General features: G+C 40.1%; 2 protein-coding genes across 4 annotated transcripts; one reads left to right on the top strand and one right to left on the bottom strand.

Moving 5' to 3' along the window:
- The first annotated feature begins 41,088 nt into the window (after positions 1-41,088).
- LOC148012458 (FAD synthetase 2, chloroplastic-like) lies at positions 41,089-90,193 on the top strand. 2 transcript variants are annotated; one of them, XM_087669557.1, is made up of 4 exons: positions 41,089-41,311; positions 42,041-42,176; positions 49,284-49,459; positions 89,276-90,193. In XM_087669557.1, exons 1-4 carry the CDS (start codon positions 41,185-41,187, stop codon positions 89,812-89,814), a joined length of 978 nt encoding a protein of 325 aa, XP_087525683.1. In that variant the 5' UTR covers positions 41,089-41,184; the 3' UTR covers positions 89,815-90,193. The 2 variants fall into 2 exon arrangements, with proteins under 2 accessions (XP_087525683.1, XP_087525684.1); XM_087669558.1 differs by having other exon boundaries at positions 41,160-41,311; positions 42,019-42,176.
- Positions 90,194-102,501: 12,308 nt separating this feature from the next.
- On the bottom strand, positions 102,502-105,263 carry LOC148012459 (zinc transporter 4, chloroplastic-like). Of its 2 annotated transcripts, XM_087669500.1 has the most exons (4): positions 104,094-105,263; positions 103,864-103,910; positions 103,307-103,456; positions 102,502-103,029 (listed from the first exon to the last, which is right to left on the bottom strand). In XM_087669500.1, exons 1-4 carry the CDS (start codon positions 104,545-104,547, stop codon positions 102,724-102,726), a joined length of 957 nt encoding a protein of 318 aa, XP_087525626.1. In that variant the 5' UTR covers positions 104,548-105,263; the 3' UTR covers positions 102,502-102,723. The 2 variants fall into 2 exon arrangements, with proteins under 2 accessions (XP_087525626.1, XP_087525625.1); XM_087669499.1 differs by having other exon boundaries at positions 103,864-105,263.
- Positions 105,264-144,179: the final 38,916 nt, after the last annotated feature.

The following is a 144,179-nucleotide window of genomic DNA, read 5'->3' on the forward strand; positions in this document are numbered from 1 at the left end:
AGAAGCTTCACTTCCCTATGGACAGTGTAATAGAGGCCCCCAACCTACTTCTAAACAAGGAGATGGGTGCACTCTTTAGCTTGGTCTACAAGGGGTAAGTATTGCCTCACCTCCATATTGTGATGAATGCTACAAACCAAATCTTGAGGTACTTAAATTTTTCCTTGAAGTTTTGTACCTACATGCTAAAGCCTTCAACCTGTCCTCTTTTTCTTCAAGAAATACTCACTGATGATGTAAAACGTACGATCTTTTCCTTGATCCTTGAGTCTTCAAAGTAAACATTCTCTGGATATGAACCTATTTGCCCTAGCAGGAATATGCTATGAAAGAGAACTCCGTGCACAATCATACATGATTTGGAAAATATGCAATGTTGGATCCATGATATGCAATCAATCAATCCATGCTCACACAAAAATAATGTATGCATTGAAGAAATTGTGCCTAGTCTATCTACATGTGATCGTGCATAATGCAAAATGCAAACAAAATTTCTTGATTAATTTAAAATTCTTTATCCTCACCTCTCAACTCTCATAAAAAAGATATGATATACTCCGCTCCACCCATCCAAAAAATCTCACAATCACTCTAGAAAATGATGGTCCTCAAGATGTTGACCAAATATGAATAACCCATCTCACAATTGATGGCGTCCTTCACGACCCTCTACACTCACCCAACCACCTTACACTCTTAACCAGAGGTTCCTAACTTTGTGATGAACATCCCAAATGGTGCGTGCAAGAAATGTGCATACTCAATGACAAGTGCTCTCTCATGTCCACGTGCATCTAAAATTTACTGCATATAGTTGCAGCGGACCTCATGCCGTACTAGTGCTCAATGATGGTGCAAAATGTGCATAATCCCAATCCATGGCATGAAAGTATTTGATAAGAACAGGAGACGACCCCTGAGTGTAGTGCATCAACAAGTGCAACGTGAAGTGCTCGTGAATCCATTATCCCCTGTGATGCGCAAAAGTCTTGACAAGAAAACATGCCTAGCTCCTTAATGTTCAGTAACTACTAACAAACACAAGCTTCATCCTGTCCAAAAAAACACCAAGCTTGACCAAGGCTATCAAGTTCCACACTCAACAAATCAAACAAAATGACAAAAACAAATCATAAGCTAGACAAACACAAGAAATCCAACTATGAAATAACAAAACAAACTATCACGCAAATAACTAAGATAGCAAAAATCAATCCTAACTACAGTTAGACTAGGAGTTTTCAGTTTCAAAAAAATGCTTGACAACGTTGAATGCTTGATTGATAGCAATGAGAAATAAACATCCATGGATATGTGCAAACAAACAATGTTAGACAATTGAGAAGGAGAACAATACAAAACTACAAATGGTACAAGTACTTCACTTCAAGTATATTTTCCTTTAAAACAATACAAAAGATCACACAATCTATAGGGTTGTTGAAAGAAATTTGGACGAGCTCAACATCAAGTATGATGATACATAAACAAACCCATGTGGAATGATTGCTTCATAGGCTATGCTACAAAAAAGTGTAATGGAATGTTCACATACACAACTGATTTGCTATATATCGGATACAATGTCTCACTTGAAAATAGAGACAAAGCTCCCAATGTGTTGAGAAAATTTGTAAAAAGCAAGGATTCACATGAATCCACAAAAACAAAGGTAAGTAAGCAACGACATTTCTCTATTGAATAAAAACACACGGTGATAAAATGATAAATAAAACTAGTAATGACAAAATTGTCCATAGAAGATCGAATAGGGGAAACAACAATTCGCACCTTGAGGACAACCCCTGAAGCAATATCATTGTATGGGCGAGCGCCAGGGCAGGGGGTCGTCTAGATTACAGTACTAGGTGGTTTGGGGTATCTTTGACAATGCATGATGATTGTACCCTTCCAATGATCTCTGTCGTGTGAAAGGTGAGGTGGCATAAGAAGAGCCTAGTGGAAGATGCATATACTCCCATGGGGTAGGGACCAAAGGTCACAGTCAACTATCTTCGGTGATATGACCATTCTTGCACAGTAAGGGCACCTAATGGGTTGTCCATCAATGGAAGCCATAGCACTAGAGTGGCAACATGGAAAATGGAGGGTGGAAGGGAGAAGAAGCATATCTCCCAATGATGCAGCAAAAGTAGAAGGATAATTCAAAAGTTGATGTTGATATCGCAACTTATCTTTTCCTTGTTCAATATAGAGGATCTTTGAGACTCTTTGAGCATGTCTAGCTCTAATACCATGTGAAGAAATGAGTGTTGTGGATGCACATGAGAGAGATAGTAGAGTTTGTAAGGGGAAACACAGAATGTGTATGACAAACATTGGGAGAAGAAGAGAAGCTCAAGAAACACAAACGATGAAGCAATGAATAATGTTTGAGGGAAGTGAATTTAATACAAGGGAGTCGTAGCTTGAAAGTCATCATGGAGTAGGGAGACTGCCAAAGATGCCTTCGAGTCAGTAGACATAGGTCTAGGACCAATGCCAACTACTAGAGAGTGATGTCAACTAATGGATGGTGCCAAGCTACCAAATGCAAGGTCTAATGGCCCCTTGTGTGTTGACACATACTAAAGTAGAGGTCACCATATGTTAAAGGAGCCACCAAGATGCCAAAGTAAGATGTAGGCTGCCTAATGATGATGACAACAAGTGAAGGTGACCTCCCTAATAGCCAAATGTAAGTAGATGGATGGTCTCTGAGTAGATGCACTATCGCCTAATGATGAAAGGGGTAGAAACTAACAAGCACAATGTCCACCATCCTTTGAAGATGATGATGTAAGCTAAGGATGTGACACCAAGTGGAGGAGGAGAAACTAGGAAGCCAAATGCATGCTCTAGCTACCTATGATGTTGGCACCAACTAATGGAGGAAGATGCCAACTAAGGAGGAAGTTATTGTTACCATAAATGCAGATATGGAAAGGAGATGACTAATGCTTGCAGTAGCAAATGGAGATGGTGAAAGGAGAGATGAAGGTATCATGAATAAAAAAAGAACCGTGTACTAGGGTCATGAAGAGAGAGAGAGAGAGAGAGAGAGAGAGAGAGAGAGAGAGAGAGAGAGAGAGAGAGAGAGAGAGAGAGAGAGAGAGAGAGAGAGAGAGAGAAGAACCTCCACCATGTAATTCAAGAAGGCCACATGAAAGAAGAGACATGTAGAAGAATAGGAGATCTGATGAGTAGAATAGCCTAAAACGCATCCTCTAGAGAGAAGCCACTAGCTCCCTGACTCCATGTTGGAAGGAATACAAAGGCCTAGCCACCAAGTCTTGGTTGAAAATCTAAGGCCCCAATCAAGCTAGATTTATTAGAGATTTGGTAGAAATAGAGAAAATGACTACTCAAAAGAGAGACCCACTTCATGAAATAGAGGAACCCCCTCTAAGGGTGAAGGAAGAATAGTCCCCCTCTGAATCCCCCTTTGAGATAGATAGGGCATCCAAACACTCATGGATCACAAATCTGAAATGTTGAAAGTGTCACAGGTAGTGGCTTAGGAGGTATTTGGAGTTGCAATGGAATAGAAATTTGAAAGCAACCAGAGGTGTCCTTGCAAACCTAAGGACAAGAGAGTGGGGAAAGGTGAGGCTTGAGCTAAGCCAAGGGTGGGCAATAGTTGCAGTCTCATAATGGAGTGGATTGGGAAGTCTTGGGCCATGGGAGCCACTAAACCCAAAAATGGGCAAAGGAAACTCCGTGTAATGCAATGCAATGATCTGCAAGAGGTTTTATCACCTCGAGAGGGCTTAGAGCCTCTGCTTGCTTGTGAGGACCTAGTATCCATTGGATGTGGCTTACCACTGTGAGCATTGGAGTGCCTATTGGAAGATATATATACTTTGGTGGGGTGGGGCACAAAGGTTAAAGTCATATAGTCTTCAGTGGTATGACCATTCTTGTAATAGTTAAAGCACCTAGTGGACTATCCATTAGGAGAAGCCATGGAAGCAAAGTGACAACATGGAAAAGGGAGGGTGAGAGGGAGAAGAAGGATATCTCCCAATGATGGAGTGGAAGTAGAAGGATAATTCAGACGTTGATGCCAATCCTACAACCTACGTTTGCCTTCTTCGATAGATAGGATCTTTGCGGCTCTTTGACCATGCTTGCCTTTAATACCATGTTAAGAAATGATTGCTATGGAAGAAAATGAGAGAAATTATAGGGTTTGCAAGGAGGAAACACTAAGCGTGTATGGCAAACACTGAGAAGAGACCAAGAACTCAAGAAACATAAATGATGAAGCAATGAATCATGCTAAGTGAAGTGAATTTGACACAAGGGAGGAGCCATAGCTTGAAATATGCCTTGGAGTAGGAAGATTACCAAAGAAGCAACTGAGTTTGCAAATGCAAGTATGAGACGGATGCCAATTGTTAGAGAGTGATACTAGCTTATGTGGATGGTATGAGGCTACCAAACACAAGGTCAAGCAACCATAATGATGATGCCAGTTAGAGGTGGACATTGCAAGATGTTGAAGGAGCCCTAAGATGCCAAACACAAGATGCAGGGCATGAGGATGATACTAGGAGATGAAGAAGACCTCCCTGATAGCCAAATGCAAGTAGATGGATGATGCCTAGAGAGTAGGTGCATTGATGCACGATGGTGGAAGGTGCAAAAATTGTCAAATGCAATGTCCACCAACCTTTGGAGATGATGACCCCAACCGAGGATGTGACATCAAGTGGAGGAGGAGTAACCAGGAAGCCAAACATAGGCTCTAATTGCATATAATGTTGACACCCAACTGATGGAGAAAGACACCAACTAAAGAGGATGGCACTTCTACCATAATGTAGATCTTGGAAGGAGATGAAGGTCTCGTGAATGAATGAATGAAGTGTGTAGTGGGGTCATGAATGAATGGGTGGTGATGTAAATATAAGCACAAACAATCTTGAGTCTTGCCCATTAAAGTCTCTTGAGTAGCACTCCAGCTCTCTCTCTCTCTCTCTCTGAGTGCCTAGAAAGCCTTTTTAGGGCTGGAAATAGAAACCAAGAATGGGAATGGAGGGAAACTGAGTTAAATGATGTGATTTCTCAACACCCCCTCTAAGTCCCAAGAAGGAGCATGAGAGAGAGAGAGAGAGAGAGAGAGAGAGAGAGAGAGAGAGAGAGAGAGAGAGAGAGAGAGAGAGAGAGAGAGAGAGAGAGAGAGAGAGAGAGAGAGAGAGAGAGAGAGAGAGAGAGAGAGAGAGAGAGAGAGAGAGAGAGAGAGAGAGAGAGAGAGAGAGAGAGAGAGAGAGGGGGAGGGAGGGAGGGAGGGAGGGAGGGAGGGAGGGAGGGAGGGAGAGAGAGAGAGAGAGAGAGAGATAGATAGATAGAGAGAGAGAGAGAGAGAGAGAGAGAGAGAGAGAGAGAGAGAGAGAGAGAACTCCACCTTGTAATCAGGGAATGCCACGTGAAAGAAGACATGCCACGAGAGCTCAACCATATACCCAAAAATAAGTGGGGGAAACCTTTCTAGCATAGTGCAGTTGTCTCTAAGAGGTCTTATCGCCTTGGGAGGGCTTAGAGCCTCAGTATGCTCATGAGGTTTTAGTGCGCATTTGAATGTGGCTTATTGCCTCGAGTGTGGAATGTTGAGAGCCAATGCACAATTATTTCTATGGCCTAAAAAGGTGAGGTGGCACAAGGAGTGCCTAGTGGAAGATGCATATACTCCAATGGGGTAGGGAGCAAGGTCAAAGACAACGGTCTTTGGTGGTATAAACATTCTTGTCATAGTAAGAGCACCTGATGGATTGTCCATCAAGGGAATCCATAGCACTAGAGTGACAACATGGAAAAGGGAGGGCGGGAGGGAGAAGAAGGATATCTCCCAATTATGCAATGGAAGTAGAAGGATAATTTAGAAGTCAACGTCAATCTTGCAACTTGTCTTTGCCTTCTTTGAGGATCCTTACGGCTCTTTGAGCATGTCTAGCTTTGATACCATGTCAAGAAATACTTGATCTAAAGGAAAGAGAGAGAGAGTAGGGTTTGCGAGGGGAAAACATAGAGTGTGTACAACAAACACTGAGAAGAGAAGAGAAACTCAAGAAACACATATGATGAATTAATTAATTGTGCTAAGTGAAGTGGATTTGATACAAGGAGATGTAGCTCAAAAGATGCCCTACAGGGTGACTACTGAAGGAGCCTTGAGTCTACAAACACAGGTTTTTGATTCAATTCTGGACTATTATAATAGTCCATAGACAGTGGAAAATAGGGCAACAACATTAGCATTTGATGTTATGCTTGTTGGCACTGACATCATTTGATGCATATTGGTCACTGATTGATGCCTAAATGCTAAGAGATGTTATGTCTATGTTATGGGATTAATTTGGAGCCAAATTTTCCATTAAAATAGCATCATTTGATAGTGAATTCAATGCTATATATAGCAATAAGTCTGTGATTGACATGTCTGAGAAGTCATCTGCTTCATTTTTTGAGCTCACATATGCTTCCCAAGATGCCCAAATGGGGTGCTACTACATTGGGAGATAATATGCCTTGGGTCTAAGATGAATTTGGCTTGGTTTTAAAAAAGATTATACTCAATTTGTTATGATTTTTATTGCTATTTATAGCAAGGCTGAATGTACTTGGCATAGGGTTTGTGGTATGCCTATTGCATTTGGGTCACCGCTATAGTAGTGAAACAATGTACATGCATACCATGAATGCTAATCACTTGAAAGTAATTTTGGAGATGTTTTATGCTTGATTTGGAGCTTGGGAAAGGTTGTCTTGGTTGTAAGAAATTGCAAACAATAGGTGTTGTATCTGCTAGTGATTTTGATAGGGTTGTATGCCTCTAGTGAAGCTCATAAGCATGGTTTTGGTACTGACATAAGGTCACATGCTTGAGTAGTGATTGGATATGTGTTATGCCTCATTTTTTGAGCTGGAAACAGATCAATTTGTGTAGACATCTTACTACTATATACTATGAAAAGCAAAGACCATTGCAAGTAGTTTGTACCTAGACTTGTCTGCTACTATTTGGTGATGCCTATATCCATGCTACTAGTCTGAAATGTCACTATCATGCTGAAATATGATCAATAACTAGAACTAAGATTTTGGAAGTATACTATAAGTTAGTTTTCTACACCTATTGTGTGATGGATTAGGCTTATTCTCTTGTCATTTTGAGTTGCAATCATGGCTAGCAACAATGGCAGCAATCATCTTATGGACATCTAGAAGCTTGAAGGGGCACATAACTTTGCAGTTCGGCAAAAGCAGTGCTACAACATCTTGGTGCAAAAAAAGAAAGCGAAGCTTATCAAGAAGAAGAGGGCATGACCATAAGACATGAAACAATAGTATTGGGATGAGCTTAATAATCTTGGTCGTTCAACTATTGAACTTTCAGTTTATTCTGATGCCTTGTTGTTTAACATAGAAGGATTGGATTCTCCTATGCCATTTGGAAGAGACTTGAGAAATTGTATGCTCAAAAGAGTGTTGCAAGTAAAGTTTGTTAGATATGCTCAATGCCCCGCTCTCATAAGGTGCCACCAATGATCCATGGTGCTCAAAGTTGTAAGGCCCCCATTATGAAGAGAAGCCAAATGTGAGCCTTGACATTAAGTCATGACTTGTATATCAGATGAGGTCTATGTGACCAGATGGCAAAAAGGTGACCATTGTGGGTCTAATCTTTGGGTTGGACTGAGTAGTTAAGCTGATAGCAACTCGAGGCTCGCAGACGGTAAAGGAAACATTCCCTGGAATATTCCTTGGACGACTAGTGGAGGCTCATATGGTAGGTCGTCATGCCGACCTAACCGCCTTCACGAGCTATAAAAGCTAAACTCCTTCACAACCATCAATCATCTTTCTTTCAACCAGCCAAAGTTGTTCCAACTAGCCTTAAGCTCTTCACCTATTTTCTTTCTAGATTGCCATCTAAGCTTCATTGTGGAAGCGCACGGGTGGACAAAGCCATCTCTATATCAGTTGTTTGGAGCTAAATAAATTTTGTAATTTTCCTCTTATCTGTTGTGTACTCTCTATCTCTATCTCTTTCTCACATTCTGTTCTTTGTGCCGTGTAATTTTTACATGGTATCAGAGCCTAGGGGGCTCTAGGGATTGAAGATTGCACAAGAGGCAAAGGCTTCAATAGCAAAGAGGAACAATGCCATCTTTTGGAAGCGGTTTTGATGCATCACGAAGCAGTGCAGGAGGTGGTATTGTTATACTAGCTATTCAAACACTGAGGATTTGTCCACCAACCTTCAACGAAGATCTTCTATGAGCTTGGAAATGAAGGAATGCAGATGCATTGTGTGCCTTAGTTACAAGTTGTTCTGATAATGTTCTGACTTTGATTTAGCATTCAACCAAAGTATTAGAGGCTTGGAATGTACTGATGAGTCAGTATGAAATGCAAAACCAAACAAGGATTCAAAACTTGGAGAATTGAAGTAGCGGAGAAGTTTGCCGAAGGAGAGACAGCTGAAGCATCATCACTATGATTAAGAATCTGCACGACCATATGGTGGTGCTGGGATACAAAAGACTAGCAAGGATCTAGCTTGGAGGTGTCTTCGGATTTTTCCACAAAAGTTTGATGGACTGGTAACAACCCTTAATACTCAAGTGAGACCTCAAGCTTTGAGTTTTGAGGAGTTTTGTGCATTATTGATGGAGGAGGAGTTCATCCTAAAAGCCCGAGAAGGAAGCAACAATGGAGATGTTGCATTCTCTGCCAATGCAAAAGGCAAAGGTGGTTCCTCCACCAAAACTGATGGTGACAAAAAGAAGAAGCGTGGTAAGAAGAAGTTTCAAGGAGAGTTCTTCTACTACAAGAAGAAAGGACATGCAATCGCAGATTGTCATGTCAAGAAGGCATATGAAAAGAATGGTACCCTTAAAAGTAAAGGGAAAGAGATAGCCAATATGGTTGAAGCAGAGTTGGAGTTATTCATGGCAACCATTGAGGAGGTGTGCTCCTCGATGCAATAAGAATGTACCACTGACTCATGGGTGTTGGATAGTGGGGCCTTCCGTCACATGATCAACAAGAAAGGTCTATATAGTTCTATGCAGCCTCTATAAGAATCCATCACTGTGACGGTTGGAGATGATGCAAAATGCCCTATTGCATGCATAGGTACTATTTCATTTGTTGCTACAAATGGTGATGTCAAAAAGCTTTCAAATATGTTGTATGTTCCCAAAATTAGGAAAAATCTGTTGTCAGTTGTTGCCATAATTGATCTTGGTCATGAAGTGAGGTTCAAGAAGACAGGTGCAAAAATTCTTAACAGTGATGGCAAAGTTGTTGGCAAAGGAGAAAGAAGGAACAACTTATATGAGCTAAGTACTCTTACAGCCACTGTTGGAGTGGATAAGTAAGCTTGGCATGAAAGGTTTGGAACATCGGATTTGCAGTGTTGAAGGAGATGCACAAGCAAGGTATGGTTGCTCACCTACCTGTAATGACTGAATTGAAGGAACCTTGTGAAGCTTGTATGATGGGCAAGCAACTGAGAAAGGCATTTCCACAAGAAAGCAAGAATAGAGCACAGGCTTCTCTAGAGTTGGTGCATGTTGACTTGTGCGGAAAGATGCCTACACAGGCCTTAGGGGGATCTTCTTATTTAATGTTGATTGTCGACTACTACAGTAGGAAGATGTGGGTGTACTTCCTTCGTGATAAGGCTCAAGCTTTTGGTAAGTTTAAAGAATGGCTAACACTTGTTGAGAATGAAACATGGAAAAGTGTGAAGAAATTTAGAACGGATGGTGGTGGTGAGTTCAACTTAAAGGAGTTTGAAGACTTTTGTAAGAGCAAAGGGATCAAGCATCAATTGACGATGCCTCACACACCTTAGCAGAACGGTGTTGTGGAACAAAGAAATCGCACCATTGTGGAGATGGCAAGATGCATGCTAAAGGGCAAGGGATTGCCTAACCATTTTTGGGCTGAAGTTGTTAATACTGCAGTCTACATTTTAAATCGGAGCTACACAAAGGCTCTTAAGGGAAATCACCTCATGAGGGTTACACTAGTAAGAAACTATTTATCTCACACTTCATAATTTTTGGATGTGAATGTTATGCACATATTCCAGATGAGAAGAGAAACAAGTTACAACCAAAAAGTAGAAAATGTATCTTCTTGGGTTATAGTGATGAGTAGAAGGCTTAAAAATTATATAACCAAGAGGCAAAGAAGATCATCGCGAGCCGTGATGTGGTGTTCAAGGAGCAACTACATACACTGGAGAAGGAGAAGGCAAGTTCTTCCACTTTATCATCAAGCGAAAAAGTAGTCCACTATGAACATGTCCCGAGAGCTGTCCCTATCCTTAAGGAGGAGGAAGCATCATCTTCAAATGATGAGGAAAAAGTTCACCAACTTGACATCACCCCACCGGAAAAGCCATTGCCGCGTTGGGTGAAGCAACTCTATGACCACAATAATCCTATATCCACATCTGTTGAGGAGAAGGCAGACGGACCAAGGAGGTCTCAGAGAATAGAGGAGCAAAGGAGGGCTTCTGCTCACATAGTCAATATGGCCTTGATGGCTGAGATTATGAGAGAAGTAAAGGAGCCACTTGACTTACAAGAAGCACTTACAGATCCAGCATGGAAGGCAGCTATGCAAGCCGAGTATGACAGCATACTGAAGAATGACACTTGGGAGTTAGTGGATTGGCTAGCAAAGCGAAAGGTTATTGGCACCAAGTGGCTCTGGAAGGTAAAATACAAGGCTAATGGTACCTTAGAAAAGTACAAAGCTAGACAGGTTGCACAAGGATTTTCACAAGTTGAAGGGTTTGATTTTCAAGAGTCATTTGCCCCAACTACTAGAATGACCACTATTCGCATAGTACTTGCAGTGGCCACCCACAAGCAGTGGCCAGTTTACCAAATGGATGTTAAGTCAGTGTTCTTAAATGGTGACCTCAAGGAGGAGGTTTACGTGGCTCAGCCACCAGGGTTTGAGGCCCCCTATTATAAGAACAAAGTGTGTAAGCTGAAGAAGGCATTGTATGGGCTAAAACAAGTCCCCCAGAGCATGGTACCAAGTGGATAGATAGGTTCTTTTTAAGCTTAAACTTCAAAAGATGTGCCTCATATGCTAACTTGTATGTTTACAGGGATGGTGAAAAGTCTGTAGTGATTGTCCTATATGTGGATGACCTTCTTATTACAAGTAACTATGAAGATATGATCAACCAAACTCGAAAGGCTTTGAGTTCTGAGTTTGAAATGATAGACTTGGGCTTGCTACACTATTGTTTGGAAATTGAAGTATGGCAAGAGCCAAGAAAGATCTTCATCTCTCAGAAAAAGTATGCATGAAGGCATTTGGCATGACCGAGTGCAAGGAGATAGCTACACCTATGGAGGTGAATGCAAAGTTATCCGTCGAGGATACATCAGCACCGATAGACATTGGGAGGTACATGAGGATGGTCGGTAGTGTGATCTACTTGTGTAATACCAAACCAGATATCGGTTTTGCTGTTGGTGTTTTGAGTAGGTTCTCAAACAAACCTCATGAGAGTCATTGGAAGGCTGGGATGCGGGTACTCAGATACTTGAAGGAAACTCTTAACTATGGTATCACATACAGTTTCAGAACTTCTCTTGTGGGGAATTATGACTCAAATTGGGTAGGAGACAATGATTCCAGGAAGTCAGTTTTTGGTTATTGTTTCTCTTTGGGTTTAGGAAATTTCTCTTGGATTAGTAAGAAGCAGCCAACAGTGGCATTGTCTTCTACCGAAGCAGAGTACAAGGCAACTTGTTTTACTGCATGTGAAGTAGTATGGTTGAGAAAGACCCTATGGCATATGGGAGTACAGGATGAAGAACCAACTTTGCTGAGATATGACAATCAGAGTTGTATCGCCATTGCCAAAAATCCAGTGTTTCATGCATGCACTAAACATATAGAGAACCAGTATCACTAAGTGTGTGATTTGATGGAGGATGGAATAGTGGAATTGGTCTATTGTCCAACAGAGGAGAATGTTGTAGATATCTTCACTAAAGCACTTACGAAGCATCTACTTCAAGTTCATCTTCAGAGACTCGGCATTGGACCGAGGAGATAGTTCACCTATGGGTGGACATTGAGGGGGGTGTTAGATGTGCTCAGTGCCCCATCCTCATAAGGTGCCACCAATGATCCATGGTGCTCAAAGTTGTAAGGCTCCCATTATGAGGAGAAGTCAAATGTGAGCCTAGACATTAGTTGAGTCTTGACTTGTATATTAGATGAGGTCTATGTGTTTGGATAGCAAAAAGGTGACCATTGTGGGTCTAATCTTTGGGTTGGACTGAGTAGTTAAGCTAATAGCAACTTGAGACACATTGCATCGAGTTACGGGATAAGGGAGTTAAAAGGGGTCCCTATTTTGGGGTCCACGGGCTGTGAAAGCGGCCCTTACCTGCCCGACGGTAAAGGAAATATTCCTCGGAATATTCATTGGCCGACTAGTGGAGGCTCATATGGTAGGTCGGTCACGTCGACCTAACCGCCTTCACGGGCTATAAAAGCTAAACCCCTTCATCGCCATCGATCATCTGTCTTTCACCTAGTCAGAGTTGTTCCAGCTAGCCTTAGGCTCTTCACCTATCTTCTGTCTAGATTGCCATCTAATCTTCACTGTGGAATCGCACAGGTGGACAAAGCCATCTCTATATTAGTTGTTTGGAGCTAAAGAATTTTTCTAATTCTCCTCTTATCTGTTTTGTACTCGCTATCTCTATCTCTTTCTCAAATTCTATTCACTACACCATGTAATTTTTACAAAGTTTACTAGCTAAAGAAGTTAATGGATCTCCGCATGAAAGATGATGCATCCATGTCTACACACCTCAGTGAATTTAATTCCATTTTCAACCAGCTGGTTTCCTTGAAGTTCAATATTGATGATGAATTAAGGCTACTTTCTTGTTATGTACTCTACCTGAAAGCTAGGATACTTTCAGGATAGCCATGAGCAACTCAAATGCTACGTTGATGTATTATGATGCAGAGAGTGCTTTGCTTATGGAAGAACTGAATTGATAAAACAATGCATCCTAATAAGTCTTCTAGTGCTTTGCATACTAGAGTTAGGTCTCATCAGAAGGCAAAGGACACAGTAAATACCATGGGAACAATGTAGAGTGCCATCATTGTGGCAAGAAGGGTTACTTCAAGCATGACTAATACAAATGGAAGAAAGAGAAAGGGAAGGGAATAAGATTGATGATAGCAAGGATGAGAAGAAGGATGGTCAGTCGTCACATCAAAGAAGAGCAGTGTCAAGATAAAAGTGAATGTAGTCAGCCATGAGAGTGATAGTGGTAATGACGTACTCTTTGTCTCTTCTTACTTTAGTGCATATGCCTTGGTAGCAAATATAGATGATGACATGCATACTTCGATCTTGGAGTCAAGTGCCTCATTTCATATTACTCCTCAGCGTGAGTGTTTCTCTGATTAGACTGGGGGTAGACATGGTGTTGTCCACTTGGGAACAACTATGCATGTGATATTGCATGCATTGGCAGTGTGTAGATGTTGTTTTAGCATGGTTCAATCTTTACTCTTTAGAATGTAAGGCATGTATCCCAGATCAAGAAGAGCTTGATTAGCACAGGGCAACTAGATGATGATCATTATCATATCACCTTTGGTGATGGAAAATGGAAGATTTATAAAGGATCTAGGGTCATTGCTAGAGGTTCAACAAGTGATACTTTGTATCCATTAAATGATCGAGTGTGCATGACCATGTTATTATCGTAACCGAGCAGCCAAGTGTTTCTTTGTGGCGTGGTCAGTTGGGACACATGAGTCAAACTTGAATGAAAGTGCTCTCTCATTTGGGTTATTTACCTTGTCTGCAATATGTTGATTTTCATCATTGTAATCATTGTGTCTATGGTGAGCATGCTCAAACTTCACATAAAAAGTCTCTTTCATTGAAATCTTCTCCTTTAGAGTTGGTACACTTAGATGTATGTCAGATGCCAAGGTTGTCTCTAGGGGGAAAGAAATACTTTATCACATTTGTCGATGATGCCACACACAAAGTTTCGGTGCATCCTATTCGTTGCAAGGATGAGGCTCTAGATAATTCTAAGTAATTCTTGGCATTGGCTAAAAATATAATTGGCAAGACACTTAAGTGTCTTCACTCTGACAATGGTGGGGAATATGCATCCAAAACCTTTCAGGACTTTTGTGATAGTAAAGGGATTAAAGGGAGCTCACTACCCCTCATAATCCACCCCAAAATGGAGTTGCAAAGCATATGAGTCGGACCATTTAGGATAAGATTTGCACTATGCTGTCTCATGCTGCATTACCCCATGGTTTTGGGGCAGAGGTTGTTATGACACTAGTTTACTTGATCAATCAATCCTCTAAACATGTCTTTGTTGGGGAGAATCCCTCAATAAGGGTGATTGGGCAAGCCACCTTCATATGCTCACCTGAGAGTGTTTGGTTGCGAGGCTTTTGTGCACATTCATAGGAATGCAACAAACTTGAGCTAAAGTCCTATAAATGCATTTTTCTAGAATATGGTGATGAGGGTGAAATGGGGTACATATTATGGGATCCTAAGAAAATGAAAGTACTATGCAACAATGATGTCATCTTCTGTGAAGATCGCATGCATAAGAAGCCGAAAAGGCAAAGGAGGTCAAAAGGGTTGTTTTCAGGAAAGTTATACGTGTTGAATAGTAGACTATACCCAATGGGGACAACAACAAATACCTATTGTAAATACTCTTAAATATGCAAGAAATTATATTGAAAATGGTCAACAAGGTGTTGCCATGATGCACAAAGTCTCTGTAAGATAACATGCAGTTAGGACAGCCAGATGTGGCAGGATAGCATGCTGAAATTTTAGGAGAGCAAGCTGTAAATGCAAATTTGCAAGCCCCACAACCCACAAATATTGAACCTTCTCTTTGTAGGTTGACCCGACCTTCAAGGCCACTTGATAGGTTTGTTCCTAGTGCTTAGTATGCTATTGATTATGCCATGGTGACTGACTATGGTGAACCATCATGCTTCAAGGAAGCAATGAACAAACACAACATCAAGAGGTAGTTTAAGGCTATGCTATCAAAGATGGAATCTCTTGAAAAGAATGGTACTTGGAATTCGGTGCATCTACCTAAAGGGCAGAAGATTCTTCCATGCAAGTGGGTTTATAAGACGAAAGTCACTTCTAGTTCCTCTCCAAAGTACAAATCACAACTGGGTTGTAAAGGGGTACAAGCATGAACATGGGATTAACTTTGATGAAATCTCTCTCCTCATGTAGTCAAAATGACTACTTTGGGAACCATCTTAGGCTTGGTTGTAGCTAAAGATATGGAACTCATACAGATGGATATAAAGACTACATTCTTACATGGTGATTTGCATGAGGACATATATATGCAGCAGCTTGAGGGTTTTATGGCAAAGTGCAAAGAGAAGATGGTATGCAAACTCAAGAGGAGTTTGTATGGGTTGAAATGGGCACCTCGAGAATGGTATCACAAGTTTGATACATTCATGTAGTCTCAGGGCTTTCATAGGAGTCAAGTGGATCATTGCCTATACACCAACAAGGCAGCAAATGGCAACCTAATTATCTTGGTCTTATATGTCGATGACATGATGATTGCAGGTAGGGGCGTTCATGCCTTGGACTCTTTGAAGCAAATTCTACATGGCAACATTGACATGAAGGTCCTTGGTGATGCAAATCATATTCTTGGAATGTGGATACTTAGGGATAGATCTAAGGGGCTTCTCTATGTGTCCCAACAGAAGTATGTATCCAAGATTTTGCAGCATTTCAATATGGAGAGGGGAAAAGTATTTGGTGTTCCATTGCCTCCATATGTGAAACTCAGTGTAGAGGACACCCCTACATTTGATGATGAGAAGGCTAAAATGTCCAAGATTCTGTATGCTTCAACTATTGGTAGCTTGATGTATGCTATGGTTGCTACACGTCCTAACGTTGCCTTTTGCAATGGGAGTAGTTAGTAGGTACATGGCAAACCTTAGCAAGAAGCATTGAGAATCAGTGAAAGGTATCATGATATAACTCAAGGGCACAAAGGATTTGTGCATCTACTTTGTTAAGTAGAAGGCATATGTTGTTGGCTTTATGAATGTAGACTATGCTGGACATGTGGACTGCAGGAAGTCTACTTTAAGGTATGTATTTACCTTCATAGGGGAATTAGTCTCTTGGATATCCAGGGTGTAGAAGTGTGTTGCATTGTCTACTACAAAGGCAGAGTATGTGGCTGCCACCACTGAGGCATGCAAAGAGGCCTTATGGCTTTCACGTCTGGTTGGAGAGCTTGGTATTACAGAGGTTCATATCCTCTAATGTGATAGTTAGAGTGCTATCATGTTAGCATGGAATCCTATCTTTCATACAAAGACAAAGCACATGCATGTGAAGTATCATTTCATCAACATGGAAGTACTTGACAACAAAAGCATTGAGCTAGTCAAGGTGCATAATACTGATGATAACCCTATAGATTTTCTCGCGAAAGGTCTTCTAGTAGAGTGGTTTGATTATTGCCGACTGATGATGGGAGTTGGATAGGTATAGGTTTTTAGCTTTATACATACTTAGACTTAGCTGATTCTATTCCTCTACCTTTAGGCACGTAGCCTTTAGGGAGGAGGTTGTTGGGAATAAAGGGCCATCGTGCCCATGCCCGCCCGTTAGGGCACTATACTATGTCACACATATATATATGCCTATCTAAAACCTTGGCGGTACAAACTTTGTACCCACATATATTGTGTCACACACACACACACTCTCTCTCTCTCTCTCTCTCTCTCTCTCTCTCTCTCTCTCTCTCTCTCTCTCTCTCTCTCTCTCTCTCTCTCAACCTGCTAGTTGCATCCATAGAAGCTCCGTACTCTGTGGTCCATGCACTTCACAAGATGCCAAACACAATGTGCAATGGCCTAAGGATGATGTTGGCAAATGAAGGTGACCTCCTTAACCCAACCAAATGCAAGTAGGTGGATGATGCTTGGAGCAGGTGCACTATCACCTGATGATGGAAGGGGTAGAAACTAACAAACGCAAGGTCCACCAGCCTCTAGAGATGATGACACTAGGTGATGATGTAATGCCAGGTGGAGAGGAGTAAACAAGAAGCCAAACACAAGCTCTAGTCGCATATGATGCTAACACCAATTGATGGAGGAAGATGCCAGCTGAGGAGGAAGCCATTGCTACCATAAACACAAATTTGGGAAGGAGATGATTGATGCCTAGTAGTAGTAGATGGGGATGGTGGAAGGAGAGAGGGGAGATGAAGGTCTCATGAATAAACAAAAGAAGTGTGTAGTGTGGTCATGAATGAATGGGTGGTACTATACATATAGGCATAAATAGTCTAGAGTCTTGCCCACTGAAGTCTCTCAAGTGGTGCTCCAAATTTCTCGAGAGATGCCTAGAAAGCCTTTTTAGAGCTAGAAATAAAAACCAAAAATGTGAACGAGGGAGGGAAACTAAATTGAATGGTGTGGTTTCTCAGCATGCTCCACACTTTGAAACAATTACTTCAACTAAAGTAGGCAAATATCTAGACCTTGAACATCAACTAAGGTTGATTAGCAAAGTCAAAAACTCGATAAAAGAGGTGCAAACCAAAGTTAGGTGAGAAGAAGATAAGGATAATTTGAAGCCACTTAGTGGGGCTACCATAGTCCCCTTATTCTAGTTGATTGGGTCTCACACATTTGAAAGACTCGCCATTGAACTGGAAGCAAATTGCATGCTCAAGTAAAACCAATGAAGTTTTAGTATTAAGAAGTAGATTTGGGGCTTTTAGCTACATTCTGCAATCCAACCTTTTGGAAAACCTTCAAGACTTGGACTTATGAAAGTGACACAATCCATCCTATTGAGGAGTATACACAAACACCTTTGCATAGCTCCCCAATTAACCTATCACTTGGTGCTCTAGGAGTTGCCATGTTCTAGGAGGGTGCTGAATTGGATTTGGTTCTACTTGTGGAAGCTCTAGATGACTCCATAAGAAGAGGTATTATTCATGTAGGTGCCAATGTAAGTATCATGAATGAGGCAATGCTTAAGTCATAGGGAAACCCTCCAATTGAGCCTGTACATTTCAATCTCATTGACATCAATGGTTCGAAGGTATGTCCCCTAAGAGTTCCAGTAAAGATTTTTGTTGTTAAGTTTTCTATCACATATGTGGTCATGAAAGGAGTTGACAATGACCCATTACTTGGATGTCCAAACACTGCAAAAGTGAGTTAGATACACTCCTTAAGGAGAGCACAAGTTGGCTTGTAGGGTTTTTATAAGAGATCAATTGAAGTCTCATCAACATTGATGGCCTCTACTTCACTATCACCTTATGATTAGTTCCTATTTTTCAGTAGTGCTATTAGGAATCCTTTGTGTAGTTATCATCTTTTCTATTAGTGAGCCACGCCTTCTAGACATCTTTTACTAGAGCAATAGGCCATCTACGACATTAAACAAGCACAACATCTTCAACAACCATAGTTCATCATCTATAGCATTCCTTCCTCCTCCATTAAGACAATCACATATTCATAGCTATTTCATCTCTTCATAATCTTGAAACATTCTAGAGCAATATGCAAGAGCTCAAAAAGAGACACAAGAGGAAACACTTCGTATAGATCATAAGGTGTAGGAGACATGGAAGTTTACATGTTCTACACAACAAACATCAAGAGAAGAATAGATTAATATAAAAGAGATTGTTTGTAAAATGGGAGAAGACATTAAAAATTTATAGTCCTTTGAAGATAATTATGATGTGAAGATAGAAGAAACAACATGTAGCATACATGGTGAGGACCTAGAGCAACCAAAAGTACTTGAAAAGCATATCAATGCACCCACAAGTTATAATAACAATTTTCATGGCCACCTGACTAGATGTAAAACGTACTACTCCATAAAGAGAAGAAACTTGACTTATTGGTATACAAAAATGAATTGTAACAAACAATTCATGCATGAATTAATGGAGTCATGCTACTTATTATATTGAAACATCTCGTAAGAAATAATTAATGTATACAGCTCACACAATGGATAATAAAGTTAGAGTTGTAGCTCTCTTGTCTAATGTATGGAGGGGAGGCTCCCCCTTGTGGGCAGGGTGCTATTTTATAGATCAAAAGAACACACTTTGCAAAAAAAGTGAAAATGTTACGAAGCGGAACATGTGGCAAATCTAGCAAATCAAATCTCAATCATAAACAACTTTATGACACACATAATATAACTTAATGGAAAAATCTAACAAATCAAACATCTAAATTATTAAATACAAACAACATTATAATACATAAGAGGATTTGAATAACTCAATAGATTGAGAAAACAAGAGAAAAACACACGATTGGGCCCAATCTCCCCCATGGCAAAAGCCATGGTTTGCCATCCTTAATTACATATTATAGTTTTTAAATGGTTATTTACATTCATATCTTATATATAATTACAAAGAAAGTACAAATATCAATTGAAATACAGAGTTTTATAAATCAAGAGGTATCCTATAACATGCTACAGTTGCTAAAGAAAATTTATGCTCTCAATTTTGACGTTTTTGAAAGGTGAGAAGGATCAAAGCTTGCACTCGAGAGCTATGGCGGGAGAGCAAGAGCAAGAAAGAGAGAGACAAGAAATGGGAACTCCAACAGGCAACCATTTGGAGCTGATTTTGGTGCTGAAATTCTCAGTTTTGAACAATAAATCAATGTTGTACACAGTTGGGCTGAAGTAATTTTACTAATGTATGCTTATGCCTATGCTTTTCGGGCTATGTTTTAGGCATATATGGTGATGTATTGACACTTGGGGCTCGACATAGAGCTTAGTTTTGATTCGGGATCGTTGGTTGAGCTTGAGCTCACTTAGCAAAGCATTTGGATACTCCGTCTTGGATGTACTTATGGCATGTATGTTGCTTATGTCTGACCGGTCTTGACATGCTTAGCCTATGCCATTACTGCATGCTAGTTACATTGTTTGGAGCCTATTGCTATTGGAGCTCCATCTTGGCTTGACCTTGGATTCCCGAAGTTTACTTGAGCTATTTATTGGCTTGCCAGAGTTGTATCTTGGGATGTACTTAATGTCTTACATGCTTATAGATGCTACATACGAATGCTCTACTGCCTACATGTCTGGCATATAGCATTGATGCTTGATCTTGGACACTTGACACTGGTGCTTGTACATGCTTTGTTTGAGCTTTGTTGCTTGATATTTATGGTTTTTGTGCCAGTGGGAGAGTCTTTGGATGCTTGATAGCGATTGAGCAAGCGGTCTATGCTGTTTGAGCTTTTGAGACTATTTAGGATCTTTTACCCTTCAGGATGATGCATGGTTTATATGCCTTGGTTCCTCTGATGCTTATGAGCTGACTCTTTGCTTTGGGTCCCTCTCTTTATGAGGTGACACCTACTTGTGTCAAGTCTTGGTAGTGGCAAGAACACTTTGCCCCATTGACTAGGGGGTGTGCCTACTCATTGGCAGATGTTTATATGACATGTTTGGGTGTTGGATTCATGCTTATCGACTGTCATATGCCTATGTTATGCCCGCATGATGTCGGCTTTGGTCTTGGCAGTATCTGATTGACTTGGAATTCGATTTTGGAACTGTTGGCTCTCATTTACTGAAATCTGTAATTTATTACAGCAAGCATATATGTATGGACTGGCATAGATTTTTCATGCTGAAATATTCTAAAATGATGTACTTTCACTAGTACTTGGTGGGCAGCAGCTTTGGTTATACTTTTCCCGCCATTTTCTCTCGATTTTGGTGATTTTTTTGGTCATTTTCTACAGCAAACAGCAAGCAGTTTTGAACTGTCTACAGTCTTCTAGCCTGCATTATGGCGAGTTTGTCCACTGATCATGCTATTTTCAACATCACTAAGCTTGATGGTACGAATTACTCTTATTGGAAGAGCGAGATTTGATAGGTATTGGTTCATAAATCGCATATCAAACCTTTGAGGTTGAGCAGGCATCTGCCTGCAACTATGCTAGATGAGGAATAGCTTGAGTTTGATGAGTTATGCAAATCCACTATTGTATTATCTCTCACAAAACAGGTTCATTACAATGTATTTGAGGAAGAACAGAGTGCATGGCAGTTGTGGGATAAAATCAAGAATCTCTTTGACAAGAAAAGTCTAGCGAGTCAGATGTATTGGCTGAAGCAACTTATGGATCTACGCATGAAGGAGAATGTGACTATGTCTGCTCACTTGAGCCAGCTCCATGCTATACTCAAGAACTTGACTTTGTAGAACATTACTTTTGCAGAGGATGTCACTCCTCTTTTCTTGCTTGGTACTCTTAATGAGTCATGGGATGTATTCTGCACTGCATTATATGTCTCTACTATTACCTTGAAATTATCTGATGTTGAGAGTGCTCTTCTGGAGGAAGAGGTTAACCGTAAGAATTTGGATGCCTCTCGTGTGTCGCATGCTATGACAGTTAGAGGCAGGAATGATGGATATGGAAAGCACGGCAGTGGCAATGGTAGTGGCTGTGGACGGGATTCTCATAAATCTCGGTCCAAGTCTTGTGGGAAGTCACGTAGCAAGTCCCGTGGCAGGAATGCAGATGTTACTTATCACCATTGTGGAAAAAAGGGCCATATTAGGCCACAATGCCATGAACTGCGCAATGAAATGCGCAAAGATAAGGGAAAGACAAAGTGTAGGATAAGTCTTCTGATCGCAGCATAGTGCCTGCAAAGTCCAGTGTTAAAATTAAAGAGATCAATGTTATGCAGCCTGAGGATGTTGATGATGTTGATTATATCCTTGCAGCTTCTTCTAGCGCTTCACAGACGACAGAGATACACTCTATATATACACAGTGTTGGCTCTTGGACTCAGGTGTGTCCTTTCATGTGACACATTGTCGAGAGTGGTTTCATTCATACCGTATTGTTTCAAGTTCTGTGCGCTTGGATGATGACAACTCTCTTGATATTGTGGGCATTGGTGATGTTAGGCTGCAGTTTCCTTCTGGCAGTAGTTTTGTTATGCAGGATGTACGTCATGTACTTGCTTTGACACGCAATCTCATGTCAACTGGACAGCTTGATGACGCTGGTTATCATGTATCTTTTGGCGACTCTGCATGGAAGATCACTCGTGGCAAACTTGTGATTGTGAGAGGTGCCAAGGTTGGCAGCCTCTATCCCTTGATTGTATCAGCTTTTTCCCTTGATCATGTTTTGTCTGTGGGTTCTATCCCACATGTATCTCTTTGGCATGCCCATTTGGGCCATATGTCTTTGAAGGGAATGAAAATGCTTTCTGGTTTGCAGTACTTACCGCCCCTTGATTATGCATGTTTTGATTCATGTGAGCATTGTCTTTATGGTAGGCAGACTAGGTCTATGCATAAAAAGTCTGGTAGGCCATGCATGAGTGAGCCCTTGGCATTGGTACATTCGGATGTCTGTGGGCCCATGCCTTGTCAGTCTATGGGTGGTGCCAAGTATTTTGTTACTTTCATAGATTATTTTTCATGGAAAGTTTGGGCTTATCCCATTAAGCTGAAATCCTATGTCTTGGTTGTGTTTCAGAGATGGCTTGCATTGGTTGAGAACCAGTCTGGTACAAGCTAAAATGCCTAAGGATAGATAATGGGGGTGAGTATGTCTCACGTGCTTTTGAGCAGTTTTGTGATGAGAGGGGTATTAAGCATCAGTTGACCACCCCCTACACCCCTCCCCCAATAATGATTTGGTTGAGTGGATGAATAGAACCATCAGGTGCGTGTACGTAGTATGCTTAGCCATGCAGGCCTACCACAGAGCTTTTGGGCTGAGGCAATTAGTACAGTTGTGCATGTCATAAACAGATCACCTTCTAGTGGTTTGGATTTCCAAGTTGTAGGGGAGGTATGGACTAGAAAACCTCCCTCTTATGTGTATCTCCGTGTCTTTGGATGTGAGGCATTTTGCCATGTGCCCAAGGACAAGAGAAGTAAGCTGGATCCTAAGAGTGTCAAATGCATTTTCCTTGGTTATGGGGATGCAGGCGAGATGGGTTACCGTCTTTGGGATCCATAGGCGCGGAAAGTCATTCGCAATCATGATGTAGTCTTCGATGAAGACAAAATGCATAGGCAGCCTGAGAGAGTTGTTGAGATCCGTAAGGTCATATTTCAGGAGAAGTCGAGAGCTCCTGCATAGCCAGTTGGACAGCTTACAGCTATAGCAGATGCTCGTGGTCAGGGCGTTGGACAGGCAACTGCATAATCAGAGTCAGTGTACCCCACGACTCATGTATCCTGGCTGCCATAGCATATGCACATATTTGCAGTGCCCTTCAGGTACCTCATGATACCCTTCATGGCACCCCAATGCTTCTTGCGAGGTGTAGCCATATAGCGTGCCACAACACCAACTACAAAGGCAATATCTGGACGAGTGGCTATCATGGCATACATAAGAATGCCCACTGTGGATGCATAGGGAATCTTGGCCATCTCGGCCCTTTGCTCATGTGTCTGCGGACAATCAGCCTGTGATACCTTCACATAAGAAAGCAATGGACAACCAATAGGCTTTACGTCCTGCATGCGGAAGCAGTCAAGGACTTCATGAATATACTCCCTCTGTAACAAGTAGAGTCCCAAGTCTCATTCTTATGCAAGGAGTCTATCTCAGACTGCATAGCCCTCTCCCAGGAGTGACTGTCACCCCTGCACATAGCCTCATCATTAGTGAAAGGATCTCTTGTATCTGTAACCAAGACATAATGCATCGAGGGCTGAAATCTATCAGGTGGACGTCTGTCTCTAGTAGATCGTCTCACGGTAGGCTCTCCTGCCTGCCCAGCTGCCTTGGGAGGTTCTATTCATCCACTCAGCCAAACTATTTTGGGAGAGGGGGGATGTAGGGGGCGGTCAACTGATGCTTAATACCCCTCTCATCACATAACTGCTCAAAAGCACGTGAGACATACTCACCTCTATTATCTGTCCTGAGGCATTTTAGCCTATACCCAGATTGGTTCTCAACCAATGCAAGCCATCTTTGAAACACAACTGAGACATAGGATTTCAGCTTAATGGGATAAGCCCAAAATTTGCGTGAAAAATCATCTGTGGAAGTAACAAAATACTTGGCACCACCCATAGACTGACGAGGCATGGACCCTCAAATATCCGAATGTACCAATGCCAAGGACTCACTCATGCGTGGCCTACTCGACTTTTTATGCATAGACCTAGTCTGCCTACCATAAAGACAATGCTCACATGAATTAAAACATGCATAATCAAGGGGCGGTAAGTACTGCAAACCAGAAAGCATTTTCATTCCCTTCAAAGACATATGGCCCAAATGGGCATGCCAAAGAGATACATGTGGGATAGAACCCACAGACAAAACATGATCAAGGGAAGAAGCTGATACAGTCAAGGGATAGAGGTTGCCAGCCTTGGCACCTCTCGTAATCACAAGTTTGCCACGAGTGATCTTCCATGTAGAGTCTCCAAAAGATACATGATAACCAGCGTCATCAAGCTGTCCAGCTGAAAAGCAAGTACATGATGTACATCCTGCTAACAAAACTACTGCCAGAAGGAAACTGCAGCCTAACATCACCAATGCCCACAATATCAAGAGAGTTGTCATCACCCAAGCGCACAGAACCCGAAACAATACGGTATGAATGAAACCACTCTCGACAAGGTGTCACATGAAAGGACGCACCTGAGTCCAAGAGCCAACACTGTGTATATATAGAGTGTATCTCTGTCGTCTGTGAAGCGCTAGAAGAAGCTGCAAGGATATAATCAACATCATCAACATCCTCAGGCTGCATAACATTGATCTCTTTAATTTTAACACTGGACTTTGCAGGCACTATGCTGCGATCAGAAGACTTATCCTACACTTTGTCTTTCCCTTATCTTTGCGCATTTCATTGCGCAGTTCATGGCATTGTGGCCTAATATGGCCCTTTTTTCCACAATGGTGATAAGTAACATCTGCATTCCTGCCACGGGACTTGCTACGTGACTTCCCACAAGACTTGGACCGAGATTTATGAGAATCCCGTCCACACCCACTACCATTGCCACTGCCGTGCTTTCCATATCCATCATTCCTGCCTCTAACTGTCATAGCATGCGACACACGAGAGGCATCCAAATTCTTACGGTTAACCTCTTCCTCCAGAAGAGCACTCTCAACATCAGATAATTTCAAGGTAATAGTAGAGACATATAATGCAGTGCAGAATACATCCCATGACTCATTAAGAGTACCAAGCAAGAAAAGAGGAGTGACATCCTCTGCAAAAGTAATGTTCTACAAAGTCAAGTTCTTGAGTATAGCATGGAGCTGGCTCAAGTGAGCAGACATAGTCACATTCTCCTTCATGCGTAGATCCATAAGTTGCTTCAGCCAATACATCTGACTCGCTAGACTTTTCTTGTCAAAGAGATTCTTGATTTTATCCCACAACTGCCATGCACTCTGTTCTTCCTCAAATACATTGTAATGAGCCTGTTCTGTGAGAGATAATACAATAGTGGACTTGTATAACTCATCAAGCTCAAGCCATTCCTCATCTGGCATAGTTGCAGGCGGATGCCTGCTCAACCTCAAAGGTTTGATATGCGATTTATGCACCAATACCTACCAAATCTGGCTCTTCCAATAAGAGTAATTCGTACCATCAAGCTTAGTGATGTTGAAAATAGCATGATCAATGGACGAACTCGCCATAATGCAGGCTAGAAGATTGTAGACAGTTCAAAACTACTTGTTGTTTACTACAGAAAATGACCAAAAAATCACCAAAATTGAGAGAAAAATGTGAGAAAAGTGTAACCAAAGCTGCTGCCCACCAAGTACTAGTGAAAGTATATCATTTCATAATATTTCAGCATAAAAAATCCATGTCAATCCATACATATACGCTTGCTGTAATAAATTACAGATTTCAGTAAATGAGAGCTAACAGTTCCAAAATCGGATCCCAAGTCAATCAGATACTGCCAAGACCAAAGCCGGCATCATGGGGGCATAACATAGGCATATGACAGTCGATAAGCATGAATCCAATACCCAAACATGTCATACAAACATCTGTCAGTGAGTAGGCACACCCCCTAGTCAACGGGGCAAAGTGTTCTTGCCACTACCAAGACTTGACACAAGTAGGTGCCAGCTCATAAAGAGAGGGACCCAAGGCAAAGAGTCAGCTCATAAACATCAGAGGAACCAAGACATATAAACCATGCATCATCCTGAAGGGTAAAAGATCCAAATAGTCTCAAAAGCTCAAAGAGCATAGACCGCCTGCTCAATGGCTATCAAGCATCCAAAGATGCTCCCACTGGCACAAAAGCCGTAAATATCAAGCAACAAAGCTCGAACAAAGCATGTACAAGCACTAATGTCGTGTCCAAGATCAAGCATCAATGCTACATCCCGGACGTGTAGGTGGTAGAGCATTCGTATGTAGCATCCATAAGCATGTAAGACATCAAGTACATCCCAAGATACAACTCTGACAAGCCAATAAATAGCTCAAGTAAGCTCCGGGAATCCAAGGCCAAAAGTCAAGACCGAGCTCCAGTAGCAACCGTCAGACATAAGCAACATACATGCCATAAGTACATCCAAGACGGAGCATCCAAATGATTTGCAAAGCGAGCTCATGCTCAACCAATGATCCTAAATCAAAACCAAGCTCTATGTCGAGCCCCAAGTGTCAATACATCACCATATATGCCCGAAATATAGCTCGGAAAGCATAGGCATAAGCGTACATGAGTAAAATGACTTCAGTCCAATTGTGTATAATAGTGATCTACTATTAAAACTGAGAATTTCATCACCAAAATCAGCTCCAAATGGTTGCCAAACTATAGGTATACATTCTCCTAACATCTGGACATCAAACGGGACCAATCGGGCATCAAGTGACAATGCCAAACAAGCTGTAGCATCGAATGTTAGTGTAACACTGTCATAAACTGCCTATGGACTGTTATGACAGTCCCAAAACAGTGTTAAATCAGTCCAAATGCTATGCCAACACATCAACCATCAAAACCAAGCATCAAAGCATGTTCATATACCCGAAATGGAGCCTTTCCAAGTGCCAATGGAGGGGGAGAGCTATTGTTGTGACTATCAATGCTGAAGACACATATGGGAGGGCTAGGTGATTCCGCCAACTGTAAATGCTGGTCCTCGGGCTGCAAAAAAATGGTTGCCAAGGTTCAGAGGGGTCCGGTTAAAGCCAAGGAATGCCTCAAACAAGCTCCAGCAAGGGGAGAGCAGCCCACATATGAAATGAGAGCTCGGAGTGTAATGGCTGCCTTGTTTCAAGAGGGCAAAAAACTAAGGTAAACCCTGTAAAGAGTGAAGCAATACCTCTGTGTGAATGCCTTGAGATGCCCAAAGGGGCCGGGAAGGTGCTCGGGAAGTCGGGGAGTGACGGGAGCTCTAAGGAGTCGGATATGGCTGCCCGGAAGGAGACCCAATGCGAGTGGGGAGTCGATGGAAAGCTGAGAATGCCACAAACCAAGCTCAAGAGTCGAGAAGCCGAGCTCTGATACCAATTGAAAGGTGAGAAGGATTGAGGCTTGCACTCGAGAGCTATGGCGGGAGAGCCTTCCTTTATTCAAATTGTCACTAAAAGAATAAAGAATAAAGTGACGGTGACAGGCGCCCGCCACCTATAGTGTGCAATGGCGGTGACTGTCAATATATTATAAACACGCGGCTAGGCGGAGGTGCCTTTACCCCCAACAGTTTTGACATCACCATCATGTCTGAAGCGTGCCAAAACTCCCAAAACGACTCTTGAAGCTCTGAATTCCGATTCTGGATGAAGGACAAACGAAAAAACTCAGCTTTCACCCTATTCTCTTGTTTTGCATGCGATCCTGTTGCTTTTATAAAGAAAGCTAGAAAAGCTTTCTAAAACTTAACCACATTAAGAAAATAACAAGGTATTCCATAAAGATATCTTATTTCAATAAATGCATACCTTAAATCTCATATTCTAAAATAATCTATATTAAAAACAAATAAATGAATAGTACTAAGGACAATGATCTAATTATTATTAAAGAAGTTTAAACTTATAGCTTACAAATAGAGTAATAATTTTAATAATACAATATCATATAAATAAATAATATTATACATTATACTTGAGATAACTAATCATAATTATGAAATTTATGCTTGGACTTACACTAATGCCCAGTGCTACTCAAAGCCACTGCTACCTACTCTACACATCAAGTAAAGTATTCACAATTGTTTATAAATAAAATAAACAAACAATAGTAAATACCTAGCAGTCTTCAACTACAAATAATTAACATAGATTGAAACATTGTTCTAACCTTAATTTAATTCAAGTGCACACTCTAAACTCATAAACGTCCATTGATTTAATATGTATTTTGTGGAATCACCCACGTGCACATTAAATTAATCTAATGCCCGAAGAGGACAGACGTTCCCATCAACTTCTCACACAAGAAATTCACCTTGTGTACGAGTCCCGGCAAATAAATATTTTTACGAAATCCATCGAAAAACCTTATGGAATCCACTGCTCAATGTGGAGCTAGTAGTGGAGGGTAAGCACTAAGGGCACAAATGGTCGTCTGTTACACGTCTTTAACTAAATGAGTGTTTTATGATGCAAGGAGGCATAGTCACAGTGGATTCCGAGAGATTTTACGATGGATTCTGTAAAATTGATTTGTTGACCGGGGCTCGTACATAAGGTGGATTCCTTGTGCGAGAAGTTAACGTGGACACTTATCCTTCTCAAGTGTTTTATTAATTACTATGCACGTGGGTGATTCCATTGCAAGTGATCCCACAAAATTCATATTAATTAATTAAGCTTTTACGAGTTCAGCATGCATACTCGAATGAAATTAATGTTAAGACCGTGTTCCAACTTGTTTTAATTATTTGTAAGCTGAAGATTGCTAAGTATTCACTATTGTTTGTTATTTTATTATAAACAATTATGAATGCTTCAGTTGATGTGTAGAGCAGGTAGCAGTGACTTTGGGTAGCACTGGGCGTTAACGTAAGTCCAAGCGTAAATTTCATGATTGTGATTAGTTATCTCAAGTATAATATATAATATTATGTATTTACATGATATTGTATTTGACACCAAGAGGCATATTCCATGGTGGATCCTGTGAGTTTTTATTCCACGGTGGATTCCATGAGGTTTTTGGTGGATTTCGTAAAACCGTACACAAGGTGGATTCCTTGTACAAGAACTTGACGGGGACGCTTGTCCCTTTCGAGCATCATGTTAATTTAATGTGCATGTGGGTGATTCCATGGTGAGTGATTTTACAAAATACATATTTAAATTAATGGACATTTATGAGGTTAGAGTGCACTTGTATTAAATTAAGATTAGGACAGAGTTTCAACCTATTTATTTATTTTGTAGCTAAAGACTGCTAGGTATTCACTTTTGTCAGTTTAATTTTATTATTTTTTAACAATTGTAAATGCTTCAATTGATATGTAGAGTAGGCGGAGGTGGCATTGGGAAGCATTGGGCGATAGCATATATTCAAATTACCTAGAAAAAATTATCATTTTTGATGGGTGCGTGTCTTATCATTAAAGCCGTGGCGCTAATATTTATTTAGGTGTGCTTATTTATTGAAGCACTTGATAAATATTTATTATTTTGTATGCGCATGGGTGCACGATTTAAATATTTCATTATGGGACATTGTATTTGGGCACAGTCCGACTTTTGGGCTGCTCAACTGCTTTATTCTTTATTTGGACAAAAGCAAACACAAAAGCTAAAGCATGCTTACACTACAAGGATTTAAGCTTATAGCGACGGCGGGTAGCGATGCGGGTAGCGGCGTTGCTATTGGCGACGCTCCGCATGAAAAAAAACAGACCGAAACCGAGTGCGGCTTTAGAGAGAGAGAGAGAGAGAGAGAGAGCGACCGTCGTGAGAGAAGGAGAGGAAGAAGACTTGCCGCCGCCGCTGCCGCCGTTGTTCGCGAAGGAGAGGAGGAGCCTTCATCGCGAAGAGGAGCCGCCCCACAGTCGCCATATCTCATCTGTGAGTCTCCCTCTCTCCTTCTTTTGCTTGTTTAAGGTTTAAATCCCTTTCTCTTTTGCTTGTTTAGGAGAGAGAGAGAGAGAGAGAGAGAGAGAGAGAGAGAGAGAGGGGAGGGGGAGGAAATGAGAGAGGGAGAGAAAGAGAAAGAGAGGGAGAGAGAGTGCATTCTCTCTCTCCCTCTCCCTTTTGCTTTTGGAGAGTGTTAAGATATATTGTGAGAGGGAGAGAGAGAGAGAGAGAGAGAGAGAGAGAGAGAGAGAGAGAGAGAGAGAGAGAGAGAAAGAGAAAGAGATGTATACTCAAATGGATAGCTTTTGCCTACTCAAAATGTAGTCCACCTGTGTGTGTATATATTTGAACGATAACATATCCATGATTATGGTAATGGTATGCACTTTGCTTTTTTTATGGGTACCATTACATCGACTACTTAAGAGGGCTAAACATTGGTCATACACTTTATAAAGTCTAATTAGGAGATTTAAGATGCACGATAATAGACTTATCGATAATGGTATGCAATGTGCTTTACCATGGGCCACGTACATTGGTGACTCTTTAAGATGGCTTAAAATTGGTCATATCCTTCATAATGTCCAAGTAGGGGATCTAATTGTGATATGCATATTCCTTGTTTTTGTATTAACTTTATAGGCATAACAAATTAGTAATCATGCCAACTGGTCAACGGAAGGACTAAAAGAAAATGATCCCCTAGCTAATGGTCATTATGGTACTTCATCAAAATGAACCCAAAAGTATTGCCATAGAAGAAGAATCCCTTAAATTGAGCATATGATATTTTCTTCAAAGGTTATGACTATGAGTATAATTGATTGGAACAAATTTTATAACTATGGTACACACACACACACCCCCAAACATGCACAAACATTTTTACTATTTGATATTGTCTTTGACATGGTAACCTTGTATTACATTGTTGCATTTGATGTCTTCCAATCATTACAATAAAAGTTGATAAATTTCATAGATGGCATTAATTTTTATACATGGACCTAGGATAAAAAAACCACATTACTAAGATGCTTTTTGTTGAGATTGATTTATTATTAGACTAAGAGATCCTCAATGATACTCATAAATTTTGTTGACTAGGATTACTTATACTCAAAGCCCTCTAGTGCAATTGTATAAGTAATCCTAGTAGAGCCCCTCTAAGATACTCAAAGTACATAACCTAGAGACCGTAGGTAGGTACATAAGGTATAATGGGCATACAAGAAGATACCTCAATAATTGACTGAACACCACTAAATCCCAAAGAAGAATCATGTTCCATCCCCTTCAACTCTATATTCACCTTGTGAAGAACTTCATTAATCATAGCATCCTTGTCACCAATCTTTTTGTTGCAATGATAAAGTAACATATTCATCACTTTTCCTTTTAGCATCTAAGGCATTATCCAATCTTTTAGTTAAGTCCAAACATTTAGTCTTCAACTCATGAACCTTATGAACCAATGCCTTTTTTTTCTACAATAATGAATAATTATCTATTGGGACAAACAAATCCTTGAGCATGGTATATGGCCGAGATATAACATCAATAAATCTCTCAACTATTATGTCCCATGTATTTTTTACATCAATCAGTAAAGCATTTCTTATATCTTGAAGTTTAGATTTCAACACCATGGATGCATCAATATCAACCTCAATGTTTTTCAAAATTTGCTTCTCAACCTCTTACAGAGGCTAAAACTTCTCAAGCAAGAGCTTATGATCAACTTGCAACTTGATATGCATCTCCATAAAGCTATCCATTTAAGCCTCATTTTCCCAAATTGTATTACAAGTCATTAAATTGTTTGTTGTAACGTAGACAAGATGGAAAACGAAGAAGGTCCAGTTGTTCAAGATCACGAGGCGTATCTTAATCAGCGTGTCCCATGTCCTTGCTCTCAATGCAAGTTGGCAATTAGACGAAAATGCTGATTGTCTATAGAACACGTATAAAAATTTGGTGAGTTTCAATCTGAGATCATTGATCAGGCGATTAAGGATTTTCATCAAACGGTAATTTGAAGTTAATATTAATCATGCATTGTACTCGCAAGCTAATTGAATACCACATACAATAAGATTGGGTCTTGCTATTAAATTTTCTATCCAGGGAGGTGATGTCTCATCCCAAGGGGGAGTGCACCCATTGCGGCTAATTACAAGAGTTTGTGGATGTGCGATGGATGGAGTGTAGGAGCCAATCCACCACTCGCAAGGCCAATCTATACCGTCAATGCCAAAGGAGATAAGCAACCTTCCAGACCTACCTACAATCTTGGAGCCTGAGATGGAGGCAATGATCGATGCATTGATTCCCATGGATGTCGAGACGTCTGATCCGCTTAGAGAGGAAGCATCTATAACATTATATGATGGGTGTCGAGTATCTCGATTGAAGACACTGCTTGCACTCTTAAGTGTGCAAGCAAAATACGGGTGAAGTGATATGAGTGTGACCAAGTTGTTCAGGTACCTTGTACATAGGCTTCATTGAATTTTTTTTTGATACTATTATTACAAACATTTGTGCTTTTTCAAGTGTTTTATGATTTTTTTCAGGTTATTGAAATATCATATATTATCGCCTGCAAATACCATGCCCGAGTCTCGTGATGATGCACGACATGTTTTACGGAAGCTTGGCATGGACTACAATAACATCCATGCATGTATCAACGATTGTTGTCTATTTCGAGGAGAATATGAGACTATGGAGACATGTCCAAAGTGTGGTGCTCACAGGTATCGACAGGACTTACAAGGGCAAACCATCCCTTAAAAAGTTCTCAGACACTTTCCGCTCATCCCCTGCATAAACCACATGTTTCGTACGTCTCGCATAGCGAGCTTGACAACATGGCATGCGTAGAATAGGTCCACGGATGGAGTTCAACAAATATCAACGGATTCGTGTGCATGGAGCCACATTGACTCTACCTTCCCAGGCTTTACGCGAGAGCCAAGGAATCTTCGGCTCAGTCTAGTGTGAACCATTCGGTTTGCTCAACTTCTTACAGTGTGTGGCCTATAGTCCTTGTCAACTACAACATCCCTCCATGGCTTTCTACGAAGAAATGACATCTCATCCTTAGCTTGCTCGTCCCAGGCCACTAAAAAGTAAAAAATATGGACGTGTATCTTCGTCCATTAGTCGATGAGCTTAAGATTTTGTGGGAGGAGGGGGTCATTGTGCAAGATATGAGTAGGCGCGATGGTCGGCGGTTGGCCAATATTTGAGCCATTCTCATGTGGACGATGCATGACTTTCTGGGATTGGGAGAGTGCTCAGGTGAGAATGCCTCCGTTCTCGCTGGTAATATCTATATTTTATCTCATTGAATCAAGTATTCACTAGGTCGTGGTGTTGGAACATGTCTGGTTACCTTAGGTTATCATGCATGGCCATTGTGCGGGCCACAGTTAGACTCCCGAAGATCACGAACCATGAAGAAGATGGTATATCAAGGACACACTGCTTTCTTGCCGGAGGGTCATGAACTCAGGGAAGGTTTCCTTGGACGACCTCCAACACGTATGAACGCCACAAGCTAGTATGAGCTGAAAATGGTCCACGCGGAATCACATCCAACTGGAATGCGGCGATTCTCAGTTTTCTACAAGGTGCCATATTGGACCCACTTACAGGTCAACCACTTGTTGGATCCCATGCATATTTTCAAGAATGTGGGTAGCTTGCTATGGGACCACATCACAGGAAAGAGAGACATTATAGGGGCACGAATGGATTTGAAGGAGGTAGGTGAGATGGAGGCGCTTTCGAGTGTTGATGGTCACGAGCAGCTTCCTTGTGCTCCTTGGGTTTTGTCCACTAAAGAAGAGCACATTGTGAAGCAAGTAATCAAGTTTAGCTGCACTCCGACGGGTATGATGCGTTCTCTCAGGTCCGCATTTTCTAAAGACGATCAATTATTGGGGCTAAAATCTCATGATTTGCATAAGATATGTTAGGTTTGTACTACGAATGGATTGTAATTAGCGTGGGCATTTTGCTGTTTGGAATGTGGCCATTATTCATAATGCTTTCTCATTTGTGGCAGTTTGTACTACCGATTGCGATCGCATGATGTTTTACTCCGAAAATTCACGGGGCCATTTACAAATTGTCGACTTTGGTGCAATGGATCTCATAGAAAGAGATTAAGACGTCCTCTATTGAATCCGTGAGGCAGGGAGCAGTGGAGACGGTCTGTCTCTTTGAGAAATACCTGCCCACTAGCTCACGATACAAATCCACCTTCTTGTGCATCTTGTGGATAAAGTGGAGATTGCTAGACCTATCCATACGCGATGGATGTTCTTCTTGGAGCGCTTCATGAAAACCCTGAAAGGCTTTGTGCGACAACGAGCTTGGCCAGAAGGTAGTATGGTTGAAGGTTGGTTGGTGTCTGAGGCGCTAGTGCATATTTCACAATGGCTACCAACGGTGGAACCAGACAATGAAATGCTATGGTCGTTGAAAGACGATGATAGACTGACTGGAGATATGGTGGTTGAAAATGGGGTAGAAAAAAGAATGGATGCCTCAATGGAAGAGAAGGTGAATCGCTTTTGTATGTTGCACCATGCCTCCATGGAGACGTGGCTTGTCAAGTACCAGATTGTAAGGTAAGATCGAGAGGAAGCGCGAGCTGAATTCTGATGTAGTACGTGTCATCAATCAATTTGATATCCCAAAGGCATGGAGGAGATGCCGCGGTTTATGTCAACGCGATGGTTGCATGGAGCCTTGACCGTAGTATCTCGTGAAGGGACAAAGGTCTCAATGGAGGAGTGGGAATTCTCGAGGGAATGTAGTCCAAAGGTGATGAGGGGTTTAGAATCTGTCGTATCTAAATTTTATATGCGACATCTAATTTGAGTGTTTCAATGTACATTACAAAATATATAGTGCAGCTGGTCGCACGGACGGTATTTTCGCGTGGAGCGTATTGACAAAATGCGCTCCATAATGGACTGTGGTGTCATGGCAAGGTTCAAGCAAGAGAGCCGGCGACGAGCAACGGATCCAAACACGGTTGTGGATGAGATGGAGTATTTTGGAAACTTACAAAGTATTATTACAGTGGATTACCGCAACTTCTCCATGATACTATTCGATGTGCAGTGGTTCAAAGTGGTACTTGGAGGAGCTGGAGCAACAATTCGACGAGGTCCATCTGGATTTCTCGAAATAGATTCCGAAAAAAAATGGATGGATTTGCACGACATCTTTGTGTTGCCGACCCATTGTGAACAGGTGCATGGAGTCATTTTCTTGCTAATTGTATTACGACATGGTTTATGTCACAATGGTTTGAACTCTCTTGTACGTGTTTGTGAACATGTAATCTTCTATCTAAACCCCCGACAACCTCCATGGTAGTATGTTATACCTTCAACTCCCCGAAGTGCGAGAGTATATGATCAAAGCGATGTTTCGAGCATAGATGAAGATAATATGCAAATAGAGGGGTCGATATTGCAAGGGGTGGAGGCCTCGAAAGCTTGGAGCCAGCATCGGCTAACAATGATGGAAATACAAGAGTCCAATAATTCTTTGAGAACGAGGCGGACTCATTCTTTTGTGGTGACATGTCTATCGACCTTCCAATGTATGCGGAGTTGTGTCAGGAGATTAACATGAGACCATAGGATCCTTCATACTTGGAGCATCCACTTACTCAATTCGTTGACCAATCTCTTATAAAGATACATAAGATATGCATTTTAAGTGAGATTTTTTAAAAATGATTTATATTACTGTGCTTTGTATGATTTAAATTGATTATTCTAGCATCATTTTTTGTCTGTGCAGGTGACATTTTCAGGATGAGTCGAGGGATGAGCGATGAGGAGTTACAGAACATCTTCGCATGCATGTCTCCAGACTAGCTCGCCAGATTCAGAGAGATGGCAGACCAGGAGCTGTCTTGTTCTTCGTTAGGGCGCTCTGCTAAAACTGCTTTAGCACAATCGGATGCTTCGGCTTCGAGCAGACGATCTCGATGCTCACGACTTGGGCCAGAGGGAGGGAGTGCATCAGGATCATGGGGATGCTGTTGTGGAGACATGGATGTGGTGTCTCCGTCTCGTCGCTCAGTTGGAGCTGCGTCACCTCCAGGATTTGTCACACCTATGGGGACGTCTACTCTAGTTACTCCGGCTTTTGCGCAGTCGTCAACAGTGGCACCCCTTTGGGTGCCACTGCGAGAGAGATTATCCCCGTCGGTACATCGGATGCAGAGGGGCCTCCTGGATATGCCCAGGAGCGTGGACACAGATGGGAGAGGACCCATCTTAGGTAGACTCCTAGGGGTTATGGATATCTGGTCAATAGTAGGTTAGGAGCCATCATCATGAATGATGAGGGGAGGAGGGTGATGGCTCGCATGAGAGAGTTGTGCCAACAAGTTTTTTGGCACGTCGTCTTGGATCATTGGAAGAACATACCGGAGGGGAGTAAGGACTACATAGTAGCATCCTTGCACGAGGAGTTTTCGATGCCAGCCCCAGTAGATAGATTCTCTATGGGCTGGATGATGGATTGCATGCGTGTATACATGTCACATAGACGATCCGACGCACGCAAGGCAATCAAGAGTGGGGCTGCAAAGCCCAAGTGGTTAGATGCAGACAACTGGTGCCGACTGAGGGAGGAGACTACAACTTCTCCAGGACGTTGGAGTCAGTAGCGCAAGGCGGCGAGGGCACAATTCGAGGCCAAAGTGGTCCATCATCTTGGGAGTGGTGGCCATAGGACATATTTGGAGTGGTCCAGCATCTTGGAAGTGGTGGCCACATGACATATATGGAGGACTTTGTAAGTTTTTCTTTTGTTTTGCTTGTTTGTTTTTTTGAAATATTCTTTGTACTAACAATCATGTTTCCAACAGTTAGCATTTTGTCTTCTTTGCAGCACTCCATTACAAATCGCGATCCGTCTAGCCTTGAGACTCGATATACAGAAAAGCACGATCTCAATGTATTGATCAACCGATTGTATAGATGCGGCGGCCCTATAAGTCACTCATCCTTCTTGTCCGTAGTTACCATGAAATATTTGAATGCATTATTGTATGGTGGACTGATGTGTTGTTTCTTTTTCTGCAGAGTCTGTTCGATGCTCCTTTGCGGTGGGATGAGCTTTCGGGGAATGAGGATGCGTAGCTCACCCTTGGATCCCTAGAGCTCACACACCTTTATTTTTGAGTCGCCTGATCTATGTAGACATGTTCTATGTATTAGTGATATCCTATCATGACTGTACCAATCACTTTTTATGCGATCATGTATTTATTTCATGTATCAGTTTTATGATTTCAGTATACATTCTTTTTGTTTGCAAGTGCTTTGTACACAGTAGTGCAGAAACTATTTTGTATGGCTCTCATAAAGCACATCGTGCTATATGTGGCAGGTACCACAAATTTTTTTTAATCCATGTTACCGTCGCTATTAGCGTCGCAAATTTTACTGCTCGCGTTGCTATTGGCGTCGCTGTGCATGTCGCAAACCGTCGCTACAATAGCGATGCCAATAATACCGACGTTTCTATGGCGTCCTTAATAATGGCACTTTTTACGACGACGGGGGAAGATTTTGTTGTTTGTATTTTCGTCACTTTAAACGTCAGTATAAGGGCTATATCTTGTAGTGTTATTATAAAATTGGGATATCTTTTAGCTTTAAGATGAATAAATTTATAAATACATGCCTTATGAAGTACTCACATAAGGAGGAGCCATAGTCACGGTGGATTTTGTGAGATTTTACGATGGATTCTGTAAAATTGATTTGTTGACTGGGGCTTCTACATATGGTGGATTCCTTGTGCGAGAAGTTGACGGGGATGCATGTCCTTGTCGAGTGTTTTATTAATTTTAAGTATGCTTTTATTGAAAAAGCTTTCTTTATGGAATACATTGTTATTTTCTTAATGTGGTTAAGTTTTAGAAAGCTTTTTTAGCTTTGTTTATAAAAGCAACAGGATCGCGTGCAAAACAGGAGAACATGGTGAAAGCTGAGTTTTTTCGTTTGTCCTTCATCCAGGATCGGAATTCAGAGCTTCAAGAGTCGTTTTGGGAGTTTTGGCATGTTTCAAACGCGATGGTGATGTCAAAACGTTAAAATTGAGAGCACAAAATTTTCTGCAGCATGTTACAGGATACCTCTTGATTTATAAAACTCTGTATTTCAATTGATATTTATACTTTCTTTGTAATTATATATAAGATATGAATGTAAAAACTATAATATATAATTAAGGATGGCAAACCATGGCTTTTGCCATGGGAGAGGTTGGGCCTAATCGTGTGTTTTTCTCTTGTTTTTCTCAATCTATTGAGTTATTCAAATCCTCTTATGTATTATAATGTTGTTTGTATTTGATAGTTGAGATGCTTGATTTGTTAGATTTTCCCATTAAGTTATATTATATGTGTCATAAAGTTGTTTATGATTGAGATTTGATTTGCTAGATTTGCCACGGCTTCGGTAATGCAACCCTTAAGTTGTGTTAAACTGTCATTAGTCATTCTGAGAATTGTGGAGGCATCCTTTTAGATTTTCAATTCTAAAATTTCCATCAATTTTGAGCTCATAATATTGGTCACGGAGGATCCCATGTCCACGATGGCATGCTCCACTAATATGTCGTCAATGTATGCCGCTACCCTTGGGCAATGCTTTTCAGCATGTTCAGCCCAATCATCTACCATCTAAGCTATTCTCAAGGGATTGATGATATACCGAGTGCAAAAAATCTTCTTGAACTCTTCATGCACTCTTGGAGATAGCTTGATCAACTACATGAGATTCACATCAGGCTTTACCCTGCAAGGGGACTTGCTAAATCAAATTGACAATAATTAGCAAATGGTTCTTAGCTTACAAATAGAGTAATAATTTTAATAATACAATATCATCTAAATACATAATATTATACATTATACTTGAGATAACTAATCATAATTATAAAATTTATGTTTGGATTTATGCTAACGCCTAGTGCTATCCAAAGCCACTGCTAACTACTCTACACATCAAGTGAAGCATTCACAATTGTTTATAAATAAGATAAACAAACAGTAGTGAATACCTAGCAGTCTTCAACTGCAAATAATTAACATAGGTTGGAACATTGTCCTAACCTTAATTTAATTCGAGTGTGCACTCTAAACTCATAAATGTCCATTAATTTAATATATATTTTGTGGAATCACCCACGTGCACATTAAATTAATCTGACACCTAAAAAGGATAGGCGTTCCCATCAATTTCTCACACAAAGGAATCTACCTTGTGTACGAGTCTCGACAAATAAATAGTTTTACGAAATCTACTGAAAAACATCACGAAATCCATTGTGGAATATGCCTCTTGACATTAAAAAAAATACCATAAATATATAAATTCCTTGATTGGTTACACATGCAAAAAGTGCATTCTTGTCCATCACTTTGTAAAGTGGGAAGGGAAAACTCCTAGTCCAAAAGTGGGTGGGGAGTATATTAGTCTAGTAAGCACACAACACATCACCTTCTCTCTAGTGTGAAAAAGTAGAGTGGATGCCCAACTCCTAAATATAGGATAATGGTACCAATAGAGTGTCATGAAATGAACACTCTTTGATGTATTGAGTGACATGGTGATAGATGATATGGAGGTCTACGAAAAATGAAAACTCTTTCAATTTATTGAGATCAACACATATGGCGGTTGAAGATCACTTCTTTCCATTTTTAAGTCCTTTTTTCTATATTGCTAGCCAATCAAAGGATGGCTTGCTTGCTTGTGATTGGACTTTTGTTGTGCTCTCCATCTCCCCTTACACCCATCTCTTTCATGCACAATGGAGATTGGAAGCTACCCATAATATTTTCAATGGTTGATTGGATTAAAAGATTTGTTTGGAATAGTGAAGTACATCATTATTGAGTATAGGCAAAGTGTTGCGTGTTCACAACTCCCTACATAAAAAAAACTTGCAAAAAGTAAAGTACCCTTTTAACAACATACTTACTCTATACCTTGATTGGTTAACAACTATGGAGTGAGGGCTAGGTCACACACAAGTTAAATTGACTTGAGCGATTTTATAAAGCCAAATTTATGGATGTGTGGCTGTGGTTATTGACTTGAACTTCGAATAAAGGGGAGGTTTGGCAGGTTAACTGAGTAGTCACTAAAAATGAAGTTACTAAGGTTTTGGCGTCGTGTGATGCGTGTTGATAGCGTCCATCCTCTACATGTGATTTCTTGCCCCACAAGCGTTTCGGCTTTCTTGTAAATATTCTCGTGCCTTCGTTGCACCTTGCAATACACATATCATGTTACCTTCATTCTGTGTCGTATTACCTTGCCCGTTACGTGTTACTTTTCGCTGCCCATGACATGTTATGCTTCTGCGTTCCGTGTCGTGTCGTGATACGCTTCCGCAAAACTGTGGAATTGTTGAATAGAGGGTGATCCCTCGTGAGGCGGGCTCCATAGGGTGGGTGTTGCCTGCCCCATAACGGGCCTTAGAGGGAGGGTCTGTTACACTACCAAGCAGGACCCACACTGATGTGTCTAGGTGACATTGGCACCTCAGTAACAAGCCCCACCCAAAATGCATTCTCTCTGTGCTCCCATTGTGTTACTCTCCCTTCCCACATGTAGTTAAGCTCACTTGCAGTGGGAGCGAGTGTTAACTCTGTGATGATGCATGACCCTAATTCTTCACCTTCTTGCTCGCCATAAGTGAGGAGCCTTATTTTGAGGAAAAAGGAAAAACCTGGATTTTCCGCCAGTGGTATTTAAATATTGCCTAGGTGATAGGACCACAAGGACCAAAAAGCGGAAAGCCAAAAGAAGAGGGCGACGGTGGCATTTGTATCAGGCCCTTTATATGGCAACGACATTGTGATTGATGCCACTAGGGGAGGGCGGCGGCGCGGGGGCAGGAGAAGGATAGGGATATGGCTGCAGTTGTGGTGGCTACCAGCGTTGGCGGCAAATTACAACACAGCCCCAGCTACGAAGCGGCCGGTGGGGGTGAAGACAAGCTCCTGATCGAGCGCGGATCCGATGCCACATCTGTTGCAGGTATTGCATTCTGTTGCCTCTGTATCTGATCTGACAGGACAAGCCAGAATAATTTCTTATTGGAATTCTGATTCCTTTCATAAAGACTTGGATTGCTGGCTATTTGGATGTAAGGTTTTGATTGATCGGGGCTTTAGAGGTAGACTTGCACAAGAAATTTTTGACAGTTTCCCATGTGGGAGAAGGGGCTGTTTTCCCTATATTGTTCAACATTATGAGCTTCTGCGCAGGAGGCACTGCATATCTAGCTAGGTGCAGTTGGGTCGGGCCGTCTGCCCCCAACTGCACCTGGCTAGGTATGCAATGCCTCCCTGGCAAAAGCTCACAATGTATTGTCATTCACAATGTGAGGTGGGAATTTATCTAAAACTTCTTGTGCTGGTCTGTTAGCTAATTGCATCTCATATAGTTTGCTAGCTAATTGAATTCTGATCCCCTAAAATGCCGACTTGGACTGCTAGCTAATAGCATCTCATATAGATTGCTAGCTAGTTGAATCCTGATTCCTTTTAATGCAGACTTAGACTGCTAGCTGATTGCATTCAAGGTTTGATTGATTGGGCCTTTAAATAGACTTGGACTGCTAGCTAGTTGCATCTCATTTAGATTGCTAGTCGCTAGTTGAGTTCTGATTCCTTTAAGTGTAGACTTGGACTGCTAGCTAATTGCATGTCAGATAACAATTTGATTGATTGGGGCCTTAACAGGGTCCTGGGTGGAACTTGGCAGGAGGTATTGTTGCACTTGGGAAGTTCGATGCCTTGCACGTTGGTCACCGTGCTCTTGCTGTTCATGCTTCCAAGATGGGTTCTCCGTTCCTTCTTTCCTTTACACGGATGGCTGAAGTGCTGCAATGGGAAAAGAGGTATGTGCCTACAGTTGACACAGTATGAGTCTATTGATATTTGATCTCTTTGTCTGAGCTGCTTGGACCTGTGCAACTGGCTTATGATATGTTGGGCATTTAATCTAGGCATTCAATATGTCAATCCTCGAGTGGCATTGTTAGAACAATGCCTGAGCCAGGGAATCGCTGCTATCAGCATTAAATTGTAAAACTAGAGTGGCTGGAATGTATAAGGCTGGAGTGCTGGTCATATCTGGACAAGCTGTACAATGGATGTTAAGAGTAAATCTGGCCAAATTGGTGAAAATTCCTCATCATTGGTCTGGTCAGAATGTTGCCAAGTAGAGTAAATCTGGTTGGCTGACCAATTTCTCCCTGCATCACTATTACCTGTCCTGCCTGCTGCTTCCTGCATGCCATGCCATTTCAACTGCATCTACTGCATCTGTAGGAAGATTTGGTTCCCTGGTTCCCTCTTCGCTGTCCTCAGCTGCATTGCCTCACAATTAAGTGAGTTTGTCACATTTGCTATGTTTGTCACATCTAGCCAAAGAGCTTAGCTAATGAGATAACCCTCAAACTTCACCAAACACTAGACTCCTTACACTGCATGCCTCACCTGAAATATTGCAACAAAATTTGCTGTGTTGTGAATATGTTCCATTCACTGATTCGGGCCTTGGCTCTTCTGCCTGAGGCCTTGAACATACCCATGGGACCATGGTACTTGAAGTGAAAGCCAATATTGTATTCTTGGAAGTGGGGTGGATCTCAATTAAAGGAAAGCTCTAGGATATAGTTGATTGGCGAGTGCTTATTGATGTGGCAAAATTTATGGTCTATCTTTGAAACATGCTCTCACGTCAGGTTACTGAATCAACCTGCTGTAAATCAGGTTGGACCTCCAACTGGAGGGAAAAAGGGCCCAAACAAGCTGCCTGATTGTGTAAGAAGCTGGCCGATTGGACAAACCTGCTGGAGAAAGCCACATGGCAGTCCATAATAGGGGAAACATAGGTAGAGCTGCCTAATGAGCACCTATGGTAACTGTATATATACTGGGCAGCAAATCTAGACAAGTTGCTCAATGTCGTGCCTCCAGTAGAGATATGCTTGGCATCAACTTCCATCCTTCAGGTGACAATTCATCCTTGTGTTTGGCTGCCCTGGAGGTTCTCCTTCACGTGGTGTTTGCATCATCAGCCTGGCATCAGCTTTCCAGGCTCCATACACTTGCGTTTTGGTTCCTGGCCACTCCCCTTTATCAGGTGTCACACTTCCAATTGCCCAGCAGCTAGCATCAGTCATTAGGCCTGCGTATGCATACTCAGAGGCTCCTCACCCTTCGACAGCAGTTTCCCTACTCTAGGCGTCACCAATCATCATCCCTGCATTGCGGATTCAAAGGCTTCTCATCTTTTGACGGCAGTCTCTCTACTACAGGCAACATCTCATCATGTCAGAGTGCAGCGGTGCGGAAGCGTAGGACTGAGAGAGAGAGAACACAGAGAGAGAAGAGAGAGAGACAGTGGAAGATGAAGATTTGCTGTATAAAGTGTGCTGAATACAAAGATATGCAGATATATACACGGGCGCAGTGCGCTGGACTGCGTGTCTCCACCTCGACGATGCAGCCTGCTGTTCACCTCGAAGTCCGCTGCAGTCTGCACTATCTCCTGTCTGAAATCTGCGAATAGAGTCGGAATTTGCGCGTGTCACCGGTCTGTAATCTGCGAGCAGAGAAGTGTAGGAGACTGTGGAAATCCTCGGCTATTTATAGCCAGAAAAACAGGGCGCAAATAGGATAGGTCGGCTGCATTAAATGCAGCCGACTGGGCTGCAGGCAGTCGGACTGCCACGTGGCAGTCCGATTGCACAGTTCAACTGTGCAGCCGACTGAGTCCTGTACCCGTACAGGCGCTGATCTCTAACACCCCCTCTCAGAGCTTGGGCGGGGCAGAAGCCTGAGGGATCTGGAATGTCTCCGAAGTAGAGCCTGGGGAAGTGCCTTCGTAAACAAATCTGCAAGATTGTCCGTCTTGCAGTACTCCACAGTGATAGTCTCATCCAGAAGCTTCTCTCTGATGAAGTGGTACTGGATCTCTATGTGCTTCGTCCGGGCATGAAAAACAGGGTGCCGTGCCAAGGCAATGTAACTCTCATTGTCACATTGCAGCGAAGTAGGACGAGTCTGGGGGCAGCCAAGCTCCTCCAACAATCTCCGAAGCCACATAGCCTCACATGTGGTGGAAGACGCGGCCCGATACTCCGCCTCAGTAGACGAAAGGGCTACCGTGGGCTGCTTCTTGCTACTCCATGAGATAACACTTGTACCCAAGGCAAAACAGTAACATGTAGTAGACCGCCTGTGGTCCACATCACCGGCCCAATCCGAGTCGCTCTAACCTGTAAGTACAAGAGCTGACCCATCTGTCCCTGCGGGATAATGAATCCCTAAATCAGACGTCCCCCTCAAATACCGAAGTATCCTCTGAGCAGCCTGCCAATGCACCGTCTTAGGTTCACTCATGAACCCTGCCAAGAGCCCAATAGCAAAACAAAGATCAGCCTGAGTGTTGAGAAGCCAAATCAAGGATCCAATCAACTGACGATAGCGGGAAGCATCCGCCAGGGGAGAAGCTGAATGGGAAGTGGCCTTCCAGTTCGGATACATAGGAGTAGAAAGGGTCCGACTATCCTCCATCACAAAAGACACCAAGAGCTCCTGTACATATCTTTGTTGAGAGATGAAGATCCCCCTCTGAGACTGATAAATCTCATGGCCCAAAAAGAAATGGAGTAGACCCAAGTCCGTCATCTCGAACGTCCGATGTAAAGCTGACTTCGTCTCTTGGATCTGCTGTGCATGATCACCTGTGACAATTAAATCATCAACATACAACACAAAAAGCACACAACCATCCTCGGAAGTGTCAACATAAAGCTGCGGATCGGCTTGAGAACGCCGATATCCCAACTGAGATTGAAGGAACGAATCAATCTTCTCGTTCCATGCACGCGGAGCTTGCTTGAGGCCATACAAGGCCTTCTTCAACCTGTAGACTTTCCCATCTGAGGATCCAAAGCCAGGAGGCTGCTCAACATAGATCTCCTCCTTCAAATCACCATTGAGGAAGGCTGACTTCACATCCAACTGGTAAACAGGCCATCTCCTATGGCCAGCCAAGGCAAGAATAGCTCTAATGGTCGCCATACGAGCAGTGGGGGCAAAAGTATCATGACAATCAATCCCTGGTCACTGTGCAAAACCTTTAGCAACAAGGTGAGCCTTGTGCTTATCCAAAGAACCATCGCTAAGGTATTTGGTCTTGAAGACCCACTTGACGCCAATCACCTTCTTATTCGGGGGCGGGGCACGAGTGACCAAGTGCCATTCCTCTCAATAGCCTCCAACTCTGCTTCCATAGCTTTCTTCCATGGTGCGGACTGTAAAGCCTCCTTCACGGAGGTGGGCTCTCGATCCTGCATAACACGGGTCATCAAACAATAGTTAGAGCAAACAAGCTCCGTAGAATGTGCTTGGTGCCGCTGTGACCGCCGCGGACCATCCTGCGGTCCCCACTCCTCAGGAATCCCCTCAATCCCTGAATCACGGAGTGTGTCACGGGCCCATCGAGGAGGAGGCCGAACCTCCCCTCGTCTCTCTCCATCAGTTGAAGACTCTAGAATATCCACCGGTGGTAACTCCTCAAGGGGGACCGGTGGAACAGTAGACTCTGTGTCAGAACCAGAATCATAATCAAAAGGTACGGGCTCCACTGGAACTGTAGCAGGAGCCCAACTCTCCCCTGGATCTCCAAGAACGGGATGCTCCTCACCCGTTGATATAGCCGGAACCTCCACAAACCGCACATCTCGACTAGTGTACACATCCCGCTTGACGGGATCATACAATCGATAACCTTGGGACTGGGAGCTGTAGCCAACAAATACCTGTCTTCGGGAAGCTGCTTCAAATTTATCACGGTGAGCCTTGGGAATGTGAACATAGGCATCACACCCAAAGACCCTAAAGTAAGAAACATCTGGCTTTGTCCCAAAGTAAGCCTCAAACGGGGTCATCCCATCAACGGCCGAAGTGGGGGATCGATTAAGGATGTGGACAGCAGTAGCCACAGCCTCGGCCCACAGAACCTGAGGGGTCTGTCGGTGCTCCATCATGGTGTGCGCCATCTCGATCACACTGCGGTTTTTCCGTTCAAGAATGCCATTTTCTTGAGGAGTGTTGGTATTGGCAAACTCCTGGTGAATACTTTTATTTGCACGAAATCGAGCAAACTCATTAGAAACAAATTCACCACCCTTGTTGGATCGTAAGGTCTTCAACTTCCGGGCCGATCGGTTCTCCTCAAAGAGAAGCCAATCCTTGAAGGAAGTGGGAGAAACCTTCTGACTTTAATGCCAAAAAATAGGCCCATGTCATCCTGCTGTAGTCATCTACGATCAACATGAAGTACGAGCTTCCACGCAAGGACTCATTCCTCATAGGGCCACATAGATCCGTAGATACAAGCTCCATCGGTGAAGTAGACCGCCGCGAAGCTGTGTGGGGAATGGCATCCCTATGCTGCTTCCCCCGAATGTAGGAGACACATGGCTGCTGGCTCACTACTATATCCGGCAACCCTCGAATAAGCTGTCCACGTGACGCCCTCCAAAGATAATCATAGTTTAGGTGGCCAAACCGAGCATGCCATAACTCAGACTGTGACTGTGAAGTAAGAAGAAGAGTAGAAAGGGCGGTGGAAGACTTCAATTTATAGATGCCGTTCTCCTCATATCCAGATGATAGAACCTTCCTCGACCCATGATCAAGGACTCGCACCGTAGTACTGTCAAAAAAGTCCAAGGGAGCAAATCTTATGAACTGACAGGAGATGATACCCTAATCCTGGTACATGCAAGACCTTTGAGGTATGGATACCACCACGTCCATTTGGAATAAGTTGCATCTTACCTCGTCCTGCAATAGACACGGAAGAGCTATCTCCAATGAGAATCTGCCCATGTGAGGGTCGCAACTAGGCAACACCATCTGATGAAGGAGTCATGTGCCGGGAGGCACCACTATCAACGATCCACTCTCGAGCCTGGGGAGCCGTCATCGCAGCATCAGAAGCATTCGGTGAAGAGTCCTCAATGACAGCTAGATGAAGAAATGCAGCTGATGAGGGTGCAGCCACCGCTCCAAAATCCTTTGTGTCCTTCTTGTTGGTGTCCTTCTTGTCTTTGTGAGGGCAATCCTTCTTCCAATGGCCAGTCTTTCCACAAATATGGCATGTGGATTCTTTGTCCTTGTCCTTGTCCTTGTCCTTCTTTGACTTGTTATCCCCCTTCTTCTTCTTTTGGTCCTTCCCCTTCTTCTGAGAGGCTTGACCTGTCAACGCCTCCGACTTGGAAGCATTCTGTCCCTTTAATTGTTCCTCTTGGTCCAAGACCATAGGAACCAACTCTTCCCACCAAAGAGTAGACTCCCGCCCCGAAGCAATAAGGGCGGAGTAGAATGTACTGAATCGTGGCGGCAACTGGGACAATAGTGTGATCGCCATGTCTTCGGAGGGAATCGGCTTCCCCGCATTCTGAACCTGCATCTGAAGCTGCCTTAGCTTGTTGATGTGCTCCCGCAACGAAGAAGACTTGTTTACGGACAAGGTCTGCATCTGTATCTCCAAAGAAACCTGCTTCATAAGGGTCATCTGATTGTACATCTGATCAAGCTTCAGCCATATCTCCCGAGCCACCGTCAAGTGCTTGATGTGAGCAATCACAGTTGTAGTACAAGATAGAAAAAGAAAGGAACGAATCCTGGCATTCAGTTTGTCCCAATGAGATTGAGCCTTGGCCAACTCCGCACGAGCATCGGAAGAGAGTTTGGACTCATCTCTTACCAAGGGCCGGTCGATCTCCTCCTGTACAAGCTCCTTCAAATCATAGGACTCAAGGATGGCCAACATCATGACGCGCCAAATGCGGTAGTTGTCGCCATCGAGCTTCTGATCTGCGGGAAGAGCCGGTAAGACAGGCACCTTCCGGTCCATAATCAACTGGAACTCCAAGTCAATCTCTGTAGACATCTTCACCTGGAATGCCTTCACAAACGCAAAAGCAGCCCCCTCTGACTGTGAAAACTCAGCCTGCTAAGGCTCTTCCGCGTCCTGAAATTTCTTCATCCGCCGGAGGCGATGAAAAAGCAAAACCTGCACTTGTAAGCTGAAAACTCAAACTTCCTCCGCGTCAAACAGCAGTAGACAGGTCTTCTTTTTTTCTTTTCGGCTGGTGTAGATTGAAGAATGTTCTAGTGTACTTAAATAACATTACGCATAGTATTGTAAGTGCCCTTATATGGACACATATAGTGTGAAACTTCTATTGTGACAACGAATCAAATTGAAACTGTCAAGTAAAATATACACGCAGAGCATTTTCCGAATTAAGTGGTGCATGAAAAGATTAGGGAGAAACTGCTGTATGCTAACAAACTTGGAAATTTATAGAAACTGTCAAAGTAAACAGACACATGTTGAATGATTTTGGATTTAAGCTCTCTCCATGCGTATCTTGTAATGATGCAATTTGTGTGTGTTCTCAATACACAATACAAAGCAGAATCCATGCAGGACAGTTGGTTCCCTTTTAAGATCTGCAGAGTGTTCAATCTCTTGTCAGTGTCTTCTTACTGAAATTTGATACCCTTTGATTGACGCACGAGCTCATTGTGCCCCCCCAACCCCACCTGCAAGGGCAATTTGTAACACAAGTTGAGATCCTTGTAAGCAAAGAATCGCATCCTTGAGCGATTCTCACTCTGATCTTAGAAGTATCTGAAACTTCTTTTTGGTATACGTTTGCATGTTTTGTTGCTTTTTATTCGTCTGTCTATGTTGTGGACAAACTATTATGAATAATGGGTTTCCTACATTGGACATTCTTGCATCTAGAGATGATGTTAAGTACCTCTTTTGCCAACAAAGTTCTAGATCTTTCCAAGTGAAAACTGGGATTTCTAGGTAAAGGGGTTCTAGCCTGATTGAAGAAATATGGGAATATTTTAGTTCTAAGTAGGCTTGATGTTCAACACTAGTACTGGATTATGCTGTTTTGCAGGTTGCCAATTGTTGCTCCATTGGATCGAAAGCGTGTAATGAGTTTGTGGTCAGAATTTTGTGGTGGCAATACACCTCAAGAAAGCCATTTAGATTTTGCAAAAGTGCGCACTTTAAGTCCACATGAATTTGTCGAAAAGATGGCCAAAGAGCTCCTTGTGAAAGGGGTGGTTGCTGGTAGGTAACCATTTTAACTTTTTTAATTATTGGATTCTGCATTCTGAAGGTGTTGCTAAGAGTAGGTTGTATGAAAAAGTTTTTAGCAGCTTTTTTTTCTGATTATTCTGACCCTCCTCAAAGAAGAGGCCAAATACACCCTTTCGCCTGCCAACTGAAAATGCTAGATAATCTGTCCCCAACTCTGATGCTTGCTGTGGCAAAAAGCACAAGTTGCAGCAGTGAAGTTCTTGAGCTCTGTACTCTAGAGCTCCGCCAACTTTTGGAAAGTGTCTTGAAAACTTGGTTCTAGGACCATAATTTGAGCAGCACTCAGAAGCTGATCTGGACCCATTTTAGCCATGCCATGCACCTGTTGAGTGATGATTGACGAAGTCTTTTTGACAAGCACTTTCAGACTTACTGCTTTAAGGATTCTCATTGAGCTTTGGAATGCCAGGGAAGTCTGATTCATAGCCCACTTAAATGGCAAGCCCCTTGAAATGTGGCAGCCATGGCCAATCTGATTCCCTGAAACAAAGTCAGTGTTGATAAGATGGCAACTTCTGTTTTGAGTTTAAGAGATAACTGACTAATCATACAGCATAACTTGAATGTCAAATCTAATGTGATCAAAGACAAGAGCTCAGAAGACTACATTGAGTCTCCTAGTGAAATTGTCAAAATGTAAACCATCATTGAGCTCAGAAGACTACACTGAGTCTCCTAGTGAAATTGTCAAAATGTAAACCATCATTCGCAAGAGCTTAGAAGACTACATCGAGTCTCCTAGTGAAATGGTCAAAATGCAAACCATCATTATTTTTGACATATAAAATGTAGTGTCACAATCAAATGAGCTGTCCTCAAGCCATTGTTGCCACCGGCACAACCTACCACCCACAAGCTGCTGCCTCCATCCTCCCTTGCCATGACCACCTCCTTATTCGCCTCCCTATTTGCTAGCTCCACCTATGTCCACCCAGCTTCTGCCTATGCTTTGCTGCCTCCTCCTTGTTTGCCCTTGTTGTCCCTTGTGAGCTCAGTTCACGCCCACTACTTGGTGGCTTCTTATAACGTGTCCACTAGTATCATCCAGGACACGTCTTAGCAATCCATCGGAAAGGATGTCTAGAAAACTCCGCCGGCACTCCCATGGAATGTTACGGATTTTGCGATCTAGGTCTTCTCGCATCTGCCACGTAGCGGAAGTATCCTGGCCGTTCCCACCTAGGATCGATCGGAATTAGGGTTTTCCTGATTGGTCATTAGCTAACAGCAACTAGCGTCAGACCCGAGCGAACTACTTTACCCAGAAACGCCAGATCCGAAGCGGATTCACGCTGCACTTGGTTCAAGGAGAATGGGAAACGAGAGGGATGCAAGGCTCAACCTCTCTGCCATAAGGCATAGTCCCATTCCGTTCCCCTAAAACAGTGTAAATCGGGTAAGACGTAACTCTAGGTCATTGCTCTCGTTATTCGTTTTGATGATGATGATCATCCCGCTGTTCTTCGAGATTTTTGAGAAAAGTTTCCGGCTAACCGGGACCACCCAACCGTAGGACGGACCCATGGGCCATCTTCCGCACTTTCCTCGGTTTGTTTTAGTTATGTAATTATCTAACACATTAATTTGACATATAACAATCAGCTTCTTTAATTAATCTTGTTAAGCACTGGTTCCTTCACGTAATCTTATCACGTGACAAAGAAAAACAATATCAAGCAAGTTCTTTTTTTTAAATAAACATTTCATCATTTTATCTTTGAAATACAAGGAGTTCCGCCCGTAGGCTTGTCCATAATCCGCCCGAAGGCTATCCAGTAATCCCCAGGGATCACTATTCCAAGCTTCCGCCCGTAAACTAGTATGCGGGCCTCGAGATCCAATCCCGAGTCACGTTAGCCTCTTGTGCAGGACCCGAAAGGCGAGGGATTTACGGCCAGAGCCCCCCCTGGTACCAAGCGTCCTCCTACTCGAAGTAGAGCTCAACGGAGAGACCTCTCGTGGCGGGTTCGGTCCACGTTCCCGGCGCGGTGAACAACCCCCTTGGTTAGGGTTAAGCAGGTAGTCGGGGGTAACTGAAACTGTCTCTTCTTTCAGGCCTTCAACCTGAAGTATAGGTACTCATTTAATTTGTAATTCATAATTCAAACAGAGCCCTAAAATCTCTAGTAAGCACAAACATTTCCATTAATCAACCATGTTGTTTGGCAAACTGCTAAGGAAGTGTTCTTTTCTTTTGAGTGTATCAGCACTCGTTCCCAAGGTGTCCTGTAAATTGGCAAGATCCTTTACATTCGGGTGTAGGGCGTACTTTATTAACCCAACTTGGTCAACCCTAAAGTTCTTTAGATATGCTAGTTTCCGGTTTACAACTTTCCTTATTTAGAAGGATATCCAAAAATACGTCCTTTTGCAAGATAACTTGCGTAGGGATCTGCCATTCTTATTGAGGGTTTTTACCCTTTCTCCTTGTGAATCAATCACAAGACTAAATGATTTCGTACTTGCTGTGCAAGTCTTGCGATGGAATAATCTGTTTTAGATCCTTTAAGCTGACATATGTCGGGCCTAGGGTTTCTTTTTAAGGATCTCGGGGATAGCCCTAGTTCTTTATCTTTATGAATTTTTTTGACCCTACAATAAAGGAAGTAATCAAATGCTTAGGGTATGAATATTTCTATGTTTAGATTGGTTTGGATATCTTTTGGAAGGTAATATTAATCGTCTTGTCACAGTTTTGCTATCCTTGTGACAATTTACTTTTTAGTCAATACAGTTCAATTTAAACTTCCTTTTCCCTTGCAGATGAACTCATGCCAAATAACAAACATTTCCCTTGCTAAGATGTGCAATTAGCAATGATAACTTCCTAGTAATTTGAGCAACGAAAGAAACCTTTCATGAATTTAATCATTTACAATGATTCGTTGCCAAAGGAATAAGACTAATGGTGCAAGATATAATTTCTATACCTTTAGGATTTAACTAAAATATACTACTATAGTAAATGGATAATCTTGCTCGTAATTTATAATGCTTGATGCAATTCGAAGGAAACTAAGTTCTATACATTATCATTCATTCAAATAAGCTAAACTCCTTCATTACAAATAACTCGGACAAATATATCCTATCCCTAACAATTTCTCTTTGCATGATCGACTTAAAACCGAATTAAAGCCAAGAAGAAAAACCTGGTTTTGGGGTGAGATATCCACATGGATACTGGGAGATGACCCTCCCGCGGCTACGCCTTGGACTTTCTTAGGAGGCATCGCAATTGTAGTTTTTTGAACGTGGAAGCAGCTCTACAACTCCTCCTAGGAATTCCACCGTCGCTTCCTTGCACTGCTTGTCGATAGTAGTTTTTGGAAGGCTCCCTTCTTGGAAGTTAGGGAAATTCGAAAGGGTGTTTCAGAGTCTTCTACGATTAAGACCCATTGAAGCCATGGGGAAGGCTTAATGGTCTTTTAATGACTCGCTCAAACGAGGAACGAAAAGGGATGGAAAAAACACAAGGTGCAGGAGAGAACTTCTAAGGGGATATAGTAACCGAAAAGGTTATAAATAAGGTCGAAGGACCCTTAAGTCAAACTTAAAAGGGGGTTTCAATACGCCACAAGGGGAGGGCTAGGGAAGGTATAAATACGGAGGAAAGAGGGGTGGTTCCCAAGCCAAGGGTTAGGGGTTTAAGGGTTAATACACAGGGGGGTGTGGTTGAGGATTTATAAAATACGAAAAAAAAAAGCTTAAGGAAAGGGGCTAAGTGGCTTAAAAAAAAAAAACACGGGGGGTGTAATAGTAGGACCTTTAAGCCACCCTTTATAGGGAAAAAAGGGGCTTATGACCCTTTAAAACACGGGGGGGGGGGGGAGTAGTAGGGAGAATTTGGTGAGGCACAAGAAGGGGGGTGAAAGGGGGCTTAAGGGGTTTTAAAACCCGAAGGGTGAAAAGGGGTTTAAAGGCCAAGGGGAATGGGGGCTAAGATGACCCCCCCTTTGGAAGCTTCCAAGCTTCCAGAAAGTCAAAAAGGAGGGGGGGGGGGGAGGTGATTTTCGACAGCGATGACCCGGGGGGGGGGGGGGGGGGAAGTCTGCAGGCGGCAGATGACGGCTCACGTGATAGAGGCGGCAGAAGCTGGCGTGATGGTGCTTGGCTCCTTCCTCTCGAGGGTAGGATCAATGGCAGCGTCAGAAATCTGACGATCCTCCCAGCGACCGCCTCCTTGGCTTCGACGTCAATCACTCCTTTCCTCCTGGCAGTTAGGCAACATTCGTCTCTGTCCTTTCCTCCTCCTTCGTTCAGTAGAATATGGCAGCCTCCCTTGATCGTTCTTCCCTCCCTAATTTTATAAGGGGGGGGGGGGGAAGAGAATCCCTCCCCCCTTACCTGTCATCATGCATGGCAAGGGAGCCAAGCAAGCTCTAGCGAGGAGCTTGCTGGCTCCTCCATTCCACCTCACAAGCTCTTGCTCGACACGCCGCCATGAAGGCGAAATTTTTTATTTATTTCCCTTTTAATATATTACATTCTCTCCCCCTTAGAAGAATCGAGATGTCCTCATCTCGAGATAAACTGGGGATACTGATGGATGAGAGTGCCTTCATCTACCCAGGTGGCATCCTCTTCGGAATAATCTTTCCACTGGATGAGGTATTCTCTTAAGGTTCTAGATCTTAATTGTCTCTCCCTAATATCTAAGATCCTATCCGGCCTTAGTTCAAGGACTCCTTGACTAGGCATTACAATTTGTTGGTCATCAAGTACATGATTAGGGTTGGATACATATTTTTTCAATAGGCTGATATGGAATACATTGTGAACCTTTAGGTTCTCAGGTAGTTGCAATCTATAAGCATTGGGTCCTAGGCATTTGAGGATTTTGTACGGCCCAAAATACCTTAGACTTAGCTTCTTGCATTCTCCTCGGGATAGAGAACTCTTTTTAGGGCGTACACGAATGAAGACCATGTCCCCTTCTTCGAAGACTCTTTCTTGACGTTTCAAATCTGCGTATGCCTTTTGTCTATCCTTGGTCGCTTGTATGTCTTGTCTTATTGACTTTATTTGATCATCCATGTCTTCCAACATTTGTCTTGACGCTTCAACTCTTAGGGTTGGATCAGAAAAGTTTAGGGGACTTCGACAATCATGACCATACAATGCTTGGAAAGGAGTCATCAAAATGCTCTGCTGGTAAGAAGCATTGTAGGCAAATTCAACTAATGGTAAGTATTGAATCCACCTCTTCGGCTCTCGACAGCAGTTTTCCCTAAGCATATCTTCGATGATTTGATTTTCTCGCTCTGTTTGGCCATCCGTTTGGGGATGGTAAGTGGTGCTAAAATAGAGTTGAGTCCCAATAGCTTCAAAGATAGCTCTCCAGAAGTGTGATGTGAAGAGAGAATCTCGATCACTAATGATTCTTCTAGGTAACCCATGTAGCTTGAATATCTCCTTGATAAACAATCTTGCAATATCGGAGGCTTTATAGTCTGTCTTTACTGGAATCAGGTGTGCAACCTTGGTAAGCATGTCAACCACAACCATAATGGAATTGTATCCTCCTTGGACTTAGGGTAGGCCCACAACAAAATCCATACTGATGAATTCCCATTTCATTTGGGGAATGTCAAGCGGTTGCAGTTTCCCTGGCATCATGACATGTTCGGCTTTGATACGTTGGCAAGACAAACACTCAGTGACATATTTGAGAACGTCACCTTTAAGCCTCTCCCAATGGTAGCTCTTCCTAATTGCATTAAGAGTCTTAGCACAGCTAGGATGTCCTGCGAAAGGAGAATCATGAGCTTCCCATAATATCTTCTGCTTGAGTGACTGGCTTGCTGGCATACACAACCTTGTTCTGTAGTAGACAAGTCCATTATCAATGGAAAATTCCTGATACTTAGCTTGTAACTTCTGATTCTGCTCCTTGGTAGATATTTCCTTTATCATTGTTTGGTAGGCCAAATCATGGCATGCTTCCTCTCTAGCTAGTTCAAGTATAGGGTTGTTTGGCATAGCTACTTTTGTAGCGAGAGATCTGGCCGTTGATGGATTCTGCAAGATTAGGGAATTTAGGAATGCCTTGCGATTGAGTGCATCGGCAACTACATTCTCCTTCCCTAGTCGGTACTTGATTTCAAAATCATATTCCTCCAATACTTCAATCCACCGACGTTGCCCCATGTTGAGCTCGTTCTGGGTAAAAATCCATTTGAGACTCTTATGATCGGTTACTAGAGTAAACTTGTTACCCAACAGGTAGTGTCTCCAAAGCTTTAGAGCATGGATGACAGCTAGTATTTCCAGATCATGCGTGGCATAATTCTTTTCATGACTCTTCAATTTCCTTGAAGAGTATGCTACTGGATGACCTTCCTGCATAAGTACACACCCCAAGGCAAGAATGCTAGCATCAGTTACTACCTCGAACTCCTTATTGAGGTCAGGAAGTTTTAGAATAGGTGCTGATACCAAACTTTGCTTTAATTTGTCGAAGCTATTTTGTTCGGAAGTTGACCATGTAATGGAAGTCTGCTTCTTTAGTAAGTTTGTAAGAGGTGCTGCAATCAAAGCATAGTTTTTTATGAAGACCCTATACCATCCTGTCAATCCAAGAAAGCTACGTATCTCTTTGACGGATACTGGTATTGGCCATTCAAGCACATCTCTGACCTTGGCTAGGTCTACTGATATTCCTTCTGATGATACTATGAATCCGAGATATTCAATTTGACGCTTGAAGAATGCACACTTCTTCATTTTTGCATACAGCTTATGAGACCTCATTGTCTCAAGGACAATCCGAAGTTGAGGTTCATGATTTTCTTCCTGTTTAGAATAGACTAAAGTGTCATCGAAGAAGACAAGCACGAAATCATCAAGATATGGTCTAAAGATATCTTGCATTAATCTATTGAAGGTGGCAGGTGCATTTGTAAGCCCGAATGACATAACCAGGAACTCAAAGTGCCCATATCTTGTATTGAAGGCCGTCTTTGGAATATCTTCTTCCTTGATCCTTATCTGATAGTAACCTGACTTGAGATTAATCTTGGAGAAGATCTTTGCACCTTGAAGACGATCAAGAAGCTCATCTATTCTAGGAATAGGATACTTGTTCTTGACTGTTGATTGATTCAACCCTCGGTAATCAATACATAGTCGAAGTGTCCCATCTTTCTTTTTCTGGAATAGTACTGGAGCTCCCCACGGTGAGTTGCTAGGCCGGATGTAACCCTGATCTAACAGTTGCTTGAGTTGTTCCTTCAACTCAATTGCTTCCGGTATGGACATTCTATAAGGTCTCTTTGCAATTGGTGCAGCTCCAGGTACTAGCCTAATCTCATGATCTACTTCTCTTTGAGGCGGAAGTGTTGAGTTTGATCAGGTAAACGGGTAATCCTTTTCTTACTCCTTTTATGATCCGAGATACTTTGGCTAATTGGATTCTTGGCACTCCTGCCTCACCTTGAGTTGTGACAAATTCCCTTTCAGAGTTTCGAAAGGAAACTTGACCCTTTCCACAGTGGATGTGGGCGTCGTTGGGCTTAAGCCAATCCATCCCGAGTAGACACTCATGGATACCTAAATTCATGACTCTGAATTTGACGGAAGTCTTCTTTCCTCCCAGAAAGAATTCCACCTTAGCAGTTTGCCTAGTACAAGTTACCTCACGACCGTTTGCCAACTCCACAAGCAGGGTAGGTGCTTCTACTGTGGTTATTCCTAAACTTTTTGCACATGCTGGTGAGATAAAGGAATGTGTACTGCCACAATCAATCAAGGTTTTGAAACCTTTACCTTGATAGTCCGACGGTGTTTGAATCACCGAAAATTGGCGATTCGGCCCTTTCTTGTGTAAAGTGGCATGGACTGTCGCTTTTTCGAATTCAGCTTCCATAGTCGGATCTTCCTCTTCTTCTTCTTCTCATCTTTGCCTATTGGCAATGCAAGCGGTTTTTCCTTTTCCACGGGTAACGGCTCCTTGACCGTGGCCTGCACCTTGGAAAGGCGTTTGACGATGTCCTCCGCTGAGCTTGGGACGTTGCCTCTTGAAGTGACCGGGTTCGTTGTAGTGGAAACAACGGAGGTTTCGGCCATTACTTTGAGTAGGAACAAAGTTGTTGACGTTATTTATCCTTGCTTTCTTCCTTTGTCCCTGATTATGACCTTGAACTCTCTTCATTTGAGGTCTGAATGCTCCTCTGTTCGGGTCACTATAGGACCAAGTTTTGTTACCCCTTGGTCTAGCTTGCACCTCCTGAATTATAGGCGCCGCTCGAATGAGTGCATCCTGAAGATCTGATGGACGCATAGATTCAAGACGGGTATTTACGGGTGGATTTAAGCCCACACAAAATTTGGACACCTGCTGCGTCATGTCCATCTGTGGCGCATACTTTAAAAGTGAGACGAATTTAGAGTAGTATGCGTCAAGAGTGAGTCCTAGCTGTTTTAGCTCGTAGAACTCATTCATTTTTTGCGTACGATATGCAGGTGGTAAATATCTTCCCTGCACGGCTTTCTTCAATTTCTCCCAGGTAACGGACCCCTCTGAAATCCCTTGATCCTTGTACCATTGCTTCCACCAAAGTCTGGCTTCGCCGGTGAGCTTTAACTTGGCGAGCATGGCCTGATTGGTAGGTGCAGTACCAGCTGCTTCAAAGTAATCCTCCATGGATTCAATCCAAATTTCAGCATCAGCCTGGACGAATCTGCCTCTCCCGTCAAACTCGGGTGGCTTTATCTGCTTGAGGAGGAACTTCTTCTCCTGGGTCACAACAGTACTTAATGTAGGAGGCGAATTTGGAACCTGTACTTGGGGTTGTGCCTGGATAAAAGTTTTTTTAACGTTATTATATGATAATCGACGTTAGCTTATCTTTCATTTTTAGTTCAGCCATCTCGTAAACAATGTAGCTACTTAACTTTTTAACAACTCTTATGCACAGCCAGATATTGATAAAAAGAAGTCTTTATTTGTATTTACATGGGCATAGCCTTTTTAAATACAACGTTTCGTGTGATGATAAGCCAATCATTACATTCAGTTTGGGGAGAACAACGTTGTATTGCATTTGTCTACAGGAACTGTGTAATAGTAGGGTTTTGGGTCATGGATTTTTAGGAATCGATAGTTCATTGGAAGTTCAGGATACCCTTTCCGTTGGAATCCATACTTCTCATGGCGGCCCAACACTTTAATCCCGTCGGCTGGGATTACACGGGTTACTTCCTCATATACATATGAGTTCATTTCAACCCTCCGACCTTGAATATGTAAAGTCGAATTTACGTGAGCTTCCACAAAAATGAACAGCTTCACGACTTTCAAGTCTTCCAACCACTTGGTCCTCTTTAGGTTGGTCTGTAGATAAGCAAACCGGTGGGCGGCTATATAGTAGATTCCTGAAGACCCCGTCCATCTTCGTTCTATGTATAAAGGTGATGGATTATAAATCTGCTCCAGGATGTTCATTATCCCAATTCTTTGTCTATAAAGGGGAGAATGCATTGCAGTCATAAACATGACCCGAAATACAAAAAACTTGTTCCACGCTTCATAATTCTGCAAGACAGCATTGAAGGTGAGAAAATGTTTGGACAGCAACAATTTCTTTACTTCATTTTATTGAGATCTCATAAAAACAATTCCGTTGTTGGTCGGCTCTGATACAAACTGTAACGTGTCTACTAGTATCATCCAGGACACGTCTTAGCAGTCCATCGGAAAGGATGTCTAGAAAACTCCGCCGGCACTCCCATGGAATGTTACGGGTTTTACGATCTAGGTCTTTCCGCGTCTGCCACGTAGCGGAAGTATCCTGGCCGTTCCCACCTAGGATCGACCGGAATTAGGGTTTTCCTGATTGGTCATTAGCTAACAGCAACTAGCGTCAGACCCGAGCGAACTACTTTACCCAGAAACGCCAGATCCGAAGCGGATTCACGCTGCACTTGGTTCAAGGAGAATGGGAAACGAGAGGGATGCAAGGCTCAACCTCTCTGCCATAAGGCATAGTCCCATTCCATTCCCCTAAAACAGCGTAAATTGGGTAAGACGTAACTCTAGGTCATTGCTCTCGTTATTCGTTTTGATGATGATGATCATCCCGCTGTTCTTTGAGATTTTTGGGAAAAGTTCCCGGCTAACCAGGACCACCCAACCGTAGGATGGACCCATGGGCCATCTTCCGCACTTTCCTCGGTTTGTTTTAGTTATGTAATTATCTAGCATATTAATTTGACATATAACAATCAGCTTCTTTAATTAATCCTGTTAAGCACTGGTTCCTTTACGTAATCTTATCACGTGACATGGAAAAACAATATCAAGTAAGTTCTTAAAAAAAAAATAAAAAATAAACATTTCATCATTTTATCTTTGAAATACAAGGAGTTCCGCTCGTAGGCTTGTCCATAATCCGCCCGAAGGCTATCCAGTAATTCCCAGGGATCACTATTCCAAGCTTCCGCTCGTAAACTAGTATGCGGGCCTCGAGATCCAATCCCGAGTCACGTTAGCCTCTTGTGCAGGACCCGGAAGGCGGAGGGATTTACGGCCAGAGCCCCCCCTGGCACCCAAGCGTCCTCCTACTCCAAGTAGAGCTCAACGGAGAGACCTCTCGCGGCGGGTTCGGTCCATGTTCCTGGGGCGGTGAACAACCCCCTTGGTTAGGGTTAGGCAGGTAGTCGGGGGTAACTGAAACCGCCTCTTCCTTCAGGCCTTCAACCTGAAGTATAGGTACTCATTTAATTTGTAATTCATAATTCAAACAGAGCCCTAAAATCTCTAGCAAGCACAAACATTTTCATTAATCAACCGTGTTGTTTGGCAAACTGCTAAGGAAGTGTTGTTTCCTTTTGAGTGTATCAGCACTCGTTTCCAAGGTGTCTTGTAAATTGGCAAGATCCTTTACATTCGGGTGTAGGGCATACCTTATTAACCCAACTTGGTCAACCCTAAAGTTCCTTAGATATGCTAGTTTCCGGTTTACAACTTTCCTTATTTAGAAGGATATCCAAAAATACGTCCTTTTGCAAGATAACTTGCGTAGGGATCTGCCATTCTTATTGAGGGTTTTTACCCTTTCTCCTTGTGAATCAATCACAAGACTAAATGATTTCGTACTTGCTGCGTAAGTCCTGCGATGGAATAATCCGTTTTAGATCCTTTAAGCTGACGTATGTCGGGCTTAGGGTTTATTTTTAAGGATCTCGGGGATAGCCCTAGTTCTTTATCTTTACGAATTTTTTTGACCCTACAATAAGGGAAGTAGTCAAGTGCTTAGGGTATGAATATTTCTATGTTTAGATTGGTTTGGATATCTTTTGGAAGGTAATATTAATCGTCTTGTCACAGTTTGCTATCCTTGTGACAATTTACTTTTTAGTCAATACAGTTCAATTTAAACTTCCTTTTCCCTTGCAGATGAACTCATGCCAAATAACAAACATTTCCCTTGCTAAGATGTGCAATTAGCAATGATAACTTCCTAGTAATTTGAGCAACGAAAGAAACCTTTCATGAATTTAATCGTTTACAATGATTCGTTGCCAAAGGAATAAGACTAATGGTGCAAGATATAATTTCTATACCTTTAGGATTTAACTAAAATATACTACTATAGTAAATGGATAATCTTGCTCGTAATTTATAATGCTTGATGCAATTCGAAGGAAACTAAGTTCTATACATTATCATTCATTCAAATAAGCTAAACTCCTTCATTACAAATAACTCGGACAAATATATCCTATTCCTAATAATTTCTCTTTGCATGATCAACTTAAAACCGAATTAAAGTTAAGAAGAAAAACCTGGTTTTGGGGTGAGATATCCACATGGATACCGGGAGATGACCCTCCCGCGGCTATGCCTTGGACTTTCTTAGGAGGCATCGCAATTGTAGTTTTTTGAACGTGGAAGCAGCTCTACAACTCCTCCTAGGAATTCCACCGTCGCTTCCTTGCACCGCTTGTCGATAGTAGTTTTTGGAAGGCTCCCTCCTTGGAAGTCAGGGAAATTCGAAAGGGTGTTTCAGAGTCTTCTACGATTAAGACCCATTGAAGCCATGGGGAAGGCTTAATGGTCTTTTAATGACTCGCTCAAACGAGGAACAAAAAGGGATGGAAAAAACACAAGGTGCAGGAGAGAACTTCTAAGGGGATATAGTAACCGTAAAGGTTATAAATAAGGTCGAAGGACCCTTAAGTTAAACTTAAAAGGGGGTTTCAATACGCCACAAGGGGAGGGCTAGGGAAGGTATAAATACGGAGGAAAGAGGGGTGGTTCCCAAGCCAAGGGTTAGGGGTTTAAGGGTTAATACACAGGGGGGTGTGGTTGAGGATTTATAAAATACGAAAAAAAAAAGCTTAAGGAAAGGGGCTAAGTGGCTTAAAAAAAAAAAACACGGGGGGTGTAATAGTAGGACCTTTAAGCCACCCTTTATAGGGAAAAAAGGGGCTTATGACCCTTTAAAACACGGGGGGGGAGGGGGGTAGTAGGGAGAATTTGGTGAGGCACAAGAAGGGGGGTGAAAGGGGGCTTAAGGGGTTTTAAAACCCGAAGGGTGAAAAGGGGTTTAAAGGCCAAGGGGAATGGGGGCTAAGATGACCCCCCCTTTGGAAGCTTCCAAGCTTCCAGAAAGTCAAAAGGGGGGGGGGGGGGGGAGAGGGGGTGATTTTCGACAGCGACGACCCGCGGGGGGGGGGGGGGGGGGAAGTCTGCAGGCGGCAGATGACGGCTCACGTGATAGAGGCGGCAGAAGCTGGCGTGATGGTGCTTGGCTCCTTCCTCTCGAGGGTAGGATCAATGGCAGCGTCAGAAATCTGACGATCCTCCCAGCGACCGCCTCCTTGGCTTCGACGTCAATCACTCCTTTCCTCCTGGCAGTTAGGCAACATTCGTCTCTGTCCTTTCCTCCTCCTCCGTTTAGTAGAATATGGCAGCCTCCCTCGATCGTTCTTCCCTCCCTAATTTTATGGGGGGGGGGAGAGAATCCCTCCCCCCTTACCTGTCATCATGCATGGCAAGGGAGCCAAGCAAGCTTCAGCGAGGAGCTTGCTGGCTCCTCCATTCCACCTCACAAGCTCTTGCTCGACACGCCGCCGTGAAGGCAATTTTTTTTTATATTTCCCTTTTAATATATTACATTCTCTCCCCCTTAGAAGAATCGAGATGTCCTCATCTCGAGATAAACTAGGGATACTGATGGATGAGAGTGCCTTCATCTACCCAGGTGGCATCCTCTTCGGAATAATCTTTCCATTGGACGAGGCATTGTCTTAAGGTTCTAGATCTTAACTTTCTCTATCCGGCCTTAGTTCAAGGACTCCTTGACTAGGCATTACAATTTGTTGGTCATCAAGTATATGATTAGGGTTGGGTACATATTTTTTCAATAGGCTGATATGGAATACATTGTGAACCTTTAGGTTGTCAGGTAGTTGCAATCTATAAGCATTGGGTCCTAGGCATTTGAGGATTTTGTACGGCCCAGAATATCTTGGACTTAGCTTCTTGCATTCTCCTAGGGATAGAGAACTCTTTTTAGGGCGTACACGAATGAAGACCATGTCCCCTTCTTCGAAGACTCTTTCTTGACGTTTCAAATCTGCGTATGCCTTTTGTCTATCCTTGGCCGCTTGTATGTCTTGTCTTATTGACTTTATTTGATCATCCATGTCTTCCAACATCTGTCTTGACGCTTCAACTCTTAGGGTTGGATCAGAAAAGTTTAGGGGACTTCGACAATCATGACCATACAATGCTTGGAAAGGAGTCATCAGAATGCTCTGCTGGTAAGAAGCATTGTAGGCAAATTCAACTAATGGCAAGTATTGAATCCACCTCTTCGGCTCTCGACAGCAGTATGCCCTATTCATCTCGTCTGTCTCACACTTACTCCTTGTTGCTACTGCTATCTATTTGCTCTACTAGCACCAATTGCGGCTATAGCACTAGCTTTGTCTTTTTTACCCACCTTGCTCTCTTCATAGCTATATTCGTCTTGCTCCCTCCCCTTGTAGCAGCCTTCTTTAATCCTCTGCTGGCTAGCAACAGGTTCAAATGGTCTGAAGATAGGTGTATGCAATGGCAATCTCTAATCTAATGTCGGTGCAAGCTATGAGCGCAATCTAGATAATGCTTTGTGCATGTGGTTCTCTTTGAGGAACAATGCCAAATGGTCCATACTATGGAGGAGTTAGAGGAGACTCTGGCTATAGAGAGAGAGCCCTTGCACATACAATAAATTGGAAGAAATAGATTGATAATGATAGGTGAGCTATGTGAGATGAAAGTACAAGTGATAGGGCCCAAATATATAATCTAATGTGTAGCTAATCCTTAGATCCTTATTTAATTCTAAGTGGTTTAAAAGGTGTTCATACCTAAACACATACTTTTACACTCTAATAAACCCCCCTTTGGGTCATAGGTGATCGAACCTGTGCCAAGAAACATATTAAAAGGAAATTGGAAAGTCTTACCTCGAAGAGGTAGTGTCTAATCCTGTACAAAGATTTTAGAATAGGAGGTACATAAATGAGAGAGGTGCAATAGTCATGACATAGTCTATTGAGAAGCTTAGGGACTCAAAGTAAGACATGGTTCAGAGGTGTATGTGCATAGCTTAGAGACATGATTCAGAGGTGTATGTGCATAGCTTAGAGACTTGATAAAAAGCCGGCATGGCTCAGAGGCACTTTGCACATGACCAAAGGCCAAATACATGGGTATAGCTTTCGGGATCAACTCAAAAGGTCATGTGGAAAGTGGTTACAATATACGTGCGCGCCCTCCCCCCCACAAAAAAAAAAAAAAAAAAGCTCCTTGTGAATTGGAAGGAAATAAAATAAATACAACTCATTTTGGATTAAAATCCAAGTAGAGGACCCCGCACAATTACTTAATAAGTGATGGAAAGGTCTTAGCACACACACGTGGAAACTAGCATTCCTTTTGTGGATCGTTGGTAATTCTGTGATTACAACTTAGTTATAGTAGCAATATTTATTACAAAATTAAGAAATGCAAAATAACTTACAATCTTGGATAATGGACATCGTGTTGGCCCAAAAAATGGTGCCCCTTTCAGTATTTCTTTAACTTAGTTAAAGAAGAAGTTGATGTACAATGGGATCCTTCCAATCCCCTTCGGTATTTTAACTATCAACCTTCCTTCCGTGGATTGTGGTAATTCCTTGATTATAACTTAGTTATAGGAGTAACATTTATTACAAAACTGAGAAATGTAAAATAACTTACAATCTTGGACAATGGACACCTTGTTGGCCCCAAAACTATTAGCTCCTTGTGAATCAGAAGGAAATAAAAGAAATACAACTCATTTTGGATTAAAATCCAAGTAGAGGACCCCACATAATTACTTAATAAGTGATGGAAAGGTCTTAGCATATGCATGTGGAATCTAGCCTTTCTTTTGTGGATGGGTGGTAATTCCGCAACTACAACTTAGTTATAGCAGCAACATTTATTACAAAATTAAGAAATGCAAAATAACTTACAATCTTGGATAATGGACACCGTGTTGGCTCCAAAAATGGTGTCCCTTTCGATATTTCTTTAACTTAATTGAAAAAGAAGTTGATGTACAATGGGATTCTCCCAATCCCCTTCGGTATTCCAACTACTAACCTTCCTTCCGTGGATTGTGGTAATTCCTTGATTATAACTTAATTATAGCAGTAACATTTATTACAAAATTGAGAAATGTAAAATAACTTACAATCTTGGACAATGAACATCTTGTTGGCCCCGAAACTGGTGTCTCTCTCAATATTTCTTTAGCTTAATTGAAGAAGAAGTTGATGTACAATGGGATTCTCCCAATTCCTTTCAGTATTTCAATTCCCCTTGTTGTCCAAAATGACCAACAAGTCTTCAATCTAATTTGCCCCTTGATTTAGGCATTTGATTGGCCTTCACTCGCTTTGATGGAGATGGGAAATGCCCCAAATTCATTGATTTGCTGGTCCCTCCACTTGAATTTGATTGAAAATAGCTTCAGTCTTGTTGAATCCAAGTCTTGGAGCTTCCAATTTTTGGCACGCTTCATGAGGCTGTTGCTAAACTCTAATTTTTGCTGTAGATTAGGGTTTATAGCAGAGAAATTTGAAATTTCTCAACCTTTGGTAATCTCAATGTTGTAATCTTCGGAGCAAGGCTGTAGAGAGGCTATGAGATGAGAGGGAATGCTAAGGAGAGAGAAAATTCAGACTTTCTTCACGAAGAATTGAAAAAAATTAGTCATTTATTGCTGTTGCCTTGTCTCAACAGCTTGTAGATGTAAAGAACTGAAGAAAATCAGTCATTTACTACTGCTGCCTTGTCTCAACAGCTCGTAGATGCTATTAGCTGCTGTTGATTGGTCTTCTTCTGCCCCTGGTTGCCTCAGAAGGTCCTCCAATGGTTGCAAATCATACCACTAGTATCTCCTCTCGCTCTCTTGTAGGCTGAATACACTAAAATGCCTCTATCTAGCCTCTAAAGACGTTTTTCAGTCTTGCATGGGGATTTTTGACAACAAGTGACAGCCTTTCCAAATGGTTTTATCAACATTATCCATAATTAAATATGAAATTTCAGTCTTTAGATACAAAAAATTAATCTAATAATTATTTTGGCGATCTGACTAGCGAATAATTAAATTGGCTAGGCAACTTCTATTCTCGAGTGTCTTTGTGCGATCTTTGACTATCAGATTGGTATTAGGTATCATTAAACGCTACTTTTCTAGTGTCACCAATTGACACTATGGCCAAATGAATGACCTAGGTCAACAATTGGCACTAGATACCACCAAGTACTTGTGCATCATAACTTATAGCAACTTTTGCCTTTGACATCTCGTGGTTTCCTTGGGTCCCGGGCTTGTAAATCTATTTTAATCCTAGTCACACCTCACATGTGCAACATTTACTTTAACCGTGTGATTAAAAATTAATCCATGTGTTAAGTGAGGTTTCAAAGATACGTGTCCTCATACTCTAACCCCAGTGACATCTCACATGTGTAACTTTTACTTTAACCATGTGAATAAAAATTAATCCGTATGTTAAGTGAGGTTTCAAAGATACATGTCCTCATGACATGTGTACATGACTGATGTCTAATTCCAAACACGTTTTTATATTTTTAATTTTTTTAATTTTGTGTTTTAATTTAGTATTTTTTATTATTTAAAACTTTTTACTTGTTAAAATTTTTATTAGGATAAAACTCCCCCTTGATGTTGATGTCAAGGACATTGCAATCAATGTTGATCGCTTGTGACGGCGTCGCCAAGCATTGAATGCTTGGTGGGTCATTTTTCACCTGATGTGAAAGACGCGAGCACTCGAGCACTCTTCAATGTGTCATTAGAGGCCCCCATTCCCAAATGCATGTGAACAATTCCTTACAAGCCAATGTTTAGACATTCATTGTCTAAGGTGAATATGATCCAAGATAGAATAATGCATTAATGACAAGCCAAACATGTAGATGAGATGCATTGTATGATGGTGAACAAGTCAGTCAGTGCATGGATAGCAATACTTGATGTTAAATTGGGTTTGGATAGGATACAAAAAGTTAGGACATATTGATATCAGCATGCAAGGAGCATGCGATAGATGCATGATGTTGATGAGAAGTAGTGTAGTGTGAGTCAAGGGGGTTAGGTGGCAGTCTTGACGGGTAGAATTGAAAACAATTATCTTTTTTTAAAGGTTTTTTTTTCCCTTCTTATTCTTCTTTAAGTTATAACCTATTCTTCTCCATCTTCTTCGTCTTCTTCAGCTATAGTTGAAGCACCACCAATTGTAGGCAGACAATTGTTGTGCAATACGGATTGTGAGAGAGAGGACGACAATTGAGCTAATAGGCAGTGTTGAACAAACAATGGCTTAAGTGATGCTTGGCATGTTGGAGTAGATGAATTGGCTTGCTTTGATATCACTATTGGATATGGCACTCGTGTGACCAGTAGGCTATGGTGGATGGAACTCCATATATATATATATATATATACATATATATATGTATATATATACGTATATATATGTATATATATATATACATATATAGTAGGCTATGGTGGATGGAACTCCATGTATATATATACGTATATATATGTATATATATACGTATATATATGTATATATATACGTATATATATGTATATATATATACACATATATATGTGTATATATATATACATATATATACGTATATATATACGTATATATATGTATATATATACGTATATATATGTATATATATATACACATATATATGTATATATATACATATATATGTGTATATATATATACATATATATACGTATATATATACATATATATATATATACGTATATATATGTATATATATACGTATATATATGTATATATATATACACATATATATGTATATATATACATATATATGTGTATATATATATACATATATATACGTATATATATACATATATATACGTATATATATATGTATATATATACACATATATATATATATATATATACATATATATATGTATATACACACACACACACACACACAGATAGATAGATAGATAGATAGATAGATAGATAGATAGAGAGAGAGAGAGAGAGAGAGAGAGAGAGAGAGAGAGAGAGTACTCTTGCACGTACAATAAATCGGAAGAAATAGATTGATAGTAATAGATGAGGTATGTGTTATGAAAGTATAAGTGATAGAGTTTGAATATATAGGCTAACATATGTGCCTAATGCTTTTGACCCTTATTTAATGCTAGGTGGTATGAAAGGTGTTCACACCTAAACACACACTTTTACACACAATAACATGTGTTCACACACGATGATAAATAAATCAAATAGAGAGCTTATTGGCAACTCCTCAATTATGTCCACAAAGAGGATTATTCACATGAGTTTATGGTATAGTTGTTTTATAATCTCCTTTGGGTTTGATCGTAGATTCCTTGGTAGTGCAACACCTTGTCACTTGCCTTTTCCTAGGTCTAGTGGTCGAGTATTACTAGTTGGTGCGGGACTTTGATCAATTTTTTGATGCAGTGCTCCTTGCTTCATATGTGGTGACAAGAGCTAAGATGCCTCTACCACCCCCTCCCACCACCCTCCCCCCCCCCCCCCCCTCCCCTATTTACGAGGTGATGAGTATTATATCCTTGGGTATCTAGATCGACACTTAAAGCATTAGTCACAATGGTCATGAAGTGACTTTAGGCGAATGCACTAAGGGCATTTTATGATTAGGATAGATGAGTCCTATTTATATGACTTAAGGCCCTATTACACACATCATTATGTGCGATCACGACTCTTGGACTCTTGGCCCATAGGCCGATGCATCTTTACACTAGAATGGTGTGGGTTGGTGGTATGGTATAAGGGTCTCAGTAAAGGGACCATTAATGACAAATATTTGTTACTTTAGACAGATGGTTTTATCGATCGAATTTGTGATGCACATTACTTCACCAAGATCAATCTTAGATTTGGATACCATCATATATGGATAGCTCCTAGGAATGTCTTGAAGGTTGTGTATCGCGGTATGGACACTATCAATTTCTGATTCTATCTTCTAGATTGTGCTACTTTTCAACATGTGATGAATTATTTATTTTATTCATATCTCAAAAACTAAATAGTCGTTTTCCTTGACAATGTATTTATTTATAGTAAGCCATTGGAGGAGCATGCAAACCACATGTGCATCATCTTATGTTTCTTAAGATGAGACAACTTGTTTGCAAAACTATCCAAGTGCGAATTCATTAACAGAGAGCATTATTTGTACAACGATCTATTATTTGGACTGACTACTGTTTGTTAAAGCATCTTTATGATTAGGCTGATCTCTATGGCTGCAAGATGAGGTGGGTGAAGCTTATGCAAGAGTTTGACTTAGAGATTTGTTATCGGAAGGGTGCAACTAATATGGTCGTGGATACCCTTAATATGATCCTTGAAGTTAATGCTTTGTTTTTCTCGAAAATTTTGATTGATTTCCTTTTTCCTCTCAAAGGGTGTTGGCAAAATGATCCCCACTTTGGTTGGATCTACAATGAGGCCAGGATGGACCTAGTAGCCAAGGAAAGCTTTGGTGGTTTGGATGCTTGAAAGTTGGCTGTTGAGAGAAAGGTGGTGGAAAAGTAGTCCATTTGTAATGAATTACTATTTGAACAAGGCAAAGTGTGTGTACCTGAAGATATTGATATCCACAAAAAGATTTTTTATGAGTGTCATGACACAGAGCATGGGACATTTTGATATATATCAGACTTTGTCCTTGATTGCTTATTACTTTTATTGGCCGCATATAAAGGCTTTGATTGAGGCTTACATGTGTGAGTGTCCTCAGTGTTAGCTTAATAAAGCTGAATGGCACAAACAAGTGGGCATGTTACATTCTTATGGGTTCTTGATAAGAAGTGGAGTAGCATTTCTATGTATTTTGTAGTATGATTATCCCATATAAATCAAGGTCACGATGCAATATGGGTTTGTGGTCGATTGGTTGACCAAAATAGTTTGGTTCATTGTAATAAAGACGATCATTAAAAGCCATGAGTTGGCTAGTCTCTTTATCAAGCATCTTTATAGACTTTATGGTTTTCAGGAAGAAATAGTTAGTGAGCGTGATCTTTAGTTCACTGGCTATTTTTGACAAACAATTTTCTAGAGATTGGAGATTGGCTTGTCCATGTTGTCCTTGGAGCATCTTGAGACCAATGAACAAATTGATAGGACAAATTAGACCATAAAGGACTGTAGAATGCATATGTCTTTTGTAGACAATTAGATTGGGAGCATTATTTCCCTTAGATTGAGTTTGTTTATAATATTGCTAAGCATTTTGCTATTGGGTATAGTCCATTTTTGCTAATGTATAGTTATGAGCCGAAATCTCCTATTGCTATCAAGCTTAAGGGGGTAGAAGTGCAGTTTCTGGTTAACTTTCTACATGATTTGCATGAGATGTTGATGAGTACGAGAGAGAGCTTTAAAATGGCCTAGGATCGTGCTATGTCTTATGTTAACCAAAATCATACTTCTTGAGAGCTCTGGGAGGATATGTGGGTTTATCTTAAAGTTCAAAGGATTCCGATTCGATAGCTATTGGCAACTATTATAAGTTATCTTTGAGATATTGTGGTCCTTTCCAAATTACCAAGAAGATAAGTACCATATCTTACGAGCCTCATTCACGTTTGGATATCCGAGTTTATTTGTTGTTTCATGCAAGTTGTTTGAAAGAACGATTCGGCAAAGTAAACTAATAGTTTTGATTGAGAAAATCTTGCAAGTTAAAGGCATTGCTCCTCTTGTTCTAGCCAGAGCTGAATTGATTCTTGACCATAGGACTAAATGATCCTATTGGATTGTTTATCCCACGTATGTGGTCAAGTGGAAAACTTCTCGGAGGTAGAGGCTACTTGGGAGTTGGTACGTTCATTGAAGAGTTATTTTTCCCACTTCATTCATGAGGATGTTGTAGAGGATAACAATCATTCCTAAGGGGAGCTGCATTACAGCCTTTGGATATTCCTTGGATATCTAGATGGGTGCTAGTAGCATTGGTCACAGTGGTTATGAAGTGACTTAGTGCGAGCGTACTAAGGGCTTAGGACTAGGGCAGTTTACTCAAGGCCTTATTGTGCATTTAATTTTGTGTGATCACCACTCTTGGACTTTTGGCCGGTAATTTGATGTGTCCATACACTGGGATGATCTCGGCTGGTTATATGGAATGCTGATGCGAATGCACTAAGGGTACATCAGGATTATGACAGTGTTGTCCTATTCATAGGACTCAAGGGTCTATTGTGCACATTATTGTGTGTGATCACCACTCTTGGACTGTTGGTCCATAAACCAATGCATTTGTATACTAGGATGGTGTGGGTTGGTGTGATCACCACTCTTGGACTTTTGGCCTATAAGCCGATATGTCCTTACATTGGGATGGTCTCGGTTGGTTATATTGAATGCCGATGCGAATGCACTAAGGGCACATCAAGATTATGATAGTGTCATCCTATTCATAGGACTCGAGGGTCTATTATGCACATTATTGTGCGTGATGTAGTGACGGGGAGGCACGAAGATCGAGACAATCGTTGTTCCTTAGAAGCGGAGAGACAGAGGGTGAGAGAGAGAGCAAAATAGAGAATGTGCACGATTTGTGGGTACAATGACGAGTGTACCTCTTTAGATTTTTAGATAGATATATGTGTAAGTACAAGTGCTAAGGGTATGTTCACACCCGAGCACATTTAAAGGCACAAGGGCCTTTATTTCCAACAACCTCCCACCTAAAGGCAATGTGCCTTAAGAGGAGAAAAGAATCAGCTAAGTCTAGATATGTACAAAGCTGAAATACATATATCTATTCAACTCCCATCATCTGTCGGCAATGAGCAAACCGCTCTGCTGGAAGACCCTTCGTGAGAAGGTCTGCAAGATTATCATCTGTATGCACTTTAACAAGCTCAATGCTCTTGCTGTCAAGTACATCTCTAATGAAGTGGTATTTCACCTGTATGTGCTTCGTCTTTGTATGAAAGATAGGATTCTGTGCTAGCATGATAGCACTCTGACTATCACAATGGAGAACATGTAACTCTGTGATGCCAAGCTCTCCCACGAGACGTGAAAGCCATAAAGCCTCCTTGCATGCCTTAGTGGCAGCTACATACTCTGCCTCTGTAGTAGACAATGCAACACACTTTTGTAGCCTTGAGATCCAAGAGATTGCTTCTCTTGTGAAAGTAAACACATACCCAGTAGTGGACTTTCTATAATCCGCATGACCAGCATAGTCTGCATTTGTAAAGCCAACAAAAGATGCCTTCTGCTTTTCAAATCAGATGCGCAACTCCTTTGTGCCTTTGAGGTATCTCATAATACCTTTCACTGCTTTCCAATGCTTTTTACCAGGGTTTGCCATGTATCTGCTAACTACTCCCACTGCAAAGGTAATATCAGGACGTGTAGCTGTCAAAAGATGATGTATCAACGAGACAATAGGGTTTGTGGGGAGGAACACAGAGTGAACTTGGCAAACATGGAGAGGAGAAGAGAAGAGAGATGAAACTCTGATGAATGGAATGATCTGAATCATGGAGTGAATGTGATACAAGGGACCAAGGGTCCCGTAGCACAAGGAAGATGATGAAGACAGCCTCGAACCACGAACTGCAATGTCCTCTTGAAGGGGTGTGAGGGTAGTGGAGAGGTTGGAGAGAAGAGGTGACGGATTGAATGAATCAGTCGTTAGGAATGAACGAGAGAGTGGTCTATAAATAGACACAATCAGTCTAGGATGGCGCCCCTTTTTGGGGCTGCAAACCCTAAACGCAAAACGCAGAAATGCAAAAATGCAAACTGCGGGTGAAGGGTTTCTCAACAGTAGCAACCATAGCATATATCAAATTGCCAACAGCTGAAGCATATGGTATCTTGGCCATTCCAGCCTTCTCATCATCATATGTAGGACTGTCCTCTGTACTGAGTTTCACATATGGAGGTAATGGAACCCCAATTATTTTCCCCCCTCCATAGTGAAACGTTGCAAAACCTTGGAGATATACTCCAAGTGAGATAGATAGAGCAATCCTTTTGACCTATCTCTGAGTATTCGCATACCAAGAATGTGATTTGCATCACCAAGATTCTTCATGTCAAAGCTGCCATGAAGACTTTGCTTCAGTGAATCCAAGGCATGAGTATCCCTGCTAGCAATTAGCATGTCATTAGCATACAGAACCAAGATAATCAGGTTGCCATCTGCTGCCTTCTTAGTGTACAAGTAGTGATCCACTTGACTTCTATGGAAACCTTGAGATTGCATAAATGTATCAAATTTATGATACCATTCTCTTGGTGCTTGTTTCAGCCTATACAAACATCTTTGGAGTTTACATACCATGTTCTTTTTCCCTTTTTCCACAAGCCCTTTAGGGTGCTGCATATATATGTCTTCATGCAGTCTTTATATCCATTTGTATGAGCTCCATATCTTCAGCTGCAGCCAAGCCCAAAATGGTTCTCAATGTAGTCATTTTGACTACAGGAGAGAAAATCTCATCAAAGTCAATTCCATGCTCTTGTTTATACCCCTTTGCAACCAATCTTACTTTGTATTTTGGTGAGGAACAAGAAGTGACCTTCATCTTGTAAACCCATTTGCATGGAAGTGTTTTCTGCCCTTTAGGCAACTGCACCAAGTCCCAAGTGGCATTTTTCTCAAGATATTCCATTTCTGACAACATGGCTTTATTCCATTTCTTGCTGTCTTGTCTGTCCATTGTTCCTTGAAGCAAGATGGTTCACCACAGTCTGTCAACATGACATAATTAGCCACATTATTGGCACCAGGATTGAATCTATCAGGTTGTCTAGTAGCCCTAAACGATCTCCTAACCTAATGATCATTGTTTGCTGGCTGTTGAGCATTTTCAGCTTGTTGTCCTGGCATTTCAGCCTACAAATCAGCATTAACAGCTTGCAGTCCTGGCTGTTCTTGCACATGTAGTGGCTCATTATCGTGGGCAATAGCTGGCTGATCATTTCCAACATTATTTTCTGCATTTACAGGTTCATTTACAGTAGGTATTTGCTGCTGTACAGTGGGCACATTTTGCTGTCCAAAAGGTATTTCTTCCCAGAATACAACCCTACAGACCTTCTCAGTTTTTTTGGGTTGTTTATGCATGCAATCTTCCCGGAAGATAACATCATTGCTGCGTACTGCTTTCCTTTTCTCGGGATCCCACAGTCTATATCCCATTTCACCCTCGTTACCAAAAAAAATAAGGGGTAATGGAGCATGAGATAGCATCGTACGGACCTTATTTTGTATGGTCCGATTCATATGCTCTGCAACTCCATTTTGGGGTGGATTATGAGGGGTAGTGAGCTCCCTCTTTATCCCTTTGCTGTCACAAAATGCCTGAAAGGCCTTGGACACATATTCCCCACCATTATCAGAACGAAGACACTTGCATGTCTTATCCGTTTGATTTTCAACCAATGCCAAGAATTTTTAAACTTGTCAAGTACTTCATTCTTGCTACGAATATGATAAACCCATACCTTTCGTCTAGCATCATCGACAAAGGTGATAAAATGTTTCTTTCCCCCTAAAGATAATCATGGCATCTGACATACATCTGAATGTACTAACTCTAGAGGAGAAGATTTCAAAGAAAGAGATTTTTTGTGAGGTGTTTGTGCATGTTTACCATAAACACAATGATCACAATGCTCAAAATCAGCATAACGAAGACAAGGCAAGTAACCCAAATGAGAAAGCACTTTCATTCCTGTTTGACTCATATGTCCCAAGTGGCCATGACACAGAGAAATGCTTGGCTGCTCGGTCATGGCAACAACATGATCATTGACACTGGATACATGGAGAGGATACAAAGTATCACTTTTACAACCTCTGGCAATCACTCTAGACCCCTTACAAATCTTCCACTTTCCATTACCAAAGGTGGTATGAAAACCATCATCATCAAGCTGCCCTGTGCTAATCAAGCTTTTCGTGAGTTGAGATACATGCTGAAGTGTGAAGATAGAGCCACGCTGAAATTGCAACTGCACATTGCAACACCTGCAATGTCACATGCATAGTTGTCCCCAAGATGGACAACACCGTGTCGACCTCCTGTATAGGTAGAGAACCACTCTCGATGAGGGGTGACATGAAAGGAAGCACTTGAATCAAGAATCCAGGTATGCATGTCCTCATTTGTATCTGCAAGTAAAGCATGTGCACCAAAGTGTGAAGAGACCAAGAGTACGTCATTTCCACTGTCCTCATTGTCATGAGTGATTACATTCACTTCTTAAATTTTGACACTGCTCTTCTTGGGTTAATCTTCTTTCTTCTCTTCCTTGCTATCATCTGTCTTCTTGCCCTTTCCTTTCTCTTTCTTCCATTTGTAGCAATCACATTTAAAGTGACCCTTCTTTCCACAATGGTGGCATTCAACATCTTTGCTACGTGATTTACTGCGTCCCTTGCTATCAGATTTGCCTTTCTACTGTGATTTGCCCCTAGTATGCAAAGCACTAGAAGACTTACTGGATGCATTGTTTTGCCGATTCATTTTTTCCATGAGTAGAGCACTCTCTACATCAGTATACAAAAGAATTGCATTGGAATTGCTCATAGCAGTCCTGAATGTATCCCAACTCTTTGGAAGAGTGCAAAGCAAGAACGTAGCCTTAAATTCTTCATCAATCAAGAACTTCAAGGCAACTAGCTGGTTGAAAATAGATTTAAACTCACTCAAGTGAGTTGACATTGCTGTACCCTTTTTCATATGCAAATCCATAAGCTTTTTCAGCCAATACACTTTGCTTGCAGCACTCTTCTGTGCATACAGTTCTTCCAGTCTAGTCCATATAGCATATGCAGAATCCAAACCTTCAATGTTAAACAGTAAGGCATCAGAAATCGATAGCTTGATGGTTGAGTGTGCAAGCTCATTTAAATCATCCCAATCTTCCTGCTCCATGTTCGCGGGCTTTGCCCCTTTGGTTTTAATCGGCTTTGCCTGCTTCTTTTGCAATAGGATATTGTAGCATTGTTTTTGCCAAACTGCAAAGTTATGTGCTCCTTCAAGCTTCATGAGATTATTGTTGTCACTGCTGCCAGCCATGATTTTCAGCCCAAATGTGACAAAAAAATCAGCAAATGCAGGCCCAAACTGTCACCAGGGGTGACCAAGGTACAAACAAGTACCAACTAGCAATAAATGACCATGTAGAAGCAGAGATTTCAGATCTGTAAATAAATTTTCAGAAGCACCAAACCATGTGCTACAGCATGCCACAGCTGATAACAGCTGTTCCAAGGGCATATACATCACATTACATGAGAAATCCCAAATTTTAGCTGCAATTTCTGTTGTACATGTACCCATGGGCATAAAATTTGACATGCACGGTCGAAAGCCCCAAAATTTTGTGCTCAAAGCATCAACCACAAATCTGCATTTTCTCTGTCATGCATAGAACATACCAATTTTGCTAAAATAGAGCAATTTCAGCCAAACCCCCCCCAAAATTTCCAAGTGTTGGATGTCCAAATTACATGGTTTAAACCTGCATGTACATAAAATGACCAAATGGTGCACAAATTTTGCCCAAACTGCCAAAGCCCCAAATTGCACGAGGTCCAATGTGCATTCGTTGAGAAATTGGGTAAATTTCAGCCCAATTTTGCATGTACATGAAAAGCCCCAAATGTCGTAGGCAAAATGTCACAAATTCTTGCAATTTTTGAGACAAATTGTCTTGTCCTGCATCACAATCCCCAAATCCAAAAAAAGCCCCAAATTTTCGGGCCAAGATTGCATAGATTTTAATGAAATTGACTCATCCAAGAAAAAATCTCACTTGCATTTAAGAATCCCAAAGAAATTTCTGAGGCCTGCGCATTCGATGCCTGTAATTTCTGGTCCAGAGAACATTGCAATGCGTGTCGGGCACAAATTTGGAAAAACCCCCAAATTTTAAGAGACGGATTTTTATTTGTGCTTGTAGGTGTGAACACCTGGTAGCAAAAAGGGGTAAAGAAAAAGAAAAAGTGAACAAAAAAATGGGCCGTTGACCTTAGCCAGATGTCCGTTATGCTGAGGATTCGGAGTCACGTCACGTGTAGGACACCTGCCAGTCCCGTCGCGTGGGCAGCTCGTCACCGCGTGTGCAGCTCGTCAATTGTTGAGCTCGTCAACGTGTGTGGAGCTTGGCACTCTATCCATCGTGCAGCTCGCTCGTCGCTTGTTAGTTGCTTTGTAGGCGCCGTCCGTCAGCTTTCCTCCAGTCACGTTGCAGAAACAAGTGCCGCTTGATTCACGCCTACAGCTCTCGCCAGTCGCGTGTCCGATTAGCAACATATCAATTGCTTGACGACTGATTGCCTCATGCTTGCTTGTCAGGGTAGAAAACGACCTCACGACTTGCTCGCTTGTGACAACTCCTGCTCGAACTCCGAGAAGTATGAACGCCTCAACCGTAGCTTTGATATCAGTTTGTAGTGACGGGGAGGCACGAAGATCGAGACAATCGTTGTTCCTTAGGCGCAGAGAGAGAGAGAGAGAGAGAGAGAGAGAGAGAGAGAGAGAGAGAGAGAGAGAGAGAGGGAGGGAGAGAGGGAGAGAGGGAGGGAGGGAGGGAGGGAGAAGAGTGTGCACGATTCGTGGGTACAATGACGAGTGTACCTCTTTAGGTTTTTAGATAGATATATATGTGTAAGTACAAGTGCTAAGGGTGTGTTCACACCCGAGTACATTTAAAGGCATGAGGACCTTTATTCCCAACATGTGATCACCACTCTTGGACTCTTGGTCCGTAAACCAATGCATTCATATATTGCGATGGTGTGGGTTGGTGGTATGGGATGCCATTTCTTGTGATGTGGTCATGACCCAGTTTGTTATGCTAGCTCCCAGGTTTGGAGGTGAGCCCTTTTGACTCTATGACTTGGAAGGAAGTATTGTAATGCCATCTAGGGTTCAATCAGCACATGAGACACGACACAAGCTATATCCACAAACATATGATCTTGGACACCTTAGTATCCTCTTATCGACAACGACAGAGAAACTCTCCTCGCTTGGTGGGAAGTGCCATTGTCCCTATGACAAGCCGAGCCTTTCCTTGCCATGGTGAACTTCTCTTGTGGGAGTTCTACTGTTATGGGCCCTAGTCACACGAGTGACAGGCCGTGTGGAGTTTCTTCCACTAGAAGTGGAAATCTTTGTGATCTGTAAGTTGGAACAAGAAGGTAGACCTATTAACTCCTCTCGATGGCTCAAACTACTTCTTTCTCAAGACCACACATTCTAGTGGATGGTTATCTGAGACTGGGTAAGGGAGCATGTGTCCCAATGCTTTGGAGGTGTTGGTTTGGAGCTGCTTTCGGATTAGTGACAAAAATGCATGATGGACATCAATTGGCGATTTGGTGCATGGTCTGTGCATCTTAGCATCTTCATTTGCACGATAGAACAATGGTGTCTACTTGTTTGATAATATATAGTCTTAGAGACTTGCTTGACAACTTGGCTTATGGAAGCATACTCAAGTGATTGCTAGCTCAGGCTACTTGATAATATATGGTCCTAGAGTCTTGCTTGACGATGTGGCTCATTAAGGCACACTTTGTGATTTGAGAAGTGAAGGTTACCCCTCCACTATGTTTATGGGCTAGTATGGGGGAGCGGAGCTTGCCCTCTAAACTAGCCGTCAAGTATTATTGCATGGTTCTTAGTCCCTTCTCTTCTTTGTCTTTGATGATATTAAATAGGAGCATGTTCGGCAAATCCTAAAGTTTTCCCAGGAGTATACATCTTACACCTTGGAATAAGAACATGCTTAACTTAAGTCAAGTGAGAGGTCCTAGAAAGCTGATTGTTCATTAGGAGCCTGCCCTTGTTGCATGTATCAATGTTACTCTTTTTTAGGAGCACAAGCTTGCTTTCTGCTAGGCTGGAGTTGAGAAGGTACAAGGAGTTTTCTCAAGTGCACCAGCCCAGCACCTTGGGAGACTAGATTCATAGTTTGGACGATTAGTATGATAAAGGTAGATCATGCAATGAAGAGGTAAGGGGACTTACTGCTAACTTTTACAGATAGGTTATCCAATGGAGATGGTCTCGGATTGCCTTATTGCAGCCCTTTCATGAGATTTTCAGCTGTGGTAGGATGTCAGGCTATTTATTTATTGGTCTAGTTTGTCTTCTTCCCAAAAGGAAGATCGATTGGGTCTCACCTAATGGTGCATGATCATCTTATTGTCAGTGGCCTATAAGACCTAGCAACGATGATTGACATTGGATTTTGATCTACCTTCTAAACATCATCCATACATATAGATAGGTTTTATCCAAGGTCATAGGATTTTGACACAAAATGGGCCTAACACTAAGGATAGAGGGTTGCAGTGCTTCTTTTAGACTTTGAGAAGGCCTATGGTAGGGTGGATTGGGACTTCTTGGAGGGCATCATGGCTCGTCTAAGCTTTCCTTAGTAGTGGATTGGTGGGGTCTTAGCATTTCATAGGTCCACAAATAGTTGAGTAATGATTTAGAGGGGGGGGGTAGGTGGAGAGTTCCTCTTGAAGCCATCAATGACACGGGCCTACTCACTCACTCCTTGTCTCGTTGGAGAAGTATTCTACATCTTACAAGTGAGAGTGAGTGGGTTGAGTGGCCTTAGGTTTTCAGTGTGGATGGAAGTAGAATTGTTGTATAGAAATGGCATGACCCTTTATGTTGGAGATGATAAGCTGGTGCTGGAGAAAGTGAGATTGGCACTTTTGCATGGTAGGAATTGCAGAAAACAACTAGTGAAAGTCAGTTGGTTTCCTTGTAGACCTTGAGTCTAGCACTAATTAGGGAGATCTTGGGTTTGAGATGGGTGAGCAGGGGTAGATAGTTAGATACATTGAGTTCTAGGCAAGACTTGACATCACAACAACCTAGCAATCTCTATGAGTATTGGACATCATCTAATGAAGCTTGACCCACTTGAGGAGTGTGTCACTCCCCTTGCAGGTAGAGCCCTAGTGCTCAACCATATTTTGTTGGCAATGGCACGGTACATAGCCGCTTGTTGGTGCTTCTTGCCACTGTGTATTGATCAGTTACGTCGCTTAGTTTGAAATTTCTTGTAGCTCAACTTGGATGGGTCTAGGGACTCGTGTTAAGGGGGCCTAGTAGACCATTATCTCATGTTCAGGGGGATTGGCCTTGCTTGTTCTTGATAGCAATGTAAGTGCGGGGAAGAATGTGAGAATGTTAATTCTTAAAACTTAACCAACTCGATCAATTATCACCATGAAAATGAAAATGAGAGAGAGAGAGAGAGAGAGAGAGAGAGAGAGAGAGAGAGAGAGAGAGAGAGATTTGACACCATGTTGAGAAGGGAACCGACTTCTTTCCCTTTGCAAGAATTTATTGAAACAAACCATGGGTACTAAGTGACTGAACCATGTATAAAAGGGCTAATTTGCTGTAATTCTGAAAATTAGGGTTTTGTAACCCTAATTTCTGCAAACTACGGGAAGCAAGTTGATTTTTTTCTTTAGTGCTTGGATTAGATCAAGCTAAGTAGAAAGTGCTTCTTGAATGAGAGATAGATAAAAGAGTACAAAGCATGTGGCTGAAATTTCAGCTTGAGAGCTTATTCCAAATGAAGAGAGAGATCTCCAATATATAGGTGTGGGGCTTGGGTGCTCAAAAGTGGAAAAATCTTTAAGGGATACTGAAAGATATAGGTTGTTAAGGCTGTCCATGTGCCATATGTCTAGTAGCCGTTGGGTCAGATAGAGTAGATGGGGCGGCAGCAGAAGTTGTAGCTCCACTAGACTTTCCAACAGGAGTGGAGGTAGTTGCAGCAATTTGCTGAGGTTTCTTAGGAGGAAGATGTTGGGCCTTGGTACGACACTCCTCCACATGGCTTGATCTCTGGTAGTGTGCAAAACCTATGTTTCTTAGGGAGTTGTTGCTAGATGGGTTTCAGTTCCTTATTTCCATTGGAGAAAGGGGTGTTACTCTTGTTTTGGCTTGCCTTCGCATCTTGTGAATTCTTGCCATTGTCGGCGTTTCCTTGTGAAGAAGAGACAACCGGACCTCTCTTTGAAAAAGAATATGTGATTCCTTTTCACTCCTTGTTTCCTTCAAAAAGGTGACTTAGTAGCACAAGATGGGGATTCATGCATTTGTGTAATCGAGGAGAGTGGTATAGTGCCCATGAGGGGGATTCTGAATAGAGAGCAATGCACTTGCATGTGTGTGTAAGGCATAGTGTTAAAGGATAGCATTTTTGCTAATGATGTAGGAGGGTGTAGATGTGCATAAAAAAACAATGTGTGCTAAGACCGGATAATCTATTCTAGGTCTAAAGTAAGGATCTAGATTGAAAAAAGAGGAAGCTAAATGTGAAGTGAATGTGGGAGGGAAGGGGCGGGGGATGTAAAAGTGAATAGAAGCACCGAACTCATACTCAAGTAAAATAAAGGATGAAGAATCACATTGTGGAACATCTCTGAACATAGAGTGTTCTTTAAAACCAAACCGGTACCAATCTGGGTCTTGATGGTGACTTACATTTGGTTCTTGCATAATAGAAGCAGTACAGGTAAAATCAGACTCATACAAAAATGGATTGTACGAATCTGCCACGAGATTTGATTGTGAAGAGTTTGAACTTTTAGCTATGTCTTGATTGGATAGTCTTTCCTCCACTAAGAGGTGATCAGTCTCATTAGCAATGCTCCAACTGAGATGCACCTTGTGAAGCAGTATGAGATGAAGAAGAGTTGGGTCTCAGTGAGTGATCCTTATAAGAAAGGCTAGTAGGAGCATTGTCCTCCAAATCAAGACCATAATGCCTCATTCGGTTTTCCATTAAAGAAGTAGTTGAAGAAAGTATCAATGGATCCGAAGATGGAGTTCTTTGAGCCATTGTGAATCAAATACGTGTTCATGTATCTCGCACAAAACCAAGCACTCCATGATAGCCATAGAGTATTCTTTAAAAGAGCACTAACTTTGATTCCATGTGAAGATATGCTAGGATTTGGATTGAGAAAACTCAAAAAGTATGCATACGATTGAAACACAAAGACTCAAATTACAATGTGCAAAACGTAAACTCTAAACACAAAACTCAAAGTACAAAACATACAAACACATACAAAGAAGAGAGAGAACTCTGAAGTGAATGAATGAGTGTTGTAAATGAAGGAAAGAATGTACAAGATGCTCAAGGGCAGAGTTGCTGGTGGCTCGCATGGGAGCAGGCTGAGGAAGGTGTCGATGTGTATCGTCTATTGGAGACGGACTCTGAGTGCATTAACCACTAGTTGGAGCAGAGGTTGATGAAGAAAGTGCCGAAAACACAAAATCCATCTGATGTAGATGATGGAAGTTGATCATTGGCAATAGTGGGAGGTTGGACGACAATTGTAGACTATGTAGTAGCAGTTGCTGGGGGCTGGAGAGTTAGTGGAAGATGGTTGATAGTTGAAACCTGCAAGACAAGGATTGGTTGAATGGTGGGCATCATGTCTATTTATAGATGTGTAAGGATCTGCTGAGCTAAAAATGCATTAGCTTTACTTAAACAGGCCCAAAACATGCTTAATTAATGAAAAAACCTAGTTTATTTAAAAGAAATGCGATTCTAGAGAGTTTCTATGTCCCATAAGCACAAACCCACTTGGGAGGGCCCAGACTTTCTATAAATATGTATGCTGCGCTCCATTCAGCCTTGATCTCGTTTTTGCAGATTTCAGGTGTTTCAACTTGCTACCCAGACCCTGTTCGCGGAGGACATCTCAGCCAAAGCTGTCCATTGCTGTCTACATCAATTGGTGCCTGATTTTCAATCCTCTTCGCGCAGTTTGGAGCTGATTTCAGCCAAGCGACTGTTGTAATGTGGAAGGTATAGTTTCAAAGCCTACCATGCCTACATTCTATGAATTTGAGTGTCAGCTGTTGCACTACTCTCGGTTGTTCGATCAATTTCATATGAATTCCTCTTCAGAGGGGGCTTTTGTTGCTCATTCTCAGAAGGACAACAAGGGAAGGGAAAACAAAAGGAAACCTCCACTCAAAATCAAAAGTAAAATCCATTCGGGGCATCACAAGTAACATCCCAATCTCTCAAATCTGGGTGGCAAAATGTATCTAAAAAGAATAGGCATTGTCAACATTGTTAAAAGGCAAAATGGCGACGAGTGTCGATCAAAGGCAAGAGGCACAACATCAAAGCCTAAGTCATAGACCTTTGCCCCTCAGTTGGGCAACGCCTAGCAAGGGATGCAAGGTGATAGCAAGGGGCAGTTAAAGGTCAGACTCATACTGCCACCACTCAGTCATCTCAGTTGATAACGTTCTCAACTTCAGAGGGCTTGTTTGGCTGGTTTGCAAGGGTCTATATTGTCTCCATAGAGACATCATATATAAGTCTTGTTCACATCTATGAGTTGCCTCTTAACGAGGTTACCGTAGAGGCCCACTCGTCACAGCCGAGTACTTTAGCTACTATTTGGATTGTGGACAGTGAAGCTACACTCCTATAGTGGATATTTTCCATTCTCAAGCCCCTTCAGCCGGGTAGGTCCGCGTAGGAAATAACTCCTCGGTCAAGATTCAAGCTCAAGGTTGCGTTAGTTTTGCCATTGATAAGGGTCCGGATTTGGCTTCGCTGGACAATGTATATCATGTCCCTCAGCTTGGGGTGACTTGTTATCTGTTCAGCAGGTTTACCGGTTGGGGTGAGTAGTCTTTTTTACAACGACCACAGTTGAAGTTCTTGACTCTCAGGCTGGTTTAGTGATTGCTCGCGGTGAGGCACAACCTAATGGCCTATACCACATGACACATTTTCTGACCGAGCCGACAGCTGAGGGCTCCGTGTTCCATAGCTTCCAGGCCTTAGCCACATCTCAGGAGCCTACGAACAATGAGTGCCTTTGGCATTTTCGCTTAGGGCATCTTGGTTATGACTCTCTTTATGAGTTGTCACGCTGTGAGCTGGTTGAGGGCCTTCCACGCCTAAAGCTAGCTCGAGATGTTTGTAAAGCATATCAACTCGAGAAGTAGCACCATACTCTATTCCCTTAGCAACTCTCACATCGTGTTGAGGCGCCTTTTAGATTGATTCATGTTGATCTTTGTGGGCCAACATCCACTGCCACCTTGAATGACGCATTGTACTTCTTTTTGATTGTGGATGATCATTCCAGATACATGTGGGTGTACTTTCTCAAGCATAAGTCAGATGCTTTTACATTTTTTTTTGCTTGGGTGCTGCTGGTTCATAATGAAACTGGTCATCGTGTCGGTTGCATGAGGAGTGATAGTAGTAGTGAGTTCATCTTTCACGAGTTTTCCGAGTTTCTAGAGAAGCATGGCATCTCATGTCAACTCACCTCTACCAACTCTCCTTCTCAGAATGATGTCGTAGAGCATAGGAACTGGACAGTCATGGAAATGGCATGCACTATGTTGTTTGCAGCAACGCTCCTTTAGCCCCTAGGCCGTTAACACTTTGGTGTACATCCTCAATCGGTGCTTGACTGCAGCTCTTCCTCAGAAGACCTCGTGTGAGGCAATTTTTGGCTCTTGGCTTGTTATTTTCCACTTCAGAGTCTTTGGGTGTCATGTATACACACAAATGCCTGATGACAAGATAGGAAAGGTCATTTCCCGAGCCGATCTCCTTATTTTTGTGGGATATTCCTCTGAAGCAAAGGCCAATCATTTGTTTGATCCTCGAACAAACAAGGTGATCGTTAGGCAGGATGTTGTCTTTGACGAGAGGAATATCGTGTAGTCCTTTGCACCGGATTCCGATCCGATTCCTTCTTCCACATCATTAGAGCTCGCGCCTATTGAGTCTCGTCTACTTCCCGCTCCTGACATTTCCGCAGATTCTTCCACTCCGAGGTCCCCTCCGCGAGACTTGTTACCTCGTTGATACTAGTAGACCATGTGGGATTCGGGGATCCTACCATTGGATTTCACTCCGGAGGGACCTAAAAGATCTGCTCGGGCGAGAGGCCATGGAGAAGGAGCTATAGAGTATTGACCGAAATGAGACTTGGATATTGGTGGATCGTCCGAGCCACAAGAAAGTCATCGGGACATAGCGAAAATTAAGGCTAAGTTTAAAGCTACATTTGAGATGACAAACCTTGGTTTGTTGTCCTATTTCTTGGGGATGGAGGTAGTTTGTTATGGGGGTTGTATTTTTGTGTCATAGCAGAAGTATGCACTTCAGCTCGTGGAACAATACACTCCGGATCAGACACGACCAGTGGCCACACCTTTAGATTCTACTGTCGACTTGTCAAAGGATACCCTAGGACAGCCCTTCGATGAACATACCTATCGTTTTGTTGTAGGAAAACATCTTTGGTTAACTATACTAGGCTAAATTTAGCTTACTTAGTTAGCATACTCAGTCAGTATTTCACTGCACCTAGAATGTCACATTGGATTGTACGTCTTCGTATGTTGCGTTATTTGCGGTGTACTTATTCTTATGGCCTGACATATGGTTCTAGTTTATGTTTGTAGGGGTATACTGATTTTGATTGGGCAGGAGGTCTTGACACTCGACGTTCCCATGGCGGCTATCTCTTTACCTCGGGCACAGCTCCATTTCTTGGTCCAGCCCTAAGTAGGAGACGGTGCCATGGCCGAGGTTGAGTATTGGGCTCTCTTCAATGGCACCACCGAGGCTATCTATTTGAGGAGTTTATTGGCGGTGCTTTACTTTTCATGTGATTCTCCCATAATTGTCTACTGCGATAAGTAGAGTGCCATTGGTCTTGTGAGCAATCCTATCATCACACCACGGACACGGCATGTGGGAGTCCACTTTTACTTTTCCAGAGAGCAGATTGAGCTAGGCACTATTCGCCTAGAGTTTGTGCCATCATCAGATAATTTTGCGGATACCTTGACCAAAGCGGTCAACTGGCTAGTTCTTCAGTACCTTCTACCCAGGATCAGCTTGGGTACACTCTTCCCTACTTCTTTAGCTTGACGGGGAGAGGGTGCTTTCCTCTTGCTTTTCCTTTCAGTTTGAGAGGGGGCGGCTTCTACTCTTGATGGTGATAGTGATGATGCTTACAGGGTTTTTTTAGATATTACATTCACTTATTCTTTTGTATTGTATTATGGACATTTGTAACTTCATCTGCAGTGTTAGGATGATATGATTATAAAAGGACACTTGGACAAGTGAACAACTCCCCTGTGAGGACATTATTTAAGTGGCACCATTGCATAGCATATTGCATGAGCATGATATCTTGCATCTCCCTTTGCATTACCCTATGCATTGGCATTCTGTTCATGTAAACAACATGCATGTGTGCGCATTTATCATTTTTCGGTCGTTTGGAGTGGTCGACTCTAGGATCCACCATATTTGTGGCATTGCACATGGTAGTCTCCAAGCTTGCTTCTTGCTTTGCTTGTCTTGCTTGCTCGACATATTTGCTATATACACACCTTAACCATTTTCTTCGTCACCGACACGCAGTAATGGTAGGGATAGCATACTTGTCTTGTGAAGGTCTTGGGTTTGACCATCCCTTATCACTCTTCTGTTTGGGGCACGGATACTCAATAGGACGAAAACTGATTTGAAACCCTCACTTAATGCTTAATCTATCAAACCTAGAAAGCCCCTTAAAAAAAGAGTCCATAGTTGATTTCATCCGCCTTTGTAGGGCTTGGTAGGCTACTAGACAGTTGACGTGCACCCTTTGTCCGATGCCTTGTTCTCTCTGGGGTGATCACTTGGGTTCTCTTGGTAAGGTAACCATCGCCTCTATAGTCTTACTAGGCCACTGGGCAGCCGACGCGCACCCTTTGTCCGGTGCTCTGGCTACTTTGGGACGGGACGCCTTGGGGTAAAAGATAAACAAAGAAATGGCTTGGTTGGCCTCTATTCTCGTGGCACCGTTGTTGGGCTTGAGAGGGAATGCTGAGCTAAAAATGCATTAGCTTTACTTAAATAGTCCCAAAACATGCTTAATTAATGAAGGAATCTAGTTTATTTAAAAGAAACGCGATCTTAGAGAGTTTATGTGTCCCATAAGCACAAACCCACTTGGGAGAGCCCAAACTTTCTATAAATACGTATGCTGCCCTCCATTCAGCCCTAATCTCGTTTTTCCAGATTTCAGGTGTTTCAGCTTGCTACCCACACCTCGTTCGCGGAGGACATCTCAGCCAAAGCTATCCATTGCTATCTAAATCAGTTGGCACTTGATTTCCAGCCCTCTTTGTGCAGTTTGGAGCTGATTTCAGCTAGGTGACTGTTGTTCTTGTACAGACCTGTTGCCCTACATCCTGCCACATCATGACAGGCCTGCGTTTGCTTCCTACAAGCTGTTGCCCAGTTGCCGCAGGTGTCGACTGGCAGTTTTCTCTCTCCTCTAGCAGTTGTCAACTCATACAGGCTGTTGCCAGGCTGTTCTGTCTGCGTCTGGCAGTTCTCTCCTACAGGCTGTCCTACTTGCGTTTTTAGTCTTTCTCTCTCTTGCAGTCTGCGTTTTAGTCTTTCTCTCTCCTGTAGGCTGTCTTGCTTGCATTTTTAGTATTTCTCTCTCCTCACTGTTGTCTGCATCAGATCCAGCTTCTCATTGCTGCGTTTGCTGGTGTTCGACATCCGGAGGTTGCCTTGCTGCGATTCGGGATCCGTTCGGAGTATGATACACTCTCCAACTCATTACCCCTGCCTTGATCCTTGAGATACGGGAGTTCGAGGTTCAGTATTCATTCACTGCATAGTGTGTTTGCTGCATGAGCATCGTATATTCAGCAATTATATCACTTCAGTTATTTTCTGTGTTCATTGTCTCTGAGTTACCCTAACCCTGTGTTCTTTTATCAATCTATGCTTTGTTGTACGGTTTCTGTTTATGTTACTGTGTTAAGGTATTTCTTTAGAGGATCTTCCCAAATTAGGGTTTTGTATGTGGGACAGAAACTCTCTAGAATGGCTCTTCATTTAATAAAACTTTTGGTAATTTGCTGTTTTGGGGCTGTTTTAAAGAGCTAATCAAGATGCAATGAATTTTTAGCTCAATACTATGATGTTGGGGTGGCATAGCCTAGCGTTTATGCTACAGGTTGGGTTCTTTCCCTGCATTCCTCCCATACCGCATTGAGAGTATCCGGTGCAGCCCTAGCTGTTCTGTGAACTCCTTTGTTTTCTGCTTCAGCTCTAGAGTTGAGCCCGTATATTGAGTATAGCCACACGTTTTCTGCATTTTTGAAATTGATTAATGTCAAAGGGGTTTGGTGACAAGCAACCTGATATATCGTTTCTGAAGTAATACCATTGCATATATGTTTAACAGAGCATTTCCTGCAGTAAAGTGTGTTTAAGGTAGATGCAGCCAAAGGACGAGGCTATTTTAGTAAATGTTTCACTTTGCACTTGTCCTTTCTGCGCATCATATAATTTCTTTGCTCTCATTTTTATGCAATGTACCTGGTAACATTTTTTCTGCTCTGCATCATACAGGTTCTTTGCTCTCTCATCTATATTCAATCTATCTTGTAGTGTTTGTTTTGCTCTCCATCATACAAATGCTTTGCTCTCTCACCTTTATGCAATCTACCTTGTAGTTTTTCTGCTGTTTAGGGCTGTCAGGATAAATAAACCTACATGCAAGGTGTGTTGGTCAGTTCATGTCCAGCTGACCTACTGGCACAAAGGCACAGGTCACATCCTGTGTGTAGGAAAACTTGGTTATAGGGCATACTGGTGTGTCTGATGGGTATAGCTTGACTAGTATTCTATAAGAAACCCACGAGGTGAAAGTGATTTCTCCAAGAAGAAAACTGAAGGCTTTCATTTTATTTGTAAGAAGTCAGAACTGTTAGAGCAGTTTGTGCATACGAAATTGGTGAAATAAGACCAACCATGTCCGATACATATATGAGATTTGATGCACTCAACTTTAAATGTGAGAATGAAGCTGTGCGCTTGCTAGAGCTGCATGAATAGAAGCAAAATTACAGCAATGTCTACAAACACAGAAGATGTTTAAAATAAATTTCAAGTGTCTGGTATGTATGCTTGCTACAGCTCTGTACATGATCTATTTTCTGGCAAGTTCTATTTCTTGTTAAAATGTCCTTTTGTTGAAACTGACTGTACTTTTATTGTGTAGAAACAAGTTAATTTGAAGTCCTAACGGGTAGTCTGTCCACTTGTTTGTAGGTGCAAATTACAGGTTTGGATATAAAGCTGCAGGGGATGCATCAGACCTTGTGCAGCTGTGTGGAAAATTTGATCTCGAAGTATTTATTGTGGATCCTGTGATGGATGAATTAGACAAATCAGGTCCACTATTGAAGGGGCTTGAAGTGGAGAGCACCCGGGAGAAAGGGCAAGTATCATCAACTCGTGTTAGAAAGGCACTTAGTATTGGTGATATGGGTCGAGTTTCAAATCTTCTTGGTCGAGAACATCGTGTGCTTCTGGCCTTGGATAATTGCACGTTTGGCTCCAATATGATCAGTGTTCCAATCTCCAATACACTGAATCAACTGCCCAGAGATGGAACATACAGTGCACGGGTGTACTTGAAACTGAATGAAAATGGAGCTACAAGTGAGGAAGGAAAGTCAGGTGAGGTGAAGATTGGGGATGGCCAGGTTATGTTCAGAGTAAGCGGAAAAGGCATGAAATCTGATGTAGATTTACAGAAGTATATTGGTATGGATTTTCAGTATGAGCTTTCTGATTCTGTAACTTGATTTGTTCAAGGACCGATGGTGTTTCTTGCTGGTTCAGTTTCCATTACAGCCATGGCAGTCTAATCACAATTTATCTCGCTTTTGAGGTCAAAATGATCTTCTCAAAGCTGAAACATAAGAAGCTCAATATTGCCTTAGCTACACAGGCTAGCCTGCTGTATATGGATGCATGTAACTGTATGCACATGCAAACACCTCCAAAGCTAGGTGACATTGCTTGGAAAACATTCTTTGTTTGTAGCCGAGGAAAATAATGTACCACTTAGATGAATGACTAATATGATCACTTTATTAGGTTATAAACTCGAGAAAAATTTATGAGTAGAAAATCCCTGATTAAACATTGACTTAATATGCATTGAAATATGTGCAGATATATATATATATTTAGAGGCATATACATTGTGAAACCATGTTAGTGTATAATTCATAAAAGTTTGAGCATATCTGATCTCCAGACAGGGAGGGTGGTTTTAAAGTTCTGCCTGTCCTGGTTTGAGAAGTCTGACATTTTTTTCAGTCCAGAGGCTGCAATGTGTTGTCCCGTGCTTGATAACTTCGTTCTTGACAATGTTTTACCTTCACCTCATGAACATTATTTGCAACAACACAAAATGTACTTGGGCTTGCAGGTTGCCACAATTAATTGCCTTGAATTTTGTATGATCCCTTGATGATTGGTTAAGAGCAAATACATTCATCTCACTCGGATCATCGACCAAAATGCGAACTCAATGTGAATTCGCATGTGAATTGTTTTGCATTTACCCCTTTTTCTTTCTTACTTCGTTCTTCTAAACCTGTAAAACAGCAAATTTATGACATGTTACAAGAGTTGGGAAGATTTTGAGTATCAAGCTGAACAACATTTTTCAATATCTGCATTCACGAGGCCCCTTTTTGTCTCTCAGGCTAAAGAACAGACGCTTTGACTCTGGGGGGAGTCCTATGTTAGCTACTCAGTTCTTTGAGGTAGCTGCAGCCTGCAATATTGAAATAGGCATTATGAAGCAAGCCCTCTCCTGACATTTGACAAAAGAGGGTTGCTCCTTTCACTCGTGTCCCTATGCAGCAGTTATGGACTTTCTAAAAGGGTTTATGTTTCCTTTTTAAAAATCTGGACACAACCTTACTCAATGTCCATGATCAAGCCTTTGAAGAAGGCTGTAAGTGTACTCATCTTGTTTTCAGCCATACCAAAAAGCTGTTTTATCGTGATTTTGTTATCCTATATCAGGATGTCAAACATTTTTGATGGGTTATAGCTTATGTGTCTCTACATAAAATGAAAGATGCATTGTAGTGTTGTTTAAGGTTTGTATTTTTTTTTTTCGTAAAAGGTAATTGTATTAATTACGAAAAAAGGTACAAGTTTACATGATTACAAGATACACAATGGCTCTAAGCCATCGTGTGTATTTAAGGTTTGTATCTAAGCCATTGTAGTGTTGTTTAAGGTTTGTAAGTCGTGAATAATTTAAAATTATACTCTCTACAAGTTTCAAAAACAACCTTGTCTGGGTGTTCATGTGCTTGGATGGGTGGTTGATATGTTCAATAGCTATGACGCTTATATCACTAGATGGTGTATCTATTATGATGTGCCTTGAAAAGTCATATTTTACCAACTCTCGGCATTCATAGCAAGCCCTTCTCAATGGCTATGCTCATGGGTGGACCTCAAAAGATGTAGTGTACCATGTGCTATCAACTAAGGGTCTTTTTATTTGATAACATTTAGATAGATTTATAGGATTTTACAAAAGGGGGTTTCTTATTGCAATTTGAAAAAATCTTGTAAGGTCCGAGAGATAAAGGGGTTGTTTTATTGCCTTGTAACATCTAACTATAGAGGATTTAAAAATAGATTTTCAATTCATGTGATATGGATGGTTATAAGTGCACCCTTGGAGTCGCAATGTAGATTGCTTTTTTCTTCTAGGTCTAAAACTACAACATGTTTGATCCTTGTACTCTTGAAAGTTTTTGTCTTTGCTGCTTCAACAATCAATGCATCAAAACATTAACGTCCCTTGATTGTTTGAGGGTTTGGGAACATATACTATGCACGCTTGTCATATTTGTATATTTGCATGTGCGTGTGGTTGTGAAATATTAAATGTGACACATCAAATTTTCAATCATTGAGATGCATGATCATTTTGGCTAGTATAGTATCGCTAATATAGTTTACTACCAGCATTGCCAATACATGGAACTTTTTGCCAACCAAAACTTTTTAGTCATGTTGAGGTTTAGATAGCTACCCTTTGAAAGACAATTTCAATGGTGTAGCAAACATACAAATGACTTGGACAACTTAGGGAGTACAATATACACTATATCCTAGGCATGAGCTTTGATGTGCTTGTCCTCTTATTATCTCATGTGCACCATAGTTTCATTTATGCATTTAAAAGCACTGTACATGTGATGCCATATTTTTGTTTGCATCTACATTAATGTGATCAAAGTGATTTACATAAAAACAAAGCTCTTATTTATCATTGCTCTAGAGGAGTTAAGTCACTGCACTACTTAGACCTCATATTTAGTCATTGTATTTAACAAGATTATTATATACTCATCGTACTTCTTAGAGCTTGTTTATTCATGTGATTTATTGACAATGAATCCATTCTTTGAGTGTCACTCAGACCTCCTTGAAGTCTCACAAGTAAAGTTACCCTCATGGTGGCACATTCTTAACTTTTTACATTTCATAGAAATGTAAGTCCCCTTTACTTTAGTCCTTGTAGCTTGCTTTACTTACTAGACTTTATAGAAGTCTATTCAAGTCATAATGTTGCATTGCCTTAATATGGTATGCTTCCTCTTGGGCATTAATACTGTTGATACTAATAATTGTGTGTGATGGTTGGTGGCACAACTGATTTTAAAAATCTAAAGGCTAGCTTTCCTTTAAGTAATTCTTTCCTAAATCTATTAAGAAATCTAAATTCAACCTTATTTTATATAGTTTGATTTGATTCGGGAGTAAATTTCTCCATGGAGACATTGAACCATAAGTGTCCTAATGTTGCCACTAAGGTCATGTCTAAAGTGGAAGATGACATTACCAAGTCTAGCTATCTCGAAAGAAAAAATCAATAGAAACCAAAATTGCTCCAAAAGCAATGAGGCCATAAATAAACCTAAATGATCTAAAGATGGCTAAACTCATCTCTATATCCAAGATAGAATATCAATAAGCTAGTGGCAAAAAGTCATTGCCATATTTGCTTAGGAATCCTTGTAGTCTAATATTATTGTGAAATAAGACAAAGTAGCATGTTTACTTTGTGCAGACATTTCCATTCTAAAATTATCCAATGATTCAAGTATTGGTGATCACTTCGATGCTTCACATGTGTATTGTCTTCATAAAGTTATGTGGTGAGGTGGGGAGACCTTTGGTCCCATGATTTCGTTACGTTGCATGAGATAGTTTAAGGAGTATGGTGGTCCATTACATAATTTCATGAACTTCAAGTTAGTTCAGAACTTGATGCCATCCAATGTTTGTATGCAATACAACTATCCCAGGGAGTAGACAATAGAATTTGGGACATCTAGATAGAGGGTATGGAGCTCAAGATCGATGGACTTGAGGTGAAACCATGGAGCTTTCAAAATGGGTCTAGAGGAATATGATAAAGTGGCAATGCTTGCATGACACAAGTTAAGGAGCTTTTGGTCATTTATATTAAAGTAGATAGTGGTCTTGCTTACTGGTGGGCATTGTTTCTTTCTTACAAGTAGTGATACTACTATTGCTCACCTTGGATATATATTTCTTTTGGATAAATTTTAATTGTGACCACCATATGTACATTGGTAGCATAAGGCAATGCTTGTGGTTGGTGCAATCAAGAGGGGGTAAAATCATGCTTTTTCAAATTTATGTATATTGAACATCAAGTTAATGGGAGTGTGCTATGTGAGATGGGTGAAATATACTTTTTCAAATTTATGTGTACTTGACATCGAGTTAATGGGAGTGCGCTATGTCAAGTGGGTGGAGTTATTTTCCACTTCTTTGTTTCAAAAAGAAAATGATATTGCTTTTTATGGGCCTTTTGATTTGGAGGTAACAACATTCTTCTTTGTTGGCTTGACATTGAGTTAATGAGCCTTTTGCTTTGAGTGAAGTCATGCTTTTACAAATTAACATCTACTTGATATCAAGTTAATGGGAGTATCCTATGTTAGATGGGTGGAAATGTTTTCCACTTCTTTGTTACAAAAAAAAGACATTGCTTTTTGTGGGCCTTTTGCTTTGGTGGTAATGACTTATTTTTCTTTGTTGGCTTGGGTCTACATTCATAGCATTGCAAGAAGTTGCATCTTTGCACCTTGACATGAACCAACTCTCATGAGAATATGCTTTTATTATTGCCCATGTGGGGGTGTATGCCTGAATAGATGGACTTGGTACCTATGTCTTGAACATCACTACAAGGTGATAGCTTCCTCCTAAATATGAAGGGAACCTTTGTCTCAAAATGGTAAAGCATCTTATTAAAAAATTAAATGTGATCTATTACTATAATTCATAGTCCATGTTGTGGTAGTTACCTAGAAGAGTTGGCTCTTTTGGACCTCTGTGTGTGTGTGTGTGTGTCCCCCTCCCCCCCATCTCTCCTTGGATTTTTGTCTCTCCATATCTACGCCGCTACCCCCTTCCACACCCCCCCCCAAACACACACACATTGAATGCCAATTCTTATTGGGTGTATTTTAGAATTGTGGATAGATAATTTTGCCATTCTACTTCTTTCTCCCAACAAGGACCCATAGGATGCAGTATATGCTTTCATAGTGATTGGCTTACTTGAGCATAGCTCATGCAAATAAGCTTTAAGGGGTATGAAGCAAATAGAAAGCATGAATATTGTGTGAACATCAATGATATGAATGTTATAATTATACAAGTTAGGCAAAGTGACATAAGGATATATATATATATATATATGGAGATATTGAAGTGTTTCATGCTTTGTACAAAGGGTCTTAGCAAGGTGGAAAATATGGAGATTCTCACAAGGCTTCTTGAACACTAAGAATTCAGATGCCTATAAATTCAATGTAGTTGTAAGTTTTCTAGTGGTGAACAAAGTATTTAGTAAGTGGATTGTACAACAATCTCAAGGCAATCGAGAAGCCAAAGAGCTCAAAAGAGTCATTTTTGAAAGGTGGCCAACTATCATGATGCTGATGAATTTCGCAAGCCATACTATGAAAACAAATATAGCATATGTATCCTGACTTCTTTGTACCCATAGAAGATACCTCTATGTGGTTAGTTTTTCATTACAATGTAATGAAACAATGTTGCCATTGCATTTATGTGAGTGATAGCCATGCATAAACATGTAATTTCTGAGAAAGTCAAAAATACCATGGTATCATTTTTTACAAAAAATACATGTGCCTTGCCTTAGAAAAAATATGTCTATTAAAAAGTATATCAAGAGAAAAGTGTATGAAAACCCAATGCATCTTCTTGCACAACCTTAGGTTGTTTTCCTATTAGAGCTAGGATAGTCAATACCCTATAAGTCCACATAAAGGGTATCTATCCAATATGCACTACCACCTCTACACATTAGAAGCTATCATTCTATTACCAACCAAAAAGTTTGGGACATTACAAATTGGAAACTACCATAGAGCTATCATGTTGATTGATTGTCAGCTCACCACTCTACTGCCATGCTCAAGGTCCAGAAGAATACATACTAAAAGCTATTAGTCTACTACTAGATTGGGAGATTGCATGCTAGAAGCTACTAGTTCTTATCAACTACCATTCCATAATTATTATTGTTCCATTTTCAACTCCACCATATCGATAGCTATCAACTTTGATACTACTATACTTTTAGTTTGCTATCTAGTCAACTACTTCTAGTTTGTTATCCCTCTACTACTCAATTGGGAGCTACCATTTTGTTTTCATGTTGTTACTAGTCTAGAGATAGCACGTTAAGAGTAAGTAGTCCAATATCAGTCTACTAGTATACTATCAAACAACTGTCATTGCACTTTCAAATCCACCACATTGGTAGCTTGAGAACTACCATTTTGTATTTAATTTAATACCATTCTACTACTTTTAGTGAATTATCAGTATGCTATTAGTGTGTGCTACGAGATTGGCAGCGTGGGAGCTACCATTTTTTTTGCAACTTGATACAAGTCTACTACTTTTAGTGTGCTACTAGTGTGCTACCATACTAGTAAATTGGGAGCTACCATTTTGTTTCTAGCCAATAATGTGTTAAGAATTTTCCAATATATTTACTTACTATCAATACTAAATGCACATAGAGTTCTTACTTGCCTTCAAACAAACTCATCCAGAGGTGCAAATTCAAAAAAGGCTTTCAAGAAGTTGAAGCCTTACTTTGTATGCAAGCTTCAAGATTGGTACACTCGATGTTGCATCACACATGCAACTGTCATTTTTTAGGGATGATAGAGGTTTCCTATGATGTATATGGGAAAGAGCATAGTTTTCAATGCAATATTTTTGGTCAAGATGAGAAATGCAACTCTCATATAAAAGCTCTCTAGCATTATGCAATTTTGGGAGTCTATTTTGTGCCGCAAGAATATTAGGGATCTATTTTTTTTTATATGGAACTGTTTGATGCTCCAAGGATAGTAGTTCAAAAGAGTGTCTACTTCAATTCCTTGAAGATCCAATTGTGTCTCTCATAGAATCCGCAAAAAATTGCACATTCAAAGATTAAAATGAGGTGCAATCCATACATTAGTTTTCTAGCTAGATTACAATCTTTGTTCACATCACATATGTGTGTATTGTAGGTAGTATCCGATAATTCTATCATCTCTATAAAATCCATGATACTATTTTTATTCAACCTTGTTTTATGATCCATTATGGATGGTTGAAAGAGCTAATAATATTGCTCGATCACCTTTGGGTGTGGTTAGATGGTGCAACATCACAATTCAAAGGAAAAATACATTTCTACTTCGTTGCTTGATGTGGGACAACAACATGGACAAAAATGACACCATTTGTATGGTTCAAGTTAGTGAAAGGTTAAAGATAATGGTGAAAATGTTGTTATTAAGAGGCACTAAGGAATAGCTAACATGAAACTTTGTGAAGTAATTGTGTAGCTAACGTGGTGCCATTTTTGAGAGAAACCAAGTCCACAGGGGCTATGGCCACATATCCTTCTAAGGTATGATCAATTACTCAAGTCCTTTGGAGATAAGGCAATGTGGATAGATGCATATGTGGATTTTATTATGTCTTTGGCTACTCCATGACAAATGGAAAAGCTATAAGGTGCATGACAATTTGATGCTTTTGTAGTGCTTGTATGCAAGGTCTTCAGGGAGGGTGTTCTATAGAAACACATGTTCCATCATGACAATGTGCTACTCTTAAATCTCTCTTGAACCTTGAGATGATGTAAATGATGATGATGAGATTGAAGATCCAACTTATAAAGGAAACCACAATGTTTTCATTGATGCACTTTTTGCTGGTGATAATTTTGCAATTATAGCTTCACATGACAATGAAGAGCTTGTGGATTTCTACATCTTGAAATGTACAAAGGATAAGACAAGGATCAATGATTTGCTTGAAGATGCATGAAGGAATATTTGCAGTGTAGCATCATTTATTGTCAAGGGAGTTGGTACCTCCAACCACAAGAAAATCCCTTGAAATTCAAGTTATTATGATCAAAACTTGAAGTTATGTTGCAATCGTATATTGTTAGAGCAATTAAGTTTCCAACGTGAAAAGTGGGACATGGGAGAAATTTCCTATCATCCCTAGAAGTATATGAGACTATTTATAATAGCACTCCTTTTGATGCTCGGGGGGTCACTCATAAATATATGTGTGTATCACAAGAGTTCAATATAAGGGATATTTCAAATACCATTTTTACACATTTTAAATATATACAAGGGTTTCATATAAAGGGGCCATTTACGATAGGCCTTGAATGCAGGTAGTATAGATAATATGCATTTAATGAACCCCTCTCCCCCCCCTTTCTCGCCCCCAAATTTTGATATATAGCATTCCTCTATCTGGTCTACGTTGGTTCCTTTGTTGCTTGTAAGTATCCACGTCATTCTCATGTATGAAGTTCACAAAGGATTATTTGGTTAAGGTGTTTATCTATGGTGCTTCTATACTAGACATTAGAGGACATTTATCATTATATTTTTTGCAAATGGTTCTATAATGATGATAAGTAAGAAAGTATAGTGAAGGAAGAAACATTAATTAACATAAGAACCAAATCATTAGCCTACTCTAGTTCAAAAAATCTAACCATAGGTAACAATCTAACCATAGCAAAGAAACATTAATCAACATAGGACATAAATCATCAGCCTACCCTAGTTCAAACAATTTAACCATAGGTAACTACTAGTGGTAGTGGCTACTAGTTTTCCCAAGGTAACCCAAAAGTGGTGGCTACCAATCTAAGGATCATAACTAGTTTGATATAGTCATCTACTAGTTTGGGACTAAAAGCTACCAGTCTCTTACTCTAGGATTAATAGCTATAATTACAGGTCTGTGACTAAGAGATTGGTAGTTACTAGTTTGGGACTGAGAGATTGGTAGCTTATTAGTTTGAGGACTCATACCTACCAACCTACTGCTTGTTGGGATAAAGACCAATGGGCCGAAGGCTTGATGGACATCCCTTGTACTAGTATACACTATATAATCATATGTAAATGAAGATAATGAAGAATAAGGGTAATTGAGTACCCAACAAAAAACTATCTTACATGCTTCCTCTCTATTTGTCAGGCAATTAGTCAATCTCTCTCTCTCACTTTCTCTACCCTCTTGCCCTTCATATCTTTGACTCTACATTCCAACAGTGCTTCCCTTTCAATGGATATTAGAGCTACATTTGAGAAAGCTCGTTCTTGGAGTGACGAGCACAAGGAGTTACGCTATCTTGAGGTTGACGATTCCAACTTCTTTTGCAACTTTTGTGCTTATTGGAAAGAGATAATCTCACTATCTACCTTTTTGTTTAAGTCAAATAGCTATTTTACTTTGAGGAGCTATTGAGGCTCTATTTGGGCGTAGCTTTAGATTGCTCACTAAGATATTCAGGTCATCTATTCCATGTATGTAATCATTGGGATTGCTTACGCATAGGGACAACTTGTTTTTGAGAAGTAGGTGGTCAGCTTAATTGGAAAAGCATGGGATCTACTTCTTGTTTTGAAGCTTAGGGCCTACTTGTGTTCATTATGAGAAGAAGAAAGAAAGACATAGTTGGTGTTTCGTTGAGATTGTGATGTCTATGGAATGTACTGTGCATCTAATTGCGCCAAGAGGATACTATTGATAAAAATGATGTATTTTGATGGGTCATGCTTTTCATGCATTTTTTGGATTTGTTTCAGGTTATGGAAGCTATAGGGCATTCATTTTATTTAAAAAAATTCTATGTAATCTTTGGATTAACATCAAACATGGTAAAATCATTTTCACATTGTAGAACAAGATACATGGGTTTTGGAGGTTGTTTTGCTTGAGATGAACAATCATAAAATTGCAAAAAAGGTTTTGAAAAAGATTGTTATGCATTGAAGAGTGCTTGGCCTATTTTGGTATTGCATTCTCCATTTGTGAGTGACTATGATGAGTGCTTGGTTTTGTAGTTTGTTGGATAAGGACCTTGGAGAAGAGATTATTGTTATTGGAGAGGAATTCCCATATGAAAATCTAATTTCTTTTCTTTACAAAGTTCAAAAGAGTCATTGCTTTGATAATATATGAGAAATATTTTTATGCATCATTTGGTCAATCAAATGTGTTCTTCTTTCGAAGATCTTGACTAGTTTATAATGTATCTAATTCATCTTCCTTTACCCTATTCCAAAGCTTCCCAAAAAGAATTGAGGATGAGAAAATGATTATAGAGTCTAAGACATTTATCCACAAATCATTTGACAGAAGGACCTACAATCAAAGAAGATTTGTAATGAGAAGGCTACCACAAATTCCATAAGATTATAGAACAATGAATCATGCATCCCATAAAGTAGAAGTATGACTTACATGAGTTTCATTTTAGGATAACAAAGTGGCTATAGAGCCTATTACATTTTTCTAGTATCCATTTGAGGTAAACGTCTACAATCAAATGAATATTGTAATAAAAAGGTTACAATAGCTTCCAAAAGATTGCACATCCACATTGGACTATCTATCCATGAGCAAAAGTATTCCTTGTATGAGTTTAATTTTAGGGTGAGAAAGTTTGGGATGTTTATCCACTATCTTTTTAATGAAAGGGTCCACAATCATAGAGGATTATAATGAAAAGGCCACAAAAAATTCTATTAGATTGTAGGGCCATATTGGATTATCCACCCTATGAGAGTAGAAGTATAACTTCCACAAATTTTATTCTAGGTTTGTGTGCTTCTTGGTATATAAGAAGAGCTGACTGATTCAATAATACTTCATTGATTGGAAGCCATTTGTAGGAGAATCGATTTTGAATCACTCACTTTTGCAAACCTTTCTTTCTTTTTTATGCTCAAGAAGAAATTCCTTATGCTTAACAATGTTGACAACTTCATGGGGCTTAGAGAGGACAACTACAAGATTATTATTGCAAAAATCTTAGATAATCTGTTGCATAATACTTGAGTTTTCACTTATCTCACAATAGTACAAAAATATGGAACTCTAAATGCTACCAATAAATGTGTTTTTGCAAGTGTGTCTAATTGCTTGTTTATACCCATATTTATATACACATTTTATTTGCATTTTGTAGTATACTATTAAACATGCATCCAAATACATTTTAAAACATAGATAAATGTTAAAACCCGCCAAAGGTTATCTCAATTTTGAATATCTTTTTGAGAGAGAGAAGGCAGAAGAAGACTCGGGTAAAGTAACTAACTGATAGACAAGACACAAGATGAGATATAAGAGCTTACATGTGAGAGTTATCATATTGGAGATGGTACATTTTATTCTTCCTATTCTTCACTCTCTTTTCTTTTCCACAAACAAAGAGGTAGCATTTATTATTATTATTTCTCAGTTTTATTGTGAAATTTAAAAAAAAATCTTTTTGTCTTATTCTTTAGCCGCTCAAAAGGGTTTTCAAGAGAAGCAACAAAAGCAACAAAAAAATGTATTTCACTTTCCTCCTCCTTTGTATTGAAAATATGTATATATCATTCCTGGGAGGTTTATCTATAAAAATTTATTTATATAACATACATTCAAAGGATATTAAAAAATACCATTTCTTTACATGTTATAAGGCCTTAAAATGACCCCTAAATACTATATTAAGGAATTTGAAATTTTCTATATACTTTGAAAATTTCCAATACTTTTATTATTTGATCACATAGTCAAATCTTGTTGACTTACTTAAAGGTTGAGTCTACCCTAAATACTACATAAGCTATCTTTCCAAATCCCACTTTTAAATATGGATCAAGATTTAACCATATGGTTAAATATTTATCATTTATTTAAAAATAAAACTTAAATTTTAAAAATTTTAATATGATATTTCTTTTACTTTACTAAATTTACTCTTTTAAAATTATAATTAAAAACTCACTTTATAAATGTAATCTTGTAAATTTTACTAAATATAATACTCTTTCTTTTGAACTCACGTGATATCTTACATGTTCTATAAGGTGAACTCCTTGAGATTTTATTAAATATATTAACATTGTGTTAAATATATGTTTCAAGTTTTTGCTTTAGTACTATAGTAGTACTATATGTAGAGCATTTTACACAAGGTACTTTAAACATGCATACATCAACACAACTAAATTTTAGTTAGTCATGTTGATGTATGCACAAAAGTGTTGTAATGCTCTATGCTAAACTGATACTTTGTTCTTTATGCGAAGCTTTGCAATAACTTGAATGTATTCTTTGTCTATGTTAAGCTTGCAACATATTTTTAAATGCTAAATCTTCTTTTTTTAATTTTATTTCTTTTTCTTTGGTTTTGTGTAGAGAGAAAGAAACAAGGAAACATCAATCCTTATTTGTAAATTTATCACAAATAAAACATATCCTTTTCCTATTCTACTTGCGAGTAACTCCTATTAAATGATACCTTTTTGTATATAAAAAGAATGTGATATAATATAATTGCAATTGATAGATAACGAGAGAGCTTTATGTATGGCCTAATGTGAGAGAGAGAGAGAGAGAGAGAGGGAGAGAGAGAGAGAATTGCATTCAATGGATTATGGATATTTTTTAATTAGTTGATAATTATGCTACAAAATTTGAAAAAAAGGCAACACTCAGCATCCATAAGTAAACACTAAATGTTGATTTTAAAAAAATCTAAATGACACTAAACATCAACATTCGAGGTTGATACTTGACACTATGCGAAGTCTTGTTTCATATAGAAAGAGCTATCTATGCAAGTGTGTATTCATACTAATAATAGTAGCTAACTTGGCTAGTGTTAGGCCCACTAATTGTGCATCACACAATTTGCGAACTTGCAAAGCTCACGAGGCTTCACCTTGTTCAAAGGGAAGTGGTTGTACTATCACTTGTTATGAAAGAATTATTTGACAAATATTGCATGCTTGTCTTTCTAAATCAAACGAATCTTAAATTTTGTTAAATGTAACTTGGTTTATTTTCTACAGGTTATGCAAGAAGCCCAAAGAGGGGTAATTTCTTGCTTCCAATGTTGCTTGTTAGACCATTGAATCCAGACTTCCAAATCATTACAATTTAACTAGAAACCTGGTTACTTATAGCAACTTGCATGATGAACTTGACAAGCATCACTTCCCTTTGTGGGAAATTGTATTCTCATGTCAAGATGAGATATGGATGCTTGCATGTTCATCTCATGCCCAATATGCAATTACAGACATGGCACCCGTCCCTAGGAACAATGCCAAGTAAGAATAGGCTTGAAGCTTGAAGTTATCTTGTAATTTCTCACTGAGGAAGTCCGTCGCAATGAGGTCAACTAATGACATGTAAATGAGAATGCCTGCAGACATGGAATCAAACAACCCTTGTACAATTAGGGCCCTTGGACTGCTCTCGTTGTAGCTCGATGAGATGCCAATCCCAATTGCTATCCCAAGAGGCATTGTCACCGAAAAGAGAGAGGCCATTATCATCGACGCTCGGCTTCGAAATCCTGCCTATATAACACTTTGCATTTCAGAACTTAACAATATGGAGCACCTTACTATTTATCTTTGTAAAATGACTTGCATGTACAAGTGTAGCTTTGGTGAGCTACAAGTTTAGGCAATAATATATGCACGCATATACATGTATCATTTCATATGAAGAATGGATACTTGTAATATCCACATATCATGACAACACAATCAGTTTAGGACTCGCATGCTGCAGAGAGCTAGTTCTAATGAGCTAGAGGATCAAATACCAGTACTTTTGTAGTGAGGCTTTTACCTGAGCTATGCATCCTCCCAACGCTATCCCTTCAAAAAACTGATGGAAGGTCAAGGCTGCCATCAGTGGGCGAATTGTGCATGGACTTTGTGAGGCCCCCAATGATATACCGATGATAATCGAGTGGGCTATGATGCCCAACTCCAGAACCTGCTTCACAATTATGTCCATATTAAAGGCTTGCTGCAATTTGACACCATCTCCATTTACAAGTATATATTAACTTCATCAGTCCATTGAAATCATCTCCAACATTGTGGGACTTTATCGGTATGTAAACATTTAAAGTACAGTCAATGAAGTGACATCTATCTTTACCAGTAATTATTTATTATCAGCATCATTGACATTGTACTCAACTGGCTGATATGATCTTGATGAAAGGCATCATTTTATACTTGAACAGTTCTTGTTATATATTGCCTGCATAGTGAAGCTCTGTCTACTTATTGTTAATCATCTATGGCTAGCAAAGAATATACCAGCAGTATAATACCACTGGATTTGAGACATGAACAGTTGGCAACACACGATATCATTTAAGGAGATGTTGATACCTGAGAGATGATCCGATTTCGCAGTCGGGTGGTCACAGTATTAATGTCTGACATGAAATGCGGATCATGAGAATGTGGGACATGATGACTGTCGACACTCACAACATGATCAGGGTGCACCTGATAGGTGTGATCCTGTGAGAAAGAGTGTGAGGAAGCATGTGTGTGGACAGAGACTGTACTGGCAATGCCAGCATTGGCTAACTTTCGATCCAGGCCGAGATTTTTACCTTGATCAAAACCTTCTTCTCCATTACTATCATCTTTATAACCAGTGCCTGGTGCTTGCAATTGTGCTTGATCATGCTTCCTTTGATAGAAGAGAGTGCCCCAGAAGTCTATCATCAGAGTGAAGAGAGCAGCCACCATGGATATGAATCCTGCAAATGGGAATGCTGCCCAGGGCCGAATGTTGACCAAGCATGCATGGTTCAGGGACTCGAATGAGGCTGGCAGCATATGTACGAAGGCAGTGGCAAGGATGACACCTGCAGCAAAGGACTTAACCACAAAGAACAAGTTGCCTTGGGGAGAGAGGGCTGCGAATCTCCTGCTAAGAAAAGGTGTGCCGACGCCAAGGATGCATGCGGTAAGGATTAGGGCGATTGCACCAATCCTCAAATGCAAGGCAAGGTCCTTGTCTACACACTTCTCCATTGATGCACCTGTGCATTCTTGAGACATGGCAGCTGGATCAAAGATGCTTAATGGTGCTGCAGCTCTTCTATTCAAAGAATTTCTATCTCAACTGGTGCTTTGAGGATCCCCTTAGCTGAGAACTTTTGCAAGAACCTTACACAAGAAGAGAGAATCTTGCATATTCAAGGTGGTGCATAAAAGAAGCAGTGATCTTCAATACTATAGGACAGCTCACATAATTGATCGCCTTCCGGATTATATGAAATGAGTATGCCTGCACAAACACTAAGTGTATTCCAGTACAAGCACTTCCTTTCTGGCTGTATAAGCAAGTCCCAAGCATATTCTTTCTCAGCTTGAGAACTTCTCTTCTGCATGCTGTGTATGCAGGTATCATATGGAGATTTATAGTCTTACGTTCTGAGCTTGTTGTCAATTTCCCATAACCACTCAGCACTGAAAACTAGCTTGTTGTCAACTTCTCCGAACCAGCAATCGTACAGCATATTCTTGGTGCCCTTCTGTTACACAGAGCTGGCGGATAAGGCCGATACTGACTCTCCATGAGCGTGGGTAGCCGGGGGCGTGGTTCGGAGGCCGAGTTCCTGTGTAAAAAAGAAAAGTCCTGGCAGCACACAGGAGACCTGGTCTTGTGACGTGCTGCGGAGACCTGGTCTCATGTGCTGCAGCCAAGGTCAGGCAGCAGAGCAAAATATTCCTCTCTGTTTCTTTTCTCTGTCAGGATGATTGACTGATTGATTGATGGATGGATGGAATGAGACGGGTCCCTTGTGTGATGATGCTTGGTAGGACAAGCTGCGGTCTCGCGCTTTCTGTGATGAGATCTCTCTCTCTCTCTCTCTCTCTCTCTGTCGATGTTTGCAAGAAAAGTACCATTCTGGTAACTAAAGCAGAAGAAGGAGACACATGCTGATGATGACGATGATTCATAAGAACAAGTGTCGGGCTCCGATGCTTGAGGCATGTCGACACCATGTGTGCTTGGATAATGGAAACTAGGCGCTCTGCGCCTAGACTCAGCCCAGCGCTTCGTACCAGGGTGAGCGTGATTTTTGCGGGCGGGGGTGGGTGCTGGACACGTGGCACCCGCCCCCGTGTTCTCTTTTTTTCTTGTGGGGGAGGTGGGGGTCTGCCACATGGCACCCGCCCCCCCCTCTCGTTAACTAACAGTGATAATGGAAATGTTTCAGTCAATCAAGGAGTAGCTTTCTAGTTATTACCTTTGGTAGAAGCAATTCGGCAAAGCTTATCTCTCAATCCAACCATTAACTTTGGAAGCAATGAATATATGAAAATGCTAATCTATTTGTGCAAATACAACTTCGCTAGTAGGATCTTCTACATTTGATCTCTACATTATTTTATGTAGCCGCTAAGTTGGTTGGCATGTACTTACAAAAAAATTGGACTCGAAGAGGAGGGGTGTTCACTACATGTAAACCCTCTACATCATATGCATTCAAGTCTTATTTAAAAATAGTATAATCTGTGAAATTTCTCTAAATAAAACATATTTTCTTTTTTATTCATTCTATGATACCCATTTGTATGGAAAAACTATGATACACTTATATTTTTATGAGTGACCAACCCGAATCTAGACTACATATACCCGAATTAGGGAGCTAAATGATTTAAGCTATAGCCATTATTTCAAGATGGGATATGAAGAACTCTTGTTGTTCACCATATCGTGGAGCATCTAGCTACCTAAAGCATTTATTGAAAGTTGCTTAGCCTTTTAACATATATCAATTGTTCTACATAACCATAACAAAGCCATGGGGTATAACTGCAAGACGATTAGATACTATACTCAAAGTATTACAATTTAGAGGGTAGATTAGTGTAGTGTAGTTAGGGCTTCGCATGGTCTTTTTATATAAATCCCCTTTGTGAATATTTATCTCATCCTTTCTTATCTCAAGCTCTTGTATATCTCGTTGACCTTCTCCTTGATTTTAGTCTACTCTCTTTCCTTTCTTAAGAGCCCTTGGCATTGACTATGCCACTCCCATAGCTCATTGACATGGGTCTCTTTCATGAGTTTGTCTAGCGTATCATTTTGCAACCATATGGTTGTAAGAATAACAATAAATACGTATTGTATTATGATTTTTAATATGAAAATAAGAAGTACTATATTTTATCCAAATGTGTACAACTCCAAGCAGGGAGGATAACCAAGAGCTTTGATTACAAAATACCATAGTTTCTAGAAAAAATTAAAGCACATGACTTAATACCTTGGCCACCACCCTAAAGGATTGAACTCTTCTTAGGTTTTCCATTAATGAATTCGCTTCCATCAGATGTAATTCAAAATACTACATTAAAAGATGGTAGTAGACTCAGTCTCTCATCCTCTTGAATAACACATTATTCTTGGACTTTCGAAGGACTCTCATCGTCATTGCTCACAAGGCATTCCAAATTCTTACTTCTTTCACTACAACATATATGGCCAATAATGGGGGGGGGGGGGGGGGGGGGGGGGGGGGGATCACTACAAGGGAATGGGCAAATAACAACGTTGATCTAAGGAAAAAAAAGGACCGAAAACCTGAGTACGACATTTGTCTCAAACATTTTCGAGAGAGAGAGAGTAAGAGAGATTGTTGCCTTGAGAGGAAGAGGGAGAGGAAGAGAAAAAGAGAGAGAACAAGAGCTTCTTACCATCCCCCTCGTCGCTGTCGTTGTACACGAAGAAGAGAGAGAAGTGCGCAAGGGAGAAAGAAGGGACATCGCAAAGAGGAGACCAAGAATCCATCCTCGGGTCTTTCTGGTAGGTACATAATCTCTTCTTGCTTTGTTCTTGTGTTTTTAAAAAAAATAATAATAATAAGATGCATTGAAAGAGAGAGAGAAAGAGATGAAAGGAGAGAGGGAGAATAAGGAAAAGGAAGAAGAAAGAATGAGCAAGAGAAAAAGATAAAAGATAACAAAGAAAGAGAGGAAGAGAGAGGAAGGGAGGGAGAGAGGAGAATGAGTGAGAGAAACAAAGAGAGAGGTAACAAAGAAAGAGAAAGAGAGAAAGAAAGAGGGGGGAGAGAGAAAAAGAAATGGAGAGTGAAGGAAGAGATGGATAAAAGGGTGAGGTAAAGAGAGGAATAAGAGTGAGAAAAAAAGAGAGAGCTAGAAAGCGAGGGGAGAAAAAGGGAGGAAAAGAGGGAGAAAAAGAGAAATAGAGAAAACAACAAATAGAGAGCGAGAGAAAAGGAGAGAGAAAAACCGAAACAATGAGAGAATTAGAGAGAACAGAATGATAAAAATATAAATGGAGAGGAGAAAGAGAGACACAAAGAGAGCTGGGGAGAGAGGGTCTTTCAATGTCTTGTTTTATGAGTTTTCATTTTCTATTTTTGATTTTGATTGTAAAGAGACGCATCGAGTGTGAGTGGAGAGGAAAGAGAGAAAGACATAGAGAGAGAAGGGAGGGAAAGGAAAAGAGAGAAGAAATGAGAGTGGGGAGGGAAGATGGAGGAGAAAAAGAAACAAAGAAGAATGAAGGGAGGCAAATAAAAAAAGAGAAAGAGAGAGAGAATTTGAAAGGTGGGAAGAGAAATAAAAAATGATAAAGAGAGGTAAATAAAAAAAGGGCAAAGAGAGAGAGAAAGAGGGGCAAGGAGAGAAATAAAGAGGGGGATAGATAAAGACACACAGACATGGAGAGAAAAGGAACGGACAAAGAGAGATAAAGGAAGGTAAGTAAATAAAGGTAAAGGGAGAGAAAGAGGAGTAGAGGATTAAAATGAAGGAAGATCATCAATGAGGGAAACAAAAACCTATTGTTTGTCATAACATAGACAAAATGGAGAACGATGATGGTCATGATGTCCAAGATCGTGAGGCATATCTTAATCAACATATCCCATGTCCTTTCACTCAATGCAAGCTGGTAATAAGACGAAAGTATCACTTGTCCATAGAGCATGTAGTATGATGCTTCGACGAGTTTCAATCGGAGATCATTGATCAAGCGATCTCAGACTTTGACTGAATGATAAGAAAAGTGTGTATCCATCATACTTTACAATCACAAAGTAATTGAATATCATAGACAAAAATATTAGACGTGCCTTGAAATTTGTATAGGGAGGTGATGTCTCATCTCAAGGAATGCACCTGTTGTGGCTTGTTAGAAGAGTTCGTGGGCATGCAATAGATGGAGTGCCTGAGCCGATATACCAATTGGAGGGCATGACTCAGTCTACACCTGCAATACCAGAGGAGATAGTCGGCCTTTTGGACCTTCCTCTAATCTTGGAGCCTAAGATCACTACAAGGGAATATGGATATAGCGATGGGAATTTTCGACGCAAATTAGTAGTGTCGCGATACTACTCTCAGAAAAAAAGTGAGCGAAACCTGAGCGTAGCATTTTGTCACAAAGAGTTTGAGAGAGAGCAAAAGAGATCGTTGCTTTGGGAGGGAGAGGGAGAGGAAGTGAGAAAGAGAGAGAGGGAGAGCTTCTTACCACCGCCATTGCCGTTCATGAAGAAGAGAAGGAAGTGCACAAAGGAAGAAGAGGGGCCGTCGTGAAGAGGAGACGAAGAATCCATCATCGAGCCTTTGCGATAAGTACATTGCCTCCTCTTGGTTTATTCTTTTTCTTTCTTCTTTTCTTTTGTTTGTTTTTCTTGAGAATGAGGTGCATTGAGGGAGAAAGAGAGGAAATGAGAGAGGGAGAAGAAGAAAGGAAAAGGAAGAGAGAACAAGAAAGAGAGAATAAACATGAAAGATAACAAAGAAAGAGAAAAAGGGAGGGAGAGAGGAGAATGAGTGAGAAAACACGAGAGGACGGAGAGAAACAAAGAGAGGGGCAAGAAAAAGAGAGAGAGAGAGGGAGGGAGAGAGAGAGAGAGAGAGAGAAAGAGAAAGGGGAGAGAACATGAAACGAAGAGTGCAGAGAGAGGTGGGTAAATTGTATTAGGTTAGTTAGAAAACTAAACCTACTCTTTGAGGGAAGGAGGTGTTTAAATTGCCCATGGATTTTTTATACAGCAAAGTGGTCTTGGTTAGCTAAGAGAATTCCATTAAAAATGTGGAATGCTAGATTAGATCAAGTTAGGAATGATCGAATGTTAACTATCCTAGTGTGTCATCTTAGATCCAAATCAATGTTATTTTAGGGGGCATGAGTTGAGACTATACCTTATTAATAAAGTGATTGATGCATATTACTCCTCATTTCTCACTCTCTTTAAACCAATGCAATATTCTACTTAATTTTGAGAGATGATAGCAAAGTAGTTATCTTAAGCTAATGTTAGATAACCATGGTAGGAGACTATAGTCACGATTTAGGCTTGCTTTAGGTTGATCCTTGTGAGGTTGAGGTGGAACTTTCCCTACGAGGTAGACTAAAGTAATTTAAGGTAATGCAATTTGATTATTACAAGGGAGTTTTGAGCAGAAGTTACATTGATTACCTCTTGATAAATTTGTGCCATAAGGATTCAGTAGATAGACATGTTACAAATATAGATATGCACCTAGATATGACTATAATCTCTAGATTTGCAAGGCCATGCACTCTCTAGAATTTGGATGAAAATGGATCAACTTGTACATACCTTAGATTGACTTTATGATCTTTCTCCATTATAAAAGGTGTTGGATATGGAATAGCATGTATTTCTTTATCACAAAGTTGATCATCTTCCCTACATTAGAACCAATCTTACGTAGATATAGTGGATGGAAAATCTAAAAGTTGTTTAATGTTTATTTTGAAGGAATCTAGGGTTAGCCATACTATTAATGTATATAATTTCCATAGGTAAATATTTATAATATGATTCTTATTATGATGTAATGTCCCTTAGCTATTTAAAAAATTTAAATAAGAAATGACCTTTGCCTTCTACTTGTGTAAGCTCAATAGCTCCTAAAAATTTATGTTAAAATGTAAGAAGGTTTATATGGAATCTTTATAATGTATATTAAACTAGTTCATTATGTGTTGTAAACCAAGACATTTCAATTGACGTTAATTCTCTTGAGTTACAAGAGAAGAAATCCCTTCTCAAACAAATTAAAAAAGAAAAAGAGAATGAGAACAAAAACCAGTTGTTTGTCGTAATGTAGACAAAATGAAAGATGATGATAGTTGTGATTTTCAAGATCGTGAGGCATATCTTAATTAGTGTGTCTCATGTCCTTGCTCTCAATGCAAGCTAGCAATCAGGTGAAAGCGTCACTTGTCTGTAGAAGATATACGACACTTTGGCGAGTTCCAATCGGAGATCATTGATCAAGTGATCTCAGACTTTGAGCAAACTGTAAGAAAAGTGTGTATCAATAATGCCTTACATTCACAAACTAATTGAATATCATATACAAAAATATTAGAACTGGCTGTAAAATTTATACAGGGAGGTGATGTCTCATCCCAAGGAGTAATGCACATATTGCGGCTAGTTAGAAGAGTTTGTGGGTATGCAATGGATGGAGTGCTTGAGCCAATCCACCACTTGGAAGGCACGGCTTAGTCTATACCGTCAATCCCAGAGAAGATAAGCAGCCTTTCGGACCTTCCTCCAATCTTGAAGCCTGAGATGAAGGCAATGATTGATACATTGATACCCATGGATGCTGAGACATCTGATCCGCTAAGAGACGAAGCATCCATATAATTATATGATGGGTGCCGAGTATATCGCTTGAAGATATTGCTTGCACTCCTCAAGTGTACAAGCAAAATATGGGTGGAGTGATGCGAGTGTGACCGACTTGTTCATATACATTCTATGTACGCTAAATTGATTTTTTTTCGATACCATTATAAAAAACACTTATTTTTTCAAGGTGTTTTATGATTTTTTTTCAAGTTACTAAAATATCATATATTATCACTTGAAAGTACTATGTCCAAGTCTCATGATGATACATGACATGTTTTATAAAAGCTTGGCATGGACTACAATAGCATCCATGCATGTGTCAACGATTGCGTGCTGTTTCGAGGAGAGTTCGGGACTATGGAGATATGTCCAAAGTGTGGTGCTTACATGTATCAACAAGACTTACAAGGGCAAACCATCCCTCAGAAAGTTCTTAGACACTTTTCACTTATCCCCCGTATACATCACATGTTTCGTACGTCGGGCATGGCGAGCTTGATAACATGGCATGCGCAGAATAGATCTACAGATGGAGTCCAACGAATATCAGCGGATTCATATGCATGGAGCCACATTGACTCTACCTTTTTAGGCTTTGCACAAGAGCCAAGGTATCTTTGGCTCAGTCTTGCTATGGATGGCGTGAACCCATTTGGTCTCCACTCAACTTCTTATAGTGTGTGGCCTGTAGTCTTTGTTAACTATAATATCTCACCATGGATTTCTACGAAGAAAGGACACCTAACCCAAAGCTGGTATGAATTGAAAATGGTCTATACAGAGTCACATCCAAACTGAATGCGATAGTTCATGGTTTTCTACGAGTTGCCATATTGGACCCACTTACAGATCAACCACTTGCTAAATCCCATGCATATTTTCAAGAATGTGGGTAGCTTACTATGGGACTACATCACATGAAAGAGAGACACTATAGGGGCACGAATGGATTTGAAAGAGGTAGACAAGATGGAGGTGCTTTAGCCACAATTGACTGTTGATGGTCGCTCGCAACTACCTCATGCTCCTTGGGTTGTGTCAACTAAAGAAGAGCGTATTGTAAAGCAAATTATCAGGTCTAACCGCACCTTGATGGATATGATGCGTTCTCTTAGATCCGCTTTTTCTAAAGACGACGAACTATCGCGGCTAAAATCCCATGATTGGCATAAGATATGCTAGGTACCTTCTTGCCTCGATTATAAGTGGCCTGCATATTTTGCTATCTAGTGTCTAGTCGGTGTTTGTAATACTTCTTCATTTGTGCCAATTTGTATTACCAATCGTGATCATAGGATGCCTCACTTCAGAAATACTCAAGGCGATTTACATGTTGTTAAATTTAGTGCAATGGATCTCACAGGAGATTAAGACATTCTCTATTGAATCCGCAAGGCAGGGAGCAGTGGAGACAGTCTATCTCTTTGAGAAGTACCTACCCATCAACATTCTCACGATACTAACCCACCTCCTAGTGCATCTTGTAGATAAAGTGGAGATTGCAGAACCCGTCCATACGTAATGGATGTTCTTCTTGGAGCACTTCATGAAACCCTAAAAGGATTTGTGCGACAACAAGCTCGTCAGCCAGAAGGTAGCATGGCTGAAGGTTGACTGGTGTCAAAGGTGTTAGTGCATATTTCATAGTGGCTACCAACGATGGATTCAAACAACAATATGCTATAGTCGTTTAAGGACAATGATAGACTGACTGGAGATGTGGTGTTGAAAATGGGGTAGAAAAAAGGAGTGTGAGAGTGTATGATAAAAGTAATTCCCCTAGCATAAACAAGGAGAGGATGTAGGTGGAGGGGGTGATATTGTGGAGGGTTGAGATTGAAGAGGGCTTGGAGCATGTAGAGGAGACATGCACAAGTAACGTAGGCGAAGAGACAGGAGGCTACGAATTTTTTAAAAATGAAGTGAACTCCTTCTTCTATGGTGACCTATTTATAGACCTTCTAGTGTTTGTATGCAAGGTTGTGCCAAGAGATTGACATAGGACCATAGGCCGGGTCATATTTCCATCCTTTATCTAGAATAGGATCTTTCAACGCCACAGACGTTGGGGCCACGGAGGTCACCAACTCTGTTCCGGACTTGGCATGGGGTGTCCAGAGCTCCACCTGACCCTCAAGTTGCCTAGGAGTGAAACATTATTTCCATGGTTGGCCTTTTCACCACTCGACCTTTGGCCCAAGAATCGAGCAATGCCCTCTTCGGGTTGATCCGCGGTGCGATCATGGAGGTGATCCATCCATGCAAAGAACCTTTCCTTAATTAGTCCACTTAACAATCAAGCCACAAACAAGGCATTTACCCTTAATATCATCTCTGGGAAAATATTCATTTATCCCCATGGCAACTTGTCATCACAGACCCCTACCATGAATTTACCATAAATCACAAGCACTTGGAATAATCATCCAAACGACAATCCAACAATCAGTTGAATGTAAAAGCATTTAGGATGTTGTTTGATCAACCAACAAAACCAATTGTATTTTTCCAAACAATGTAAGAATAGACGCGATAATATTTCCATTCGCATATTTGCTCTCTCCCTTGGGATCTAAGAGCGATACTATGCAAAATTTTAACTTGACTTTATCTTCCTTTTTTCTAAGCCAAAGAATGCAAGACAAATTTGTAACAATTATAAGCTCTTATATGATACAAGACTATCTTTCAATGTAAAATAATTCCCGAATTATTGTGCAAATTCTAATCAATTCATGGTTTGGCAGCACAAGGTAAACTCTTTAACCGTTATTTAATGTGAAAACTTTATAGGATGGATGCAAGACTTTTAATGCAATATCATTTCATGTACCATTGATGTATGTTTCATATAATATTTCCCATGCATGTACCGTCTATGTGCATAACCCTCAAGGTAACCTTATATGCTTTTCATGCTACGTATGATTATGTTGCATAGCATCAGGATGCAATGATTGTATTTGGGTACAAGGGTTTGTGCAAACCTCAATGTGCCATATGCATAAATCTATGCAAGGTCATTTATGGTTATGGAGAACTTGGCGCGGAAAGAATTATCCTACAATTCCCTATGAGTCCATTAACTATTGAAAAATAAATTCAAGATACTTGTTAAAATGAACTCATGCGCATGCCAAAGCGATATAACCTATGTCTCAAGGAATAGCGGAGATGGCAATTAGTACATGGGTATTTGGAGACGGGTCATCCATACCCAATGTTGTATTTGTATTAACAGTAACGCCCTAGTCAATGGCTCCATTGTTGGATGCAAGATTACCATTGGTGTGTGTCACCCTTCATTTTGGAGCCATACTTTCAACTTATGAATCTCTCTCTCTCTCTCTCTCTCTCTCTCTCTCTCTCTCTCTCTCTCTCTCTCTCTCTCTCTCTCTCTCTCTCTCTCTCTCTCTCTCTCTCTCTCTCTCTCTCTCTCTCTCTCTCTCTCTCTCTCTCTCTCTCTCTCTCGGCCTATGAGACACAATTGAGATTTGTAGTGTGGAATTGTAATGGAGCCATGAGAACAGATGTTGGGCTCTTCCAGGAAACCTTCATGGGCAGGGACATAGTTATGTATACAAAGACACACCAAAGCCCAAGCATGCACCTACCAACAGTGAGAGGCTACAAATGGGAGTCAATATGCCACCCCCAGGCCAGATCCTGAGGGGGGACTAGAGAGTCAGGGGGAGTGGCAGTACTCTATAGGGAGGAGCTATAGCACATCATACAAGTCATGAAGAGGGAAGATGAAGCCCGTTTCATGTGGATCAAGATACATACAAACCGCCCACAGGATATATATGTCATAGTATGCTATCCCCGTATGCAACACCAAGAGGGTTGTCCCCGTACCTACCCCTATATGAGGATATCATGCACTATTAGAGCATAGGAGACGTCTTGCTGGTGACAGGGGACTTCAATGCCCGCACAGCGCAGAGCCAAGTCCCCTTCTTTGAGAGTGAAGACCACATGTACCGAGAGCTAGCACCAGAGGAGTTGGGGATCAACCGCACAGGAAACAGCTAAGTGCACAGAGTATGGAGACTATTACTAGCACTAGGAGGGGCACACAGACTAGCCATCCTTAACGGCCTAGCCAAATGGCCTAGGTTTGATGCACTCACATGCTTTCCACATAAGCATGCATCCAGAGGCTCAAGAGGAGGCATCACAGTGGACTATCTTTTAGGGCCGCCTACTGCCCTGATCCGCAACATACAGTCCTTCAGGATCTCACCACGCCCACTAGAGGTAGCTGCTGCAGACCATGCATACCTCCAATTTAGCATCACATGCAATTACGAGGGGACCCCCCTAGTGAGCAACCCTCAAAGATTCCCGAGATACCACTTCACCAGGACAACGAGAGTGCTTACTCAGATCATCTATACTGGAGCTACAGGAGATGGACCCACACATACCCTTGGAGGAGTTCACGACACAACTGGCCAGGACCCTTCACACATCAACCGCCGCATACTTTCCCCACACACGCCCCCACTCCACCCCTCCTAGCAAGAATGCCCCGCAGAATAGCTAGTACGACGAGGAATGCAAGGAAACCCACCTCCGCCTCCTCCAACAAGAGGAAGTCAAAGGGAAATACACACACTACCATGCTCGCACGATCTTCCATCGCCTAGTGCAATGAAAGAAGTGGGCATTCCTATCCAGGCTAGAGCATGAGTTTTATCAGCTATTCCTAGGGTAGGACAGCAAGGAGGCATGGAAGGCGTTCTAAGCACCTCGAGTAGAGACCCATTACCTCCCCATAGATGTGGCATAGCTACGCCACCTCATTGTACCACGTGCCAGGACAACCCCCCTACCTCGGCCGCTAGAGGACATGCCAACTACCTCCACCTTCTTCAAGATTGAAATGGTCCGTGATGCCATTGACAAACTCCAGAATGGTCAGTGGGCGGGGCCCAAGACCACGTGGGACTAGTAGTAGAACACCTCTCATTCACCAAAGAGACCATCGCCCCCCTCTTAGCCCACCTATTCAACAAGGCACTACGTGAAGGCTTCCCAGCCAGTTGGTCAGCTAATACAATAGTACCAATCATAAAGGCCGAAGACCCCATGGTCCCCACAAACTACCGAATGGTCATGGTTGGCCATGTGCTGGCTAAGCTCTACGAATCCATCTTGGAGCATGAGCTAAGAAAATGGGTGGAGACACACCAACACCGGGCATGGGGGCAAGTCGGCTTTAGGAGAGGCTACTCTACACTTGACCACATCCTCACACTCCAAGCCATCATTGAAGAGAATAGGGCACAAGGAAAGCGGGTGTACTGCTGCTTTGTGGACTTCCACAAGGCCTTTGATACAGTTCCTCGAGCCAGACTCATGTAGAGACTGCAGGCGCTCGAAGTCCCGGCGCAGAGATGAGATGGGGAATCCTGGCTCTATATGAGTCACTAGACGAGTTCGAGCACCGAGAGGGCTGTCAGAGGAGATTATTAGCACTATTGGGGTAAAGCAGTGATGCCCCCTCTCCCCCACCTTGTTCAGGCTCTACATTGACGAGATATGAGATTATGTGGACAGAGACTTGGAGGGGAGGGGTCCTGCCTGGGAGGGACACTGATAACCATGCTACTATATGTAGATGATATAGTTCTCCTCTCTAGCACGCTAGAGGGACTGCAGCGCCATCTAAGCGCATTACAGACCTTTTGCCATGATAGGGACCTCACAATGAGCCTGAGGAAAACCAAGATCATGGTATTCAACACATCCACCCAATGGATCCATCGGTTAGTGCCCTAGTTCAAATACAGAGAGGATATAGTCGAGGTGGTCCAAAAATATGTTTACCTGGGGATCACATTCTCAGGGCCGAGATTCACCCTGAGGAAGGCTATGGCGGCAGACTAACTGACACACGGCTACATTACCCTAGGATCTATGGAAAGCCAATGTGCATGTCTACAATTTGAAGAACCTTGGACAAAGCTATGGCTCTTTGATACCTTGGTCACACCAGCACTTCTGTATGGGGTCCCGATATGGGAGTCTAGCCTCTACCATACACGGTGAACCACACAAGATCAGCCATTGCCCAAAGGGAAGGAGAGATAAGAAGGATGGGAGTAGATGGAACGCCCCCTGGTGATGATGATCTCCTGGCTGATCAAGAGTAAACCATCAATACCACACGAGATCGTGAGGGTAGAATTGGGAGCACCACCTATAGTGTTAGAGGCCCTATCCTAGACACTAACCTTTCTGCACAGGCTTTGGATCCTACTACAACACAGATACTCCTCCCTCACACTAGAATCATCCAAACAACTCGCATCACAAGGGGACACTGAATGCTGGTACGCCCATACTCATGCTTGGCTGCAACTGCATGGGCTACACATGGACCACCTCTTGCCCCTACAATATAGTCTGGACTACCCCCACTTGAAGATCAGCTCTAGGAGAAGATGAACCGCATCATTAGGGCAGATATTATTCAACTACACACAGCCAGGACATGGGTGTTACTGGTCGAGGATTTGTGGAAGAAGATGTCCTTCTACTGAGAGCACCTCCTATGCCTCACACTTGATGGCTTCATTATACAGCCGAGATACATGGATGTACACCTGTCCCATGGGGTTTTAAGTGCCATTAGGCAACTCCTATGTCATCACACTAGCTACAGATCAAGACACGCAGTACAGAGCAGACTCTCTCCCCCCAAATGACAGGATCTGCCAACTCTACCACCTGGAGCCAGAGACATAAGAACATTATATATGTAGATGCCTGGCATACTACGAGATCAGAATCTCTTCAAGGAGGGATTCTGACCAATCTCCCAAACACTAGACTTCCCCAACCAAAAATGCATCGGGCTCTTTTTGCTGGAGCTATGTCGACATAGGGACCACCTTCTACGAGTCTAGGACCAAACAATCGGGAACACGTAGCAATGCACCCTCCAAGAGTTCTATAGACCCTCAGTCATCCCCTCTACAACAAGGACTACAGCCAACCAACCAGTGGCCCCACCTTGGATAGAGCTACAGAGAGAGGCAGAGCTCGCCACCCACACCTAGCAGGCCCATGCCCTCGTAGGAGACATCACCTACAAATATAGTAGATACTACAGTGCCACCGGGGAGCCATACCCCACCACTTCAGCCTCTCCATGCTAGACAATCCCATGCGGGACATCTTAAGATGACCACGCTCCATGAGTGGTTCCACACTGCACTTGAAGTATATCTAGATTTTATCGAGTCTATATACCATTTTGTACCTACCCACCTAGTTCACCGTAACACCAGATAGTAGCTTTGTTGGGACTTGGAAAACGTCCCATACATTTTGTATGTAACCTTTTGGTCTCATAGGCCAACTTGGCCTCTTGTAGATATATATATATATATATATATATATATATATATATATCTCTCTCTCTCGTTATAGAGATAGTGTGCCAAGGCAACTTTCTTCTACTACAATTTGGGGGGGGGGGGGGGAGAGGGGGATTATAATGGCGGGAGGTGGGGAAGAAGTGGAGTGGTGCATGGTGGCAGGAGTTCTAGGCTTCCCAGCTAGCCATGGGCTGCGAGAGGTTGGGGGGGGGGGGGGGGGGGGGGGGGCTGGGGGGTGGGTGGGTGGGTGGGTAGTAGGCCATCTGGCCTCCCCCTCGACATCATCTCCATCATTGTTTTCTTCGCCTTCTTTGTCGACGTCTTCCTCCCCCTCCCCCCTGCCACCTATTCAATGAGATGACAAGGGGGGATGGTGATTTAAAAATTTTAATTAACTTATTTATTTATAAAGGGGGGGTTCCTATGCGAAGGGGGCAAGGATATTACATGAGGTTTATATTAGATTTTGTTATGCATTATAGACAGATATTATAAGATATTTATCTATTGACATCTTACAATATTATGGTTTATTATGTAAATAGAAATTTGGAGCCCCAAGAGGAACACCAAGGAAAAGGGGATTCTACTGCATGAAAATCTATCTCGTAATATCAATAAGCTTTTATTTCATTCTTTTGATCATCAAAACAAAGAAAACAGCAAATCTTCACGCAACATCATAGTAGATATCTCCCACGGATTTGATAGAATCAACCATAATCTTCAACATCTTCATAGAATCCTTTAGTAGAACAAGGAACACAAAAGAATACACGATTTTTTAATGGAAATCAATCACATAGTATTCATCTTCAATGTCTTCATAGTTCTCTCTCTCAATCTCTCATATACAGTTACACTGTTTTGATAGAATTGGCTCTCTCTCTCTCTCTCTCTCTCTCTCTCTCTCTCTCTCTCTCTCTCTCTCTCTCTCTCTCTCTCTCTCTCTCTCTCTCTCTCTCTCTCTCTCAATAGTACATCATCTCCTCACTATAATACTCTAATAATGACTCTCAATAATCCTTCTTAGGTCGTGGATGCACCTCCCAAGAGTTATGTCTGATGTGAAGAGGCACTAGAGCCACTACAATGTCTCTTCATAGCTCACTACTGTCACTGTCACTCCAGTCTTCTCTTCGGTCTTCACCAGCTGCTTCTTCCATTTGTTTTAGCTCTTTTGAACTTAGATTCATCCTTTCCAAAAGTTAGAAAACTTTCCCAAAGTCACACATACATTCTACAAAACACTTACAGAAGATCTACAGAACAATACAGAACAGGAACAGAGCAGATATAGAATAGATATAGAACAGAGATAGAGGCTCTACAAAAGGTTTACAGAGGGTTACAAAAGGTCATCAGAGAACATCAAATCCTCATAACTAATACTAAAACCATTCCAAACTATCAAAAACTATTCAATAAGCTTTCAAACTATTTCAATCTTCATCAATCATCAATCCATGCTTCATACAGAAGAAAATCAAAACAAAACAGAAGCTATACAGAAGGTATACATAACCAATCAGAACCTCAACAGAACCTATTAGAACATCACAGAGCTCCATATCTCCACTAAAAATCATCATGACCTTCCAAAACATAATCAATATCATCCAAAACACTCTCAAACACTTCCATTAACAACCATACATCACTTAAATCCATCAAAAATCAATCATTCAGACCTCAAAAACAACAAAAATCAGTCAAAATTTCAGTCTTTTTCCACTCTCAACAAAATTGAAGATCCAGACAACTTTCTTGGAAGAGCCAAGGGCTCAAGGCAATTGAAGTGGCCTTGGTCATTATATTAGAAGCTTAAATAATTAAATAGTTAAAATTTGTCATAGCAGGTTGTCAAGCTCTCCAAGCCTACCAATGATGGCTTTGAAAGCTATCTCCAAGGTGATTGGATCCCAAGTTTTCAATAGAGGATCAAATAAGATAATTTTAGTAGAGAAGGAAAAAGCTATAAAAGTTTTTGGCTTCATGCTTAGATATAGTGGACATAGGGCAAGATACTTTGGAGTTCTTGGCTCTTATTTGCTCTTCCATGTAGGAGATACCAAGAATTTGAAGCTCCTTTGAGGATACAAGAAATAAGAGTTCTTGAAATGTAGATGTCTTATTGAGTGGGATAAAACAAAAGAGTCCTCTAGAGGCTCTAGTGAGTTTCTTGAAACTAGAGACTCTTTTGGAATAGAGTCAAACTAAAAGATGTCAAGGGTTTCTTGAAACCCATCTTTTTCCATCTCTTTGTCTAGGTTGTAACCATTCTAAAAATCTTTGCTTTGCACAAGAGTTTAAATATCCCTCTTTTCTTCTTTGGATGACAGGTTGTATAGTTCTTGCCAAACATGATATATTACATGATGTGGGTGTGTGTTTGAGCTTGAACTTGTGTCAAATTTGTATGTAGAACCATTGAAAGACCTTTAATAAACAAAATTATTTGTATCTTCCACCTCTATATTTTGTGTGTTTAAAGTATTTTATTCTTGCTTGATAATGTGATTTTTCCATACCTTTGGTTGACCAGATAGATAGAGATCCATATTGCTTGATAAGATATGGAGCATGGTTGTATAAATTATGATGCATGGTTAACAAACAAATAAAGTTAATTTTAAAAACCTTATATGAGTTAGACAATGAAGAGATATACATATGTAAACTTCTTACCATATAGCGAGTGAAGTGTTGATCACCCCAAGCTTTTGTCATTGTCTTTTTAAAAATATTCAATTGGTTTTTGAAGTCTTTGAGATCATCATCACTCCATTCATTTATCACAACAATCAAAGAATATTGTGTCTAGTATTTTCCAAATGTTGGCTTTTCTATTTTGAGCTTGTCTATTATCAACATGATCCTTAAGTGTATTATATAGGGACTTCCACCAGTAATTATCTAATAGTTGAGCCACCATTCCTAGATTTTATCTTACCAAGTTTCCCATGAAAGCCTAGGAATCTTCTAGCCTTCACTCCACCAATAGATGAATTTTTTGGGATACAATTGCATCCTTAGACTTTTGAAGATCTAGTTCAATAACAATATTATCACCATGCAAACCAATTGTAGATAAGAATTTTTCAATTCTTGTTATAACATCTATTCTAGCTGATAATAGTTTCACCTTCCATGCAAACCCTACATAAAGATAAACAAGCTTTTCAATTTTCTTACAAAGCGCATGAAGTGTATATATATATAGGCATTCACTAAAGGAATATCTAAAACCGGCTTAAACTGTGGATCCTTGTTGTGCCTAGAGGGAGCTATTCCAATTTCTTGAGTTCAACTCTATGATTGGGGACATGCAATATAGGCAAGGAGATCTAGAGTTGACTCCCTTTGACACATTGTACATACACTTGAGTGTTTTCAAGTCACCAATTATGTACCACTCAATCTTATAGTTTCCAAATCCTTCAACAAATAGCTCTTCTCTTGCTTGTCATCTCTTAATAACATCAAGTATTGGTATTTGATGAAAAACCTAATGCAATATAATACTATATTAGAAAATTTGGGATTTCTCATATAGTTTGGGAATTCCCAATATAGTTCATATTTGGCCACATGATCAAATCTTGTCCCTTATTTGAAAGTGGAGTCTACCCTAATTATTATATAAGTTTCTTTTCAAGTCCTACTTTGAAGCATGGATTAAGATTTAGCCATATGGCCAAATCTTTACCCCTTATTTAAAAGTGAGACTTGGAGGTTCCCAAATACTCTAATATGGTATTATATATCAAAATCCTTTGTATCTACTTTGAATGCTCCTAGCCACTAGATATTGTATTCATATTGAATAGTAAATGGCACTGAGTGATTGCAATGACCTGATGAAAGTGCTTTATTCATCAAGGTATCAGAAATCCTCTGTAATTTTGTGCGTTTAGAATCGCACATTCATCAAGTTTAACCACAAATCTAGCCACTCCTTGTGCCTCTTCTAGCAACAAGTCATATAATTTGATCATTAAACAATGTAGGGTGGGTAAGTCAAGAAAATATTGTTAAATTCATTGAATACAACTTCTTTTTTCCTGCCATTAAAGCTAGTCTTGATATGGAAATGCTCACCCAAAATCTCCATCACTTTGTTATTCACTCTCTGTCTAATAGTTCTAACCCACAGACGGCCTTGGAAGTATGCAATTGCATGCCTATCCTTGCTTCATATTTGATTTTGTTATTCATTCTCTATCTAACAGTTCTAACCACATATGGCCTTGAAAGTATGCAATTGCAAACCTATCCTTGCTTCATATTTGATTTTGTAAAAGCTGAAAAAATTACACATAAGCATCTCGACTAATACCAATACTATCTAGTGTCTTTTGCACTAACTCAGTATCCAAATAATGATCCTTTATAAATGACTCCAAGCATTGTTTCTTTGCCTTTTTAAATTTCTTCTTCTCCAAAATATCTTTTGAAACTACTAAAGGAAGAAGATGATAATTAAACTAAGATGCTTTTAAAGAATCAGTTTCACTTGCATAATTTTTAAACAATCAATATAATTAATTATTTAAAAAGCCATATTTAATAAATTTTAAAGTTAAAAATGTACATTGCTGCTTGGACTTTTTTACTACAACCACCAACTCCTCATTTGAGACTCAATCTATTTAAATGCCCTTTGTCGATTCCAAATGCCTAAAATAGTTTGCTTTTGTTGACAAGATTTGATGCATTTCTCCAACAAATGAATCCTATGTTGACAACCCTCTAGCTTGTGTAATAACTCATTGTAATGTTTTGATAAAAGATGGTTCTCCAATCTGAGGATATCCTTTTCTACAACCAAGTTAAGCATATAAGCTAGAAACCCATTATAACCATCACCCATATACCTCATCAATGAAGAGCTATTATAGAAAGACGAAGTGCTATTTTTGTTAGGATCTTTGGATGTAGCTTGCCATCTAACCAAAGATCAAGATTCTTCTTTCCTTCAAACTTGAGTATATGTTTCATAGTCTTTATAATAGTAATGGGTTTTATTCTCTTCCTTATTAGTTCGTACTCACTATCTAACTCAATATGAAGATGATAGAGAGATCTTTTACTAGAGCTACAGGGATTATTGGATGACTAATCCATAGCTAAGGATGTGATTAGAAGATTGGATAAAAAAACTATGTGAATTAGAAACAAGAAGGAAAACTAAGAAGAAACTAGTATGGAGGGGAAAGAAAGAAGAGAGTGAGAATGGAGGGAGGTAATCAAACGTCGAACAAAATTCAAATTGAATATTAGTTTTCACTTTAATAAGGATGAGCAAGATCTTCATTATGACAACCTTTGTTGCCTTTATGGTGGCCTAGATTTCTAGGTTTAATGTGACCACGAGAATATCACAACAATGACTTATTAATAATTTTTTATATATTTACTTACCAAAATGTAAATTTTGTTAAAATTTTTAAAAATAATTTTATTTCCTAAAATGTTTTCTCTCTTTAGGATTGCTTGCAGGGTATTTTTGATTCCTCAAAACTCCCCTAATGCCTCTCAAAGACAGTAATATCCAAGCCAAAATAATCAATGCAATGGTCCCAAATCCTCACTAAAGAGAAATAATCTATTCACTCAAGATGGATGAGTAAAGAAGGGAAATGTCTATCCAATGTGATGGAAACTCCCAACTAGAATGGTTGAAACAAGGCTATTAAGGGGAAGGGGCAAGTTGCCACCATCCATTTGGTACATGAAGAAGACATAGAAGATCCATCCATGGAAGAAGCACTAGAATGAGGTATTACGCATGTAGCTTTCGACAACTAAGAATCCAATCAATAGTACTTAGTGATCCAAATGCTTGTTTTATGGAAAGATGTACACTTTAAAGTTCTTATTCATTTTCAAAGCACACACTCTTTCATCTCTCCCAAATGTGCACAAAGAATAGGTCTAGAATGTGAACCTACTAATAAGAAACTATTGGTAGAACTAACTAGTGGAAAATATGTCTTTCTACAAAACAAAGAAATAACCAAATTTAAGTTGGAAAATGAACTCACCAAATCTAGGTTTTGAGTAATGAAATTAGGGGCTTATGACTGCCTCCTAGGCATGGATTGACTTGTGCCCAATGATGCCAACATTATTTGTGGAAATGGGTTATTCTTCATTCAAAACCTCAAAAGCAATACAATTGCTATGCAAGGAGAAGTGGAAAAACCCTGAATCCAACTAAGCAAAGCCTCCAACATAGCTCAAGTGACCAAATCAAGCTCAACAACCATAATCCATGCCAACAAGATGAACCCTCTTGGATGAAGGATTATGCGGATATACTACCAAAAGAACTATCAAAACTTCAATCCAAAAGGGAATTACATCATGAGATCAAATTGATTCCTCAAGAGGACTTGTTCTTGCCAAGAGGCCTTACAAAATACCAATATCCAAGGCAATTGAGTTGAACAACTTTGGCAATTTTTGGATCAAGGGTTCATGTATTTGAGTAACTCACCTTGGGGAGCACATGTCCTATTTTAGAAAAGAAAGATGGAACATTAAGACTATGTATTGACTATCAAGGGCTAAACCAAGGCATGATCAAGAACAAGAATCCAATTCCCTAAATGAATTAAGTATCGGACTACCTCCAAGGTGCAAAGATTTTCTTAAAGATCACTCTTCACTCTAAATACTATCAATTCAAAATCAAGGAAGAGGATCTTCTAAAGGTAGCCTTCAACATGAGGCATGTTATGGATGTCGGTTTATAAGCTAAGAATGTGATAGAGATTAACTTATACTGCAAGATTGTGTAATAGATGGTATGGATGGAAGTACTATGAAAATAATACAATTATTTATTTATTTATTTATGGATATTGATTATCTATTTTCCATATGATTGTGATATTGGTTGCATTGTATTTGGTCGATAAGTGTCAAGGAACTAGTACATTTAGTATTATAGTGAGAAATTTATTAGGTAGAATTAAGAAAATTAACATATTTAAGAATTATTGAGTATAAATAATATTTAGGTGAATCTATATAATCAACATAATATATAATGGTATATATTTACATAATACTATAACATACATACATACATACATACATACATACATACATACATACATACATACATGCATGCATGCATGCATGCACCCATGCACCCATGCACCCATGCACACACACACACACACACACACACACACACATAATGTTGTGTATTATTAGAATTATTATTTTATTTGTGAATTATAATTTAATCTTATGTAATGGTCATTTTAACTAAATTGTTGATATTTAATATTATTATTTTATATATTTAATATAAATAATACTAAAGTATTAGATTTAGGAAATGCTTTTATCAAACTAAGCTTTCTTAATGGAATGCTTTTCTATTTTCTTTATGTGGTCCATTTTTAAAAAGCTTTCTTTACAAAAGCAACATGATCATGTGGAAAACATGAAAATAGGCTTTGGAGTTGGAATTCAAAGCTTTCAGAGTCATTTGGAGGTTTTGCATATTCTAGGTGTGGTGATGATGTCAAAAAATCATGATTTGGCACATAAAATTCTCTGCAGCAACTACAACAAGCTATAAGAAATCTCTTGACACACAGAACTTTGTATTTTAATTTATGTTTGCATTTTCTTTGCAATTAGATATATGATATGAATGCAAATAGCTATGTAAATCAATATTTCATAATGGAGGATGGCAAACCATGGATTTTGTCATGGGGGAGGTTGGCCCTATTGTGTGATTTCTCTTGTTCTTTTTGAATTTGTTAACTTATGTTTCATAAAATTTTCAATATTTAAGATTTAAGATGCTAGATTTGCCACATGATCCTCTTCACAACAAAGGATACTACAAATTTATGGTCATGATCTTTGGACTAACAAATGCTTTGGCTACCTTCAAAAGGCTAGTCCTCAAACCTTATTTGGATGAGTTCATCCTAGCCTTCTTTGATGGCATCTTAACCTATTCCAAAGAGAAATGAGAACACATGGTACATTGCATCATCCTAGAGTCACTAAGGGAAAATAGGTTGTATGCCAAAAAACCAAATGTGCATTCTTTAAACACCAAACTGAATACCTTGGATTCATAGTTCTTCAAAGAAGGGATTATAATAGACCAACAAAAGTAAGAGACCTTCAAGAGTGGCCTCTCTTGAAGTTAGTTAAGGGAAGTTAGAGTGTTCCTCAAACTAACCAAATGGTAGCAAAACTTCATTAAGGACTATACATTAATAGTGCTACACCCCTTATTGAACTACTCTAGAAACAATCCCAAATTATTTGGACCTATGCAGAGCAAAAGAGCTTTGAGAGGCTAAAGAAATGCTTGATCACTGCCCCTATTTTGAAGTTTCCACACTTCTCTAAATATTTTGAAGTCATTTCAGAAATACAAGGGTGATGGCATTATGATATATATACTCTTTTCCAAGAAGAATATCCCATCACCTACTACTTGCATAAACTCAAACCTTATAAAAGAAACCTCAAATGGATCTTTACCCAACCTAACCTTAATATGAGGCAATGATGATGGATTGAGGTCCTTCAAGAGTTTGACTTTGAGATCAAATTCTACCCAGGGAAGGAGGGTGTGGTTGTTGGCACCCTGAGTCACAAGATGTTCCTCAATGCTTTGATCATAGAAGAGCCAAGTAAGGAAAGAACCCTAGCCAATATAATCTCTATTTCAAGCAATCCGATCCTTGAAGCTACTATTGAGGCAATCCCTAGGGATCCTAGCTATGAGGAGTCAAAGCAAAGCATCTTGGTAAATATGAACACCCCAAATTATTGGTCAAGTTCAAGGACTATCACATTGAGGAAGAATACCTCTATTTTAATAATAGATTGTCCATTCCCAAGGAATGAAGCTAAAAAAGAAGATACTCTAGGAAGCTCATGACTTCCTCATTGTAGGACACCCACAATATGATAAAATCCTAAATATAGTAAGACAAAGTTATCACTCGACCAACCTAAAAGGTGAAGTGCTCAAACACATGCCACAAAGGCAAAAGGTTTAAGTTACTAGAAAAGCTACAAGCTTTTGACATTCCACATATGAAATGGAGCTCAACAGCATGGAATTTGTGCTAGGAATTCCAACAATTCAAGGGTGCTATAACTCTATTCTAGTCATAGTGGATATGCTCACTAAGGTAACCCATATATTCCTAGTGAAGAGAACCTTTAAGTACTCCAATATCACTAGAATTTTTGTGAAGGAAATCTTTCGATCTACCATCAAAGCATTGGAATGGCTAGACAAGATTGCTTATCGCCTTTGAACTTTTCAAACCCCACAATTAGGGTGAAAGCATCCAAGAGAATGTTGACAATATGTAAGAATAGGTAAAGGCAATCTACCATGACATTAAAGCTACTCAAGATTGGCATAAATCCTATGCTAATTCAAAGAGATCAGAATAAATATTCAAGAAAGGAGATATGGTCTTCTTAAGGGTTTGTCCAAATAAGAGCTCCCTATCACTAGGGAAATTCAAGAAGTTGAGCCCAAGGCGTTTCAATCCCTATAAGATTATGAAGTCCCTAGGAAGACATGCATGCAATCTGCAACTCCCATCACACCTTGAGTTTCATGTTGTATTTTATGTGAGCCTCCTCAAGATATGTGTCCATAACCCAGAACATGTTAGTAGATTGCAATGCCTTGGTGGGGCATCTATTAAGTACATCTGTTGCACACCCTTAGGAGCAGACTCAAGAGAAGTTAACAAATTTCATTAATAAGTAATATGCTTAGTGCTACCAATGTCAAAATACCATAGATTTGAATCCACAAGAGACATGAAAGAATCATGTAAAGAAGGTTCATATTTGCATTCCACATTAAATCCCCACTCTATATCCTGCACAGCCTTTGCAGGTTCTATGATTCTCTTTCTTCTTGGCCTTTTTCATAGCCAATTTAGGATAGTTCTTAATCACGTTATCTTTTGGCTTAGAATACATGTAATATTATTTTCTTTTTTTCTCTCATCGTTATTAGCCTTCTTTACTGAATATCATTTGAAATTGTTTACTAGCAGAAAAGGTTGCCTTTGCTTCACTTTTTTGACTAGCCACAAAAGCATGTTCTATAACATGCATAATGGATGTGTTTTACTGAGATTTTTCTTCTTGTAGAAAATTATAAAATAGTTCATCAAATGACAAAGCATTTAGATTTCCTTTCATCAAGTGCAGACGTAAAATTTTGATAATAATCAAGAAGATCATTGAGAATAGTTTATATATAAGTGAACTATCTAGCAATATCACATATGTAGCAATCAATCACTTTTTAAAATCAATTATCTTTGTGGAAAAAATTTCTATAAATTCACTTGCATCTATATGTTCACTCTTTAATCACTTACATAGGTAGGCCACACGGTCTTCATTTCTTCATTGATACAAATGTGCAAGTATATCCCAAGTATCTTTATTTGCCTTACATGAGCAAATGTATGGGATCATAGTATGTCAACTAGATAATGCAAGCAAGGCATGAGTCGACAAATCTCTATCATCCCAATGAATTCGCTCAAGAGTAGGTGGCGGTGGTGCTTTAGTATATTAGAGTAGAACTAGAACCTACAACATCCTCAACAATACTACCACATGTTTCTACTACACTTGGAACTTTTGAAACATCACTAATACATACTTCAATTCCATGCACAATATTCTAAAGACCTTTTCCAAATAACACATAATATAAATCCACATCGAATAGTTGGTTCATCCAACTAGGCCTCAACAATCAACATACAATATACATCATTGTTTCTAGTTATGGTAGTTGATTACACTTGATGCAAAACTTGCCTATGTAGAGGAAAATATGCACAAACCAACTTATGCTATATATAGCATAGCATAAAGTAAACTATAAAGTCTCTTACTTACAAAACAACTCTACACAAAAGGATGAAATAGTCCACATAGTAGTGGTAGTAGTGCAAATGGGCCAAAATGGACCTGAATAAAAAATCTCACAATGTCAAGCCCTAGATGTTGTGCCACAATATTTTTCAACTTGGAAGTGCTTGTCTCTTCCAAATTAGAGGAACCAAGTTGAGGATATTGATGACTTTTCCCAAGAGGTCAAAGTCTACTCTTTGATACCAATTATTGGATTTAGGATTTCATGAATGCACACACATGGCTTAGAAAAGAAGATGCTTATCGAGAGCACAACACAAAGTGCATTGAGTGATATTATTAAGAGAAGATTTACACGACACTACCATAGAATGAATAAGCATATATAAGGCCATTAATAAAGAGATAATAGTGTGTTCACACATATCACTACCAAAATATGGTAGTATTTGATGCATGTGTTCATAACATCGAGTAATATAACCATTATAAGTGTCTCAATTCATTATAAAAATGTGGAACACACACACCCACACACACATACACCCTTTTTTCCAAATGTATCAACAAGGACTACATGCCACTTAATCACTCTTGATGAAGGCCAAGAAATTTGATGAATTTGTTTAGACAATATTGGGCACTCTGCTGTGTATTTAAAATTCCATTCACTTTGTTCATATGGCCAATTTCTATATGTCTTCCTCAATGCCCAATGCACTTTCAAAAAAATTTCCACTTTGTTCATATGGCCACTTTATGGATGCTTTCCTCAATGCACAAACGAATCTCTTTACAAAAATAACTACTATCTTGCTTTCTACTTTATGCTAATAACACACATTATATGCTTTCCAATTGTTGCAATGAGCTATGTCCCCACTTTTGAAGTTGTTCAATATGTTGATCAATGATTCGTCATATTATTTTCCTTTGTAGTAGCTTTTTCCCTTATTGAATGTTAGAAAGAAACAATAGTTTAGATAACTAGTGTGCCTTTATAAGAGTTCAACTTTAAGGAGAAATAACTATGTTAGTGTGATTTCTTATTACTCAACATATGCAAGTATACTTAACATTATAGCACATAGTTAGAGTTTGAATAGCCTTATGGCCAATTAAAAGCATATGTGGAACTTATTAGGGTGCCATGAATAATGTCATGGAAATGACAAGAAAGTTTAGATACATTATGATGTGCATGGAAATTAAGAATTTATTGTGGTGATGTGCCATCTATATCCATAAGTTGTTTATTAGTTAGGTTTCTTCTTTGAATCATCCATGTAGATCAATAAGCAATGTTTATTGTTACATCACTTGATAGTAGAATGTCTTCTTGTAATTACATTATACTGTAGCTTTTAACAATGCAATCTAGATTCACTTTCTTGTGGAAAACTAAAAATGCAAGAAATTATAGGATAGACCTAAATTTTCTGGCCAAGTTGCATCTATATGGCTGTGTATATTATGCTTTAACTTACTTATTTCAAATACCACTTGACCTCAATTGGAGAATGGAGACAATCACTTACATTATATGGCTTGATGCAAACACTATTGCGAGATCATGGCATTGGTTCTACTCACACAGCAAAAGCCATATAAGAATCTCTCACATATATGAGCTTGTTAACGACATTCATACCTACAAGTTGCAAAGGAGTCAATGACATGGTTAACAATGAAGGAATAATGGTCAAGGAGGTGATGCTAGGAAATCAAACCACCTAATCCTATGATGGTGCATTTGTTTTATTCAGCTTACAAACTAGTATCTAAGGGATCCCTTATTTTCCAAGTTATGCAAGTAGTTGTAATAAGAAAAACACATTTGGTCAACCAAAGAAATAAAAGACTTGACTATTCCTATCCAAGAAGAATTGCACTCATTTTCTAGAGACATAAAAATGTGACGTAACGAGTGACTTGGCATAAATGAGAACTCATACGTGAAGACCATCTGTTATAGAATACTTCCCCATGCTCTTCTTCTTAGGTGCTCAATCATGAACATCTATATAAACAACCTTAACACTACTATTGTAAATCTTTGAGCAAAAAGATGGGCATTCAATACATTCTATATGCTCGTAGGACTACCAATTACTAACTTCTTACATGATTAATATAGATCTAGGAAAGCACTTTAAAAAGTGTTTTCTTATTGCAACACTAATAAATTGACACTCTGAAAAGTCTAAAGCACATGGCCATCATGCTTGCAAATTGACAAATTTTGAGTGTGCATCAAGCAATGCATCTCACTCTCTCCCCCTCGTTCACAAGTGCGACTCAAGAACTTATGTTTATTAGCACATATCCTCCAATAAAAGTAATCTCTTTATCAATTGAATTTAATGCCATAAAAGTTGGACCTCAAAGACATTGGTTTTCCTTGAATTCGTCCAAAGCATCTTGCACATCCCCAATCCATGTTGGTAATTTTCAATAGTACAACATGAAGTCATTCTCACCAAAAGGGATTAAGAAGAGACATGTTATTTGCTATATTAGATATAAAAACGATAAGGATCCAATGAATTATTATTAGGAACAATGCTTGAATTACATTCCTCTTTATAGTTTAGAAGTGAAAGCACTACACAACTATAAAACTTGGAAGAAGCATACATAGCAAACATGTTGCATGTCAAATAATGAGACTACCATAATGCTCAATAAGAATCAATTAAACACATTTTTGAAAACGAGCCTAGACATTCATCATAGAAACATATGCTTTGGATGTCTAAATCAAAATAGGTTAGCAAACATGGCTTGAATTTCATTCCCAAACAACATGCATGTTGTTGCCCAATAAGAATTACTTGGAAAGCATGTGCATGCTAAATAATGATCAACAAGTCATATTCAAATATATTTCACTGCAAAATTAGACAAAGCCAATAGAACTCACCCACCCACATCTTTTTGGCGAGGAGGAGTTGGCACTTATAACACATTCACCTTAGTGACACTCATAAAAGACCTCTTTTGATATTATAGAAAGTGCATTCATTAATCATGATAATGTGGATTTGGCACTAGCTCTATTAATGCCTTACACAAGGAAAGGAACCTACAGAATAGGTGGCACCACTGTACACACACGTCATTCTCAAAAACTAGACATCCATGTCACCTAAGAAACCATATGCTCTTTCTTTGTACTATAAGAATATACAATTTGTAGCCAATTGATTAGCTTACACTTGTTAGAAAAACATTCCTAACCACACCATCAACACTCACCTTTCATAGATAAAAAGGGACCACAATACACCCTTTGGTGGTGTTGGCATCTTACCATGTGGGAATCTCTATAGGAAAGCCTAGCAAAAGATACATGGATTTTTTAGGCATACAATGAATTTGCAACAATATGGACTTTGAAGTATTGGAAAGAAAAAGTCAAATGTTATGAGTTAACCACATTCATGTGTCTAATAGCAACACTTTGGTGTTTCTCCTCAACAAAATAAGAGTGAATATTCAAAGTGAGCACAACATAGAAATACTAAACAAATAGTACTGCCTCACATCACCTTCCATTATAGCAATTGCACATATTGTCTACATCAACTCAATGAAATATGCTTACAATACAATAATATTTGAAAAGACTTAGGGGTGCCACACTTTTTCAAGTGCATTAGTAAACGAGATCCATCATGCAACCAAAAAAATCAAGGGATGTGAAAACCCTAGTAAGCTCATTATGGGCTTACATCAAACTCTTAGTCTCAAACTAGAAATATATGATGAAATTTAGAGTGTGAATATTGACATGCTTGATGGATTAGTTGAAAATGATGATGGCCTTTAGAAAGGTGTAGCACCCATGCTAATAATCACATATTGTGGGCTAAGTTCCTTATAGACAATGCAAGAAAGAAATGTAGAGAAAACTACACGTGATATCAAACTACTCCGAATAAGCTTGTTACATGCCCATAGTCAAGTAAAGGTGCTCAAGTTCAAGCACCCATGCTAATAGTTAGATACTATTGGGCTAACTTATGGGTCCGAGAACACAAGAAATAAATGTAGGGAGAACTACAAGCAATACCAAATTACTCCCATTGAAGCATCTCAAGATACACATAGTCAAAGTTTCTAGATTATTCAGAATAGGAGAAATGTTTGTAAGATCATCCCCTATTCTCAATTCCATATATAACTAGTTGTAGCGAGCACAATCCACAAACTGTAAGGACTCACAATGTACATCATTGAATTTAATCCCAAACAAAGAAAATCTCATGATCTTGTTTACATAGAACTCTCTAAAGTCAAACACCCCTCATAGAATATTACCCTAGATATTGACTTCTCCATGAAATCACATGATTATGCACTCCAACTAGTAGCCACTCCTGGATGAACCTACATAATTTTTGGAAACAAGAACCATCATCAATTCTATGAATACAAATAGCTTCAACTCACATGTAGAAGACATAATGTCCCAAATTTGATTGATGCAAGCTGACATTCTATCCATGCAAGAAACATGCACAACAAACAAAGGTCCATGTGGTTCACTTAATTTTATTTATTTTCCTCATCAAAGGTCATGGTCAAAAGATATGCCATAAGGAAAGAATGTAGCTATGGCACTTAGAGGAGATATTGATGGTCAACCTTGAGATTCTTTGGTGTGAGGTAACTACATGTACTCTCTCTCTCTCTCTCTCTCTCTCTCTCTCTCTCTCTCTCTCTCTCTCTCTCTCTCTCTCTCTCTCTCTCTCTCTCTCTCTCTCTCTCTCTCTCTCTCTCTCTCTCTCTCTCTCTCTCTCTCTCTCTCTCTCTCTCTCTCTCTCTCTCTCTCTCTCTCTCTCTCTCTCTCTCTCTCTCTCTCTCTCTCTCTCTCTCTCTCACACACAAAATAGCATGAAAGTAGGCTTGAAGCAAGAGCAAGAGAAAACTTGAGCACAAAGTTTGCACACACTAGAATTAGCTTTCCATTCATTTTTTAGCTTCTATATATGAATCAACATTTTAGTGTTTCCTCCTCGTGGTTGGGTACCATATTCTCTTTTGAGGCTTTGGGTTGGCCCCTTTATACATAATATTTAGCCATCGAAACCCTTTCAATCTAACACGAGTGAAATTTTCTTATTATTCTATTGGACATTTTACAACTTTGCATGGGAGTGAGGATGACTCTCACATCATTACTCACATTGCTAATTCAAGGATTTATTTAACAAGGAAATTTTACATTGGCTAGAAGTCCTTTACTTTTATCAAGTTCCAATACTCAGACTTTTGGTTACTACCCTAACCCCTTGAGGGTTAGCACCTAAGGTTATATCGATTGATATTGTCATGTGTGTTCAACACATACTAGGTGTAAGGAGTGTGCTTCTATGAGGATTAAGCCAGAGCAGTGCAATTAGAGTGGAAGGCTCAAGAAATGAAAACAAATGGCAAGTTACCTCTCTAGATAACTAGTAGTGGAATCCCAACTCATGGAAGTTTCATCCTTATTAGAGACCAATGATATTAATAATTATATGCTATTATAATTAATATGATGGAATCTCCAAGAAATATATAGGATGGATGAACAAATACATTTTCATATATTTGGATTGGTAAAAATGTGATTGCACATGGTACAATCAACATTTTTCAAGTGGAGTTGGAGGCTTTGCATGGGGATGAAATTGTTAAGCTTAAAATTTTGGAGGATGGCTAACTATACCCCTTCCAGACTCTGCCTTTCACTTGGCTAATTACTCCCCTATATATTTACCATAATCCAATTGAAGTTGGGGAGCTAAAGATTTTGGGGCATTTTCTTTGACCAAAAACTCATCAAATTGTTGGCCGTTGCTTCATGAGGTGCTTTTAAAGAAAGAATTTTATTGGTGGAAAGACCAATTAGGAGGATCACTTTCTTTTTGACTCCCTCCTCATCCTTACACTACTAAACAAGGAAATGTAATAATGAATTGATTGAATCAATATAATTAATATGTTTGTGTATCATGTACAATTATGTCATTAGTAGCCTTACATGTAATGATGTTTACATATGCACATGGCTTTACAAGAATTGTTACGTATGGCATGCTACGATGGCATAATACTATAGGGTACGAAAGGAGAACAATATCATGATGATAAAAGAAAGAAATGAAGAATATTTACGTAGAGAAAAATAAGAACATTAGAAGTTTTTGCATGTTTTTAGAGACTTTATAGGAAACATTATGACCATAAAGATTAGTAGTATGTAATAGCAGATGATTTGGTAGCTTAGTTCTCATTTGGATATAGTTTTACAACTAATGGTTACTTCTAAATCTTAACATGTCTTGTATCCATAATTCTTTTTTGTTGATCCTCCCAATGTCTAAACAAAAATGATAAATGATACATTTAATATCCTTGGCAATCTTCCTAAATATAAGATATTGTGGAGCGTGCTTGGAATATTTGGTGTGTCCATCACACAATGTTGAAATGTCTTATGAAAGCATGGAAAATTCATTCAATAAATGTTGAACCTCTTAAACTGTTGATCCTAATATTTTGAAAACACCTTTGACCTATATTGGCAAAGATTATTATCTCTCAAATGTGTCACACCTAAAAACTTATACTCTTTCATTCCTTAAGTTTTGAGGACCTGGATATTAGATGGCATGTGCAACTATCCCCTACCTAAACCATTAATTTCTTAAGGTGTAGGATCTGCCTTCATCTAATTTTAATCACAAGTTTTGAAAAGGTTGGGAATTTTTTTTGCATTATCTAAAACCCTATATTGAAGGTTGAGGTTTTTCAACTTTAATATAGTGCACTATAGGTTAAAGGCTATATTCTAATTGAGAAATACACTCTATTACTTAACTTATTTCTACTAAAAGGCGGTTCCTTTAAGCACTCATCATAAGAATAGTGCTTTTTTATGTCCAACGTCCTCAAATATAAGAAATCTTAGTAAGGATTTCTTTGGATTTTCTTTTGAAAAGGAGTCTAGGTGCTTATCCACTATATGTTAACTTAGCTCTTCCTTTACATAGGAGGCACATGTTTGGAAGTCATAAACAAATGATCACAAGCTTTCTAGATAATTAACTTTTGCAACCTACCTAGACCTAACTTATTATGTAGAAATTGAGGCACAACTTGCAAATCAAATTTAAGAACACAAGTACTAATCCAATGTACCAATGGATTTTAGGTTGTAAGATGTATGCTCACTTCACAATGAAATATGACGAAAGGGAGGATATAGATGTATGCATACCTTATTAGTGAATGTAATTTATGCATATCTCATGTAAACAATACATAATCCCATGTTTTGTTTTTTTTAAAGGTAACCTTCTAATATGCACTATGTGACTTGGGTGGACTCATATCATTGTTCTATCAGATGTTGACCACTTCCTTTCTCTTTGAAATATTAACACATGGAGATACATCTCACAACACACATGTATTCACACTTTCCACATATTCCTAAAATGCAAGCGCAAAAAATGCACATACTTATTCTTTTAATGTGATAGTTTTTGTGTGTTTTTTTGGATCGGGCTTAATGCCAATCTTTTCATCCAAACATAGAACATCTAAAGTGTAAGGCACCTCAAAATTGCATGTACTTGCATAAAATATGTATCTAAACAAAAAATGATGCAATCACAATGTCTTGTAGAGATAAAAGCAGAGCAAGGCTAAAGACTTACTTAAATTGAAGAAAAATGTCTAATTATGAATAAAAGTGAATCACAAAAATCATAGCACAACATTCTTAGAACCTCCTAAAGATGCCTAATGACATACAAGAACCATTGCCAATTTTGAACACAACATGTATTTTACATCACAAATAGTACCTTGGGATACAATTTAAAAAAATCTAACCAAAATAGAACATAATAAGGTAATGGAGAATCAATAAGTGTCGTGGGCTTTAGTTTACATGGGTGTATGTGCTTAGCTATTGATACCAAGAAGGCAAACTAAGTGCTTATGATGTATATTATGTGAGATATTTGTACGTTTGTACATGTTTATGTATGCATGCATGTGTATGTGTGAGAGAGAAAAATATTCACATGCATCATGATATTCAAAATGTTATCCAATAAGAATGTTATCACCAATGAGGCCAATTTAAGTTTTTATATATTTATCTGTATAAGCTTTAATGAAAACTCAAATCTAAAATGCAATTCCTTTGATGTTGTTTTATATATATGACATGTAAGCTTTCATTTTTCAAAAGGTCTTGCAATATTGCTAAATCAAATTATCAAACATCATACTCAAAAGATTTGTCTCAAAATATCACATTAGGGGAATTTTATGTGTGGATAATGCACCCCAAAAATAAGACTACTTTTGTAAGTGTGTGAACTTGAAGGTAAATTAATGTATGTCTAGGTCTTTTATATCAATAAATTGCATGAAGGGAACAAGGGGATACAAAATCCCAAAAGTGTGCCTAAATTCTACTGACTTTCTTACCATGAATAAGAACAAGCATGCATGGCTAGATTAGAAAGAAGTTATTGTTGATTGTTTGGTTGATGCTTTTAAAGAAATGGGAATAGTTGCAATGATAGAAAGGGTTGCTATTTTAATTTACCTAGCTCAACTAGAAGGGGAACATTGTAGGAAAGTGAACGCAAGTAGAGAGAGCAAGGCAAGTTAGGGCTTTTACATTGAGTGCAAGAAGAGGAGAGAGTAAGGTGACCTCTCTAATAGCAGAGGAACAACACAAAAGCAAAGAAGAAAGAGATGAAGGAGTAAATGCCAACATCTTCTATAATGCCATGTCCCTTCCAAATCATAGCCACAATTACTCCATATCCCTTCTTGTTAATTTTTGTGCCACTAGTCATAACATGTGTGAGTAGTGATCCCTATATGCTCTTCTATGCTTTGAAAGGATCACATTTCCCATAGGGTTCTATCATTGAGTGCATAACATACTCGAGCGTTGTAGACATGAGCACCCACACATTAGGCACTCATGTCTAGAACACATTATAGGTCACTTGTGCACATAACATCCATCCCCTAGCACACATGCCCCCTACCTAAGGACAACAACTCTTAGGCACACCTAACCTTAGTTCACGAGATCCCAATCACCCATATAGTACCATTCTTTAAGATACAATGGCATACAAACATAGAACCACACTCTAGAATATTAATAATGACAAATCAGAGATAGAAATCAAAATGTATGCTTGAAATAAATCAAAAATATAGGGAAACTATCGTGCCAACTATGAGATCTCATGTAATATCAGGAAAATCCATCATACAATAGGTTATAATCATTAGCAATGATTAAACAATGTAAGACACCCATAATACCTCTTTAGGTTACGCTTGAAAACTACCTACATAACTGCACTTCATGAAGCATACAACTTCATGATGCATTTTAAGTCTACTTCATACAGGAAATAGTAAAGAGTGAGGTTCTAATCCATGCTGACAAAGATAATGTGTCAAGCCAATGGCTAAAACCTGGCACAACCCAATGGATGGTTGACATAACCATCAACCGAACCCTTGTATGACGTGGTGTCAAATGCCTTATCAAGAGTTGACATATCTAATGAAAAAAAGTATGCCTTACTCACAACCTTGTACCATGAAGTAAGCCACAAAGAGTAACGATAAGTAGAGCCTCTCTAGTAGGATACTTATAGCCCTTTATTGCAATTGCATAATCCACTCAAAAAACTTCTGTCTCAAAACATATGCATACATGGCATAAGTATGATGGAAAGAAGAAAGTTAGATAGTAGTACAAAAAGACTCATGAGCATCATGAGAATTACTGATCCATTGCTCATGTGCATGCTGCTCATGTGATACAAAAATTAGAACATCAACTTCATGAATTCTATCATATGTAAGCAGACTTATCTTAAGTTGTTGACTGATATGATGTAAAACTTCAGTAATATCATCCTTTACAACATTCATAATTTGAGGACTGAATTTCAACATTATCATGCTGCTTGACACTTTACAACTTAGTAATCATACCCAAAAGTCTATCATACTCAACCACCATTTCTTCAAGCTTCTCCTTGAGAACATCCTTCTCATGAATTAATGCTTCCAATTTTTCTAAGACAAATGACTGCTACACAACTGTATATGGCTGAGAGATAACCTGAGATATTCTCCCAGCATAACTCTAACCAATGTATTCTTCATAGTAGCCAAATTGTTTTGCATAAAAATAGAACCTTCTAAGTCCACCTCCAAATCATTCAAAAGTTTCTTTTCAACCTTAAGCAAAGGTTCCAACTACGCATTTAACAGAATCGTCTTGGCCTTAAGTTTGGAACTCTCTTGTGCCACTAAATCAATCTCATTCTATAACTTTGCCTACATACTAGCTATCCACTCCTTAAATGCAGTCGAGGATATCTTACACTTTGACAACATGTCACTATAATCATCAATCTTTCTTCTCAAAGCATCCACTTCACTTGCGTACAACTGCTTCATTTTGTCCATCTCAATGAGCAAAGTATCTTTTTTTAAATTCATACAAGACAATTGCTACTATAATGACTGAACCACATCCATTTTGATGGCACCACATGCATGCATATCAACCATAAACCTATGCAAACCAAACATAACAAAACATGATTCATCAAGACTATGAGAAACATACCCTACAACCCATGGTTTCCTACCATGAGACATAGCATCTCCTTGCTGCATACAATCCGATTTTTGAGACATAGTCTCCATCTTCACTTTAGAAAATTTGACCTTCTTTTGCATATCAATTATGACAACATCCTCAAAATCACATCATGTTTAGCATCATCATTTAACCATTTAGCAAAATCCAAAGGCATAGTACTCCCAATAGCATCACCATGAGGCACATCATGTAAGGCAAATCCCACATTTAATGGAGCAACTGGCTTGTTTCCATGATCATTTTCACTATCTGGTAAAGCACTAGAGTGACTTGAATCTCTATCATATATATCCACAAGGATGCCATCCACTAATTTTTGTTTCTTGAAAGCATCAAGGATCTCACCTCTTTGTGAATCCCATAGAGATACATGAATGGTCGGGCGCACAACCTACAAGTGTGTATACAAAGCCGCCAACATCAATCTAATCGAACTCTTCAACTCATGTTTCACCTGGTCATTATATTGGAATAGAGAAACCGTGCTACACTTGCTACTTTATTATCCGCAAAGATTTGGATTCAACCCACTCAGTGCAGTAATCTATACATACCAAAATATATTGATTTTTACTCTGACGAGTTGTTGGTTTAATAGGGCCTATAAAATCAATGCCCCACTTTTGGAAGGGCTGTAGAGGTAGGACTAGATAATCCTACATATTCTCTCTAGGGTGAGATTGACCTTCTTACATACAAGTAATACACTCATTTTACATATTGATGAGCATCTTTGAGCATTGTTGGCTAGCATAAATTAGCTTGAAGAATCTTCTTACCTGTAATCTCACCTGAGAAATGGCCTCATGTCAATCTCACATGTGCCTCATATAGTATTGCGAGTTGTTCTTCAACAATCACACATCTTCTCAATACATTATCAATACCTCTCCTATAGAACACTCCCATAATAACATGAAAGTGTCTGCTTTGCAATGCCAACCTTCTACAGTGATCTCTAAACAATTTTGTAGGCATTACTCCATCAAGCAAAAAATTCAGCATTTGGTCATAGAAAGAATTGAATTGATGTACTTGAGAACATTGAATAGCTCTCCATTAGGAAACTAATCATTGACCCCTTGTACAGGGTTTGTTGACTCAATCATGCTCAAGAAATTGGCTATAGTATGGTCTTTGCCTGATGTATGCAGTATTTTATAATCAAACTCTCACAAAAGAAGCATACACCTTGCTAATCTTCATGTAAGCTATGGTTTATTAATGAGGTACAATAAATCTTGATCATCCACATGAAAATTTACTTGGTTCGTCCATAGGTAATACCTAAACTTCTGTAATGCAAATATCATTCCAAGAGCTTCTCTCTCAATCACGGTATAATTCTTCTCATCTACTATAAGCCTTCTACTTGCATGATAAACAATTCTAAGCCAACTTGCAACCTTTTCTTGCATCAAGATTGCATCCATTGCAATGTCAGATGCATCAACAAATAAATGAAATGGAATGTTCCACATGGAGGTTGCAAAGATGCCACCACAAGCATTTTCTTAAGTATACCATAAGATTTATGTTGATCATGCCTCATATAAACTGAACTCCCTTCTTAGTAAGCAAAGTGAGAGGGCACAAATATGAGCTAAGTACCAAAGATACCTCCTGTGCTATTTCACATGCCCCACAAAGTGCATCACTTCTTGAACTATTGTAGGTACATGAGCCTTTTCGAATCACTTGAATTTTCCTTGGATCTATAGCCATACCTTCCTGTGAGATAATATGGCCTAGAGAACCCTCTTTTAGCAACAAAAATCGATTTGAATGGGTTAAGAGATATTACGAATTGATAGTATCTTTCAAAGCACAACCTAAGATGCTGCAGGTGATTTGCCTTCTTGCCAATCACACAAAAATCATCTATGAAAACTCTCATAAAAGTAGTGAGATATGGATAAAAAGTTTTATGTGTTGGACCTTAAAACTATGTGGTCTATTCTTTAACCCAAAATTCATAATAGTACTTACAAATGCTCCCCATTCCATTATAAAAGTAATCTTATCAATATCGTCATCTAGATGCATTCAAATCAAGTTGTATCCTGAGAAACCATCCAGAAAATTATAGATCTTATGACCTACTACATCATCCAATAAAGAGTTTGTAAATGAAAGAGGGAATGGGTTAGTTATTGTTGCTACATTTAGTTTTCTGTAATCCACACAAACTGGTATCTTGCCATTATTTTTGGGTACAACTAGAATAGGTGACGACTAAGTCATTTTGTGTACAAGCTTGGTGAAGCCAACTCTAAGAAGTTTGTCAATTTCTTCCTTCACCTATTTCGCATAGTTTGGATTCATGAGGTACCTTTTTGGCATAATAGGTTTAGCATTTGCCTTCAAATAATCCTATGCTGACACATCTTTGGATTAAATCCCTTCATACTAGTGTTCTCCCATGCAAAAATATCACGGAATTCTTTGCATAGATAAATCAACTACTGCTTGAAGTCTTCCTCAACAAAAATACTCACCTTTGTCATTCAGCATCCAAAACTACTTCATGAACATCATCCTCGAGCACTCTTGCTGACTTACTCATAGTGCATTTATATTTCAACTTAACATCAATAATGGCTTGCTGATTGGCTCTATCAAGAGCCTCCTCTATCTCTAATGAAGCATTTTCCCACTCTTTGAGAGTGTCCATATCAATTCCTTTACTTCCCTTAGGACAATCACTACTTTCTCCATCCAATTCAGTGTTATGCTATATTTGGTCACTATTTTCCTATATTAAGTCCTTATTTGCATGTAGCAGCAATGAACTTATTGCCTAGAGTGGTGACTCTTCTACCTATAGTGGTAAAGTCTTTGCATGCAGTGGTAAAGTTACTTCCTGCATTAGCATTGCTCTAAACACATTATATTTAGGTAAAAAAATTTCAACATCCACTTCAAAGATCAGTAAAATGGTAGGATTAGCCTGTAAATAGATTTTTTTCTTCATCTTCTTCAATATCAGATGCAACATTTATTGTCTATGCAACCAATGGATGGTATTTGGGTTTCAATACTACTTGATTGACTATAGATAACTTTACCTCCATATTGCCATGGGGAATGATTACCCTATCTGCACCCAAGTCCTACTTCAATTTGGATAATCTAAACCATGGTCTTTCCAAGAGCATGCGATATGAATCTCCTAGACCTTTTATGCAAAGGACGACAAAGCTTACCTTAAACTTCAACCCTACAACTCGAATGAGTTGATTCTTCAAGATCCCCAAAGGCTAAAGCCTCCATCTCGCCTCCATTGGTCAACCATCTTAACTTGAAATAGTATTGGTGCTAGTCCCTATAATTTGTGTGCAAGATATAGCTCTTTAGGTATGATGTTTGCTCCCAAGCCTCTATCTAATAAGGCATCATCAAATTTAATACCCAAGTATTCCACATGTATGGTTGACACTTTATAATCCACCACTTTAGAATGTGTGGAAATGACAGCTTGACATTTTGAAATCTCCTTGTTGTCAATAGCATAGTGTTTCTATACTTGTCCTTGATTTAGCATAATCTTTGCTAAGAGTTTCTCCTTGAATCCTAAAATCAAGTCAAGGATCTATTCTAAAGTTAATTGTAATGAAGATATAGCTAATGCAACAAAGAACTCACGGAAACCTTGAGATTGTTCATAAAGATCTAAACTTTGTTGTTGGCCACTAAACTGTACCCCTATAAGTGGCAAATCCCATTGTTTTTTTGCATGTTGCAGTTGACTCCCTTGCACTTCATACAAAAATTCTATGGTATTAAGTTGTTTTGACTCTTTTTTCTACTACAACTTCTAAATTTCTTTAGAGGCTACTTCCCTAGACTTCGCCTAATCATCCCAATTTATCTTATGCTTGGTTTTAGCCTTAGCGATGGCTAAAACTATTGTCTCTTCTAGACAATCTTCCACAATTAAACAATTTGAACAATCACAACCTATCTATGGCTTCAACCCATATTGGCCGACATTTAAAACAC

The sequence above is a fragment of the Lygodium microphyllum genome, chromosome 27 (assembly GCF_053477565.2).
Source record: "Lygodium microphyllum isolate KBCC chromosome 27, Lygodium_microphyllum_v1.1.10, whole genome shotgun sequence".
NCBI lineage: Eukaryota > Viridiplantae > Streptophyta > Polypodiopsida > Schizaeales > Lygodiaceae > Lygodium > Lygodium microphyllum.

Bases quoted from the DNA above. Each gene is read 5' to 3' on its own strand.
- LOC148012458 (XM_087669557.1), top strand. From the start codon at position 41,185: ATGGCTGCAGTTGTGGTGGCTACCAGCGTTGGCGGCAAATTACAACAC. The intron at 42,177-49,283 runs GTATGTGCCTAC...GCTGTTTTGCAG, and splicing joins GTGCTGCAATGGGAAAAGAG to GTTGCCAATTGTTGCTCCAT. The intron at 49,460-89,275 runs GTAGGTAACCAT...ACTTGTTTGTAG, and splicing joins TGTGAAAGGGGTGGTTGCTG to GTGCAAATTACAGGTTTGGA.
- LOC148012459 (XM_087669499.1), bottom strand. From the start codon at position 104,547: ATGTCTCAAGAATGCACAGGTGCATCAATGGAGAAGTGTGTAGACAAG. The intron at 103,457-103,863 runs GTATCAACATCT...ATTGTGAAGCAG, and splicing joins GAAATCGGATCATCTCTCAG to GTTCTGGAGTTGGGCATCAT. The intron at 103,030-103,306 runs GTAAAAGCCTCA...AGTGTTATATAG, and splicing joins TGGGAGGATGCATAGCTCAG to GCAGGATTTCGAAGCCGAGC.